Source organism: Salmo trutta, chromosome 11 (assembly GCF_901001165.1).
Source record: "Salmo trutta chromosome 11, fSalTru1.1, whole genome shotgun sequence".
NCBI lineage: Eukaryota > Metazoa > Chordata > Actinopteri > Salmoniformes > Salmonidae > Salmo > Salmo trutta.
Genome location: NC_042967.1, coordinates 4,971,741 through 5,115,919, shown reverse-complemented (window position 1 = coordinate 5,115,919; position 144,179 = coordinate 4,971,741). Strand labels below are relative to the sequence as shown.

The following is a 144,179-nucleotide window of genomic DNA, read 5'->3' as shown; positions in this document are numbered from 1 at the left end:
CAAGGCACTCCACGAATAAAATAAATTTTACACTTGAAATTCTGTGTTACTAGTGTTTTTTAGTTTTTTTTACATATAGCCAACAGTAACATAAACAAATCAAAATGTTATTATGTTCTTTCAAACATTTGCATTTCTTATTCTAATGTTACGTAACATCTTCATAAACACAACCAAATGACATTGGCAAGAAGGGGGGTCCAATGAGGCCAGGCTTTTCTAGTTAAATGGATTTATTAGACTGGTGGCTTTTGGTACTCCCCGAGGCCCAGATATTCTACTGTTAAATATGCATGAGGTCATTTTGACTGTCATGGCGCTTCCAGGATGAAATGTTCAGAAAGTTTTTGTCTTTTATGATATTTATCTCAACATAATGCTTGAACGTAAAATACACATATTTAGGAAAAGTCAGGGACGGGTGGGTTCAAGACTTTTATTGAAATTAAGTTATTGAAATTACAAAATTGATAACAGCCAGATTGACCATCTTGGTGGTTCAAGTGTTAAGTAGGATATTGGGAGGTAAAAATTAGTAATCTTTTAGTATGGCCCAGCTAGACTGCGGAATCTCATTATAATTTAAATGTCCTTTTTTATAAACTATTTTTTAAAGTTAAATGTTTTAATACTAGGACAGGGTTCTGCCATTGACCGAGGGTGGGGGTCCAGACCACAGGGGATCAATAAGGCAGAGATGATATTACATTAGTTTGACATGAAGTTATACAAATCATGAAACTCAGTTCGAGCATAATCACACAATTGCCACACATTGCATTTTGCCACACCTTGCCAGTTGGTTTTTGAAGGCTATAGTGTCATGAATAAAAGTCTTAAACTTTACCCCATGGCACAACTTTGTCAGCATCCCTAACTCTTTTAATGACATCTCTTCAAAATATACACGCCTCTGGCTAGCACAGAAATGTATTGAGCATAATTTGTTAACCTCACTAGCCGGCTAAAATGTATTTGAGTATAGCAAACCTAAAGCCTCCTAAGGATCGGATCCTTTTTTTTCAATTTTTGCCTAAAATGACATACCGAAATCTAACTGCCTGTAGCTCAGGACCTGAAGCAATTATATGCATTTTCTTGATTCCATTTGAAAGGAATCACTTTGAAGTTTGTGGAAATGTGAAATAAATGTAGGAGAATATAACACATTAGATCTGGTAAAAGATAATACAAATAAAAATGTTTTGTACCATCATCTTTGAAATGCAAGAGAAAGGCCATAATGTATTATTCCAGCCCAGGCACAATTTAGATTTTGGCCACTAAATGGCAGCAGTGTACATGCAACGTTTTAGACTGATCCAATGAACCATTGCATATCTTTTTAAATGTTGTATCAAGACTGCCCAAATGTGCCTAATTGGTTTATTAATACATTTTCAAGTTCATAATTGTGCAATCTCCTTAAACAATAGCATAGTGTTCTTTCACTGTAATAGCTACTGTAAATTGGACAGTGCAGTTAGATTAATAAGAATTTAAGCTTTCTGCCCATATCAGATATGTCTATGTCCAGGGAAATGTTTTTGTTACTTACAATCTCATGCTAATCACAATAGCCTACGTTAGCTCAACCATCCTGCGGGGGACACACGATCCTGTTAACATCCAAACAACCAAATGTTTTTGTCATTGATGAGCATTGCTTTAGGCATGATAGATTTTTCCAGCAATGCTCTATAACATGTAGAGTATTGTAAACAACCCCTGTGGCTCCTGAGGATTTCCGGGATGTGTTATGAGCTAAAACAAATCATACTTATGGGTATTATTATTATTGCCTGTATAATATCCATTGTTTATCCATCTCTGTTGGTATACACACACTGCATGCACTGTTAAATTCGAATACAGTGTTGTTTATTCACACTGGCAAGTAAAGCAAACAGCACTATTGTTATTCCGAGAGCATTCTGAGTGGTTTCTCACTCATGAGTGCCCAAAGATAAGACCTCTGTTCCATTGTAACTGCAGTCAATATGTACGAGAGGAGAAGGAATGCAATTTTAAAGAACATAAACAAGTACATTGCATTTTGTACATGCTCGCATTAGTTTACCTGCCTCAGTCCAGATTTTCAAAGAGCTTGTGTCTAGATTCATTGCGGCATTTCAACAAAGGTCAAAATCAAAGATGTTTACCTGTTTAGATACCTTCTGTGGATAACAGTCGGACTGACTCCGTCCGTCAAAGAAAATGGTCTGCTTACGACGTGAGGCAAAAAGAAAAAGGTAGAAAACTAATGTCAGCATTTATGACAATGCAATATACACAGAGATTGGGAAAATCCACACTAGTCTTCACCTCAGTGCAATCATCCTGTCAGGTTGTACTTCTCATGGAGTGTGGTAAGGCTATTTATTTCCATCCCTGAAGGACCAAAGTACTGATGGTTTTCTTTCTCCCTAGTAGTTTAATTGATCAATTAATGCAATTGATTGGTCAGATAGTTCACTAACTGGAAAAATAAATAATAAATGAAAGACTGAAAACAAGCTAATGTGGTCTATTAACGTAATTGAATAACTGTCAGGATGGTGGGTGTAGCTGGTGTATAAAGTCAGGCACAGGAGAGCAGAGATGAGTGAAACAACGCACTTTACTCGACAGCACAAAGTAAACAATTTACAAAGTGCAAAAGGAACGGTTGCCACAAAGCATGGGTGATAAACAGCACCCGGTACAAACCAGCCGGAACATACCGACCTGAACAAATAACAATCACACACAAAGACATGGGGGAAACAGGGGGTTAAATACATGACCAGTAATTGGGAAATGAAAACCAGATGTGTGGGAAAACAAAACAAAACAAAGGGAAAATGACAAATGGATCGACGATGGCTAGAAGACCGGTGACGTCGACTGCCGAACACCACCCGAACAAGGAGAGGCATCAACTTCTGCCGAAGTCGTGACAATAACCTTGATGTCTATGCAGTCCATATACCCATAAATTACATACAGATGACTTGACAACCCTCTGCAATCCGCTATAATGCTACATAAAGTGATCTCACAGCATAATGATCAAGGATGTTGCATTAGGCCTACATTGTGTTCAAGTTCTCTCCCCCCATTTCTAACTTTCTGATATGACAAATAGCCTGGGGGAGACTTCTTATCTTGACGTTGTTATCTAGGGCGGCAGGTAGCCTTGAGGTTAGAGCGTTGGGGCGAAAAGGTTGCTGGTTCGAATACTGGAGCCGACAAGGCAAAAAATCTTCCGATGTGCCCTTGAGCAAGGCACTTAAACCCACCTTTACAAAGGTGACCCTGACCGTGACCCCACTCCCTGCAGGTGTCTCAGGGGTAGCTGGGATATGCAAAAAACACATTTCCTTTACACACTTCTGTGTAACAGGACAAATATAAACACCCCCCAAATTATTATTTTTTATCTTCCCCCCCTTTAACCACCTTTGGTAGATTGCTATTGCCAACAATATGTTTTGAAAGTCTAATTTGCACGCAGAGGCATGAAAGCGTCTCAATGCATGAAAGTGTCTCAATGTGTTGAGCATCATATGAATGTGCCCGTTTGTCTGTTCATGTGGTAATTGGGCAATCAGCTCTAGTTATTACAATATGGTGATAGGAATATCCCATCCCTCTCCTCTCTGTTGTATTTTACTATTAAAGAAAGGAAGGACAGTGTCACACCCTGATCTGTTTCACCTGTCTTTGTGATTGTCTCCACCCCCCTCCAGGTGTTGTCCATATTCCCCATTATCCCCTGTGTATTTATACCTGTGTTCTCTGTGTGTCTGTTGCCAGTTTGTCTTGTTTGTCAAGCCAACCAGCATTTGTGTCAGCTCCTGCTTTTCCCCAGTCTCTCTTTTCTTGTCCTCCTAGTTTTTGACCCTTGCCTGTCCTGACCCTGTACCCACCCGCCTGACCACTCTGCCTGCCCCTGAGCCTGCCTGGAGTCCTGTACCTTTGCCCCTGTTGCTGTAATAAACATTGTTACTACGACACGGTCTGCATCTTGGTCTTACCTTGATACCTGATAGATAGACAGACTCACCAAAAGGCAAAGTCAGTCATGACCTCTGCTAAAAGTTACAAGGTAACTATGTCAGTCTAGAGTCTCTATACAGAGGTCAAAGGTTGAAGTGAAAATAGGACAGTTTGTCCCTCTATCAACCTTCTAGGAGCAGCTTCCATTGGATAGAAGCTTCAATCCCTTCCAGCCAACAGTCAAGGATTCGTCGCAACACTCGCTTCTAATTCGGGAGTATGAAAAATTCGACCCTCACCCATTCCTGAATACTGCATTTTTAATGTCACTGATTGGTCATGGTTTCCGCACAAAAAGTGTCCTAGGTTTGAATCAGTACCTGATTGGATGGTAATAATTCAAAATGTGCTGCAGTGGTTTAATTATGGATGTAATCAACTCTAAAATCCTGAGTTCAACACACATTATGATTGTTGTACAAATAACTCAATATGTTCAAAAGGAGGTTGTTTCTTTTGCTTTGCTTTCTCTATTGAAAATCTAATCACATGGGTCCTTCAGGTCTGACCTTGAAAACATCTGACCTACAGCACTGATAATATCCTTTGTGGACAAAACATCTGAAGGGTTATGAATCATGTATGTCTTTCTTATACATTGATTAGCTTGACTCTGAGAAGTATACATATTCATTAAAAAGGTATTGAGCCTAGTGTTTTTCTATGGAAATCATACGTTGGTGACGACGGACAGGCAATCTGTATTTTTTCTGTCACACTTTTGACAGACAAAACGAGTCCGAGCAGAATGGATTGAGTGAGTGAGGGTAGTTTCAGTACACAAGTTGGAATGAGTTCAACTTTTTAGGCGATGAATCCTGATATAGCATCTGTCAACCAATAGAGCTCGAATGACAAAATACTCCACGCACTCCACTAAACGCACTCAGTAGACAACGATCCATCAAAATACGTTTTGCATTGAAACTGGCCTCATCTCCATCCTTGTTTGTCATAACATCCTATTTTCTGCAACAGCAAGCCGTCTCTGAAATATATTTCAATGTTCATGATTCAGCCATTGAAAATTAAAGGTTTTCTATGTGGAGTGCTTATCATCTTTTTCCTCTACATGTGAGTCTGGGCTTTGCTCCACATTGCAGATTGTAGGGGGATACAGACTAGCATAACACTCACTCACTCACTCAGAGAGTCTCTAGCTCAGCTTCTAGTCAGGTTAAATGGAGAGAGGTACACCACACAAAGTAATGACAATTTGTTTTGCAGCTATAATAATTAGTCTGTTAAAATGGAACGAAATGAACGTGTCTCAGGAAATGTTAAATGAATTAAATTGCAAATTGAAATTATGCCGGAGTGCTGAGAACAACCTATTACGGCTGTGACAGTTCAACATTTATTTATTAATTTGTGTTTGCTGCAAATGAATAGGTAATCAATTTATACGTGTCACATCATTGAGCCAAATGACAACCTGAAACCAATTGAGGATTGCACACGAAGTGTGGCTTAAAAGTTGTCCTTTTTTCAAATAAATTCTGGATACTGTGGGTTGTGGTGTCACAATAATATATTTCCAACTTGACCTCATTGCACTGAATGACAACTTTAAACCAATTGTGGATGCCATGCATGAGTTTTGGAGTCTATAAAGTGTTTCTTTTCAATTCAGTTATGGATACCACACGTTTTGGCATCAAAAAAGTTTTCCTTTTCAAATCATCTTCAAATATTAGTACAGTATGACTCCCTCTTCCATAGAACATAAAGTATATCTGACGTTACTGCTCTGCTTGACAAGCTTTGTGTCGGATGCAACTGATGTATTGTAAATCATGGTTTGCCGTGTGCGTCGGGACAGAGGCACCCAGGTAATGAGAAGTAGATGGGGCTGGCAGTCAGAACGCCGGGCAGCGTCCCGGCGTGCAGATTTCAAACCCTGTGTTCTCATCCTACGGCTGCCTGTCGCTTTTGGAACAGTGGGATAATACATCAAATAGCCTTCCCTGGGACAGCACACAGAGAGAGAGAGATGGAGGGAGGGAGTAGGAGAGAGGGAGAGAGGGAGGTGGCAATGAGTGAAAAAGGAAGGGAGTGAAAAAGGGAAGGGAGAGCGAGAAAGGGAGGGGGCTGAAAAAAGAGAACAGAGGAGAGAAAGAAGAGACGGAGGAGGAAAATATGTAGAAAGAGGAGGGTGGGGAAGAACAAAGACTGTGGAGGAAGGAGAGAGAGAGTGGAAAAGAGCAAGTGAGAGTTAGATGGTAGGTGATCTGCGCAGCAGAATGTACATGGGCAGAGAGCTTGAACTGGGAGTCTCTACAAATGCCTGTGAACAGAAGCTCAGTGGCGTGTAATCACAGAGTGGCAGACAGGATGAATAATTCACATGCTGCTCTGCTCTGGTCTAGCTGCTTCTCACTAACTCTTGCTACTGCTGCTACTCTGCTGTGATCTAGCTGCTTCTCACTGACACCTGTTCTGTGACGCTGCATGGAGTCATCGTCAGATCACAGCCCCAGTGTGTGTGTGTGTGTGTGTGTGTGTGTGTGTGTGTGTGGACAAACTCTGATAGAGCAGTCATTTAGTTCACACACACACACACCCCTCCCATGACCTAGAAGTGTTTGTGCTGATACATACTGTAGCTCTCTCGCTATCTCGCTCTCTTCATGTATCTGACTGCATTCAGCTACAGAAGAAGCCTGCCTAATGAATAAACACGCAGACGACATTGCCATGGTGAAGTGACAGAAACTCGGTGTGCAGGGATTCTGTTTTCTTTCCTCTCTAGGATTATGTTTGCGATTTATCTGTGGGCTACTTGCAAGTAAGAAATGTGTTGATTCAAACCAAAGTTGTTGGGAGAAATATTGACATGTTGAAACTTTCTGATGACGTTTTCAAATGTTCTCTGAATGTAATCTGTGGCATTATCAGTAGACCTGAGTTGAAATACTCTTTGAAACCTTTCAAATACATTAACAGTTTCAAATACACTGGGGTGGCAGGTGGGTGGGGCTTGCTGTTCTACTGGTTACATTGCAACAGTCGAACTCAATCAGGCACAGTTAAAGTATTTGAAATGATTTCAAATAATATTTGCACCCAAGTTTGGTTGTCATCTGGGACTATAATTTCAAATGCTAAAATGCAACTCAGGTCGTTTTTTCTGCAGTGTAATTAATGTTAATGAATATTTGCGTTTTTGTTTTGATTTCAGTAGAGGTTGTAATTTTGCACACCCGACCATTCTCTCTCCTGAGATTCCTCGTAAACTGACAGATGAAAAGCTACATGAACTTTGTTTGAAAATGACATTGTTCGAAGGTAGTGAACTTTCACTAGGAGAGACAAGTAGCCTACACAACCTGCCATATGACAATGTTAACATTCAGTAACTTTGCTTACATAGCCTATAGTAACTACTGCCTGCATTTCAGCCTGCTACTTAAGCTATTCTGCAATAGCTATTCTGCTATTCTGAAAAAGTGATGTTTACCTGCCACTATCTAAAACTAATGCAACACAGGATTGATTCAATATAGCTCTTTTCTCGGTTTCAGAAGAGCTTTGATTTATCTAACAGAGTGCGAAGGCTTTCACAAGCAATTTGTGCCGAGAGTTCAGCAAAAAAATCTTCCTGAATCATCATAACTGACAATAATGCCCTATATTAGATTATCTCCCCAGTCACAAATAGATGAGCAGCCTAATCTCTTACGATGTTTTTCCATTCTTTTTCTTTAAATCCTTTTTCTCTTTTCAACTTGAGTGTTTTATAGTGACTCCTCACATTTCGGAGTACTTCTGTGTCATCCAATATAAGTTGTGGGTTGATCCATCTGCTGGACTGTAAACGGGGATCAACTTTGAGTGCATTTTGAGCATCCTGTATTTACAGCGTTTCACACAGTGGTCTAGGCCGGTGGTCATCAATTCATTTTGCCTTATCGTCCTTCAGTGGGAAGTTTCTAGATCCTAGATCTGTACCCAGGGGAGGGAGGGAGCAGACTGGGGCTATTTGTGGGTCTTCATGGAGCTCTACACCTCAGAGCTCTGTTTGTGGTGGGTGGGGAGCAAAACTCCAACAAGACTACGGTAGCGAAGGCACACATGCACCTGTAATTATGACTGGATGATTGTATAATCAATGTCGATTGTGTTGTACAATCAACATCGGTGGACAGTGTGCGCGAGGCTGTGTGTGTGTGTGTGCACCTGTACTTGTGTGCACTATTGTTAAACACCCACTGCCCAGCCCCACTAATGTTACATCACATTCCATCTGTCAGGACTGGGTGGCCAAGCTTCTTCCAGCTTAATGAACATGCCTGTCCCCGGAACCTCTTGGGACCTTAGACCCCTCTGTGACTGGCAGCCCTTTAACACGCACATCAGATATACTGAGAAAAAAAGTTAAAAGAGAAATAGAATGATTAAGAAAGGCAGAAAGTGGGAAAGAGTGAGAGTGAGAGAGAGAGAGAGAGAGAGAGAGAGAGAGAGAGAGAGAGAGAGACCTTGCGGTAAACAATAACCCAGTGCCCACTGGGACAGGAGTTGAGGTTAGGCAGGGTTGTCATGTCCATTGTGTCACATCGAAGGGACACCAACCGAGCCCTGCTCAGTTCTAATGACATGCTTCAACCAATAAGGTGACTGTTCTTGATACATGTTGCATACATACACAACCACAGCTTGACACAACACAATGTTATGACTCATCCTGTGTCTGCGATTTGATCTGTTGCTAGATCCCGTGGAGCCTTAAGTGTGTTTCAGAGAGCTCTAATAAAGCTGTATGTCTGCTGTTGCTTGTCTGTCATTAGGACCCTAAAGAGATGTGTAGGCATCATTAACAGTCCCCTGAACAGGAACCAACATCAGAAGATGTTCAGCCCACTCTTCTATCTCTCATGTTCCAATACTGTCACCATGCAGTGGAGGGAAAGGTTGGGAAGCTGTCTGATGATCCCACACAAACCTCAAATCGTGTTTCACCACTGAGGGGTTTGACAGATGTCAACACGGCACTTTGTATTATTCTCTAAGGCTCTTGAGCGAAGTTCTCAAAACAATGGTATAACACAAGTGCTGTCCTGTTTGGTGGTTTAGCAATCCACACTCTCAGAGGAATTATTTTGGAGAATGTTATTGAGACAAGTTTTTTTTGTATCTGTCAGGTTTGTCAGCATAAACAGTGCTTGAGGAATTTGATTCCTACAGGCTCACAGAAATATGATGGTGTTTTGTTACTCTTAACTATTGGGACATCATCGTTTTTAAAGTAAAATGCCTTTACATCAAAATTATTATCTTATCTGATGAAAAACATGTGGTTTAAATAGTTAATGCGGACTGCTTCATGACAGTTCTGAAAATAATTGCTCATGAATGCATCGTGACCCAAGAAGACGCTTACAATATAATTGGAAATGAGTCGTTAACCTTTAATCTGGTAAGAACCAAAGTAAAAAAAAATCTGATTAATTGGCATGTTTCATCTTAACGATTCCAAGGACATCAAAGTCCCCTTTTATTTTACGCTTCCATCTTCTCTGATGAAATATTCCAAACCATTCAGGAACGCAACAAAAGCGGTGCTTCGAACATGTCTGGGCTGAGTGTGTATGTACGTACAGCGGTTAGGGAGTCTCACTTGGGCCTGGTCTGACAGTGAGTGAAGGCTACCTGGATTGGATCGGAGAGCAAACAAAAAGGAAACATGTCAAAGAACTGTTACAGAAACCGTGTGCAATTTCAGCAATGGGGAAAGTTGGGCGTATCAGTGACATGTCATAGGCCCTGCAGACAGCTCCCAGTGAATTGAAAATAGTGCAACGCTTGTTCTCTATTAGCGCCTAGACCTTTGCTTTGGGATGATTTATGGTTGTAGTGGATGGAGCCTCAGATTGGTGCTGGAAGTTGGCAGCGAGACACACAGTGACGACTGAAAGACCTCAGGAGGAAAGAGCGGGGAAATGATTCTGAAAATAATCAGGATTTCATTACATTTTGAGATTCATTAATTCTGGCAGGCTCGTCGCTTATTTCCAATGGCTAAAAATGTAATAAATACAGCAATCTGTTCTCGTCTCTGCCAACCGAAGCCGATGCTTAGATGTATTTTGGAAAAGAGACAAAATCGGTTAATGCCAGATTGCTTAAGATTTACAGTTGTTTAGACAGTTTTGATACGATACACTGCAAGACAAATCACCGTTCTTACAGGATATCAAAATCTACTTTCAAATTTCAAGTTCAGCTTTAGATTTTTATATCAATCCTATGTCTGAGATCAATCGTAGTACAGATGATTATGTATATACAGTTGAAGTAAGAAGTTTACATACACCTTAGCCAAATACATTTAAACTCAGTTTTTCACAATTCCTGACATTTAATCCTGGTAAGAATTCCCTGTTTTAGGTCAGTTAGGATCACCACTTTATTTTAAGAATGTGAAATGTCAGAATAATAGTAGAGAGAATTATTTATTTCAGCTTTTATTTCTTTCATCACATTCCCAGTGGGTCAGAAGTTTACATACACTCAATTAGTATTTGGAAGCATTGCCTTTAAGTTGTTTAACTTGGGTCAAAGGTTTCGGGAAGGCTTCCACAAGCTGCCCACAATAAGTTGGGTGAATTTTGGACCATTCCTCCTGACAGAGCTGGTGTAACTGAGTCAGGTTTGTAGGCCTCCTTGCTCACACGCTTTTTCAGTTCTGCCCATACATTTTCTATAGGATTGAAGTCAGGGCTTTGTGATGGCCACTCCAATACCTTGACTTTGTTGTCCTTAAGCCATTTTGCCACAACTTTGGAAGTATGATTGGTGTCATTGTTCATTTGTAAGACCCATTTGCGTCCAAGCTTTAACTTCCTGACTGATGTCTTGAGATGTTGCTTCATTATATCCACATAATTTTCCTCCCTCATGATGCCATCTATTTTGTGAAGTGCACCAGGCCCTCCTGCAGCAAAGCACCCCCACAACATGCTGCTGCCACCACCGTGCTTCACAGTTGGGATGGTGTTCTTTTGGCTTGCAAGCCTCCCCCTTTTTCCTCCAAATATAACGATGTTCAATATGGCCAAATAATTATATTTTTGCTTCATCAGACCAGAGGGCATTTCTCCAAAAAGTACGGTCATTGTCCCCATGTGCAGTTGCAACCCGTAGCCTGGCTTTTTTATGGCGTTTTTGGAGGAGTGGCTTCTTCCTTGCTGAGCGGCCTTTCAGGTCATGTCAATATAGGACTTGTTTTACTGTGGATATAGATACTTTTGTACCTGTTTACTCCAGCATCTTCACAAGGTCCTTTGCTGTTGTTCTGAGATTGATTTGCACTTTTCTTACCAATGTATGTTCATCTCTAGGAGACAGAACGCGTCTCCTTCCTGAGCGGTATGACGGCTGCATGGTCCCATGGTGTTTATACTTGCGTACTATTGTTTGTGCAGATGAATGTGGTACCTTCAGGCATTTGGAAATTGCTCCCAAGGATGAACCAGACTTGTGGAGGTCTACATTTTTTTTCCTGAGGTCTTGGCTGATTTCTTTTGATTTTCCCATGATGTAAAGCAAAGAGGCACTGAGTTTGAAGGTAGACCTTGAAATACATCCACAGGTATACCTCCAATTACCTCAAATTATGTCAATTAGAAGAAGCTTCTAAAGCCATGACATAATTTTCTGACATTTTCCATGCTGTTTAAAGGCACAGTCAACTTAGTGTATGTAAACTTCTGACCCACTGGAATTGTGATACAGTGAATTATAAGTGAAATGATCTGTCTGTTGGAAATATGACTTGTGTCATGCACGAAGTAGATGTCCTAACCGACTTGCCAAAACTATAGTTTGTTAACAAGAAATTTGTGGAGTGGTTGAAAAACGAGTTTTAATGACTCCAACCTAAGTGTACGTAAACTTTCGACTTCAACTGTATATCACAGGTTACATTTGAGCATTCATGCTTTCGATGTCTGCACAGTAGCTTGATCAAATGGAGACACGTGGAGCAAGGCTCAATTTTATTCCCGACTGGGAACACGGGTTAATACATACCTGTCTCCCCTTGAAGATTAGAAGGGACACTTAAAAGCGAAACCCTGGAGCACGTCAAAAGGAAGTCAAGATCTGTGTAGGACTGCCGATGCTAATTTAGATATCTCCCCCATATCCCTACCGTTAACCTCTACGGGCCACGGGGGCAGTATTGAGAATTTTGAAAGAAATATGTGCCCATTTTTAACTGCCTCCTACACCAACTCAGAAGCTAGGATATGCATATTATTAACACATTCGGATAGAAAACACTCTGAATTTTCTAAAACAGTTTGAATGGTGTCTGTAAGTATAACAAAACTCATATTGCAGGCAAAAACCTGTGAAAAATAGATTTAAAAAAATGAGAATTTTGTGACTGTACTATTTAGTGTCATTGTTTTAAAGATACCACAGTGAGAAAGGATTCAGTTCGCAACTCCTACTGCTTCCACTAGATGTCAACGATCTTTAGAAAGTTGTTGGAAGCATCTGTCATGAATACAGACCGAATTAGAAAGCTTACAAGTTGACACGTCATCACTTCATTTTTTGCGCCTGCGCATGAATCTGAGAAGAGTGCCTTTGTCATTATCGTTTATTCTAGACACTTGATAGGTTGTGTGAAAATATTACTGATGTTTACTGATGTTTCACGTTAAAAATGGAACAAAAGATTAGTGCTAAACAACGTTTGACATGTTTAAACAAACGTAAATAGATTATTTACTAGGTTTTCTTTAGCTTTTCGACGTGACTTTACACTGCCCACCTCATTTTGTGGGAGCCTACTGAACGCTAACTATTTGGACATAAATTATGAACTTTGTCAAAAGAAACCACATTTGTTCTGGACCTGGGATCTCTGGCAGCGCCTTCTGATGGAGATAATCAAAGGTAAGGGGATATTTAGAATGTTATTATCGATATTAGATGATGCTAATGCTAACGGTATAGCTTAGCTTAGCATATAGCTTATTGTTGTTAGCATAGTACCCAGTTTATGCAAAATGTGATTTCCCAGTAAAGTTATTTTGAGATCTGGCCATTCGGTAGCAATTACGAGATGATAATATATTATTCTTTGAATGACAATATTATAATTTACCAATGTTTTCGAATAGTAATTCCGTGATTTGTAATGCTGGATTCACTGGGTGCATTCGAGCCGAAAAAAATTCTGAATTTCACCGCGACTGTAAATGCTGTTTTTGGATATAAATATGAACTTGATGGAACTAAAAATGCATGTATTGTATAACATAATGTCCTATGAGTGTCATCTGATGCAGATTGTCAAAGGTAAGTGCATAATTCTAGCTAGTTTTCTGTCTGTTGATGCCCTTCTTTGAATTGGCTAAACATTACACGCAGCTATTGTCAATGTACTCTCCTCACATAACCTAACTTTATGCATTCTCCGTAATGCCTCTGAAAATCGGACAGCGTGGTTAGATTTAGGAGATATATCTTTCAAATGGAGGAAAATAGTTGATTATTTGATTTTTTGAAATGATTACTCTTGCAGTTTTGAATTCCCCGCCATGGTCACATGACAATGAATCCCAATACCGGGATAAGATCGGGATAAGATCCTCAACAGGTTTTAAGACCCAATGAAAAGAGACCAAAGGAGATGAACAGTGGCAATCTTCAGAAGAAATAAAGAGGTGGGCCTGTGATGAGATTTCTAATCAGATGCACTTTAAAGAGCATAATATCGGCAAAAATCTTTGGGAAGATATGTTCATTCGGTATGACAAGGCACCCGCAACCTTTGATGTTACTCTTTTGAGATATACGACAGCACTCTGAAAGGAATGGATGAAAAATACCTGAACAATTTTTTCCTAAATACTTTAAATATGACTTGAGTTATTTTTCAAACCTTTTTTACAATTCTAAGAGTATGCATATACTATAAAATCTATTTGGACATATTGTCCTAGCTTTTTAGAGAGATACACTGTCTGTTATCTACATCTCCTTCATTCGACCTTCTTTCCCACAGGGACTCTAGAGCACTTCAACATCTCAATCACTACTCTACCTAGTTTAGAAGTGGTGGAGCAGAGAGAAGTAGAAAATGGCTGACCAATTTGACGCTTCACCTCTTCAGCCCTAGCCAATGATTCAACGCTCAAATTAGATCAAGGGTTCTGCCAAAGCCTTACCAGGATCTCGTCTTTCTCGTCCTCCTCACTCTTAAGATGGTTATCGGTGTTTCAAATAGGGAGTGGAGCCAGACCACAGTCTTCAAGCTAAAGGGAAGGCAATGGACCAGCGAAGGCTACTGGCATGCATTGGCGGCTATGTTTTATGGGGCGCATAGATCATTGTGATGTTTCAATACGCAGACTGACAATGAGAATCAATAGCCTACTGGTGACTAGCATAGAAATGACAAGTTAAAACGCCCCACGTCATGTATACACTATTCAGGGGGAATTAAAAATTAGGTATGGATTGATTTAGCAGAGTAAGCTTTCTTGTAATGGGAAACTGAGTCGGTGTTCCAATTCATCGCAAAGGTGTTTCTGTATGGACCTCGCTTTGTGCACAGGGAATTGTCATGCTGAAACATAGCCCGAACCATGAACAACAGCCCCAGACCATTATTCCTCCTCCACCAAACTTTACAGTTGGCGATATGCATTGGGGCAGGTAGCGTTCTCCTATCATCCGCCAAACTCAGATTCGTCTGTCAGACTGCCAGATGGTGAAGCGTGATTCATCACTCCAGAGAATGCATTTCCACTGCTCCAGAGTCCAATGGTTGACAAGCTTTACTCCACTCCAGCTGACGCTTGGCATTCTGCATGGTGATCTTAGGCTTGTGTGCGGCTGCGTGGCCATGAAACCCATTTCATGAAGCTCCTGACAAACAGTTCTTGTGCTGACGTTGCTTCCAGAAGCAGTTTGGAACTCGGTAGTGAGTGCTGCAACCGAGGACAGACGATTTTTATGCTCTACACGCTTCAGTACTCGGCGGACCTGTTCTGTGAGCTTGTGTGGCCTACCACTTCGCGGCTGAGCCGTTGTTGTCCCTAGACATTTCCATTTCACAATAACAGCACTTACAGTTGACCGGGCCAGCTCTAGCAGGGCAGAAATTTGACAAACTGACTTGTTTGGAAAGGTGGCATTCTTTGACGATGCCACAATGAAAGTCACTAAACTCTTCAGTATTGCCATTCTACTACCAATGTTTCTGTATGGAGATTGCATGGCTTTGTGCTCGATTTTATGCACCTGTCGGAAACGGGTGTGGCTGATATAGCCGCATCCACTAATTTGAAAGGAGTCTCCATGTACTTTTGTATATACAGTTGAAGTCGGAAGTTTACATACACTTAGGTTGGAGTCATTAAAACTCTTTTTTCAACCACTCCACAAATTTCTAGTTAATTAAGGCTAGGGGGCAGTATTCGGGAGTTTGGATGACTGGCGTGTCCAAAGTAAACTGCCTGTTACTCAGGCCCAGAAGTTAGGATATGCATATAATTGGTAGTATTGGATAGAAAACACTGAAGTTTCTAGAACTGTTAAAATAATGTCTGTGAGTTTAACAGAACTGATATGGCAGGCGAAAACCCGAGGGAAATCCATCCGGAAATGTTTTTGTTTGAGGTCACCACCCATTGAAATGCTTGTCTATGGGAAATTCAAAGGAAATCCTCCCAGATTGCAGTTCCTATGGCTTCCACTAGATGTCAATAGTCTTTAGAAGGGTTTCAGGCTTGTTTTTTGAAAAATGAATTAGTAGTTGTAGTTTTTCAAGGTGGCTCTTATTTTGACTGCAGTCTTGTGGCGCGCGTGGATGAGGGAGTGCACCTCATTATTTATCTCTGGTATTGAACATACTACATTCCGTCTTAAATTGTATCGTTTATTTACATATTAGGGAACCTGAGGATTGATTAGAAACATTGTTTGACTTGTTTGGATGAAGTTTATTGGTAACTTTTGGGATTCCTTTGTATGCATGTTGAACTAGTGGAACGGGTGGATTACTGAATCAAACGTGCCAACAAAACTGACTTTTTTTGGGATATAAAGAAGGACTTTATCGAACAAAACAACCATTTGTTGTGTAGCTGGGACCCTTGGGATTGCAAATAGAGGAAGATCTTCAAAGGTAAGTGATTTATTTTATCGCTATTTCTGACTTTTGCGATGCCTCTGCTGGTTTGGAAAATGGTTTTAATGCTTTTGTATGCGGGGCTCTGTCCTCAGATATTCGCATGGTATGCTTTCGCCGTAAAGCCTTTTTGAAATCTGACAAAGCGGCTGGATTAACAAGAAGTTAAGCTTTTAAATGATGTATGACACTTGTATTTTCATGAATATTTAATATTACGATTTTTGTATTTGGAATTTCGTGCTCTGCAATTTCACCGAATGTTGTCGAGATGGGGCACTAGCGTCCCACCTAGCCTTAAGAAGTTTTTGCAAGTCGGTTAGGACATCTACTTTGTGCTTGACACAAGTCATTTTTCCAACAATTGTTTACAGACAGATTATTTCACTTATAATTCACTGTATCACAATTCCAGTTGGTCGGAAATGTACATACACTAAGTTGACTGTGCCTTCAAACAGCTTGGAAAATTCCAGAAAATGATATCATGGCTTTAGAAGCTTCTGTTAGCTTCAAGGCCTACCTTCAAACTCAGTGCCTCTTTGCTTGACATCATGGGAAAATCAAAAGAAATCAGCCAAGACCTCATAAAAAAATGTAGACCTCCACAAGCCTGGTTCAGCCTTGGGAAAAATGTCCAAACGCCTGAAGGTACCATTTTCATCTGTACAAACAACAGTACGCGAGTATAAACACCATGGGACCACGCAGCTGTCAAACCGCTCAGGAAGGAGACGCGTTCTGTCTCCTAGAGATGAACGTAATTTGGTGCGAAAAATACAAATCAATCCCAGAACAACAGCAAAGGACCTTGTGAAGATGCTGGAGCAAACAGATACAAAAGTATCTATATCCACAGTAAAACGAGTCCTATATCGACATAACCTGAAAGGTCACTCAGCAAGGAAGAAAGCCGCCATAAAGAAGCCAGACTGCGGGTTGCAACTGCACATGGGGACAATGATCGTACTTTTTGGAGAAATGTCCTCTGGTCTGATGAAGCAAAAATAGAACTGTTTGGCCATAAAGACCATCATTTATGTTTGGAGGAAAAATGGGGACGCTTGCAAGCCGAAGAACACCATCCCAAACGTGAAGCACGATGGTTGCAGCAGCATGTTGTGGGGGTGCTTTGCTGCAGGAGGGCCTGGTGCACTTCACAAAATAGATGGCATCATGAGGGAGGAAAATGATGTGGATATATTGAAGCAACATCTCAAGACATCAGTCAGGAAGTCGGAAATGGGTCTTACAAATGAACAATGACCTCAAGCATATTTCCAAAGTTGTGGCAAAATGGCTTAAGGACAACAAAGTCAAGGTATTGGAGTGGCCATCACAAAGCCCTGACCTCAATCCTATAGAACATTTGTGGGCAGAACTGAAAAAACATGTGCGAGCAAGGAGGCTTACAAACCTGACTCAGTTACACCAGCTCTGTCAGGAGGAATGGGCCAAAATTCACCCAACTTATTATGGGAAGCTTGTGGAAGGCTATCTGAAACATTTGACCCAAGTTAAACAATTTAAAGGCAATGCTACCAAATACTAATTGAGTGTATGTAAACTTCTGACCCACTGGGAATGTGATGAAAGAAATAAAAGCTGAAATAAATAATTATCTCTACTATTATTCTGACATTTCACATTCTTAAATTAAGTGGTGAGCCTAACTGACCTAAGACAGAAAATATTTACTAGGGTTAAATGTCAGGAATTGTGAAAAACGGAGTTTAAATGTATTTGGCTAAGGTGTATATAAACTTCTTACTTCAACTGTATAGTGTACTTGAAACGGTAAGCAAAAGACTGATAACATAGGAAAATATTAATATTTAGAGGGAAAATCCTGATCATATCAGATAGAACTACTAAATATATATATTTATTTATTTAACCTTTATTTTAACAAGGAAGACAAATTGAGACCTAGGTCTCTTTTACAAATATGCCCTGTATATACGGCAGGTAGCCTAGTGGTTAGAACATTGGACTAGTAATCGAAAGGTTGCAAGATCCAGTCCCCGAGCTGACGAACAAGGCAGTTAACGCACCGTTCCTAGGCCATCATTGAAAGTAAGAATTATTTCTTAACTGACTTGCCTAGTTAAATAAAGGTAAAAAAATAAATATATACCATATACCCAAACTATATATATATACACAATAAAATACAAAATCACAGTCATGAGAAGCACAAATAAAACATCACAAATCACCCAGAATTACAATTACATTCCTCCACAAATAAGTCCCCAATCAATACTTTAAACGGCACCAGAACATAAAGATGAAATATATTTTGAATTTTCTTCCAGCAATACAGTGCAATAAAACTAAAAGCAGATTTACCTAGCATGGTGGAGACCCTAGGAACCTCAAGAGTTAATCAATCCTGTGAACGTTTAGGCAACTCCGGTGTCTATACTTCAACAGCAAAGTTAGATAATACAAAAGTTTATGAAGTAGGGCCTTTTGAACAAAAATGGAATAATGTAGAGATCTACGGGTCTTTAGCGAAGTCCAGCCAACCTTGTGATACATGATGCAGTGACGAGTATCAAAACTGTCATCTGTAACAAAACAAAGGGCACTATGATAGATGGCATCCAACAGTTTGAGTAGTAGCAGCTGCACTTTGATAAATAACATCACCATAATCAAGAACAGATAAAAAGGTTGACTGAATAACTTGCTATCTACTGCTTAGAGAAAGGCAATCTGTTTCTTTAGAAGAAAAAAAAACTTTAAATCTTAGCTTCATAACCATCTATGTTTTTTTAGACCTCAAATCCATATCAATCCAAATGCCTAAGTATTTATATGCTCTAACACGTTAGACTGGAGAACCATCTGAGTGAAAATGTAGTTCATCTGAAACATTCTTACTATAGTTTAAAAACATCATGCATTTAGTTTTGCCCTTATTAAGCACACGTTTTAAATCAGCAATGTAGGAGGATCGTGTCATGTCATGTCATCAATTGACAAATGTTTTCTCACAAAGAGTGAAACTATACATTCTCTTTCCAGATACCCATATAAAATAAAGATAACATCAGGACTGTGTCAGTAATAGTAAAAGGCCTAGAAGAGGAAGAATACATTATTGTCTATTGGGGAAAAAGGACATTTCTGTTTTTGCTTAGTTACAATCCTATTTCCCACAAAAAGTTGGTGCTGAACCAACGTATTTCGAAAGGGCCTTTTATTAATCAGGGGCAACTTAAATACCAGGCCTTGTCTGAGTTTCATCCTGGAAGGGATACAGTTAAGTTGTGTCTTGTAATACATAATCCTGATGCATGTGCAACAGATCACGACGATGAGACACAAAGGGAGATATCCCTGGCAAGTTGGGAGAGTGAACGATACATCTTTTAGAGCCTGCTGTAATTGGCCGAGCTGAGATAGTGGAATTGCAGCGGGATACAAATGGCTTTCCTTTGAAGGCTCCTCAAATGGTAATCCTACATCCACTTTCATTGTTCACTTAAGACCAGGCACTCATCGTGAGCGAAATAACCATGATAAATCGCAGGGCTCAGAGTTATTCATCAAAGCGAGAGATGGTTCTTTATGTCTGAGAATAGTCCACTTTCAGACTTAAACAGAATCACAGCAAAGGACTGTCTTTGGATATAAGGCTAAGACGCCATATACAGAGTTGTTAAAAGTATGGGACAGGATAAGAGTATGGGATGGAATAAGACTGCCACAGCCCTGAGACAATGACATGTTAGAATCAACTTTGACAGTGATTACAGCTTTGAGTCTTTCTGGGTAAGCTCTAAGATCTTTGCCCACATGGATTGTACAATATTTGCACATTATTTTTAAAATTCCTCAATCTGTTTCAAGTTGGTTGTTGATCATTGCTAGACAGGCATTTACAATCCGATTTAAGTCAAAACTGTAACTAGACAACTCAGGAACATTCAGTGTCATCTTGGTAAGCAAATTCAGTGTATGTTTGGCCTTGTGTTTTAGGTAATTGTCCTGCTGAAAGGTGAATTTGTCTCTCAGTGTCTGGTGGAAAGCAGACTGAACCAGGTTTTCCTCTAGGATTTTGCCTGTGCTTAGCTCTATTCCATTTATTTTTAAATAAAAAAACTCCCTAGTCCTTGTGAATGACAAGTATGCCCATAACATGATGCAGCCACCACCATGCTAGAAAATATGAAGAGTGGAACTCAGTGATGTGTTGTGTTCAATTTGCCCCAAAGATAACACTTTGTTAACTGGTCTTTGTGGTTGAATCTGTGTATGAAATTCACTTCTCAACTGAAGGACCTTACAGATACTTGTATGTGTGGGTACAGAGATGAGGTATTATTCAAAAGTAACACTATTATTGCACACAGAGTGCGTGCAACATTTTTACTCCTGAACTTATTGTCATGGATCCCTCTGGAACTTTCATTGCACACACCTGGCCCCTATTCCCACTGATTGTACTTGTATAAGTGTGCCCTTTGTTTACCATGGTGCTGTCGATTATCGTTACAATGTAAGTTGGTGCGTGTGAGTACCTGTGCTGTGTTTTGAGCTTTCGTGCCTTTGTGGTTTGCGCAGATGATTACGGGTCTCGTTCCGTGTGTTAATCATTGTGAGCGTGTGTGATTTAATCAAGGTACCCCTCGCTCTTTTGTTTGGGTCACAACCCTGTGTTTTTGTTATGTGTTTGTTTGGTCTTCATCCCCGTGCCTTTACACGTAATTTGGGCTGAATAAAAAACCCTATTACGCATTCCTGCGCCTGTCTCCCGAATCCATTCATACCAACGTGACACTTATTTAGGCTTGCCATAACAAAGGGGTTATATACTTACTGACTTTCAGCTTTCATTTTGTATTAATTGGTAAACATTTCTAAAAACATGATTCCACTTTGACATTATGGGGTATTGTGTGTAGGCCAGTGACACAAAATCTAAGTTAAGTCAAGGGGTGTGAATACTTTCTGAAGGCACTGTAAGGCTAACTGTCACCACATATGGGATGGAATATTGCTGTCGCACGTCCTATCAAAATGTGAAGGGGAATTAATTAAAAACCATGATTAAAAGAATATGCGAACATAAACATATGATATCCTGTCACAACTGTTGGAAAGATAAACAAGCAGCACCGTAGAGCGACGGTGCACTACTAGACAGTATCTGGTCTGAATTAAATCAATGTAATATTTATTTTCCAATACTGGTCCTCTCACTATAATAGCCTTGAGATTTAAAAATAGAAAACAACATTGAAAAATAACGGATCATTCCAAGATATGGATTGTTTTAACATGCACATGTCTACCTCGATTCCTCTGTTACATTACAAGTAAGTGGTCACATGGTTCTTTAATCTTTAATCATAATCAGCACAAGCCCTTATTGGCCATATTACTAAACTATAATGGCATCCCATTACCTGTTATTTCATTCTCTAATGGGAATATGGAATTAATTTCAAAACAACCATTATGGTAAAAGTATGAAATGGAATGGGCAGCGTTAGGTGTGTAGGCCTATCTTATACTCATGATTTTTCTTTGGTCAGAATGATTTAACAATCTAACGTATTCATTTAACAAAACATACTTAAAATGCGGTATGTGTGGGAGTAACCTTTAGAGCTGTGTCCAGTTGGTGAAATGCCAGTAGCTCAAAAGGTTGCCAGTGTGGTGGCCAGAGACTAGTGGGCATCTTTATGGTTGACCTTTACTATAAGACACTCAATTCTTTCAAGTGCCGGGCTACACGCTCACTTAAATAATACAACACCACTCCAGTGTGCCAAGACATTTAGGTGACAAAAGTAAACAACACCAAGTGATCGATCTTGCCGTCTGTTGCCAACTTTTCTCTCTCTCTCCCTCCAAGATTGAAGGAGGATGATTGCTCCCCAGATAAAAATAGCTCAGAGAAATGGAGACGCGGTGTCTACACAGTATTCCCTCTGTGGAGGAGAGAGACTGCCTGCACTACTGGGGTGCTATAGCTAATTATCACCATATATTTTTAACTCCTGAGATATTATCACAAACAGTGACAAGTCACTCGATGTCCTGTACTGTACCAAGCTTCCTAATGTCAAATCTATGGGAGAATTGTAAGGTCGAGCATCAAATATGGATGTTGGCACAAAACTTTTACTAAAATGGGGGATGACATTTTAAAAGAGGGCTAAAATGTCTGCTGAGAACAACTTTGGGACATAAACACAAAGGAAGTATTTTGGCTTGCCAAGATACTGGGTGTCACATAGACAATCCAAGTAACTCGGTGCTTTTTTGCCTGCAGCAGTGCATACATTTCTCGTTGAAAAATGTACCGCATCTGGCCCAGCTGGAGGATAGGGATCCAGGTGATAGAGGAGGAGAAAAGGAGATCTGGACAAGGAGGGGGGACCAGAGGAGTGTTGTGAAAGGAGGGTATTACACGGGATGCCCCTACGCCCTTGGCTCTCTGGGACACAGAAAAGTCCTAACACTCTTTATAAGTGCATTTTCCCACCTATTCTGATGTGTGAGTATACACAGAGAGTACTGTGTGTGTTTTTCCTGTGTGTGTTTGTGTTTCTCTGCATGTGTTTGATTGTGCATGTGTCTCTATCTCTGCCTGTGTATATGTGTGCACTTCAACACTTTTCACCCCTTGACTTTTTCACCTCTCGGTAAGTGATATGTGAGGAAAGCATGGATCCACATCGACTCAAGGAGTCGGAGGCATTTCATGTTTTAATAGCTATCCAGCACTGCTTTATTGATGAGCTGACGTCGCATTAGGCCTGAAACGAAGGTAGTTTCATTACCCCGTCTGACTTAAACATGGGATATAGGTAGTTGCCTTTAATAACAGATTTATCCAGAGCGGATGTCTGAATTGACAACCTTTTTGAGAAGGATCAGTCTGGTGATGTGCTTACTGGTAGTGGACTAACAACTCAATAGCCAGAGGGCATTGGCACTCACAAACTGAGGAGAGGAAAGGAAATGAAGAGGAAAATGGGTTAGGTAACACTTCACTTGAGTCATTAGCACTTGCCAGCTGTGGCCAAAGTGTTAACCCACCTGCCTAGACTATAACTGTGTCCTAACTATGAGGAAAACGGTATCACAGATTCTCTTGACATTCTCGACGTCTCTTATCATTCACCATTATGCTATACGGAATCTATGTAATTATGCTGTAATGTGTAATGTTTATCACAACCTGTGAGGTTTAAAACTATGTCTGTAACACACACATTGTCTTAATTAGCGAATCACCAACATATGCCATCTCTTCTGCCACAGACTGAAAGAGAAGGCGGTGTCTGTGCTGAAACAACATGGCCGCCACTGAGTTTATCTGCATGCTAGCTTCACACATGAATAATTTCTTCACCGTGAATTATGCAAATCTGGCTGATCCGATTAACGATTAAAAAACAAACAATATTCTCACTGTTCTAACTGTGTTAGATACAGTGTGGGATGTGGAAATGTAATAATACCACATTTTCATGTTGGTATAGTTGAGGAGAGGATATTAGGGCGGACAATTTTCTAAGCTCTGTGCGGTTGCTGTGTATGAACATTTTCCTCAGATAATTGAGCCAGCCGATGCATTTAATACCATACACACTGAAATGTTTTTTAAAGTCCTTTGTGGTCTTTGTAACTCAGTTGAATGAGCATGGTGCTTGTAACGCCAGGGTATTGGGTTTGATTCCCAGGACCACCCATATGTAAAATGTATGCACGCATGACTGTAAGTCACTTTAGATAAAAGCGTCTGCTAAATGGCGTATATATAAAAGTAGCAGACGTTGCTCTGTTTTTTCAGATAGTCGAGAAGACAAACAATTTGATGTTCAGAGTATTATAAACTGGATGGTTCGATCCCTGAATGCTGATTGGCTGACAGTGGGGTATGACAAAACAAGTATTTTTACTGCTCTAATTACATTGGTAACCAGTTTATAATAGCAATAAGGCACCTCGGGAGTTTGTGGTATATGGCCAATAAACCACGGCTAAGGGCCGTATCCAGGCACTCCATGTTGCGTCGTGCATAAGAACAGCCCATAACTATGGTATATTGGCCTTATACCACACCCCCCCGGGCCTCATTGCTTAAATACAATTCTTTTTTCCCAAGAAGCACGACCACCCTCTGCAAAGAAATTCCAATTACCCCAGAGTGATTAGATACAGCCTGGCTCCACTGGAGCAGCCGGTGATCAGGTCCCTTAATGTAGGAAATCACAGAGAGGAGGATGGGTCTCCACATGCACTGAGGTTTTTTTCTAATCAAATCAAATCATATTTTATTGGTCACATACACATGATTAGCAGATATTGCGGGTGTAGCGAAATGCTTGTGCTTCCAGCTCTGACAGTGGAGTAATATCTAACAAGTGCATCAAAAGCTGGGACCGAGAGACTGAAAAATAGTTTCTATCTCAAGGCCATCAGACTGCTAAACAGCAATCACTAACTCAGAGAGGCTGATGCCTACATTGAGACCCAATCACTGGCCACTTTAATACATGGATCACTAGTCACTTTATACAATACACTCTAAATAATGTCACTTTAATAATGTTTACATGTCTTACATTACTCGTATCACATGTATATACTGTATTTTATATCATCTATTGCACCTTGCCTATGCCGCTCGGCCATCGCTCATCCATATACTTACATGTACATATTCTCATTCAGCCCTTTAGATTTGTGTGTATTAGGTGGTTGTTGGGGAATTGTTAGATTACTTGTTAGATATTACTGCACTGTCAGAACTAGAAGCACAAGCATTTCGCTACACTCGCATTAACATCTGCTAACCATGTGTATGTGACAAATAAGATTTGATTTGATGTAATATCTAACAAATTACACAACATATACCCAGTACACACACATCTAAGTAGGAATGAATTAAGACTATATACATACGGACGAGCGATATCAGAGCCGAACGGACTAAGATACAGTAGAATGGTATAGAAAAAACAGTATATACATATGAGATGAGTAATGCAAGATATGTAAGCATTAAGTGAATGAGATACCATAGAATAGTATGAAAACAGTATATACACATGAGATGAGTGATGCCAAATATATAAACATTAAGTGACTAAGTTACCATTGAATAGTACAGTATATACATATCAGATGAGTAATGCAAGATATGTAAACATTTTTCAGTGACTAAGATATCGTAGAATAGTATAGTGTCATGCCTGCTCCCGCCCCCCCTCCCTGGCGCTCGAAGGCGCCAGGCTCCCCAGCATTATGCACTCCTGCCACCATCATTATGCACACCTGTCTTCCCCCGTCGCACGCATCAGCAATTATTGGACTCACCTGGACTCAATCACCTGTGTCATTACCTCCCCTATATCTGTCTGTCCCCAAGCTCTGTTCCCTGCTTCAGAATTAATGTTCGTATGTTGTTGTGTTACCCGTGTGCTAACGCTGTTCCTGTCTTGTTCCATGTCTGTTCCTCATTAAATGTTCAACTCCCTGTACCTGCTTCTCTACTCCAGTGTCGGTCCATACATAATCCTGAAGCCATCAAACGAAGCATAAGGGACTGCTGGCTTACCAGTTGGTGGTGACGTCGGCTCCAGGGGCTGCCGCCGATGGAACAGGGAGTGACTAAGACAGCTCGTCTGGCTTCCAGGCACTAGCTGGCTCGAGCGGTTTTCTTGTCCCGGTTGGCTAGGCAAGCTCCCATCACACGTCAGGCCTCAGATGAGATCGCCAGGGTTTTACCCCTCGGACTGATGGCCAGGCGTTTACGCTTCAGCCGGCTCATCAGGCTCCCATGTTCCAGCGGGATCATCAGGCTGTCATGCCTCAACCGGGTCGTCAGGCTCCTACACCTCAGCCGGTTCGCCAGGCTCCCACACCTCTGCCAGTTCATCTGGCTTTTACGCCCCAACCAGCTGGTCCAGTGCACAGGCCTCGGCCGGCCCGTCAGACTCACCCAGGTGGGACGCCGGGTGGCGCCCATAGAGGGGGGGTACAATCACGTCTGTTCCCTCTCTCTGGCGCTTGAAGGTGAGGATAACACAGTACCACCAACGCAGCCCGCTACCAAGGACTGTGGGCTGTCCTTCTCCATAGCTGACGTGAGTAAAACATTTAAACGTGTTAACTCTCGCAAGGCTGCCGGCCCAGACTGCATCCCTAGCCGCGTCATCAGAGCATGCTCAGACCAGCTGGCTGATGTGTTTATGGACATATTCAATCTCTCCCTATCTCAGTCCGCTGTCCCCACATGCTTCAAGATGGCCACCAATGTTTCTGTACCCAAGAATGCAAAGGTAACTGAACTAAATGACTATTGCCCCGTAGCACTCACTTCTGTCATCATGAAGTGCTTTGAGAGACTAGTCAAGGATCATATCACCTCCATCTTACCTGTCACCCTAGACCCACTTCAATTCGCTTAACGCCCCAATAGGTCCACACACGACGCAATCTCCATCACACTGCACACTGCCCTACCCATCTTGACAAGAGGAATACCTATGTAAGAATGTTGTTCATTGACTATAGACCATAGTACCATCCAAACTCATCATTAAGCTTGAGGTCCTGGGTCTGAACCCCACACTGTGCAATTAGGGTCATGGACTTCCTGACGGGCCGCCCCCCCAGGTGGTGAAGGTAGGAAACAACAGCGCCTCTTCAACCTCAGAAGGCTGAAGAAATTTGGCTTGTCACCTAGAACCCTCACAAATTTTTACAGATGCACAATTGAGAGCATCCTGTTGGGCTGTATCACCGCATGGTACGGCAACCACAGGGCTCTCCAGAGGGGGAAAACTACCTGCCCTCCAGGACACCTACAACACCTGATGTCACAGGAAGACTAAAAAGATTGTCAAGGACAACTACCACCCGAGCCACAGCCTGTTCACCCCGCTACCATCCAGAAGGCGAGGTCAGTACAGGTCCATCAAAGTTGGGACCGAGAGACTGAAAAACAGCTTCTATCTCAAGGACATCAAACTGTTAAGCAGCCATCACTAGCACAGAGAGGCTGCTTCCTACTGTACATACAGACTTGAAATCATTGGCCAATACATGAAACACTATTCACTTTAATAATGCCACTTTAATAATGTTTACATATCTTGCATTACTCATCTCATATGTACAGTTGAAGTTGGAAGTTTACATACACCTAAGTCAAATACATCTAAACAATTCCTGTCATTTACTCCTAGTAAAAATGACCTGTCTTAGGCCAGTTAGGATCACCACTGTATTTTAAGAATGTGAAATGTCAGAATAATAGTAGAGAGAATTATTTATTTCAGCTTTTATTTATTTTATCACAATCCCAGTGAGTCAGAAGTTAACATACACTCAATTAGTATTTGGTAGCATTGCCTTTAAATTGTTTAATTTGGGTCAAACATTTTGGGTAGCCTTCCACAAGCTTCCCACAATAAGTTGGGTGAATTTTTGCCCATTCCTCCTGACAGAGCTGGTGTAAGTGAGTCAGGTTTGTAGGCCTCCTTGCTCACATACGCTTTTTCAGTTCTGCCCTCAAATGTTCTATTGGTTGAGGTCAGGGCTTTGTGTGGCCACTCTAATACCTTGACTTTGTTGTCCTTAAGCCATTTTGCCACAACTTTGGAAATATGCTTGGAGTCAATGTTCATTTGGAAGACCCATTTGCAACCAAGCTTTAACATCCTGACTGATGTCTTGAGATGTTGCTTCAATATATCCACATACTTTTCCTGCCTCATGATGCTATCTATTATGTGAAGTGCACCAGTCCCTCCTGCAGCAAAGCACCCCCACAACATGATGTTGCCACCCCCATGCTTCATGGTTGGCATGGTGTTCTTTGGCTTGCAAGCCTCCCCCTTTTTCCTCCAAACATAACGATGGTCATTATGGCCAAACAGTTCTATTTTTGTTTCATCAGACCAGAGGACATTTCTCCAAAAAGTATAATCTTTGTCCCCATGTGCAGTTGCAAACCGTAGTCTGTCTTTTTTATGGTGGTTTTGGAGCAGTGGCTTCTTCCTTCCTGAGTGGCCTTTCAGGTTATGTCGATATAGGACTTGTTTTACTGCAGATATAGATACTTTTGTACCTGTTTCCTCCAGCATCTTCACAAGGTCCTTTGCTGTTGTTCTGAGATTGATTTGCACTTTTCGCATCAAAGTACGTTCATCTCTAGGAGACAGAACGTGTCTCCTTCCTGAGCGTTATGACGGCTGCGTAGTTCCATGGTATTTATACTTGCGTACTATTGTTTGTACAGATGAATGTGGTACCTTCAGGCATTTGGAAATTGCTCCCAAGGATGAATCAGACTTGTGGAGGACTACAATTTGTTTTCTGAGGTCTTGGCTGATTTCTTTTGATTTTCCCATGATGTCAAGCAAAGAGGCACTGAGTTTGAAGGTAGGCCTTGAAATACATCCACAGGTACACCTCCAATTGACTCAAATTATGTCAATTAGCCTGTCAGAACCTTCTAAAGCCATGACATAATTTTCTGGAATTTTCCAAGCTGTTTAAGGCCACAGTCGACTTAGTCTATGAAAACTTCTGACCCACTGGAATTGTGATACAGTGAAATTATCTGTCTGTAAACAATTGTTGGAAAAATGACTTGTGTCATGCACAAAGTAGATGTCCTAACCGACTTGCCAAAAGTATAGTTTGTTATCAAGAAATTTGTGGAGTGGTTGAAAAATGAGTTTTAATGGCTCCCATCCTAAGTGTATGTAAACTTCTGACTTCAACTGTATATACTGTATTTTTTATTATCTATTGCATCTTAGCCTATGCCTGTCACATCCTGCCCTTAGTAAGATGTAATTGTCTATGGTAGAATAGGTCAGGGCGTGACAGGGGGTGTTTTGTGTTTTTCGATGTTTTCTATTTCTATGTTGTTGTTTTTTGGGATGATCTCCAATTAGAGGCAGCTGGTCCTCGTTGTCTCTAATTGGAGATCATACTTAAGTAGGGTTTTTTTTCCCGCCTGTGTTTGTGGGTAGTTGTATTCTGTTTATGTACCTGACAGAACTGTGCACTTTCGTTTCCTGTTTATTATTTTGTCTTTAGTGTTTCTGAGTTAAAATAAATTTCATCATGAGCACTCAACATGCTGCGCTTTGATCCCCTCTCTACGACAGCCGCTCCGTCAATGCCGCTCCGACATTGCTCATCCATATATTTATTTATATGTTTATATTCTTATTCCATTCATTTACTTAGATTTGTGTGTATTAGGTATCTGTTGTGGAATTGTTAGATATTACTTGTTAGATATTGCTGCACTATCGGAACTAGAGCACAAGCATTTCGCTACACTCGCAATAGCATCTGCTAACCATGTGTATGTGACCATTACAATTTGATTTGAATTGGAGCAGCCGGTGATGAGGTCCCTTAATGTCGGAAATCACAGAGAGCAGGAGGAGCCTCCACATACAGTCTATACTCACTAAAGTTTGTCTGGAGCTCCATTTTTTTCTTTCCTGAACTTATCTTCATCGACTTGATTTACTGGTATGGGACTCCGAGGTTGTCCTATGGACACCTTACTCTGGAGCTTCTTAGTTATTCACTGGTGTTCCTTTGTTATTCATTGGAGTTCAATTGAACTCACTGGAGTTCCTTCCCTCCAGGCGAAAATTGGTTGAGTAACTGATACGCTTTTCACACTTAAGTTAAGCCGGGCCAAGGTGTACCGTGTTGCCCTGGTCACTCATGCACCCTAGCTGGAACAACTCATTGAGATTTCATTCTAAATTGGATGGTTTTCCGAGTTCACTATTCTTAGGAATTCCTCTATATATAATATACTAGATCAATTCATCCTCCACTATTGTTCCAATCTAAATCACTGAATTATCCTCTTTCACGATGACGTCCACCTTTAGACAAGGTTCTCATTACATATTCCATCAGGTTGATGGCCAAGGGAAGTGATCGTAATGGAATTCCTGTCAGCTTTGCATCATGGACTCCCTGTCCGTAGAATCATCTTTAATGAGTTACAGGTTCGGATTCAAATGGCATTCTATTCCCTTTACAGTGCATTTGACCAGGACCCACATGGCTCTGTTCAAAAGCAGTGCACTATATAGGGAATTTGGATCGCTCTGTGAGAAAGACATGCTTTGGCCTTTGACACTATACTCATCCGTTGCTCGGTTGTGTTATGATGAGATCTTGTTGTATCTACTCTGCACTGTACTGGGGGGAGTTTTCTAGGTGACGTAGGCTCGTAGCTGACATGGCACGTTATTTCTCGACAACACAGCCGCACAGAGCAATAATTGAAAAATCTATTTCTGACAGTTAATCTTCTGTGCGTAAACTAGCTGAATTTGTTTGCTCTTCTACGAGTGCCATGGGTCTGTGACGTCGAGAGAGAGAAAAACTATTACATTGGCTAAAAAGCTTTCGGGAAACTCAGTCCTGTACAGTTGGTTAGGATGAATAGGATTTGCTCTCTGCATAATTATCCATACAACTAAGAATTATCATAACCTACTTTCACAAGCTATTACCATATTGTCATAAAAAGAGTACTTCAAGGTGTGAACAGAGGCTTTTTCACGCTATAGAGTCAATTCTAATAATCTAAAAGGTGCAAAAAAATCTACAATTAGGGACAAAACACTGGTATGGTGCTAAAATGTGTTCTTTGGAGTGTGTGATGTGTGCTATAGAGTGAGAGAGGAGGAGAAAAGGAGGAGGGAGGGGAGGAGAAGAGTAAGTGTGTGAGTTTGTTTGCTTTGGAGACTCGGGGTCTCTAAACTAGCATGTTCACAGCTATGGGGATTAGGCCGAGAAGTGGAGCGAAAAGGACAATAATGAAGTTGAGAAGCAGACGGAGAGAAAGACAGAGAGGGAAAGCGAGCGAGAGGGGGAGATAGGGAGAGAGAGAGACCCTACCAGCAAAGCGCAGGAATGGGATTTATAGTATAATCCCACATCCTTGACTTCCATGTTACTTCTTTCTGACTACCTCCCATGGAATGTTTGTATTTCATGACCTTCACTACTGCAGGGGTTTGTGCGTGTCCACTTAGCTACAGAGGTGAAGCTGACATGTTTTACCAGTACAATAAATCAATCCTGGATTGAGATTATATATTGTTACATTTATTGTTGTGGTATGTTGAGTGTTAACTGTTATATGTCAGTGCTGGGCCCATAGGAAAAAAATCTGTTGCTCACTCGGATATCCTCCAGATCTTTTGAGACTACCTAGAGCTTCTCAATTTTGAATCATTCTGTGACCGTTTGTGTCTGGGTTATTGCTCCTAAAGGCCCCTTAGGAGAAATATTGATGTGAAGTTATAGACTTCTATGAGACATATATAGGACAAATGAAGATGAATTGAGATGATCGTTTTAGCAGTATTCGAGAAGTGTGATCAGCAGAGGAGGCCTCATCATTGTATACCGTTGAGCTCATTCTTGCCTCTGCTATTTTAAAGGAGCAATAATGATAAGTACCTAAGACAAGTTTGAGACTTTTATTAGACTAATGATCATAAAGGAGATCTCTACATTGTATGTGCAACTGTTACACCCCTGAAAAAGGGGAGAAATAATCACGAGTGTGATACGGTATTGTTTCCTCACTGAGAACTTTTACTGCAATAAGGAAAAGACCGCGATTTCCCCGCGAATTTGGGTAGAGACCAGAGCAATCGAACTCAGGCTCATAGATTAAAGAGCATTTAGTAGATCACAGATTAACACTTTTCCCCTTCAATTAAGCACCACAAAATAAAGTAATCAATATAACATTTACACATTCCTTTTACAATTCTTACCCTTTGTACACTTGATGGATTTTAACTTTTTAACACAATTATATGAATGTTATCAATCTCTATCAACTAATACAGAATGCATGATCTTTTTAACCTTAGATGTTTTAAGATCCTCACATACTATGAACTTACTAATACTTTTTAATGTATAACAGGCTATGAGTATTTCCTTTAACCTGTCACGTCTCCTCCATGTCTCATGTATTTCTCTTAAAATTACTACAGAAGCTATGCATGAGCTTGGTTAATGAGATATGAGACACAATTGAGAATTGCATTTGTTAGTAATATTTGCAGTATTAATTATGATTACCTGTTAAAAACAAGAATGAATACTGATACAAATGTATTCAACAGTGCTTATTATAGTGGCAACCAAAAGTATGTGAACCCTGTGGAATTACCTGGATTTCTGCATAAGTCACAACAATAGACAAACACAGTGTGCTTAAACTAATAACACACTAACAAGTATACGTTTTCATGTCTTTATTGAACACACCGTGTAAAAATTCACAGTGCAGGGTGGAAAAAGTATGTGAACCCTTGGATTTAATAACTGGTTGACCCTCCTTTGGCAGCAATAAACTCAAACAAACATTTTCTGTAGTTGTGGATCAGACCTGCACAACGGTCAGGAGGAATTTTGGACAATTCATTTTTACAAAACTGAATCAGTTCAGCAATTGAGGTCATGCCACAGGTCATGCCACAGCATTTGAAAATCGGGTTGAGGTCAGGACTCTGACTGGGCCACTCCAGAAGGCGTATTTTCTTCTGTTGAAGCCATTCTGTTGCTGCTTTACTTCTGTGTTTTGGGTCGTTGTCCTGTTGCATGACCCAACTTCTTTTGGGTTTCAATTGGCGGACAGATAGCCTTACACTCTCCTGCAAAATGTCATGATAAACTTGGGAAATAATGTTTTCGTCAATGATAGCAAGCTGTCCAGGCCCTGAGGCAGCAAAGCAGACCCAAACCATGATGCTCCCTCCACCATAATTTACAATTATGATGAGGTTTTGATGTTGGTGTGCTGTGCCTTTTTTCTCCACACAGTGTTGTGTGTTCCTTCCAAACAACTCAACTTTAGTTTAATCTGTCAACAGAATATGTTGCCAGAAGCGCTGTGGAACATCCAGGTGCTCTTTTGCAAACTTCAGACGTGCAGCAATGTTTTTTTTGGACAGCATTGGCTTCTTCCGTGGTCTTCTCCCATGAACACCATTCTTGTTTAGTGTTTTACGTATCGTAGACTCGTCAACAGAGATGTTAGCATGTTCCAGAGATTTCTGTAAGTCTTTAACTGACACTAGGATTCTTCTTAACCTCTGCACTGTGCTCTGGCAGTCATCTTTGCAGGACGGCCCCTTCTAGGTAGAGTAGCAACAGTGCTGAACTTTCTCCATTTATTGACAATTTGTCTTATCGTGGACTGATGAACATCAAGGCTTTTAGACATACTTTCATAACCCTTTCCAGCTTTATGCAAGCCAACAACTCTTAATCTTAGGTCTTCTGAGATCTCTTTTGTTCGAGGCATGGTTCACATCAGGTGATGCTTCTTTTGAATAGCAAACTCACATTTTTTGTGTTTTTATATGGCAGGGCAGCTCTAACCAACATCTTCAATCTTGTCTCAATGATTTTACTCCAGGCTAGCTGACTCCTGACTCCAATTAGCTTTTGGAAAAGTCATTAGCCTAGGGGTTCACATACATTCACAGTTTATGCTGGAAAAAGTTTAAACAATATATTCAATATAGACAAGAAAAATACAATAATTTGTGTTATTAGTTTAAGCACACTGTGTCTGTCTATTGTTGTGACAAAGATGAAGATCAGATAACATATTATGACAAATTTATGCAGAAAACCAGCTAATTCCAAAGGGTCCACATACTTTTTCTTGCCACTATTAACAAAGCATTTCACATTTTATTCCCTGCACAGATTGAGTTTCCATTAATTGTAAGCACTTTAATAAAATTAATATACAGCATATGCTCGTGTACCTGATTTGGTGCAAAAACCCCAAAATAATAGTGTTGAGATGAAAATAGGCAGTTGTCACCCACCAGATGTAGTGAACAAGAAATCTAACTTAAATGTGACACCAATAAGCCCATAACAGTATGTTCTTAAGTTAACCTTATTGCAAATATAAATATTGCACATTGTACACAAACATTCTACACAACACAAATTCTGGAGACATATCCTGCACCTTTGTGGGAAACCTTTGTCTCTTTGGAGGACAATTCTTCTTAGGCTTTGGCATGTCCATTCTGTGAATAGTAATTCCAATATGTTTGTTTTCAAGAGAATTTGTGGTTTCAATTGTAACTTGCCTGCTTTGACCATAATAAATATATATACAAATTCAAACCCATCAATCCCTAATGATATAATGATAACTACAATCATTCCTTTATCTAAATTCAGTTAACCTGTCTGGGCTAGGGGGCAGTATTGAGAATTTTGGAAAAATATGTTCCCATTTTTAACTGCCTCCTACACCAACTCAGAAGCTAGAATATGCATATTATTGTTCAGGTTTGGATAGAAAACACTCTGAATTTTCTAAAACTGTTTGAATGGTGTCTGTGAGTATAACAGAACTCCTATGGCAGGCAAAAACCTGACAAGGTTTCAAGCAGGAAGTACCCTGTCTGACAAGGAGTCGTGCGTCTTGCATCTTTTTATTGAAAAGTAAGGATCTTAGCTGTAACGTGACAATTCCCAGGGCTCCAATAGGCTCTCAGAGCCCGCGAAATAACTGAAGGTTTACGAGGGAGCCTCAGGTTGAAACAGATTATCGCCTTTTGTAAGTGGCTGCTCCGAGGACCTTTGAATGATGCGCGTGCATGAGTCGCTTCTGAGGAGAAATTTTATTCGGCTGTTTAGGCTCAATGCATACTCCCGGTCGGAATATTATCACTTCTCTACGACATAAATGGCATAAAAATTGGTTTTAAACAGCGGTTGACATGCTTCGAAGTACGGTAATGGAATATTTAGACATTTTTGACACGCCAATGCGCCATGCGCGAAACCGGGAAGAAGCATTCTAGAACTCACGAACAAAACGTCGCTGTTTGGATATAACGATGGATTATTTGGGACCAAACCAACATTTGTTATTGAAGTAGAAGTCCTGGCAGTGTATTCTGATGAAGAACAAGCAAGGTAAGAACATTTTTCTTATAGGAAATGTGATTTTGGTGGATGCTGACCTGGGTGGGTATCTAAATAGCTAGCCCTGTAAATAGCTAGCTATGTACTTAGATTATTGCAAAATGTGCTTCATCCGAAAAGCTATTTTAAAATCGGACATATCGAGTGCATAGAGGAGTAATGTATCTATAATTCTTAAAATAATTGTTATGCTTTTTGTGAACGTTTATCGTGAGTAATTTAGCAAACTGTTAGTAAATTCAACGGAAGTTTGCCGGGGGTTATGCGTTTTCTGAACGTCACATGCTAATGCAAAAAGCTGTTTTTTGATATAAATATGAACTTGATTGAACAGACATGCATGTATTGTATAACACAATGTCCTAGGTGTGTCATCTGATGAAGATCATCAAAGGTTAGTGCTGCATTTAGCTGTGGTTTGGGTTTATGTGACATGATATGCTAGCTTGAAAAATGGCTGTCTGATTTTTTCTGGCTGGGCACTCTGCTGACATAATCTAATGTTTTGCTTTCGTTGTAAAGCCTTTTTGAAATCGGACAGTGGGGTTAGATTAACGAGATTCTTGTCTTTAAATAGCTGTAAAATAGTCATATGTTTGAGAAATTGAAGTAATAGTATTTCTAACGATTCAAAAATCGCGCCACTGGAATTTCAGTAGCTGTTACGTAGGTGGGACGAAATCGTCCCACATACCCCAGACAGGTTAATGACTTGTGTCATGCACAAAGTAGATGTCTTAACCGGCTTGCCAAAACTATAGTTTGGGGCTAGGCGTCCCAATATTTTTCCACCGGCTCAGGTGTCACAACTTCTGTCGAAGTCGATGCCCCTCCTTGTTCGGGTGGTGCTCGTAGGTCGACGTCACCGGTCTTCTAGCCATCATTGATCAGTTTTTCATTTTCCATTGGTTTTGTCTTGTCTTCCTACACACCTGGTTTCAATTACATGTTGTGTATTTAACCCTCTGTTTCCCCTCATGTCCTTGTCGGTGATTGTTTGTATGTTATGTACTCGTGTATTTTGTATTTGGTGTGCGACGGGTTATTTTTACCCATGTTATTTTTGTATGTTGGTTTTGGAGTTCGTTTTTTGTTAATAAAACTATTCCAGTTTAACCAAGTTGGTTTCTTCTGTGCCTGACTTCCCTGCCACCTACACACATGACTATGACAACAGGTTTCATAAATTCACAAATGGCGATTAAAAATTTCACTTACTTTTTGAAAATCTTCCTCTGATTTGTCATCCAAAGGGTCCCAGCTGTAACATGTTGTGTCGTTTTGTTAGATAAAATCCTTCTTTATATCCCAAAAAGTCAGTTTAGTTGGCGCCATCGATTTGTGTAATCCAATCGTTCAACATGCCAAGATAGGAATCCGAAATTCTACCCCTAAACTTTTTTTCAACAAGTCAAAATATGTTTCTATTTAATCCTCAGATACCATAAAATGTAATTAAACTATAATATTTAATACGGAAAGAAGTATGTTCAATAGGAAAACAATATTAGCAGGTGTGTGTCCTATTTGTCATGCGCGCATACACGAATTTCCAAGTCTGCATCCCTGTAGTAAAACTCATTATTCTTCCTCGTTTTTGAAGAAACAAGCCTGAAACCTTGAACAAAGACTACTGACACCCAGTGGAAGCTAAATCATTTTTTTCCCCCCACACGTTCTATTGGAAGAGCATGGGCTCTCAAAACAAAAACATTTCAGGTTGGTTTTTCTTTGCATTTTCTCTTACCAAATCTATTGTGTTATAGTCTCCTACATTATTTTAACATTTCTAAAGTTTCAAAGTGTCTTCTTTCCAATGGTACCAATTATATACATATCCTGACTTCAGTGCCTGAGCAACAGGCTGTTTACTTTGGGCACGTCAGTCAGTTGGAAATTGAGAAAAAAGGACCCAAGCCCTAACTCAACAAGAAATTTGTGGAGTGGTTGAAAAACGAGTTTTAATGACTCCATGTATGTAAACTTCTGACTTCAACTGTATATTCTTTGAAATAAACGCGAAACAGTATATGCCCTGGTTGATTAGCTAGTTGCCAGGGAACAAATAGATATGGTTTTTCTAGGGAGCTCTTCTTACAAACTCAGGGGAAAAGTTGTGTCAGTGTTTGCAAGAACTAACTAAGTAAGTAAAATAGCTTTATCTGTTTGTATTAGTAATGCAAGTTTATCACATAATATACTTCAGACGAGACCCCCATGCATATTACATTCCAATACAACGTTAGCCTAGCTGGTAGCCTGATTATTTTGCTTTTGATATGCATGTGTTTATGCACAACAACACCCATAGTATTTCAGCATGTGTGTACTGTTTATAAGGGACATCATTCCTAACAATTGTATTTGGTAATGCATATTAGTAGTGCATCTTTAATCTTCATAAGATGTGTTAGGCCAACGTATCTTGATGATAATTGAGTGAGCAAACACAGTGTAGCACTGGGCTAGCCGTAATTAGCTGTATCTGTATTGAATAATATTGGAGACTCAAAATGACAAGACCGGAGCCTGGAAGCCGATGGAGAAGAAAGATGAATAAAGACAACGCTGGGCCACTTAAAACCAAGAAGGACTGCACATTTGGTGAGTGGTGTGGCATTGCTCTGTCATATTTTAACATAGCTGACACACCCGCCCCCATCAGGACAGCACACACCCGCCCCCATCAGGACAGCACACACCCGCCCCCATCAGGACAGAACACACCCGCCCCCATCAGGACAGCACACACCCGCCCCCATCAGGACAGAACACACCCGCCCCCATCAGGACAGCACGATGGATGAACAATATTTAAGTAAGTTATACATTGTTATTACACTTCCTATGTTTTATAGTAGCACGCTCTTGTACTAGAAACATATTTGCATAAACATCTCAATACCGGGCATAGATGTCAAGTCAAGGAAAACAACTTTGCCCAAAACATGCTCAAGGGCAATTACAACTGTGTTGACAGGGGTTTCCAATAGGGGCACAACATGGAAGCAGGTACCATGTGTTACAGTATCTTGCAGCAAAGAAAAACCTGCACTTTCAAATTCGCCAATAAGTGCCCATTTGTCACCTGATTCCTCAGAGGCAAAGAAGAATTCAATCTGTCCATCCTTTATTTGTGGTACATTAGAAAGAAAACAGTAAAATTGTTCCTTCTTTTTCCTTTCCCATAATGCCTTGATGTGAGATGAGTTCTCTTAACTTATGCCCTGTGAAATGCCTTCACTGAATGTGATGAATAAATGTGGCGGAAAGCATGTTTTTCAATTGCAGAGAGGTGCCTTGCCTCCAGCTGAAGTTCACTTGATGCTCCAATTATGTTTGTTCTCGACTTGTCACTGTTTCATCACAAAAGCCATGATCATTGGTCATCCGTGCATAAAAGTCAGCTATGGCATTAGCTGGCTTTATGATTTGCGAAATAGCAGGAAACAGCAGCACTATAGTTCGTAGTGAGATAGGTACAAGATTACAATGTGTAAATACAACTGAGCTCTATATGAGATAAATGTAAGACATGTTTGAAATAGAGCATCTAACTGTTCATATCACATTGAGACTCAATTAAGATCTTGTACGACTCATCTAGTAGCTGAGACTGAGAAAAGAGACACGTGTGAGAGAGTTCAGAGAACTCATACAGTGATCAGTGAGACAGATCCGTGTCTACTTCTCAGGAGTGACAATTGAGATGAATGACAAAAATGCACAACATCTCACTTTAGTATTGACTAGTGCTCTTTTTTTGTCTAGGAGATGGACAGAGGTGATCTCATCTTGGATTTTGCTTTCCTATGGCCTAGGTCAGCTGAGACTTGCCACAGAAGAGTGCACACGCACACACGCGCACACACAAACAGGTTGACATCCTGTAGTAAAAGTCATCCAACCATGCTTTTTTGAGTCACAAGGTGATATGTGCTCTTTCACTAAAGATGCCAGCCTCTATAAAGGGCTCAATGTTTAACCCCAAAAAGTCTAAAGCCGTTCGAGCTTAGTGAAAATATGGAATTGTTTTCAGATTTAACCATAGATCATTCAGTTATTTGATTTGAAATTTTAGGACCCCTTTAGGTATAATTTTTTATATATACACTACCGTTCAAAAGTTTGGGGTCACTTAGAAATGTCCTTGTTTTTGAAAGAAAAGCACATTTTATGTCCATTAAAATAACATCAAATTGATCAGAAATACAGTGTAGACATTGTTAATGTTGTAAATGACTATTGTAGCTGGAAATGGCAGATTTTTTTTATGGAATATATATATATAGAGGCCCACTATCAGCAACCATCACTCCTGTGTTCCAATGGCACGTTGTGATAGCTAATCCAAGTTCATCATTTTAAAAGGCTAATTGATCATTAGAAAACCCTTTTGCAATTATGTTAGCACAGCTGAAAACTGTAGTTCTGATTAAAGAAACAATAAAACTGGCCTTTTTTAGACTAGTTGAGTATCTGGAACATCAGCATTTGTGGGTTCGATTAAAGGTTCAAAATGTCCAGAAATAAAGAACTTTCTTCTGAAACTCATCGGTATATTATTGTTCTGAGAAATGAAGGCTGTTCCATGCGAAAAATTGCCAAGAAACTGAAGATCTCGTACAACACTACTTCCTTCACAGAAAAGCTCAAACTGGCTCTAACCAGAATAGAAAGAGGAGTGGGAGGCCCCTGTGCACAACTGAGCAAGAGGACAAGTACGTTAGAGTGTCTAGTTTGAGAAACAGACACCTCACAAGTCCTCAACTGGCAGCTTCATTAAATAGTACCGGCAAAACACCAGTCTCAACGTCAACAGTGAAAATGCGACTCCGGGATGCTGGCCTTCTAGGCAGAGTTGCAAAGAAAAAGCCATATTTTAGACTGGCCAATAAAAAGAAAAGATTAAGATGGGCAAAAGAACACAGACACTGGACAGAGGAACTCTGCCTAGAAGGCCAGCATCCAGGAGTCACCTCTTCACTGGTCTTACAAACACTGCTATAGGTCAACAAACTTCCACCGAAAGATGCGAAGGCCGACATAGCCGGATGCGGTGGATTGAGACCCATACAAAAAACAGATATCTAGCTTATACTGTCAGATTGGTATGGGTATTTTTTTATTATATTACTTAGATTGGCGCACATGTGCATCAATAGACTTTTATTAACAAGCTGCTTTATGTTTGTGTGTGTCTGTCAGGGTTAGGCTCAATTCGAATTAAAGGCAGTCAGTTCAGAAAGTAAACTGATCGAATAGTCAAAGAAAGGGCATTTATTTCAATGACTTCTCAATAAACTGAAAAGTTAAAGCTATTTACTTCAAAAGCTTTTGAATTTCTGAATTTTAAATTCAAATCACTGCCTTCAATTCAAAATGAGCCCAACACTGTTGTGGATACACCCGTGTGTGTGTGTGTGTGTCTGTCTGTGCCTGCATCTGTGTGTGCCTGTTCTTGTGCGTACGTCTGTGCGTGAGTGCATCCATGTGCGAGTGTGTGCATGCATGTACATCTGTGGGTGACTGAATCTGTGGGCTCATGTAACCGGTGTGAAATAGCTAGCTAATTAGCGGTGCGCCCTAGTAGCATTTCAGTCGGTGAAGTCACCCGCTCTGAGACCTTGATGTTGTTGTTTCCCTTGCTCTGCAATGGCCAGGCTTTTGCTGAGTGATAAATAACGATGCTTCATGAGAGGCAGTTGTTGACGTGTGAAGAGGGTCCCCGGTTCGAGCCCAGGTTGGGGCAAGGAGAGGGATGGAAGCAATACTCTTACACTCAGCCAGCACGCTGACATTGCCACCAACATCACATCTAACATCTTTAGCTACGTCCAGGGCTCACTGACATTGCACTTGAAAAGAGCAAGGAAACAAATTAATTCTGTGGATAGAGATTACTGTGGCCGTGGAGAGGTGAAATTGTTTCTGATTTATAATGTTTCGTTAGAAATTTTGGAGTGTCCATTGGTTATCCACAAAATCCCGGTAACTTGCTCAACCTAAAATTTCATTTTTGTGGGGGTAATTCTCAGTTGGAAGATTTCCACAATCAGGAGTGAATAAGCAGGAAATCCAAAACCACCACCCAGGATTTATGGAAAACCTAGGAATTTTGGGAAACTTACCATAATTGAGCAACTCTAGGTAAGCCTATAAGGCCTAGGTAAGGTGGAGTGTTGCCACAAACACTGTTTTCTGCTTCAACGCATGACAATAAGTATGAAATGCGTATATACTTTTTATGAATGCGGTATGCATTGGTTTTGAATGCGAGTTCTGAGGGGTCCTGATGAATGTACCCCTTCAAGAAAAGGGTTTAAAAATATCTGCAACCTTCAATTGAAACAGCACAGTAAACCTTTCTGCGACCGTTTGCATCTGGTCCGTGTACCTTAATGTTCATCGACTTGATGAATACCACTGAGTGTTCAAAACATTAGGAACACCTGCTCTTTCCATGACATTGACTGACCAGCTAAAAACTATGATCCCTTATTGATGTCACTAATTTTTTTTATTTAACCAGGCAAGTCAGTTAAGAACAAATTCTTATTTACAATGACAGCCTAGGAAAAGTGGGTTAATTGCCTTGTTCAGGGGCAGAACGGCAGATGTTGACCTTGTCAGCTCGGGGATTTGATCTAGCAACCTTTCGGTTACTGGCCCAATACGCTAACCACTAGGCTAACCACTTCACTCAGTGTAGATGAAGGGGAGGAGACAGGTTAAAGAATGATTTTTCAGCCTTGAGACAACTGGGACATGGATTGTGTATGTGTGCCATTGAGCCAATGGGCAAGACACCTTATAGAGTCCATGCCCCGACGAATTGAGGCTGTTCTGAGGGCAACAGGTGGTGCAACTCAATATTAGGAAGGTGTTCCTAATGTTTTGTACACTCAGTGTAGATTGGTTCAATATGCAGCGTGCAAACTGAAGGGCTTATCTTCTGTGAAAACGCAACGATGCAGCTAGCGGGAGGCCGCGTCTAGAGAATACTCTGTGTACGTACCAAATGGCACTCTATTCTCTACGTAGTGCACTACTTTTGACCAGAACCATATGGGTCCTAGTCAAAGTAGTGAGCTATATAGTAAATAGGGTGCCATTTGAGATGCAAGCTGCTTGTCTCAAACAACCTCCATGTGTGCCTTGACGGAAAGCCAACATCTTTTAGCCAAATGCTCCCTCTGGAAAGCATCCACAAACTCGACAGCAAACAAAAGGCTGTTTTTTGCAGTCAGATGAACATGGTGTGTGACAGTGTGTGAATCCAGACATGCTTTTAAATCCGCTCAATTGTCCTAAATAGCTAGCCACGTCCCAAAAATGGTTGAAAATCTCTTGGTGTCCTTTTTAGCTCAATTGACCAAAAACTGTCTTAGAGGACATCTCATGGACAGGCTGTACACCAACATCTTGCTTTTCTTTACTGTTAAAGTATGTTTCCTCCCATACAGTTTCACTCCATTAAGTTCTTTACTATTCTTAAAAAAGTGGTGCATATTTTGAAAGGGACGTTCATGTGGAACTGAACGATTCACCTTGAGAATTGATGAAGTGGCAAATTGTTAGATAAGGGTTTCATAGAGGTAAAGGACTAAGCTGTGGCATGGCAGAATGCCCGCGCCCTTGACCATTAGGAGACCGAGGATACAATCTCAATTAGACAAGGGTTTAATTAAAAATGTAATATATCAAATTTAATGAAGATTATGTACTTGATGTTGCCCTTGGTTGTACACATCTATTCCTACTGTAGCCTTTAAGAGGCCAAGATGGCGGCGCAGTAGGACGTGTATATCTGTCTTTGTCTTATCCCTTGTAAATTGCCGGTATTTTTCATATATATCTTAATCTCCCTATCTATCTACGAACTAATAATACTTTCCTGCCACCCGCATCACCCAATGTGGTACGGACCCTGCAATTTCTATTCCTTATATGGAACTTCTATAGGGAGCTAGCCAGCTAACTAGCTACTAGTCTTTGTTAGCCACGGCTAGCGGTCCTCTCCTTTTTCCCCGGCATCAGCCAGCCTTAGCTCGGACAATCACCTGCCAGTCTGCACAGCGCGATATCAACCCAGAGCATATCGGACTGCTTCTCTACCATAACACCGGATTCCTGCAACCCCCCTCACTCAATGTGGTACGGATCTGTTATTTTTATTCCTTATAACTGGAACTTCTATTAGGAGCTAGCCAGCTAACTAGCTACTAGTCTTTGTTAGCTACGGCTAGCGGACCTTGCCCCCCCCCCCCCGGAATCAGCCAGCCTTAGCTCGGACAATCACCTGCCAGTCTGCACAGCGCGATATCAACCCAGAGCATATCGGACTACTTCTCTCTACCATATTATCGGATTCCTGCCGCTCTGGATCATCGCACAAGATCATTACTCCGGATCATTACAGCTAGCTGCAAACGAGTGGCTACTGTTAGCTAATGCCTCTGTCCTGAAGCAAGCAGAGCTAGGCCCAAATACCAGCTAATTCTAGGGCTACAATACCTCCTTTGCCAATTGGCCTGGACCCTTTATTATCAACACGGAGCCCCACCGATCCATCACGACTGGACTGCCGATGTGATCGCCTGATGTGGTTTCAATAGGCTATTCTGTTACGATATCGCCACAGAACCATCGACTAGCCCCAGCCCGCTAGCTTTTCTGAATGCTGTGTCCCCTGCTCGTCCAGCTAGTAGTGACTACAGAACAGCATCCTGACTCACCTATTGTTGCTCTTTTGACTCTATGATCACTCGGCTACACAGCTGATGTCCCCTGGACTGTTTCAACAACACGGTACATCACTTTATTTAGCTGTCGGCCCCAGCCTTGAACTCAGGTCCTGTATGTACCTAACTGACCCGCTCTGCCCATTCATCGCCATTTACCCATTGTCTTAGCTCTCCTGATCAACACCTATCATTGCTTTATGCCTCTCTCTAATGTCAATATTTTTATTTTATTTTACCTGTATTTAACTAGGCAAGTCAGTTAAGAACAAATTCTTATTTTCAATGACGGCCTAGGAACAGTGGGTTAACTGCCTTGTTCAGGGGCAGAACGACAGATTTGTACCTTGTCAGCTCGGGGATTCAAACTTGCAACCTTTCGGTTACTAGCCCAACGCTCCAACGCTCCCTGCCGCGCCAATATGCCTTTTCTACTGCTGTCTTGGCTAGTTTTTATTGTTTTATTTCACTGTAGAGCCCTCAGTCCCATTCAAAATGCCTTAGATAGCTCTTTCATTCCACCCCACACACATGCTGAGACCTCACCTAGGTTAATTGATGCCTCCAGAGACTAAAACTCTCTCATCGTCACGCAACGCATAGGTTTACCTCCACTGTACTCACATCCTACCATACCATTGTCTGTACATTATGCCCTGAATCAATTCTACCATGCCCAGAAATGTGCTCCTTTTATTCTCTCTCCCCAATGCACTAGACGACCAGTTCTTATAGCCTTTAGCCGTACCCTTATCCTACTCCTCCTCTGTTCCTCTGGTGATGTAGTGGTTAACACAGGCCCTGTAGCCACCAGATCCACTCCTATTCCCCAGGCACTATCATTTGTTGACTTCTGTAACCGTAAAAGCCTTGGTTTCATGCATGTTAACATCAGAAGCCTTCTCCCTAAGTTAGTTATTTTTACGGCTTTAGCACACTCCGCCAACCCTGATGTCCTAGCCGTGTCTGAATCCTGGCTTAGAAAGGCCACCAAAAATTCTGAAATTTCCATCCCCAACTACAACATTTTCCACCAAGATAGTACTGCCAAAGGGGGTGGAGTTGCATTTTACTGCAGAAACAGACTGCAGAGTTCTGTCATGCTATCCAGGTCTGTGCCCAAACAGTTTGAGCTTCTACTTTTGAAAATCCACCTTTCCAGAAATAAGTCTTTCACTGTTGCCAACCATTACAGACCACCCTCAGTCCCCAGCTGTGCCCTGGACACCATATGTGAATTAATTGCCCCCCATTTATCTTCAGAGTTTGTACTGTTAGGTGACCTAAACTGAGATATGCTTAACACCCCGGCCGTCCTACAATCTAAGATAGATGCCCTCAATCTCAACGAAATCATCATGGAACCTACCAGGAATAAACCCAAATCTGTAAACACGGGCACCCTCATAGATATCATCCTGACCAACCTGCCCTCTAAATACACCTCTGCTGTCTTCAAACAGGATCTCAGCGATCACTGCCTCATTGCCTGCATCCGTAATAGGTCCGCGGTCAAACGACCACCCCTCATCACTGTCAAACGCTCCCTAAAACACTTCAGTGAGCAGGCCTTTCTAATCGACCTGGCCCGGGTATCTTGGAAGGATATTGACCTCATTCCGTCAGTAGAGGATGCCTGATTATTCTTTAAAAGTGCTTTCCTCACCATCTTAAATAAGCATGCCCCATTCAAAAAATGTAGAACCAGGAACAGATTTAACCCTTGGTTCACTCCAGACCTGACTGCCCTTGACCAACACAAAAACATCCTGTGGCGTACTGCATTAGCATCAAATAGCCCCCGCTATTGCTTTTCAACCAATCGCTGCCCGCACCTGCCTGCCCGTCTAGCATCACTACTCTGAACGGTTCTGACTTAGAATATGTGGACAACTACAAATACCTAGGTGTCTGGTTAGACTGGTTAGACCTATTTCGCAACAATGCATCCTTCACTCATGCTGCCAAACTGACTATCCTACCGGTCCTTGACTTCAGCGATGTAATTTACAAAATAGCCTCCAACACTCTACTCTGCAAATTGGATGCAGTCTATCATAGTGCCATCTGTTTTGACACCAAAGCCCCATATACTACCCACCACTGCGACCTGTATGCTCTCGTTGGCTGGCTCTCGCTTCATATTCGTCGCCAAACCCACTGGCTCCAAGTCATCTATAAGTCTTTGCTAGGTAAAGCCCCGCCTTATCTCAGCTCACTGGTCACCATAGCAGAACCCACCCGTAGCACGTGCTCCGGCAGGTATATTTCACTGGTCACCCCCAAAGCTAATTCCTTATTTGGCCACCTTTCCTTTCAGTTCTCTGCTGCCAATGACTGGAACGAATTGCAAAAATCACTGAAGCTGGAGACTCATATCTCCTTCACTAACTTTAAGCATCAGTTGTCAGAGCAGCTTACAGATCATTGCACCTGTACATAGCCAATCTGTAAATAGCCCACCCAACTACCTCATCCCCATACTGTTCTTTTTTCCCCCCCCTTCGCACCCCAGTATCTCTACTTGCACATTCATCTTCTGCGCATCTATTACTCCAGTGTTTCATTGCTAAATTGTAATTATTTCACCACTATGACCTATTTATTGCCTTACCTCCCTAATCTTACTTAATTTGCACACACTGTATATAGACTTTTCTATTGTGTTATTTACTGTACGTTTGTTTATTCCATGTGTAACTCTGTGTTGTTGTACGTGTCACACTGCTTTGCTTTATCTTGGCCAGGTCGCAGTTGTAAATGAGAACTTGTTCTCAACTGGCCTACCTGCTTAAATAAATCAATTAAAATAAAAAAATACGGTTTCCCAGACACCAGATTAAGCATGTTCAGTGGAGATTCTCTTTTGAAAGAGTTTAAGTCCAAGACTAGACTTAATCCGATTCCGGGAACATTGCCCATAATATTTCAGGTAGATGCGTTTCATTTAAGGATACTTGAGTTGGTAGGTTTAAAACATCTAATGAAAACTGACTGCAATTCTTCTGAACAAAGGAAAATCTAAATGCATTGGCTTCCGTTAAATCCTTGTCAAATGAGAAAGGAGGATATAAATAGATTTGAACCTATTTTGACAGAAGGTGACCTAACATTTCACAAAAAAGTATGTAGTATAGATTCTTGATCAAAGCACACTTGTCTGTCAGTCTTCCTTCAAATCTTGAAGTAAAACCTGCCGTTTTCAGAGACTTTGTGACAGTTTCCTGTCACAATATAATTACATGTGCTAGTATTAGTACAGCTGGCAAAAATTAAATCTTAACAAATAATGTCTTAGATTAACGTTTCATATATTTCAAATAACAATTTTCTTGGTTTAAGAGCGTGAACGTTATTTACGTGTAATAAGAGTTACATGGAGAAAATCGTACCTCTTTGAAATGAAAATGGATGGCCATCCCTTCAGCAAAAAATATTTTACCCAAATCCTCCCTGAACACTTGAAAAAAAACAAGTGACCATCCCCATACCCAAAATAATAATGAAAACATAAAGTTGATAGCAGAGAACATGACCAAAGCCTTAGATATGCAGTCATCCTTTAAGCATTACATTGCAGTGCAGGAATCTTGATAGCGTGCTTTCTTCACCATGACAATATTTCTCTTTTACTTTTATTAAATTCATAGTTTTGATCAGCAGGTGATCACTGCTCAGCATAGTAAGTGCGTTTTCTAAAAGGTAAGGGCAAGGCCCCGGGGTTTGGGTGCCCTTAAGGTGCTCCATCAAATGGCAGTCAGAAGGGAGGGCTGGTGGTTTTAGGTGTTTCTGGGTCACAGGGAGCATGTGACCTATGCTCCCAGCCTGTTCTTCTGGACTGAATGATTTATTACCTCACTCAGCCTCAAGAACACTCTGCCAGCCCAGAGAGAGATGAAGGGAGGGAGACAAAAAGAGGAACATGAGAGAGAGAGAGAGATCAGACCATCACTCACTTGTTTCTTACACACCCTGCTTTATCCAGATACAGTGCAGATTTTATTTAAATGTGTACCGTGGACATACTTGTCTTTACCATATGGCTGAATATCATGTCATCTCTGTTCATACGATTTGTACCTGGGTCTTCTAAATGCAGAGCATCTCTGACTATGCCACAGGTGTATGCAATACAATGTGTGATACTGAATTAGTCAAAAGTAGTTTGTAGCCATGCAACTGGGGTCTAAAGGAAAACAAGGAATTATTTTAAGGGTTTGAAAATGTTATTTTAAGGTTTGTTGCTGACTCACAACCAGTTGCTGTGTTGCTACCTAAATGACGTTGTGCAAACATATCCTTTCCTGTCACGTTGTCACGTCCTGACCAGTAAAAGGGGTTATTTGTTATTGTAGTTTGGTCAGGGCGTGGCAAGGGGTGTTTGTTTTGTGTGGTTTGGGTTTTTGTTCTACATTTTCTATTTCTATGTGTTTATCTAGTTTTTTCTTTCTATGTGTTTATCTAGTTTTTTCTATTTCTATGTTGTTGTTTTGGTAGGACCTCCAATTAGAGGCAGCTGGTTGTCGTTGCCTCTAATTGGAGGCCATATTTAGTTGGGGTTTGTTTCACTTGTGTTTTGTGGGTGGTTGTTTCCAGTATCGTCTGTGCACCTTATTGGACTGTTTTCGTTGTTTGTTTTGTTTAAGTGTTTTTCCTTGAATAAATAAGAAGATGAGCACTTTACCCGTTGCATTTTGGTCCACTCCTTACGACGCCCGTGACACACGTCATGTAATGCAAGTTGTTTTGATTGCTTCTGAGATTAAATTGCAGCTTTCCCGGGTTTAGATTCTTATTTTCGACATGGACAAATAATTCTGCACAGCAGCTCAGACCAGAGGTAACTTGCTCAGTTTAAGCTAACCTTTTGTGTTTTCCCCTCTGGATATTCTCAAATTGAAATGACATGCCTATCCTCTGCCATTTTGTTTTTGCATGTCCTCACAAGAAATTGCACGGTAAACGAGATTAGGAAGAAATAATACGAAAGATGTACGCAGTGAGATTACAATACCAATAGATAATCTCGGAATTAATGAAAACCTTGACCGGTGTTAACTCTACGCTGGAGTCTCACAAGGGAGCAAGGTATTGAGGGATTTCTTGTTGGAACAGCTTATCAGGTTTCTGTATTTTATAGACCACTCTGACATTGGTCTCATTTTTCAATCAGGCAACAAATCCTTGGCAGCGGTAGCCAACCCTGGGAGCAAATCATTGATTGTGGCCTGTGTTCTGATGCTGGTTGCTGAGGCACCTGTAATAAATTGAACACAAAACATAGAAAGATTTGATTTAGAAAACCTTAAATGGCGAATTTCACAAACAGTGGCACCAATAGAACAGCGAGGAAGGTGACCAATTGATTTTAAGTAACTGTAGCCAAAGTGCTGCTCGCTATTATAGAGGAATTGATTGGGACCCAGGTCGAGTTAGACCTGCTTCCTCAGAATTGGCAGTAGGCCTGTGTTTCGCAGAAGGAGGGTCGGTGACTTGCCAGAAAATATTCCAACTATCCTTCAGGCTTAAACTATTAGTGCTAGCCATTCATAAAATATTGTTTAATTCCAACATTCTCTAACAGCATGACACAAGCACACACCTACATAAATATACACACTTACAAAAGTACATGGACATGCACACAGGCAAGGTTTTTTTCATCAAAATATCTCTTGCATTCATCACAGGTAATGTGCACATTCAGTTGACCCGCCACATTTTCATATCAAAATGTATGTGAACAAGGGCATTTTTTCCCCTCATACTTCCATTATGGCAGACCACATAATGGGAAAGGGATCGGATAGTCACCTTAGACAATGGCATACGAACAATCCCGACATACCATGCACGCCATTTGCAAATATAATGCAGGGGGAGGCCATCTAAGCATAATTGATTGTATCCCAAAGGTACATATGTACATTTCCATTCAAATCCCTTTTGATTACAGTGGCACACAATCATCACTGGCTGTTAATGCTATTATAATAACATGGCCATACCTGATAATTCTGTCTTCATTATACCTCCACTTTGAGTTGGAGTTGTTCAGGGTGACATAGGGATGTGGTGAAGGAGGGATTCTACAGGAGGTCTCAAGCTAATTCATTTACAAGGGGAAGGAGGACATTTTCTGAAGTTTTTCTTGATGGATCATGGATGCTCTTACACCTGAACGTCAAAACTGTAAAATCACACCTCCTACACGTGTCCTGTACACCTTCAAATCCCCTGCAGTGCTCGCTTGCCTTTAAAATGTTGTTAGGTTTTGACCTGTCTGCAGGTCAGCGTGCAGCATGTTTAAAGAGGTCTCAGGACCAGAACATTGGTGTGGTGTTTTAGATTGACGGCAATAGCATGCACAAAACAAGTAACGATTCAGCTGTTTATAACGATTTTGTTTATAATTTTCTCATATAGCATTTGTAACTTTTCCGTATTGTGAGAACCTTTTTTGAGTTTGAGCCTAATGTATTTCACATTTTGAGGTATCTTCTATATTTTTGTTACATGAAAGCCAAACTGTCCCGATTCACTTAAAACTGTTGAGGTAACTTCTTCAACAGAATAACTAATTCCAGTCTTGAAAAGGTTTCTTTCTCTATTTTTTCCTTTTGATTAAGAGGAGCCCTTAGACTTCACTTGACTTCCGTCAGTTCATCAGTAGGGCCTCTCTGTAATCGGAAATAAAGTACAAACTTAGTAAGGGCTCCTCTTACTTATTTTTTGGAGTACTGTTTTAGTGGTACATGTGGAGCGTTCATCTCAAAACCCAGCAGGGTAGTTTCTTAAAACGGACCTCTATTCATTTCATTTTTCTGTATCCTCAGAGTCTTGGGATTTGACTGTGTGGATTTTTAAATAAAACACTCTGCCTTAAGATGTACTCAGGGGATGTCTGGGCAATCAGACAATTGGAGTGCTCCAGGCAGAAATTACCCACAATAGTGGGCACAACACAGACAAAACATTTCCTGTTTAATAATCAAACAAGATATTCTCTTCCGGCATGGAAGTTCATAATCTCTCACTATGACATTAGGATTGCCAACGTTGTTGTACAGTGAGGGAAAAAAGTATTTGATCCCCTGCTGATTTTGTACATTTGCCCACTGACAAAGAAATGATCCATTTTAATGGTAGCTTTATTTGAACAGTGAGAGACAGAATAACAACAACAAAAATCCAGAAAAAAGCATGTCAAAAATGTTATAAATTGATTTGCATTTTAATGAGGGAAATAAGTGTTTGACCCCCTCTCAATCAGAAAGATTTCTGGCTCCCAGGTGTCTTTTATACAGGTAACGAGCTGAGACTAGGAGCACACTCTTAAAGGGTGTGCTCCTAATCTCAGTTTGTGGAGCACACTCTTAAAGGGAGTGCTCCTAATCTCAGTTTGTTACCTGTATAAAAGACATCTGTCCAAAGAAGCAATCAATCAATCAGATTCCAAACTCTCCACCATGGCCAAGACCAAAGAGCTCTCCAAGGATGTCAGGGACAAGATTGTAGACCTACACAAGGCTGGAATGGGCTACAAGACCATCGCCAAGCAGCTTGGTGAGAAGGTGACAACAGTTGGTGCGATTATTCGCAAATGGAAGAAACACAAAAGAACTGTCAATATCCCTCGGCCTGGGCTTCCATGCAAGATCTCACCTCGTGGAGTTGCAATGATCATGAGAACGGTGAGGAATCAGCCCAGAACTACACGGGAGGATCTTGTCAATGATCTCAAGGCAGCTGGGACCATAGGCACCAAGAAAACAATTGGTAACACACTACGCCGTGAAGGACTGAAATCCTGCAGCGCCCACAAGGTCCCCCTGCTCAAGAAGGCACATATACATGCCCGTCTGAAGTTTGCCAATGAACATCTGAATGATTCAGAGGACAACTACGTGAAAGTGTTGTGGTCAGATGAGACAAAAATGGAGCTCTTTGGCATCAACTCAACTCGCCGTGTTTGGAGGAGGAGGAATTCTGCATTTGACCCCAAGAAAACCATCCCCACCGTCAAACATGGAGGTGGAAACATTATGCTTTGGGGGTGTTTTTCTGCTAAGGGGACAGGACAACTTCACCGCATCAAAGGGACGGGGCCATGCACCGTCAAATCTTGGGTGAAAACCTCCTTCCCTCAGCCAGGGCATTGAAAATGGGTTGTGGATGGGTATTCCAGCATGACAATGACCCAAAACACACGGCCAAGGCAACAAAGGAGTGGCTCAAGAAGAAGCACATTAAGGTCCTGGAGTGGCCTAGCCAGTCTCCAGACCTTAATCCCATAGAAAATCTGTGGAGGGAGCTGAAGGTTCGAGTTGCCAAACGTCAGCCTCGAAACCTTAATGACTTGGAGAAGATCTGCAAAGAGGAGTGGGACAAAATCCCTCCTGAAATGTGTGCAAACCTGATGGCCAACTACAAGAAACGTCTGACCTCTGTGATTGCCAACAAGGGTTTTGCCACCAAGTACTAAGTCATGTTTTGCAGAGGGGTCAAATACTTATTTCCCTCATTAAAATGCAAATCAATTTATAACATTTTTGACGTGTTTTTCTGGGTTTTTTGTTGTTGTTATTCTGTCTCTCACTGTTCAAATAAACCTACCATTAAAATTATAGACTGATCATTTCTTTGTCAGTGGGCAAATGTACAAAATCAGAACGGGATCAAAAACTTTTTTCCCTCATTGTAGATGTCTGATGGTAGAACTAAATCATACAGCTTTTTTATAATTCTATTTTTATGCTTAGTTTTTTTGCTGTTACCACCGGTTGGCTTGACTATACATTATTCATTGTTCATTGAATGATTGACACATTCATCATCACATCTGAAAAAGTCTCCACATAACTCACGAGACACCAGACATCAAGTTGTCCCCAAAGGCTATTATTTATGTCATACAATTTTCATTCTTCATTGGGGATGCTGAAATATTGTCATATCTTCCCCTGCTCCTCCCTTCCTGTGTACAACGTCGCCAGAATACTAACCACCGGTCCTGGGATTCATCATTACGCACACCTGGCACTCATCATTACGCGTACCTGTTAATCATTATGATTCACACCTGGACTTCATTACATTCATCATTTCCTCCCCTATATATGTCACTCCCTTATGTTTTCTCACCAATTGGTATTGTTCTTATTACGGAATTGTCTCGTTACTGGTTTTGTTGTTTTATTAAACGTTTCACCTGCCCCTGCTTCCCGACTCACAGCTCCGTTATTACAAATATTGATACCCTTACGGGCTACTTAACATTCTCAAACAATGTACAGAGTGCAAAACAATAAGGGAAACATTTAAAAGGGGGAAAATAAGCTAATACTGAGAACCATATTAGAACATAGCCATCAATAGAGATTCAATTGTGAGTGTAACGAATGGCCCCAGTTTTAATTATAGGTTAATGGGAAGCAGTGATCGTTACATCATGAGACAACTCTAACACTTCCAATCCTTCCCTATTGATCTCTGTTATCACACACCAACACAGTGGCATTCAGATCACGTTTGTTGATCATCGTGTCGAAGACTAATGAAGGAACAATGACTTGTTAGCAGGAGACTGAATACAGAATATTATTGCACTTAAAACAAGTTATTGTTAATACAGCTGTGCAGCATTCTAATTTAATATACAGTATGTAATTAAGACTTGAATATAACCAGTTAGGTTTCAAGATGTTATGCTATGTTGGTATTTAGATCTCTTGTTGATCAACATAAAGAACGGCGTAGGAGTAAAGGCTTGTTAGCAGGAAATGGTACAGAACATTGCTGAACTTAAAACCTTAACAGATCATTTAAACTAGTACGGGTAGTACTTTGAATTTAAGTAATCTAGGTTATTTACAAACTTCAATCAAATTAATTTGTTTTCAGTGTTTCCCCTACATTCATTTAGAGGCGGCAGGCCATCGCTGCTAAATTGTTGTCGCCACTCATATAAAGTATGCAGAAAAGATAATGGAGCTTTATACACTATCATTTTTAAAGATCATCTTTGAGAACTATAAACCACCAAAATAAAAACTAGACAGTCAGGGAGAATCTAACGTTCCTACAATGCCATGGCACCCCCATTGATTTTGTTATAAGGTTTGAGTTGCTCAGATAGCATATAAACACATCATATGCCATGGCAAATGTGTAGAATTGAAGGAAACTAGCTTTAAAACTTAAACTGTCCAGAGTGGGTGAAAACGTGCTTTGGTGATGAAATTTCACTTATGTTGTGAAATAGATTTTACCAAAACATATTTAACATTGAATCCAAAAAGTCAGATTTCGTAACTTTCAAGGATTTTGCGGTGGTCGTCTACAAAGTTGTTTCCGCAGGTCGCAAAAAGCTAAATTAACATGACATAAGCTGAATTAAATGTAAAAGTCTTTTGAATATACAATGATTGCAATACTCTCAGTGCTCTGTTGTCATTTCACAGAGATACGCATGTTTTGCATTAATAGGAAAAGTTTAATATTTGAAAATATTATGTCCTATCTCAAAATTGATATATTTTTCATTATTGTTTTATATTCTCCCGTATGTCAGTTTGCCTTAATTCTCAAACAGCATCCAGCCTACATGACGCACTGCTATTTTCCAGATTTTTTTACCACTTGTTTTCCTCTGACCTCCAGTTGTTTAGTCACCCTAATTTTGGCCATCCTATAAGGGTAAAAACTCCAATAACTTTTGCACGTATTATGATAGAGACATGAAGTTTGGATCATTGTTTTTTTCTTATTTGAGATACTACACGATTAACATTTCACCCATTGGTCAAACATTTTGGTTTTGATTGGACACCTTATAAAAGTAACATTTTCTCTCAGCCCCATGGGAAAATGTGTTGAATTGCAGGAAATTAGCTTTAAAAACATCTTTCAATCCACCATGAGCCTTGTATGATCTTCACAGACCGGCTCCCTGATTGAAGTGGGGACTGTAATGGGAGCGACATAATAGCTGCATCATGTTTGGCTCCCCTCAGGAAGAAATAGCGACATCCATTCCCAAATAATTACAGAGCATCTGCTATAATCAGCTGACCACAGTTGTTAGTAATTCATTTCAAACGCGTGTGCCTAACGAACGCCGACACACCACGCAGGAGTCAGCCAGGGCCAAGACCGAAGAACTGAAACCTCCTGAAAGAATAGAAAGTAAAAAGAGCCTTTCCGGCTTGCCACATGATGCTAACTAAGCCTACTGCTAGCAAAGAACCACAAAAGCAATTAACCCAAAGTTAATTAGAAAATACCCTCTCCTAATTCAAATGGATGAGAGAGTGGTGTTTGGACGGTATAGTGCAGGACTGGGCAATTATTTTCCATGGAGGGCCACATTAGAATATATTTTTGCCATCGTGGGCCAGAATAAAATTACAGGATTATACATAATGTGTATGACTGTGTTGACAGATATATCTACTGTAAATAATGTCCTGATATGCTACTTATTTTTCTTTTTTAACATGCACAGAAATAAACCACATCCATGTTCTCCTTTTGGTAGGTATTTTCATTATTAAACATGCAATGAGCTACACAGAGGGAAAAGTACACTGTGCATTCAGCACCACGGACAGAACTCTTGTTAACGGTATGCACAAAAACACAAGAAAGAGAGAGAGCTCAACATTACATTTAAACTAGTCAATCAGTGTGAGGAGTGAAGTCTCTGATGGGCATTGACTAGAGCAGTGAAGTCAGGTGTAGTTTCTGATGTCGCTATACGCAGGATTGCTGAGAGGTGAGAGTCAGTAAGAGATGATCTGTGCCTTGACTTGTTATATTTCATCACTGAAAATGTCTGTTCACATACATAGGTTGACCCAAACAGTACAAACATCTTCTGAGCATGACTCTTAATCATTGGAAAGTTTTGTTCATCGAGAGATCCATAGAACCTTGTCAGTGAAATTGTTTTGAATAGTTCTCCAATCACTGCATCAGACTGAAGATCAATAAGCTCAAGTTGCAGGTCAGTGGGAGCGTTATCCACATTGAAGGTAAAAGGAGAAGAAACCAACAGCATGTCATTTTCCAACACTATGAAATCCTCAAAACGACGAGAAAACTCACCATTCAAAGCACGCAGCAGCAATGCATACTTCTCCCGCTGGTCATCTGATAGGGAACAGACTAGTAGTGTCGGAAGGTGGGTGAGATTGTTGGCTTCTACTTGGCGGGTCAGGAGGAGTAATTTTCCCTTGAAGGCTTTGACAAGGCTGTACATCTGATGTGGAAAAAGGCCCTTCCCTTGTAGTTTGGAATTCAGTGAGGGCCATGATGTCCACTGTGAAGGCAAAATCAACCAACCATTCTTTATCTTGCAGTTGAGGGAAATCCACATTTTCCTTTCATTTGCAAAAACTCAGCAATCTCCGACTTCAGGTCCCACACCCTTTTAAGCACCTTCCCCAAACTCAGCCATCTCCCGTTTGTGTGGTAGATGAGATCTGCATGACCCGACTCTGTCTCTTCCAACAGTGAGACAAACTGCCTGGTGGTTTAAAGATTTTGCTCTTATGAAGTTTACCTCTTATGAAGTTTAGTGACTGTATCCACAACATGGCTCATTTTCAGAACACATTTACAGAGCACCTCCTGATGATTAATGCAATGCAGGAAAATAATTTTCTGATCTGGGTTCAGCTCAGCTACATGATTGTCACGAATTGCTAGGAGTGGTGGTAGGAGTCAGGTGCAAAGAGCAGAGGGAACAGGTGCAACCAATAAGACATACAAACAGAAAAGAAAAAAAGGATCAGCGGCGGCTAGTAGGCCGGCGACGACGACCGCCGAGCGCCGCCGGCGCCGCCTTTCCTTGTAAAAGGACAGCATTTTTTCCTGTCAAGTTTGGCACCCATCAGTGGGCACCCATACGTGCCAGTCACTGTCTGTCGGTTATTTATATGTGCTGGATAACTTTTCAAAACTCAGTCCCAGCTTTGCCACACACTTATTAACCTCCTGCAATAAATCTTTCCCTGTGGTTGTGCTCTTCATTGACTGCACTGAAGCAAGCTCCTCTGTCATTTCAAAGTCTGGGGTTATGCCTCGTAAAAATATCAACAATTGCGCTGTGTCACGTGCAACAGTGGCACTGCTCTCATTTAGGGCCAAGGAGAAATAGGTGAAATCCTTTACCTTGTCTTTCAACTGTTGTTCCATATTCTCTGCAATGTCCTCAGCACACAGTGCCACTGTTCATCTTGACAGGGAAACATTTTCAAACAGCTATCTTGTCGGTGCAAAGTATTGCTACTGTGTCAAGTAAACATTCTTTAAGGAATTCTCCCTCAGCGAATGGCTTGCCATGTTTTGCAATTTTGTGGGACAGCACATAGCTAGCACTCGCAATTCCGTTGTTTGCTGCATGCAGTTTTGTGAAAAGTCCTTGCTGCTTTTGCAACTGAGAAAGCAACTCTTTCGATCTACTTGCCCTCTGCTCAGAAGACATATTCCTATATTTCTCTTTATGCTTCGTCTGGAAGTGTCGGGACAAGTTGTAGTCTTTCAAGACAGCGACGCTCTCTTTGCACACTAAGCACACAGCTTTCCCGATACCTCAATAAAGAAATATTTTGATGTCCACTCTTGCTGGAACACCCTACATTCATTGTCTACTTTCCTTATCTTTGAAAAACTATTTTTTTGTGCTATTTCTAGCTAGCTACTATTTGTAACTGTGAAGTGTGTGTCGGCCTGCCAGTCACTGTCTGTCCTCATGCGGTAGTTATTTATACATGCCTTCAAAATAAATGTCCCGCAAGTGGTGGGAGTTAAATAATTACAAAGGCGAGTATTCGTTGGGCTTTTAATTTGAATAACAAATACGTTCTTCAAAACTTTACTATCGCAAATTCTTTATGTGATCTGAGCATGATTCCGCGGGCCGTATTGAATCAGGTCGTAGGCCGCATACGGCCCCTGGGCTAGCCTGGTATAGTGGATGATTTATGACAGGGCCCCTGTAATCACTGCAAGCAGAAGTCCTACTCATTAGAATGAATCACACCATTTGCAACGGAGGATTCTCCAAGCCACACATTTTTAAATGAGCTGTGTCCCTTCACAGTATGTATCCGATTCCTAGCAATTCCTTGTCGTGTGCTGTAAGGAAGTATGACAATCCAAATTTCAAAAAAATAGAAACGGTCCAAGCGACTGTGGGCTGTTCAAATACACACACACACACACACACACACACACACACACACACACACACACACACACACACACACACACACACACACACACACACACACACACACAAACAAAAGGGGCACACACATTGTCTTGAAAGGATTTCCACATGTTCAAGGGATCCTCTGAAATTCCTGTGCGCTTTGGAAGAATAAGACATCCCACCTACTTTAAAGGCAGTCTTTAAAGCATGTGTTACAGCACATAGAAATGCTCTTGTCGTCATCTTGGGTTAGTTTGAAATGCCATGGCTGACATTTTCCAAGGTCACATAGGCTAGTGCTTCTGAGTGAATGTCTAGGGAAAGTAAGACGGATGAGAGCTGTCTTCAGTAGGTCTGGATAAGGACTGTTAAATGAGATGAGAGAAAGCTCATCAGAAGGCTCCATCCTCTGTACTGTATGTGTGTGAGTGTGTGTGTATGTGTGTTGTTTGTGTCTGTGTCTGTGTGTGTGTGCGTCTGTGTCTGAATCTGTTCCAGTACTGCTGAGAAGCATCTCATGGCACCTCATTTAATTCAACATCCACAGCACGGTAAACACAGACACACATTTCCAGTCTCACTACTCTAAAGCCCTCCCAATGGCCCGCAATTCAATCATATCCTGTCTCCTTCTATGGACTGTTTCGAAATTGACCTGTCAGTCAGAACATCTGTGTGTGTGGTATGTCCACGGACTCCACATAATTCACAAAGAATATCAGAGTAGGTGGTGATGTAGGATCAGTTTTGCCTGTTCAATCATATTGAATCAGATTATATGAAAAGTGGGGGACCTGATCTTAAATCAGCACTACTACTTTGAGACACTTTTTAATGTTTTTGTGGTTGTATTATCCTCATCCAGCTATGGTTCAATTGCAGAGTTTACTTTTACAATGAAAACAACAAAAGATAAATTAACACAGTAAGATAGGTGAAGAGGGGATTTTTTCTTTTAGCTGTTTGCTTAGCAGCAGTATTCAAATCCCAGATGCATCTGACAACATAATATATATTTACTCAACTGAGCGATTTCTACTTCTGCTCTGGGCACTGTTTAAAGAGATGAAATGTTCACTTGGTTCCTCTTGGACAAGCACTCATGTATCACAAGTGATTAAACACAGCCGAAAAGATGCCAAATGGCAACACGGCTAGCAGATAATATGGCAGTTCGCTGGCTGTCAGAAAAAAATCCAGAGTGCTGAAAGCTGACATGTCATTTAAATATGAACGCTGGATGTTATCTTGTTGTTTACTCCCTCCCATCCGAAAACTTCAGAGTTAACAAACAACATGGATTCCCAAGGGATTCAATGGATGAGGAAAGAGCTTTCGGGAACTTTAGTGGTTTCTGTGTTATCTTGTCCCTTTTTCTCCAGTTTTGGCAACCACCTCACCCAAGCCCTTCAAACAAGCCTTAGCTGCATCGGTTTCATCACCGGGGCTTTCATTTTGAGGAAAAAAGGCCCTCTGTCAAAAGTATCAGAGTAGCTGCACAAGCTCCCTCTGAAGATTCCACCCCCCTTTGCTATTAGCTCTTCCTGTGGTGCTAAACATATCTACTTCTTACAGGTGCAGAGTCATAGAGGTGACTGTTCAGGCTTTGACTGTGGATGGATTCAGGGAAGACAAATACAGTACCTGATGCGCCCCTTTGCAACGTAAATGTTCCAATGTATTCTTCAGGGAAATAAGGAATGGAAATGTAAGATGAAATAATGCATGCGATCGTTCCAGATTGTGTGTCATATTATCAGTATGAACTATAAAAATAAAGAAAGTTGCACACTGCATGTGTAATCTCCCAGCAAATTGCTGGGAGATTGCACATGGAGTGTGTAACTTTTTTTATTTTGATAGTTTATAGTTTATTCGGCGTTAGTCAGCGCCTCCACACAAACTATTTTTCTGGGTGTGCGCCAGCTCATGTTTTTTTTATCTAATATTATCAGTGTGAAACAGAACATGTGTGCAATATGAAACGCATTTACAAAATAACCTTCCTTTCATTACAGGGCGAATCTCAACTAACACTTGACGTGGGCTGTAAATATGTGCTCACTGATAAGACAAGTTCTTTAATGTCTGATCCAAGGCAATACGCTATTTTCTCAAGAGACATGCTGCTGCTCCTTCACTCCCCCATATGCATTCAATTAGCTCCGGAAAAAAGAAAACGTCTATCAGCCGAGGTAGTGGTAACATCTGCAGATGCAAAGCCATCAGCGTTGGTGTGAAGAGATGAGTTGCCTTTTTATAAGGAACTTGCAGTGCTTCAAGCTTTTGTCAGCTTTATATATGAGCACATTAACATTGAGAAGATCTGCAGGAGAGTATATAAAGGAAAATGATGATTGAAAGAAGAAACACGAATGTGACTTTTTATATAGGACACATATAGGAATTGGAATAAATGATATTTGCTATTTTAGGTGCATACTGTATAATAGTGAGGTTTCTTCTTTTAAGCCCTACTGACATTGTTACAGCCTTGTCTCATTCTGGCCTACCACTATCCAACTTTGACTTCCTTTCTCTGCAGCTTCCATTGCATGTAATCAACAACATGTGGATATCCCTATGGGGACCGAGAATTGCAAGTGAGCATAGCGACTGGTTCATCCCGGTCTTAGCCAGTCCCTGGAAAAATGGAGGGAAAAAAGAGAAACATCTGCTTCTATTTTCTCTGTAAGTCGGTGAATGTTTTTGCAGTCACCTCTATGACTCTGCACCTGTAAGAAGTAGATATGTTTAGCACCACAGGAAGTGCTAATATCAAAGTGCTAATAGCAAATAATGAAAAAGTTTGTATATTTCATAAAAGTGATTACGGTGATGTGTAATTACGTGGGTTCACTGAATGACTCCGCTCAATGCATCGTTAAGTTTCATTTAACAGCAAGGGCTCGAAGCTGCAAACCCCGTCTTCCCTTTAGCGAACCTTAATTAGGCAAAAGAAAGCCTTTTAAACTGGTCACTGTATCAGGATTTCTTAAATGCTAAAGTGGAAAGAACTTCTTAGGGCTAGGCTTCCCGCTAGCGGGACACCTGTCGACAATGTCCGGTGAAATTGGAGGGCGCAATTCAAATAAATAATCATAAAAATTATGGATATTAAAGATTTAGGTACATACAAGTGTCTTATATCGGTTAAAAGCTTAAATCCCTGTTAATCTAACTGCACTGTCCGATTTACAATAGGCTTCACAGCGAAAGCATGCCATGCAATTGTTTGAGGATGGTGTTTTGTTAGATGAAATCCTTCTATTTGAGTAATCCACTCGTTCAACATGCAGAGAAAGGAATCCAAAAAGATACTGCTAAACTTTGTTGAAACAAGTCAAAATACATTTCTATATAATCCTCAGATACCCTAAAATGTAATTAAACTATAATATTTCATATGGAAAGAAGTATGTTCAATAGGAAAGCGATATTAGCAGGTGTGCGTCCTCTTGGTCGCGTGCATACACAAGTTTCCAAGTCTGTATCCCAGTACTAAAACTCATAATTCTTCCTCGTTTTGGAAGAAACAAGCCTGAAACCTTGAACAAAGACTGACATCTAGTGGAAGCCATAGGAATTGCAATCTGGGATCTGGATTTGGATATGCCCCTTGTCATGACTTTGGCCTCTTTGGATACAGGAAGGACAGTTGACCCCCTCACCTTTTGTACTATCACCCAACCTACCTTCCCCCCAACCCAGGGTTGTAAAAACTCTGAGGAGAATCTCCTACCCCATGTTTCATAGAGAGACAAAGGAAATTCTTCCAACTCATAGAATTGGAGAACCGAGCGACATGAGTGTTCTGGAGAAGATATGGAAGATTGGTGAAGACTCCAGCTACGAACTGGTCCGCTTGGTACAATTTTGTGATACTCAGAAGAGACAATATAGCCATATTACCATAAAACTGTTTATATGATAGCCTCAGCGATGAGACTTGAATCCACATGGTTGTATAAAATGTATTAATAAGGATAAAGCTATTTGTAATACATTGAGATGCTATGTACTGATGTTAATGTGATAGACTTGGTTACAGAAATACAATTCTAACTCAGTCATAGGCACACCCCCCAGGGACACAGACAGGACCAGGCGTCATTTGACAAGCCTGTTCTATGGGCACTATAAAACACCCCCTGATTTACATTTCTTCAGACCAGGCCTCCACTCCATTGCGAGTTGGCCCATAGGTTTGACCATCCAAGTACTCTACTGAAAGTGAACTATACCACGTGGTTAACTTTTACTATCGAGATCGACAGAATAAGAACAAGTCTTTGATATTAATTATTAGTCTGCAGCTAAGTAAATTATATCATCGAACGCGAAGACCAACGAAACATCCATTAATGACATTAATGAATGTCGCTCTGAAAGATCCATTCTAACCGAGAGAGAGAGAGAGAGAATGCGGACAAAACTCTCCATCAGAACAGAACTCTCCAACAAGAATCCCGACGACACATGAGCGTAAATATGTATTGATTGCAATTGTTCCCGAATGAGTGAGCCTTCAATTGTCAATTGTTAATATTAATGAACTCTGTGTAACTTCTCAGCTGACCGTTTATGACCCATTGTCTAACAGACCAGCCATGCTTGTTAGCCATTAGGGCACATTACTATACCAATCCTTTGTGACGATAATTACTGTTTGTATGTTTTCTGTTAATTACTTAGTGTAGTAAATAAATGATTTTAAGACAATTGATGTATGGATGATTTTAGTAAAGACTGGGTTCGTGCAGATACAACAATTTACGACGTTTAGAATGAGACTGGACTAGAGGTAAAATACGCCATTGAAACCAGAAGATAATCGGCCTATATTATAATATAGGTTAAGTTATATTAGGAAAATTATAACTTTGTAATCTGAATATTTTTCTTGGTGCCCCGATCTCCTAGTTAATTACAATTAAACGATTCATCAGTTTAATCGCGTGATAATAATTACAGGGAGTTAATTGATAAACCTATCTTCAGTTTAATGGTACCCAAAGACACGACACCCTATACTTTCCATTGTAAGAGCGTAGTTCTCAAAAAGAAAAATCTGTTTGGATTTTCTCCTACCATATCTATTGTGTTATAGTGTCCTACATTATTTTAACATTTCTACAAACTTCAGAGTGTCTTCTTTCCAATGGTACCAATTACATGCACATCCTGGCTTCAGGGCCTGAGCAACAGGCAGTTTACTTTGGGCATGTCAGTCAGACAGGAAGTGGAGAAAAATAGACCCTAGCCTGATTAAGTTGAGTTGACCTAAAACATAACCAATGAGCTGAAACACCACTGTGACCAATTCATTAATTAATTGACAGAAGTACTGTACTTGCGATTCTGATACGATGTCCTTCAGGAGAGCAAATTATCGAGAAGATGATGTAACGTCTTCGAATAGTCACGAAAACAATGAGTAATTCACCTGTCTGCGGTATACTGGAAATGTGGAGGAACCTGATGGTAAAAGTCCATTTGAAAATATGAAACTACGCTATACTAGTGGAAAGTTTTGTCCAATAACATTGAGTCATTGTTGTCTCTACCTTCTTGCCCTTTATGCTGTTGTCTGTGCCCAATAATGTTTGTAGCCATGTTTTGTGCTGCTACCATGTTGTGCTTCTGCCATGTTGTGTTGCTACCATGTTGTTGCATGTTGTGTTGCTGTCATGCTATGTTGTTGTCTTAGGTCTCTCTTTATGTAGTGTTGTCTCTCTTGTCGTGATGTGTGTTTTGTCCTATATTATTCTTATTATTATTATTATTTTATCCCAGCCCCTGTCCCCGCAGGAGGCCTTTTGGTAGGCCGTCTGACTTGCCTAGTTAAAACAATATTAAATAAAATAAAAATCACAGGCAATGAGAGGAAGGGACCTGATTGAAAAAGTCAATACAAAAGTGTGAAATTACCGTTTGAGTGCTGTTTACTTCCATGTGAATGCTGTTTACTTCCAAGTGAATGCTGTTTAATTCCAAGTGAATGCTCTTTACTTCCATGTGAATGCTGTTTACTTCCATGTGAATGCTGTTTACTTCAGTGTGAATGTATCATAATGAAATAAATACATTTACAAGAGGTTCACAGTCAAAAGCCCTAGCAGCAAAGTAAGCTGGCATAGGTGGACACACATTTATCAGGCTACTAGTGGGGACACTGACTGGGCACAGTGTTTATTACTAGGGTGACTCAGTGACATCCATCTGAGATGTCTTGACAGGAAGCTGGAGCAAAGACTGTGATTGAATGTGATATAGCGTTATGTGAAGGTATCATGAACAGAGATAAACTCAAAGGCGTGACCGCCATCGACCTCACTGCCATCGACTGGCACATCATGACCTCTCCATCACACGGTTCCATTCCCATCAGGCAGTGCCTGGGCCTGGAGGCACAGTCTGCCACACAGGTATACCTGTCACTGGGTTAGAGATATGACACATCTGGTAGCTCAATTACTGGCACTGCCAGTCTAGTGATATAAGTTCTTGGGAAAAGGTTCGTTCATCAGAGGTTGGTCCATCCAGCAACCTGTCTCGAACTCCGTGAGTAGCCACTGGTCCAATTATCCATCTGAAAAGCATCCTGATCTTGGCCCTCATTCAAAACCCAAACCCCCTCTGTAATGGTGACAATTATCCCAACACAGAGAGTGCAATGAGGTTGGGCAATGTGCCACATTGAATTTGTTAGCGGTCTAATTTGGTTTGGAACTGGTGATGATAGTGTGATTTGATAAATCGGTACACCCAGGCCTACTGTTGATCGCTGTGGGTGATGACAGATAAACACATCTTAATGATAAACGCAGCCTTTGAGATCTGGGATCTTATGATGCGATCAGAATGAGGTATTTACAGTACTGTAGTGTAGGCGCAATGGTTTTCTCACAGGGTGTGTGACAAGTCAAGTGCCACTCCACCATATCATAGGTCCTAGCAGTTCTTAAAGGGTTTGAGGGTTCATTTGTGTTTGTGTGTGTGTGTCTGTCTGTCTGTTTTTGTGTTGGTGCTGCAGGATCCAGTCTGACAGGATTGGATTAGATCTGCTGAGCCAGCTGCCGTGTCACCTTGGACAATGACCTCGTCTCGACACGGAGAAGTGAGCAGAGTACAAACAGGTCAAGAGTTAATGGAGCTACTCTGGATGAGGACTTAGAGTTTAAACCCTTTAAACATATAAACCAGTTTAAACCCTTTAAACATATAAACCAGTTTAAACCCTTTAAACATATAAACCAGTTTAAACCCTTCAGTCAGCTTAACTCTGTTAACTGAATACAGTAGTATTTCAATTTCAGCCGTCTAATTTCACAGGATCTCAAATGAATAGTAATAATAATACTATTTCCTACTTCTCTGTGAACTTTATCAAACTATAGAGTAAGCTTTTTTGTAAACATTTCCAAATATTGAATCCAGAAGCCTAGGGTGAAATGTCTTCATGATGTTGGGATGGCTCAAATAATTGAACTTTGAATGTATTATGCAAATGAGCAGAAGTCCTATTAATTTGATCCAGACTCAAATATGTGCAAAGAAATTACATGGATCCATCTTTTGAGAAAAGTAAGTGGAAAGTTATCTTTGCTTTATCATACAACGTATACATTCCTTGAATTCCTTATATTCACAAAGTCCCTTGTTCTTACCAGACCCTTTAATACCATAGTGGAGTCAAATCAGACCCTGTACTTCAAAATGGACCTCTCCAGTGAAATTGCTCCTCGTATATTTCCATCTAAGCACAAGTCCACTTATCAGGACTGCCCCAGCCAGAGATAATGATAATTGTAGGCCATGCATCCACTCCCTTGATTTTAAACCTGCATCAATTTAACAATAGCTCAGGGCCTGGTTTCCCAAAAGCATCTCAAGGCTAAATTCATCACTAGAACCTCCGCTTGTAATCGAACTCCTGCATCAACAGCTAAGTGTGTCAAACAGCTAAGTGCATCGTTAGATGCTTTTTTTGCCCTCCATCGTCACTTTATACACAGGAGATCTCCGCTAGAAAAAAGTTGACTACAACACAAAATTGCCAATGTCTTTGTAATTGATACAAACGTATAAAAAGAGGCTTCAAATGAAAACCGAGATGACTGCATGAAAGTATACTGAACAAAAATATAAACGCAACATAAAACAATTTGAACAATTTCACTTAGTTACAGTTCACATAAGGTAATCAGTCATTTGAAATAAATTAATTAGGCCCTAATCTATGGGTTTCGCATGACTAGGCAGAGAGGCACCCACTGGGGAGCCAGGCCCAGCCAATCAGAATGAGTTTTCCGCAAGAAAGGGCTTTATTACAGACAGAAATACTCCTCAGTTTCATCAGCTGTCCGGGTGGCTGGTCTCAGACGATCCCGGAGTCGAAGAAGCCGGATGTGGAGGTCCTGGGATTTTTCCCAGGCGTATGCTGGTATTTACAAATGTACAAGATGTTATGAACGCAACATCACACTCAAACCAAGAAGTGACTACGAGTGTGGCTAGGGAGTGACGGGGGCGGAGCCCATAGCCTATAAACGTCTCAAGGAACCATGGAAACTTGTGGATCAATGTAGTCCTGCAGCACTGGTAAATCTGCTTTTTTTTGTTAAATGGTGACCATGTGTAGGACAGCCAAACAATAGCCAAGGATAAGTAAACATCAGTTTATCAGACTAGAAGCATAATCCTCTTTACAAAATGTTGGAACAGTGAAGCACATGTCCACAATAAGCCACTTACAGATGTGGCCATCTTACTGTAAATAGCCGGGTCACCTTCAGCAAGATGCAACATTTTAGAACGTTCGGATAGAAATATGCTATGTGGAACAAATATGCCTCTCTGACATGTAGAATAAGGAATCGTGATGGCTCTATTGATGACATTTCTATAATGCAATGTTTGGCAACTGAATGTGGCATGGTATACTGACAGCTGTCATGGCGTCGGCGCCAAAAACATGATCAAACCAATTCACTTTCAGTATAATTTATTTCCGCAGTATATTGTGGATTTGAAATGGCTCTGTAGTTCACGGTTTATACCACGGTCTGCCATTCTCTGTCCTGAAATGCCTTTACTTTCAGAGCAACGTTTAACACAAGGTTAAACTTCTTCAGGATAGGATGCGGTCTGAGAGCTTCTAGTAGTGCCTTGTCCTCAATATATCAGTCAACGTGATAGGTTTATCTATCGACAACTCTAATGGGCGAAGTTCACCTCACGGTTCACAGGATGCCGTTTCTTTAATAGCTCTTTAATTGTGTTAATGAAAGTCACATTTTTCCTCACGGAAAAAGGCGATTAGAATATTGATCTTGGCATTTTACAGAGGGCGGACGTTCCACTTTGATGAATGAGATCCAACCAATATTCAACATCAAAGGAACTTATCTTGACTTGACCTCAACTCCCTCTCTCTCTCTATTGCGCTCTCTCTCTGTGTGTGTCTTTCCTACTCTCTCACTACCTACCTATCCCTTTGTGTTTTCATTAGACATTCACTGTAGGCCACTTTGACTGCACTATGGGACCACGCTACTCTCCAAAAAAAAAAAAAAAAAGCATCTTCATTTAGAACGCACTGTTAAACTCTGCGGAGAGCCAAGCTGGGCAGTTAGAGAACAAAGGCAGGGCTGTCCCCTTTCTCATGGAAAAATAAACCTTGGTCTGGGAGTTCCGTGGCCAGACAGTGTGAATAATGAAATTCCTGAGCAGAAAAGTATTGAACTAAAAGGAAGAATGTGACACATCGCTATTAACCATTTACTCCATCTGCTAACAATAAGGCGATGGACACACTAATTAAAAACACAGGTCAGACTCACACCTTACTCACAACATTACCATGTGTGCTTAATCTATCATCACTTTTTAACTCCTAGGTCCTCTTTTCTTATGCATAAATAGGTTAGAGTACACTGCTAGTCCTCACCTAAGCATTTTAAACTAGAGTATTAAAATGCCACATTAGAAATAAGTCTATGACCGAATTACTGCCAGGTATTTGGTCTTTTGGCTGTATTAGGACTATGTAATACATCGATACAATTGTTCATTAATTTAGACCAACTTAGCATTTCAGACTCCTTCTGAAAATATTATATTTCAGTTGCAATGGTTTAGCATCTATAGACAGGCCATGTTTCTCCAGTATTATGAAGGGTGATCAAGGCAACAGGGCTCAATATAGCCCCTACAGAGGAAGAACACATATGGCAAATTCCACATAAGTGTCCCTAAATAGTGGAAGTGTTATACCCTCTCTAGGGTCCTTCCCTTTTGCCCCCAAGCTATCGTAATGGAACACCTCTGGTCTGAATATAACTTTTTTGATATAAAAGTGTGCGTCCCAAATGGCACTCTACTCCCTTTATAGTGCACAACTTTTGAACAGGTCTTATGGGGCTCTGGTCAAAAGTAGTGTACTATGTAGGGAATAGGGAGCCTCATACTGCAAACTGGATACTGTTGTTATTACCAAAAAGTCCAGGCAACCCAAACATACAGACTTATAAAAAAAATAATATGAATGCTGCAAATGGGAACATTTGGGTCAGAGCGTAGTTTGGGAGAAAAGCTGTAAGCTAAATGCAGGCGCTCAGGAAAAGGCTTTGGAGACCAAAAGGAGGTATTGTGGTCAGACAAAAACAGATATGTTCTATCAAGGGGGTGTGGTTTACCTACATCTAACTAACAGTTAGTTACAGTTCATATCACAATGTTTGCAAATTTATGCACAAATAGAGCCTGGAGATTCAAATTGTCACAAAGTATGTTTGATGTTAATATTTCCTTTTAGGGGAATTTGGTATATTGTGTGTGTGTGTGTGTGTGTGTGTGTCATTCAAATGTGCTGAGTTTGTCATTATCCTATGTGTATGTTACTCTCCTGTACACCAACAACATCTGTACCATACCCAAGAATAGATGCGAGATTCTCATTTCCAGGCCTTGAAATTCAATTTTCCTGTGACAACAAGAGTAGTCGAGAGCAATGTACATTAGAATACCGGACGTCATATAGGCTTTAAATGTTTCTTTATAACCATGGCTGTTGCCATAGCAAAAGGAGGAACCAAATGGAAATGGTTCCACTCATTAAAAGTATACATCTGACTTTCTAGTGAGTTCCAAATGTCACCATATTACCTATGTAGTGCATTACTATAGACCAGTGCCCTATGGGTAGGGCACTACAGTGCACTATAAGGACTTGGGCACTTCATAGGGAAAAGGGTGCCATTTGGGACGTAGCCTCTGAAGTGGTACAGGATGTTCTTTGGTACTTTTGACAGAGACCTTGTGCTGCTCCATTCTAATTCAATTTGAGATAAAAGGAGCAGCAGTCTGTATGTATGGGACATTATTACTACCACCCAGTCGGTCTGTATTGGGCAGTATCACTACCACCCAGTCTGACTGTATGGGGCAGTATCACTACCACCCAGTCTGTCTGTATGGAGCAGTATCACTGCCACCCAGTCTGTCTGTATGGGGCATTATCACTACCACCCAGTCTGACTGTATGGGGCAGTATCACTACCACCCAGTCGGTCTGTATGGGGCAGTATCACTACCACCCAGTCTGACTGTATGGGGCAGTATCACTACCACCCAGTCTGTCTGTATGGAGCAGTATCACTGCCACCCAGTCTGTCTGTATGGGGCATTATTACTACCACCCAGTCGGTCTGTATGGGGCAGTATCACTACCACCCAGTCGGTCTGTATGGGGCAGTATCACTACCACCCAGTCTGACTGTATGGAGCAGTATCACTGCCACCAAGTCTGTCTGTATGGGGCATTATCACTACCACCCAGTCTGACTGTATGGGGCAGTATCACTACCACCCAGTCTGTCTGTATGGGGCATTATTATTACCACCCAGTCGGTCTGTATGGGGCAGTATCACTACCACCCAGTCTGACTGTATGGGGCAGTATTACTACCACCCAGTCTGTCTGTATGGGGCATTATTACTACCACCCAGTCGGTCTGTATGGGGCAGTATCACTACCACCCAGTCTGACTGTATGGGGCAGTATCACTACCACCCAGTCTGTCTGTATGGGGCATTATTACTACCACCCAGTCGGTCTGTATGAGGCAGTATCACTACCACCCAGTCTGTCTGTATGGGGCATTATTACTACCACCCAGTTGGTCTGTATGAGGCAGTATCACTACCACCCAGTCTGTATGTATGGGGCAGTATCACTACCACCCAGTTTGTCTCTATGGGGCATTATTACTACCACCCAGTCAGTCTGTATGAGGCAGTATCACTACCACCCAGTATGTCTGTATGGGACAGTATCACTACCACCCAGTCTGTATGTATGGGGCAGTATCACTACCACCCAGTCGGTCTGTATGGGGCAGTATCACTACCACCCAGTCGGTCTGTATGGGGCAGTATCACTACCACCCAGTCTGTATGTATGGGACATTATTACTACCACCCAGTCTGTATGTATGGGACATTATCACTACCACCCAGTCGGTCTGTATGGGGCAGTATCACTACCACCGAGTCTGTATGTATGGGGCAGTATCACTACCACCCAGTCTGTATGTATGGGGCAGTATCACTACCACCCAGTCTGTATGTATGGGGCAGTATCACTACCGCCCAGTCTGTATGTATGGGGCAGTATCACTACCACCCAGTCTGTATGTATGGGACATTATTACTACCACCCAGTCGGTCTGTATGGGGCAGTATCACTACCACCCAGTCTGTATGTATGGGGCAGTATCACTACCACCCAGTCTGTATGTATGGGACATTATTACTACCACCCAGTCGGTCTGTATGGGGCAGTATCACTACCACCCAGTCTGTATGTATGGGACATTATTACTACCACCCAGTCTGTATGTATGGGACATTATTACTACCACCCAGTCGGTCTGTATGGGGCAGTATCACTACCACCCAGTCTGTATGTATGGAGCAGTATCACTACCACCCAGTCTGTATGTATGGGGCAGTATCACTACCACCCAGTCTGTCTGTATGGGGCAGTATCACTACCACCCAGTCTGTATGTATGGGGCAGTTTCACTACCACCCAGTCTGTATGTATGGGGCAGTATCACTACCACCCAGTCTGTATGTATGGGGCATTATTACTACCACCCAGTCTGTATGTATGGGACATTATTACTACCACCCAGTCGGTCTGTATGGGGCAGTATCACTACCACCCAGTCTGTATGTATGGGGCAGTATCACTACCACCCAGTCTGTCTGTATGGGGCAGTATCACTACCACCCAGTCTGTATGTATGGGACATTATTACTACACCAAATGTACATATGCAGACCGGTTTGGCCTTGAGGGGCAGCCATTTAATTTGCTGCACTTGTTCCCATTTAAGAGGCACTATTCGGAGACTATAGACTCATTCACAATAGTAGCAGGATACATTGGAAAATGGAGTTCATTGTGGTCCATAGTTCAAAGGCAGAGATTCCATGAAAAAGGCAGGCTAGAGTCTGTGTGGGAAAGTGTGTTTGTGGGAAAGTGTGCTTGGGTGGTATCCGTGTGTGTGTATGTATATGTGTGTCTGTCTGTCTGTAGGTGAGTGTGCCTGTCTGTGTGGGCGCATGTGTGGTTTGAATACCTCTCATTCCAGACACACCATCAGACAGCAGAGAGTCAAAGGTCAACTTTTCCAGATATAGCCACATCAACCACCAAATGTACAAACTCAGTCTTTCTAAACAGGTTGAAATTAGGTTTCACATGTGTGGACTTAAAGATTTAGGCACAAAAGCTTCTTAGGAATATGAAAACAAGATGAATAATTGGTACGAGATTTCTTTCAAACTTTTTCAGGTTTTGTACAGGGAACGCTCACAATACTATGTGGGTCAGTGGTTTTAATCCGATGAGAGGGTACTATAAAACCGCCCACTGTCGTACAAAAGGTAATTCCATAATCTGGGAATCTGAGTACATCCTTCCTCTTTGTACTCATCCGGTAATCCCTGGGACAACAGAGACTAGGACTGTGTCCCAAATGGCACTCTATTCCCTACTAGGGAAATGTAGAACATCAACATGGACAAAAGTGTCAGATTGCAGCCGTTGGGAATATCCCATATGAATCAATTGTATCCCTATCCCATGTGAATTATAGCTGGATTCTCAATTAGACGGATATTTAAATGCTTTGTGGGTTTTTGAGGGGATGACTAACATTGTGTGTTTTATAGGGGTGTCTGTGGATTTGTGTATCCTAGTGGATTAGGTGTGGGTGTGTGTCTGTGTGTCAAATTAAATCAAATTCTATTGGTCACATACACAAGGTTAGCAGATGTTAATGTGAGGGTAGTGAAATCCTTGTGGTTCTAGTTCTGACAGTGCAGTAATATCTAACAAGTAATCTAGCAATTCCCCAACAACTACCCAATACACGAATATGTACATATTATTACATAAGATATATATTACATAAGAATATGTACAAATACATTTATGGATGAGCGGTGGCCCGAGCGGCATAGGCAAGATGCAATAGATGGTATAGATACAGTATATACATATGAGATGAGTAATGTAAGATATGTAAACATTATTAAAGTGTCATTGTTTAAAGTTACTAGCGAGTCTCTATGTAGGCAGCAGCCTCTCTGAGTTAATGATTGCTGTTTAGCAGTCTGATGGCCTTGAGATAGAAGCTGTTTTTCAGTCTCTCGGTCCCAGCTTTGATGCACCTGTACTGACCTCGCCTTCTGGATGATAGCGGGGTGAACAGGCAGTGGCTCGGGTGGTTGTTGTGCTTGAGGATCTTTTTGGCCTTCCTGTGACATCGGGTGCTGTAGGTGTCCTGGAGGGCAGGTAGTTTGCCCCCGGTGAAGTGTTGTGCAGACCATACTACCCTCTGGAGAGCCTTGCGTTTGAGGGCGGTGCAGTTGCCGTACCAGGCGGTGATGCAGCCCGACAGGGTGCTCTCAATTGTGCATCTGTAAAAGTTTGTCACGCTTTTAGATGGCAAGCCAAATTTCTTCAGCCTCTTGGAGGTTGAAGAGGCTCTGTTGCGCCTTCTTCACCACACTGTCTGTGTGGGTGGACCATTTCAGTTTGTCTGTGATGTGTACGCCGAGGAACTTAAAACTTTCCACCTTCTTCTCTACTGTCCCATCGATGTGGATAGGGGGGTACTCCCTCTGCTGTTTCCTGAAGTCCACGATCATCTCCTTTGTTTTGTTGACGTTGAGTGAGAGTTTGTTTTCCTGACACCACAATCCGAGTGCCCCCAACTCTTCCCTGTAGGATGTCTCATCGTTGTTGGTAATCAATCAGGCCTTCTACTGTTGTGTCGTCTGCAAACTTGATGATTGAGTTGGAGGCGTGCATGGCCGCGCAGTCGTGGGCGAACAGGGAGTACAGGAGGGGGCTGAGCACGCACCCTTGTGGGGCCCCAGTGTTGAGGTTCAGCGAAGTGGAGATGTTGTTTCCTACCTTCACCACCTAGGGGCACCCGTTAGAAAGTTCAAGACCCAATTGCACAGGGCGGGGTTGAGACCCAGGGCTTCCAGCTTAATGATGAGCTTGGATGGTACTATGGTGTTGAATGCTGAGCTGTAGTCAATGAACAGCATTCTTACATAGGTATTCCTATTGTCCAAAAGGGATAGGGCAGTGTGCAGTGTGATGGCGATTGCATCGTCTGTGGACCTGTTGGGGCAGTATGCAAACTGAAGTGGGTCTAGGGTGGCAGGTTAGGTGGAGGTGATATGACCCTTGACTAGTCTCTCAATGCACTTCATGATGACAGAAGTGAGTGCTACGGGGCGATAGTCATTTAGTTCATTTATCTTTGCCTTCTTTGGTACAGGAACAATGGTGGCCATCATGAAGCATGTGACTGGGATAGCAGACTGGGATAGGGAACGATTGAATATGTCTGTAAACACACGAGCTAGCTGTGAAATGCGTTCTTATGGATCCTTTTGCAGCAATGCAGAGTTAAAGATAAAGTTTTTATATACATATGTTTTTAATAAATAGAAATAGTAACACAAGAAATGAATAAACAGTGAATAGTGAATAACAATAACGAGTAAACATAACATGGCTATATACAGGGAGTACCAGTACCGAGTCGATGTGCAGGAGTACGAGGTAATTGAGGTAGCTATGTACTGTATATATAGGTAGGACTAAAGTGACTAGGCAATAGGATAGATAGACTGTAGCAGCAGCATCTGTGGTGAGTGTGAAAGTGTGTGTGTGTGTGTGTGTGTGTTTGTGTGTGTGTGTGCGCACAATGTGTGGCAAGAGTCCAATGTGTGTGCATAGAGTCAGTGCAAGAGAGTGCAAAAAAAGCGCAATGCACGTAGTCCGTGTTGCCATTTCATGAGCTATTTAGCAGTCTTGTTTAGCAGTCTTATGGCCTGGGGGAAGAAGCTGCTCAGGGTGCTGTTGGTTCCAGACTTGGTGCACTGGTACCCACTTGCCATGCTGTAGCAGAGAGAACAGTCTATGGCTTTGGTGGCTGGAGTCTTTGACAAGTGTTGGGCCTTCCTCTGACACCGCCTGGTATAGACATCCTGGATGGCAGGGAACTTGGTCCCAGTGATGTACTGGGAGTACTCACCACCGGTCAGGTGCCTTACAGTTGCCGTACCAAGCTGTGATGCAGCCAGTCAAGACGCTCTTAATGATGCAGCTGTATAACTTTTTGATGATCCAAATCTTTTCATTCTCCTAGGGGGAAGAGGCGCTGTTGTGCCCTTTTCACAACAGTGTGGGTGTGTGTGGACCAGGTTAATGTCCTTAGTGATGTGAACACCGAGGAACTTGAATCTCTAGACCTGCTCCACTACAGCCCTGTCGATGTGGACGGGAGCATGCTAGCCCCTCCATTTTCTGTAGTCCACAAACAACTCCTTTGTCTTATTGACATTGAAGGAGAGGTTGTTGTCCTGGAACCACACTGCCAGGTGTCTGACCTCCTCCCTATAAGCTCATCATCGTCGGGGATCAACCCTACCACCGTTGTGTCCTCAGCAAACTTGATGATGGCGTTGGAGTCATGCGCAGCCACACAGTCGTGGGTGAACAGGGAGTACGGGAGGGGACTAAGCACACACGCCTGTACTCGAAGGCTTCGTGTTGATGGTCAGCGTGGCGGGTGTGTTGTTACCTACCCTCACCGCCTGGTGGCAGCCCGTCAGGAAACCCAGGATCCAGTTGCAGAGGGAGGTGTGCAGTCCACGGTTCCTGAGCTTGGTGATGAGCTTAGAGGGTACTATGGTGTTGAATGCAGATATGTAGTCAATGAACAGCTTTCTTACATAGGTATTCCTTTTCTCTAGGTGGGTCAGGGCAGTGTGGAATGCAATAGTGTGATTGCATGCACGTGTGTGTGTATGCATATGTTTGTGATCTCGCATGTGTGATCAAATTGCATCGTTTTCACTAGGCCTGTTAAAAGGTTATCCTCAGCCATATTGTCCAATGCCAAATCTCTTCAACACTGTCTCTCCACTGCACAGTATCTCTGAGCTGAATGTGTTTCAGGTACAAGATACAACATATGTGCATTGCAATAAAACATTATCCAGAAGCAGGCTTTGCCTGAACAGCTTTCTGTGCCTCCATTTCAGTGACTTATCCACCATCTCCTTTCTCCCGAGTTTTTGAAATTGTTCTATTTCCTGCAAAGGGCACATTCAATTATGGACTTATACAGAAATGTGGCTGACCAGAATGTTTCTAAAGCAGCATCAGACCCAAATGTGCTGAAATACTAACAGATGGTTTGTTCCGCTGTGGTGTGTGTGTGTGTGTGTGTGTGTGTGTGTGGGTGGGTGGGGTGTGGGTGCGCGCGCACATGGGGCCGCCAGGGCACCATAGTAGAGCTAATCATTGACATGCAGCTTCGTAGCTTCGAGACACTCCGTGGTGAAAGAGATGAGAGAGGAGAAGTTATCTTCCACCTTCTCATATTCAAAGTATTTAGTCAAGGATCAACTTCTCTACATATAGCCACATCAACCACCAAATGTGTGTGTGTGTGTGTCTGTGTTAACAAACTATTTATATTAACGATACTGGACAGACGCTGCACTTACTGGGGACGGACTTGAATTCAGGACTGATTTACTTCAATGTCCTTTTTTAAAGAGTGCCATTGGATCTGAGTCAGGAAATCTGAATTTTAAATTGCTTTCTAAAAGAAAAAAAAGAAGACTTTTAGCTATGACTCAGGAAAGGTACACTTTGCATTAGACACAATTAGCATAGATCTGATGCTATTGCCGTAGACACAGACCACACTAATGGAAAAATACAATTATGTTAATCAAATATGCAAACGATGACCCCGGGATATGGAAATCCAATAAACATTGAAAGTTATGAGTAGCTACTTCGACTTTTAAAAGGTCCCCCAATTTTCAGATGATTTTTGCATGTTTTGAATAAGGATGTTGATGGAAGGCTTAATTGATTAATATGTCCATAACATGCTGCACTTAAGAGAAATAAACTTTTTTGTTAATGAAATGAATAAAAACAAATTCCGTTGTTTCCCAGAATTTGTAGGGAAATAAGTGCTAATATCGCTCACAATTAAGAGTTTCCTAAAGTTAAGGTATTTCCACCCTGTTTATATGTGTATGTTGGTGAACAAGTGCATACCGTATATTCACATGTACCTTTATATGTTTGTGTACAGTATGTGAGTGAAAATGATTGGGTTTCACATCGTGCCTTATTTGAGTTCCTGGCCCACATACCTCTCATTCCTTAGACAGGGAGCAGCTAGAGCTAGCTGATACACTTTCACCTTTGATTCTACGAACCACCTGATGGAACACATAAAGAGTCTAATCCTTTTCTGTAGGAATTCCTTGGTCCGGGGAGAAGGGCTCAGCTCGTAGTGGGTGGGGAACGAGGCACGTGGCAATTTCAGTCCAAAATAACTCTTGGTGTGTAGCGGGCTAGCCAGGGGCGGCCTTCAATAAGAAACCATGAAAGTCTGGATATAGACATTTTCAAAGGCTTATAACTTCTGTGCATCCCACTTAAAGCCGCTATCCTTATGAGTCCCAGCAACATATGAATGGAGAAAATATATATATATATGTCAACCCAGTCAAGTTCAACAGGCAAAATGTGTGACTGGCCGGGTATTAGCAGAGAAAATCTGAAAAATAGGCCTGTATAATGCAAAGATGATAAACAGGCCTGTATAATACAGAGCTGATAAATAGACCTGTATAATGCAAAGATGATAAATAGGCCTGCATAATACAAAGATGATAAATAGGCCTGTGTAATGCAAAGATTATACTTTTCTGAGGTATATGCATACTGCAGGACCAGATCAGCATGGCTCTGTATATAGTTCTGTATCTTCTATTATTTTGGATTCTCTCTGATGTCTAAGGGGCCTTTTCTTCTTCTCTCACTTGGGTATAGGCAGAAAAAATATGTTGGTGGTCGTGATGTATAGTCCTGTGAACTGTTGTTCACTTGCGATGCTAAGAAAGGCATGCAAGACATGACTGTTATGTTTCATATTGATAGTGATAACAGCCTTTTATGTGTAATAGAGACTCAGTCAAGAGAAACCTCTACATAGTAGATGGTGAAAGCAAATGAAGCGCAAGCAAAGGATAAGTGGTGACATCTCTCAAAACAACCCGCACTCCCGACTGCGATGTCTGCCCGACCTTGGTCATCCATTTTTGACCACCATTTAAACAATAATTTCCAGTCTCGTGGCGGTACTTTGTGCACTGAAGCTTTTAGGGAAGAAAATGTTGTACTGGTGAGATGGAGACGTTGATTGCAAATGGCAACTATTATGCTGTAGATGCTACTTGTCCATCTGTGAGTGCACACAAATGTGATAGTTAGTCATCCTTTCAGAAAGCTTCTGAAAGCTTAAAATTACACTTTACCTTGGCTTTTGGGATTTGGAATGAAAAATGCATTTCAAAACACTTCAGTGGGTAGATGGGAGTCAGAGAGAAAGAAACGGTGCAATTAAATGGGACCTTTACCATTTTCGAACCTTATATTCAATATACCCAGCACCGTACTATTACCTACATGTGTGAATACGGAATAAGTTATGTAGTAAAATAATGAAAAGGGCCCAATAAATGTATTCTTGATGAGTAGTAACCTTCTCATTTCTTGACTTTCAAAGATCTTAATGGCCTCCATTAATAAACCACTTCACTAAGGCTGAGTTTACACAGGCAGCCCAAATCTGATCATTTACCCAATTATTGACAAAAGATCTGTTCTGATTGAGCAAAAGATCAGAATTGGGCTGCCTTTTTAAACACAGCCTTTTAGGTAGTAGAAGCCACATCCTCCACAACGATACTTCAATCATTCAATCTCATTAAGGCCACTTAGTTATCATAAAGATAACCAAATATACTGGGCGCCATATCGTGCAGAGAAATTGAGTCGCCGCCGCACCATTGGCCGTAATGAGCGCTATAGGCCTCAGTTCTAATCAAAACGAGGGAGCTCAGAATTACCTCAGAATCCCATCATGACTCATTGGGCTCCATTGTGAGGTGATTGGACAGCGTCGCAGTCTGCAGACGTGTTTGAGGCGTATTAGCTTCAGGCAGGATCTGCAGCAGGATCCATCAGGAATAATGACTTCGCACTGAGGTGGCGGCCTCCAGCATGAGCACAGAGGAGACTACTATTCATCACTGTGATTTGGGTGGTCCCTATCATTTCAGATGCATGAGAGTCCCAACTAAGGAGGCTTAAAGGCCAGAAAACTTGCCTTTAAGCCAAAGGAGGCAGACTGGCTGTCATCTGCATAATAACCCTTTGGTTTTCCCTCCTCTCTGAGTGAATGAGAGAGAATGGTGGCGTCTAAGAATAATGGATGAGTCGGTTGTCATCCGTGGAACCTGCTAGTGTAAAAGCTTGGAGTGTCGTGATGTGTGTTTTGTCCTATATTTGTATTTTTAATCCCAGCCTCCGTCCCCGCAGGAGGTCTTCTGCCTTTTGGTAGGCCGTAATTGAAAATAAGAATTGGTTCTTAACTGAATTGCCTAGTTAAATAAAGGGTAAATTAATTTAAAAAAAGAAAACAAATGAGTGTGTATAGTACCTTTTTGTGTGTCCATGATTTCAGCCTGTCTGTTTTCTAGCTTCCCCGCTGTGTATGGGAACACACAGACACAACCACACTCAATGGCAAAAGGCTGTGTGTTAACGCTGATTGTTTTGTGCGAGTTGAGAGTGAGGCACTGAAGGCCTAAGTAAATTCCTAACGGTGGCACTCATTAGATGAGTTTGTGTGTGTGTGTGTGCGTGCATGTCTGTATTGCCTACGTACATGTGTGTGTGCGCGCCGTTGGGTATGGGTTCCTGTTAGTGTTTGGTGTGTGTTTGCTGTGCTTTGTGGGTGTGTATAATTCTCTACTGGATGAGGGGCTGAGGCAGGGTCAGGACCTCCACCGAGACAATGACTCATCCAAGGGTGGTGTACAAACACAGGGATTTAAATCTTCTGAGAAGTGGAGATAGAGAGAAAACATCTGATCTGAAAACACTTGATCTGGAACAAATCAATTGTGCCATATGAGGGTTAAAGGGCATTTTGTTTCCGACCATATGGCCTGTGCTTTGTTTCACAAGGCCTCTCTAATAGATAACAACTATTACATCATCTGATTTGTAATAACTTGAAGAGCACAGACATAGATTACAGAAATACAACACAGGGGTTGCAAAGTCTGTTGGTTGCAAATCAATTTGAGGCAAAACATAATTTACAGTTAAATCTACATACACTGAGTGTACAAAACATTATGAACACCTTCGTAATATTGAGTTGTTACCCCTTTTGCCCTTAGAACTGCCTCATTTCCTCTGGGTATGGACTCCGCAAAGTTTTGAAAGAGTTCCACAGTGATGCTGGCCGATGTTGACTTCAATGCTTCCCACAGTTGTCATGTTGGCTGGATATCCTTTGGGTGGTGGACTATGGAATGCCAATTGGGTCTTAAAGCACTTGGTCAAAATGCAATCTTTTTAATGCTATGCGTGTTATGTAAGCAGGTGCAGGTGCTAAATTAACGCGTTAAGTTAACGTCTTCACATGCTAAGTTAACGCCTATACGCGTCAAATAAGTGCCTGCAAATGTGCTTGCAGGCGGTCCAAAATGTGCTAAATAAACGGCTGCAAGCGGTCCTGCACATGTCAAATGTACACCTACAGCTGCTAAAAATACACCTACACATGCTAACATAGCGCATTCTATAATATTCTAATTTTACTAATCAATTTCCCTAGCTCCTCCTTTCAACCGGATTTCACAGTTTGAAGGAACTTCCTTTTCCACTGCAGTTTCTAAAACTGTTAAAATTATGTCTGTGAGTATAACAGAACTGATATGGCAGGTGAAACCCCCGAGGACAAACCATCCCCCCCAAAAAAAATTCAGCCTACCTCTATTTTCAATGGCTATCACTTTAATTATAAGGCCAAGTCCTCCCAGATTGCAGTTCCTGGGGCTTCCACTAGGTGTCAGTCTTTAGAAAGAGTTTCAGGCTGGTTTTTGGAAAAATTTGCCAGAAATTTTAGTTTTTCTAGGTGGCTCCCATTTTGGCTGTAGTGTTTCCATGTGCGTGGAAGAGAGCGCATTCTTTGGTATTTTTCTCCGGTAAAGACAATAATGATTCTCCGTCTTAAATGTTATTGTTTATTTGCGTATTAGGGTACCTAAGGTTTGATTATAAACGTTGTTTGACTTGTTTGGAAAAGTTTAGTGGTAACATTTGGGATTCAATTTGTATGCATTTTGATGGAGGGAAACTGGGTGGATTATTGACTGAAGCGCGCCAGCTAAACTGAGTTTTTATGGATATAAAGAAGGACATTATCGAACAAAAGGACCATTTGGAGTGCCAACAGAAGAAGATCATCAAAGGTAAGGCATTTTTTATATTGCTATTTCTGACTTTCGTGTCGCACATGCCTGGTTGAAATATGTTTTTCATGTGTTTGTATGCGGGGCGCTGTCCTCAGATAATCGCATGGTTTGCTTTCGCCGTAAAGCCTTTTTGAAATCTGACACTGCGGCTGGATTAACAAGAAGTTAAGCTTTATTTTGATGTATTACACTTGTGATTTTATGAAAGTTAAATATTTATAATACTGTAGTTTGAGTTTCACGCTCTGCAATTTCACCGGATGTTGGCCAGGTGGGACACTACCGTCCCACCTGCACATAATAAGTTAAAGGTCTTTCTCACATTGGCTGTGGAGAGCGTGATCACACAGTCTTCCGGAACAGTTGGTGCTCTCATGCATGTTTCAGTGTTATTTGCCTTGAAGCGAGCTTAGAAGTAGTTTAGCTCGTCTGGTAGGCTCGTGTCACTGGGCAGCTCTCGGCTGTACTTCCCTTTGTAGTCTGTAATAGTTTGCAAGCTCTGTCACATCTGACGAGCGTCAGAGCCGGTGTTGTACGATTCAATCTTAGTCCTGTATTGATGCTTTGCCTGTTTGATGGTTCGTCAGAGGGCATAGCGGGATTTCTTATAAGCGTCTGGGTTAGAGTCCTGCTCCTTGAAAGCGGTAGCTCTTGCCTTTAGCTCAGTGCAGATGTTGCCTGTAATCCATGGCTTCTGGTTGGGGTATGTGCGTACGGTCACTGTGGGGACGACGTCATTGATGCACTTTTTGATGAAGCCAATGACTGTTGTGGTGTACTCCTCAATTTCATCGGCGAAATCCTGGAACATATTCCAGTCTGTGCTAGCAAAACAGTCCTGTAGTTTAGCATCTGCTTCATCTGACCACTTTTTTTTATTGATCTAGTCACTGGTCCTTCCTGCTTTAATTTTTGTTGTAAGCAGGAATCAGGAGGATGGAATTTGGTCAGATTTGCCAAATGGAGGGCGAGGGAGAGCTTTGTATGCATCTCTGTGTGGAGTAAAGGTGGTCCAGAGTTTTTTTCCCTCTGCTTGCACATTTAACATGCTGATAGAAATTTGGTAAAATGGATTTAAGTTTCCCTGCATTAAATCCCTGGCTACTAAGAGCGCTGCCTCTGGGTGAGCATTTTCTTGTTTGCTCATTCAATGCTTTCTTAGTGCCAGGTTCTGACTGAGGTGGTATGTAAACAGTTTCGAAAAATACAGATAAACTCTCTAGGTAGATAGTGTGGTCTACTCTACCTCAGGCGAGCAATAGCTCAAGACTTCCTTAGATATCGTGCACCAGCTGTTATTTACAAAAAACATAGTACGCCACCCCTTGTTTTACCAGACACTGCTGTTCTATCCTGCCTGTGCAGCGTATACAGTGAGGGTAAAAAGTATTTGATCCCATGCTGATTTTGTACGTTTGCCCACTGACAAAGAAATGGTCAGTCTATAATTTTAGTGGTAGGTTTATTTGAATAGTGAGAGACAGAATAACAACAACAAAAATCCAGAAAAACGCATGTCAAAAATGTTATAAATTGATTTGCATTTTAATGAGGGAAATAAGTATTTGACCCCTCTGCAAAACATGACTTAGTACTTGGTGGCAAAACCCTTGTCGGCAATCACAGAGGTCAGACGTTTCTTGTAGTTGGCCAACAGGTTTGCACACATCTCAGGAGGGATTTTGTCCCACTCCTCTTTGCAGATCTTCTCCAAGTCATTAAGGTTCAGAGGCTGATGTTTGGCAACTCGAACCTTCAGCTCCCTCCATAGATTTTCTATGGGATTAAGGTCTGGAGACAGGCTTGGCCACTCCAGGACCTTAATGTGCTTCTTCTTGAGCCACTCCTTTGTTGCCTTGGCCGTGTGTTTTGGGTCATTGTCATGCTGGAATACCCATCCACAACCCATTTTCAATGCCCTGGCTGAGGGAAGGAGGTCCTCACCCAAGATTTGACGGTACATGGCCCCGTCCATCGTCCCTTTGATGAGGTGAAGTTGTCCTGTCCCCTTAGTAGAAAAACACCCCCAAAGCATAATGTTTCCACCTCCATGTTTGACAGTGGGGATGGTTTTCTTGGGGTCATAGGCAGCATTCCTCCTCCTCCAAACACGGCGAGTTGAGTTGATGCCAACGAGCTCCATTTTGGTCTTATCTGACCACAACACTTTCACCCAGTTGTACTCTGAATCATTCAGATGTTCATTGGCAAACTTCAGACGGGCATGTATATGTGCTTTCTTGAGCAGGGGGACCTTGCGGGCGCTGCAGGATTTCAGTCCTTCACTGCGTAGTGTGTTACCAATTGTTTTCTTGGTGACTATGATCCCAGCTGCCTTGAGATCATTGACAAGATCCTCCCGTGTAGTTCTGGGCTGATTCCTCACCGTTCTCATGATCATTGCAACTCCACGAGGTGAAATCTTGCATGGAACCCCAGGCCGAGGGAGATTGACAGTTCTTTTGTTTTCTTCCATTTGCGAATAATCGCACCAACTGTTGTCACCTTCTCACCAAGCTGCTTGGTGATGGTCTTGTAGCCTATTCCAGCCTTGTGTAGGTCTACAATCTTGTCCCTGACATCCTTGGAGAGCTCTTTGGTCATGGTGGAGAGTTTGGAATCTGATTGACTGATTGCTTCTGTGGACAGGTGTCTTTTATACAGGTAACAAGCTCAGATTAGGAGCACTCCCTTTAAGAGTGTGCTCCTAATCTCAGCTCGTTACCTGTATAAAAAAGACACCTGGGAGACAGAAATCTTTCTGATTGAGAGGGGTCAAATACTTATTTCCCTCATTAAAATGCAAATCAATTTATAACATTTTTGACATGCGTTTTTCTGGATTTTTTTGTTATTATTCTGTCTCTCACTGTTCAAATAAACCTACCATTAAAATTATAGACTGATCATTTCTTTGTCAGTGGGCAAACGTACAAAATCAGCAGGGGATCAAATACTTTTTTCCTCACTGTAACCAGCCAGCTGTATGTTGATAGTGTCGTCGTTCAGCCACGACTCCGTGAACCATAAGATATTACAGTTTTGAGTGTCCTGTTGGTAGTTTAATCTTCCGCGTAGGTCATCTATTTTAATGACCAAAGTATGCACTTTGCTAGCAGGATGGAAGGAAGTGGGGGTTTATTCGATCGCCTACGAATTCTCAGAAGGCAGCCCACCCTCCTGCCCCTTTTTCTTCACCTCCTCTTCACAAAAATCATGGGGATCTGGGCCTGTTTCCGAGAAAGCAGTATATCGTTCGGGTCGGGCTCGTCAGACTCGTTAAAGGCAAAAAAGGATTCTGCTAGTCCGTGGTGAGCAATTGCAGTCCTGATGTCTAGAAGTTATTTTCGGTCATAAGAGACGGTAGCGGCAACATTATGTACAAAATAAGTAAAAAAACAAGTGACAAACAATGCAAATGAACAAACCAAAAAAACACAATCGGTTGGGGGCACATAAAACGTCTGCCTTCTTATCCTGCGCCATTTTACCAACCAACAATGCAGTTTCAAAAAAACACCTAAAAAAATAGGAATAAGAAATAAAAGAAACAAATAATTAAAGAGCAGCAGTAAAATAACAATAGCGAGGGGGTACCGGTACAGAGTTAATGTGTGGGGGCACCGGTTAGCCAAGATAATATATACAGTACATAGGTACATACGTAGGTAGAGATATTGAAGTGACTATGCATAGATGATAACAGAGTAGCAGCAGTGTAAAATAGTGGGGGGGGGGCAAATGCAAATAGTCTGGGTAGCCATTTGATTAGATGTTCAGTAGTCTTGCCGTGCGGTAGCAAAGAGAACAGTCTATGACTAGGGTGGCTGTAGTCTTTGGCAATAACACCAAATGTTGGTGACTGTAGAATTGCACTCTCCATTTTCTCCCTGAAGGCTGCATAAGTTGGGTGTATTGGCAGCCTTAAAACAATGCTGCATGTATTTGCTTCCGGGAATATCCTGGCAGCCTCATTCTCTTGTTTGTGTAAGAAGTGTAGCAGTGGCTCCAGCCTAGGAATTCTGAAATGAATTCTCCGGGATTAAAGGGTAGGCGTTCCCCTCTGAAAAAAGAAGGGAAAGGTGGGACATTAAAGTCCATATGTAACACGTATTAAAGAACATGACACTAAGTGAAAGTAGTTTGCGATTTAATTTACTGTAGCTATTACATTCTTAAGGAGCCCATGGAAGAATAAGGCTATAAAATGCTGTCCCACAGTTGAGAGTGATTAGGTGATATATACTGCTCAAAAAAATAAAGGGAACACTTAAACAACACAATGTAACTCCAAGTCAATCACACTTCTGTGAAATCAAACTGACCACTTAGGAAGCAACACTGATTGACAATAAATGTCACATGCTGTTGTGCAAATGGAATAGACAACAGGTGGAAATTATAGGCAATAAGCAAGACACCCCCAATAAAGGAGTGGTTCTGCAGGTGGAGACCACAGACCACTTCTCAGTTCCTATGCTTCCTTGCTGATGTTTTGGTCACTTTTGAATGCTGGCGGTGCTTTCACTCTAGTGGTAGCATGAGACGGAGTCTACAACCCACACACGTGGCTCAGGTAGTGCAGCTCATCCAGGATGGCACATCAATGCGAGCTGTGGCAAGAAGGTTTGCTGTGTCTGTCAGCGTAGTGTCCAGAGCATGGAGGCGCTACCAGGAGACAGGCCAGTACATCAGGAGACGTGGAGGAGGCCGTAGGAGTGCAACAACCCAGCAGCAGGACCGCTACCTCCGCCTTTGTGCAAGGAGGAGCAGGAGGAGCACTGCCAGAGCCCTGCAAAATGACCTCCAGCAGGCCACAAATGTGCATGTGTCTGCTCAAATGGTCAGAAACAGACTCCATGAGGGTGGTATGAGGGCCCGACGTCCACAGGTGGGGGTTGTGCTTACAGCCCAACACCGTGCAGGATGTTTGGCATTTGCCAGAGAACACCAAGATTGGCAAATTCGCCACTGGCGCCCTGTGCTCTTCACAGATGAAAGCAGGTTCACACTGAGCACGTGACAGACGTGACAGAGTCTGGAGAAGCCATGGAGAACGTTCTGCTGCCTGCAACATCCTCCAGTATGACCGGTTTGGCGGTGGGTCAGTCATGGTGTGGGGTGGCATTTCTTTGGGGGGCCGCACCATGTGCTCGCCAGAGGTAGCCTGACTGCCATTAGGTACCGAGATGAGATCCTCAGACCCCTTGTGAGACCATATGCTGGTGCGGTTGGCCCTGGGTTCCTCCTAATGCAAGACAATGCTAGACCTCATGTGGCTGGAGTGTGTCAACAGTTCCTGCAAGAGGAAGGCATTGATACTATGGACTGGCCCGCCCGTTCCCCAGACCTGAATCCAATTGAGCACATCTGGGACATCATGTCTCGCTCCATCCACCAACGCCACATTGCACCACAGACTGTCCAGGAGTTGGCGGATGCTTTAGTCCAGGTCTGGGAGGAGATCCCTCAGGACACCATCCGCCACCTTATCAGGAGCATGCCTAGGCATTGTAGGTAGGTCATACAGGCACGTGGAGGCCACACACACTACTGAGCCTCATTTGGACTTGTTTTAAGGACATTACATCAAAGTTGGATCAGCCTGTAGTGTGGTTTTCCACTTTAATTTTGAGTGTAACTCCAAATGCAGACCTCCATGGGTTGATAAATTGGATTTCCATTGATTATTTTTGTGTGATTTTGTTGTCAGCACATTCAACTATGTAAAGAAAAAAGTATTTAATAAGATTATTTCTTTCATTCAGATCTAGGATGTGTTGTTTAAGTGTTCCCTTTATTTTTTTGAGCAGTATATTTTACTGATGTGGGCCGTGTTCCTTCAATGATCATGGTTTTGCATCTAACCTTCCACCTCCAGCAGCCAGTCCCTCCAGAAACATATGACTCTGCTCTCTATTGCTCTTTGATTGGTACCAGGTGGGGAGCGCTCTGCTTTGTAGAGAGAAGCTATGTCTTTGGCCAAAAGAAGCTTCTCAGCGTAGATGAAAACCTCTCTGAAGAGGCTTGAGTGTCTATTCATGTAAGACCTAGACACTCCAGACCCTCTCTGAATCTATAAAGTAAAACAAGTCAATGAATTTGCCTTGAAGAATTTAACTCAGCTTATGAGATTCCTTAGATATCTGGAAACTCACTGCTCAAGAGCATCCCGTAGCCTGCTTTCTAAGTAGAACTTTGTGGCTGACTCCACCAGGGAATCCCTCTCCTCCAAGTTGCAAGAAAGTTGCATGAAAGCCATTTTTGCCAATCAGGTCCCTCAAATATTGCAGAGGAATGGATGGCACTCATTAGCGGCCGGAGATATTCTCTTGAGGGACCACCCTCATCAGCTTCCTCTTTTCCATCAGCATCCCTACAAACAACATCTATTTTTGCCTCCAGATTAAAGCGGGCTCCCTTAAAGCCTCTCATTGCACAATCATAAACGTTGTCCCTCATCACGTTAATTTGGTTGGCATCAGGGGCAAAAGCGGAGTCAACCTTGCTGCTCATTAACTTCAGCAGTGTTTGACGGTCAACACTAAAAAATACATTCAGAATAACAAAGCTCAGATACTTCCCACAATTCATCTGTAATAACAAGACATTGAATTATTTACAGTGATGACTTACTCATTGTTATCATCAACAACATCAACAGATGAGAGTGGACTCCATGGAGGGGAGGCCACATATTGTGGTGAAGGTGGATGATAAGCCTCAGGGAATGGAGGAGGGGAGGCTACAGGAAGTGGTATAGGTGGAGGGGAGGCCACAGGAAGTTGCCCTGGTGGAGGGGGGGGCACAAGAAGTGGTGCAGAAGATGGGGGGGCCACAGTAATAGGTGCTGCCACAAGTGTAGCCTCGTTTGTAGAAATAGTCTGTAAAAGGTAATTTAAAGGCATTCTGAAAATGATTTCCAGAAAGAAAATGTAGCCACATGCATCACTCACTATAGAATCTAATCAACGTGTAGGTAAAGAAGACATTTTAAGGATGCATGTAGCTCTAATTTTTAAAATAATATTTCAATATGTATTACATTCAACAAGCAGACAGTGTTGTTTTCTCCTGCATGGTCCGTCCTAACTCTGGAGGGAACGCCATATCTGAAGACAGCATTCATGAAGCAATCCATTACAGTACTGCTGTGATTGTTGCAGCAGACAAAATATTATATTAACATCCAAATGTGGAACGATGTTAATGAACAATCTACCGCGGATCACAACTATAAGTACTTCCGTTAGCCCTCTAAAGCTCCAGCAAGGGTTTGTTCTAAACTGTTTCCTGCAGCAGAAGATGTGTGATTACAATGTCTACTTCAATTGGAAAAATAACCAAGTTTATCTTGATGAGTCAAGAGGACAGACTCTCCTGTTTTTCACACTTAGGCACAAATACTTTGCTCCAACTGTATGTCCTCAATTTGAGCATGTTTGTTAATTTCATAATGCAGATATTATATCAATCACAGAAGTAGCATAAACACAATAAAACAATTATCCACATGAGAGACATATGGTATCAAGGGCCATTGCTTGCTAAACTGAACTGTTAGTTGTTGATGAACAATTTGAGATGTTACAATGTACAACTTCTCACCAGTGATGTATCTACCTTATCAGTTTGCGGTTTCCATCGAGGTGACGTAACGAGCTTGGTCCAGCAACACGGTATGACCTTCTCTGCAGCCTCTGCGACATGGATCTCAGGACAGTCGCCCTCGGGTTAACGCGAAACATGCTGTCCCTCACTGCGTCTCTGCACCCGGATTCCCAATGCCCTTAGCTGTGCTCGAACAGCCTCCGGTCCGAGTTTGTCGTTCCCAGCCACCAAGTCCTTAATCTTTTCATCCAAAGCTAAGTCAGACATGTCAGAATATAACGGTGCATGTGACAGATTGAAGTGTCTGGGGAAAAAATGAAAAAAAGAGTAACAATGGCCAAGCATGACAATAGTGAGGGGTGCGTCATAATGATTAAATTAATTAAAATGAATTAGTGAAACTGTTGAAAATAGTATATGGCATATTAAATATATTACGCTATTGTTATCTTATAGAAACATAATGGAATATTTTACATCATATTAGCGTCAACATACATTGTTGTTTCATTCAATTTCACATAATAATTCTGTATTTCATTTCATTCTTGTTACATGTAATCTTTTGGCTCAACCTTAATATATAATGAGCATCATCAACAGGGGGAACGCTAATAAGTGTATGCTAATAAGCTATAAAAATTATTTTTCAATTTATAAGACTTGTTCATAAAGGAAAAATGTGTTCATAAGAAGGGCCTGAGATCAAAGTCAATCTTCAGACTACTAGGGGTCAATGTTTTTAGATAGGATATCCAGTAAGCCTCTGTCTGTAGTAGTAGGATCTCAATGTTACCTCCTCTCCTTTGTAGAGCAACATGCTCAATGCCTGTGTATTTGAGGGAAGAGATGGGATGATTAGCTTCAACAAAGTGAGCTGCTACTGGATAGTCAATGTTCTTACACCTGATTGAGCTGCGGTGTTCAGCTATGCGTTGTTTTAATAGTCTTTTTGTTTGTCCTACGTAGGCTTTTCCACATGAACAGGTGATGAGATAGATTACTCCCTTTGTCTTGCAAGATCCCCTAATAGGGATCTTTCGACCTGTATGTGGGTGTCTGAAGAAAGACGTTTTTATAGTGCTATTGCATTGTGCGCATGAGCCACATTTGTAGTTCCCATTTGGGATAGGTGTCAAGAGTGTCTGAGTGGGCTCAGGGGGCATGTCAGATCTCACCAAACTATCTCCAATTTTGTGACCACGCTTAAAGACCACCAGCAGGGTTTCCTTGAAGAAGTGTGCGATTTTTTGTTTGTTTGTCTGATTGCAGAATATGACAGAGCTTTTTCAGGATTGCTTTCATTTTCTCCGAAGCCGTGGTGTACTTAGTGCAAAAGACAGTTGCGTTGTTTTTCTTCTTTGGTTGAGTTTTTCGTAATTCCTCCTCTCGTTTTTGAAATATTTTCATCATTGCAGCATAAAGAGTTTTGTCCTTGTAGCCTCTCATTTTGAATTTATCTGTCATTTTTTTAGCATTGCTGTCAAAATCTGACTGGTGGCCACAGATTCGTTTAACCCTGAATAACTGGCTATATGGTAGATGTCACGAAGTCTACCGAAGGTGGCTCCTCTCCCTGTTCGGGCGGCGCTCGGCGGTCGTTGTCACCGGCCTACTAGCTGCCACCGATCCTCTTTTCCTTTGGTTTTGTCTGGTTTTGTGTTACACCTGTTTTGAGTTAGGTAATTAGTGGGGTACTTAGTCTTGCTGTTCTGGGTTTAGGTTTTTGTGCGGGATTGTTCGTTGTTGCCTTTCGTGGGGTTTAGGGGGTGTTTTTGTTTTCAGGATTGATTTTGTGGAAGATGTTATTTTTGTTTCTGGACTGTGTTACGACCCTGTTTAGGTGGACATTGATATTTTTGTCTGGTTCGTTTTCCTTGTTCATTTCCTGATTGGATTTGTTGGAATTAGGAAATAAAACACCCTACTACGCATCTTTGGTCTCCTGCGCCTGACTTCACCCCATCACTCTAGTGAGCCGTGACAGTAGATCATTCTTGAGGGGCAGGGGATGCATACTATCCGCACTTAGCATGGTATTGCGATCTGTGGGCTTTGTGTATAGGTCTGTGAGTAATGCATCATTCTCTTTGATAATTCATAAATGCAGGTAGTTTATTTTTTCCTCATCAGTCTGCATGGTGAATTTGAGGTATTCGGAGCTCTCGTTTAGTAGAGTTTGGAATTAATTTAGTTCCTGCTGACTTCCTTCCCAGAGTACAAAGACATCATCTATGCATCTCTTCCATAGAAGTATTTTAGAAAGTAAGGGGTGTGTCTCTGTTTTATAAAGGAATGCTTCTTCAAATTGTCCCACATACAGGTTTGTATAGTTGGGGGGAAAAAGGGGAGCCCATGGCTACACCCCGAATTTGACGGAAAAAGTCTGACTCAAGGACAAAGTAGTTATGGGATAATACCAGTTCAGTAAGTTGTAAGATGCAATCATTGAATGGAGCAAGGGTAGAGTCTCTCTGTTGAAGGAAGTGTTGCAGTGCCTGCAAGCCTCCAGTGTGTGGGATGTTAGTGTACACAGTACAAGCTCTCCACGTCAAAAGTGGCCAGCAGGTTGCCCTCTGGTATCCTTCCTAAGCCCTCTATCAATGAGATCATGTGACTAGTGTCTTTGATATAAGATGGGAGATTCTCAACCATCGGTTTAATGTGGTGATCCAAAATTTTAGAAATGTTGGATGTCACAGAGTCGATTACTGCTACAATGGGTCTACCTGGAGGAGGAGACACTTGTTTGTGTAACTTAGCAACTGTATAGAAAGTTGATCTTGGGAAATTTCACACATAGAAATTCAACTTCTTCTTTAGTGATTTGTCCTGATTCCAAACAGCTATCCATTGTGGATGAGATATTATGCTGGAATTCCAGGCTAGGGTCACAATTCAGTTTGCGATAGAAGTCACCTTTAGATAGTTGTCGGCGACATTCATTCACAGTCACATTTGTTTTGTATACAAATTCCTCCGGTCCCCCGATGGGCCGGGTCAGGCCTGGATGATTGTTTGGGTGTAGGATCAAGCGGGTCAGGTCTGCACTGGCGTCTGCGGGATAGATTGGTGCCGCTGAGTGACTCCAGTGATGGCAGATGCCGGGTGGACTGGAGGGCCGACAACTACTGGGTCAGCTGGGGTTCTAGTAAAGAGGCCCGTGGCTTCTGGCTGGGTGGGGGTGCTGACTGAGGCTCTGGCTGGAGTGCCATCCTATCCATCAGCTGAGGTGCTGGCTCGAGCACTAATGGGGACCAGACTAGCTCCAGTCCAGGGGTTCACTGGGCTGACTCAGGTGGCGACTGCACTGGTAGTAGTCCTGATGGGCACTGCGCCACAGGCTGGCAGTAGAACTACAAGGTGACCGGTGGAGCCGGATGTGACGGAAGTGGTTCCTGTGTAGCCATTGTTAGCAGAGTCTCTCTGCGAGCTGGAGGAGGAGCTCCTGCATCAGCCAAGCGATGTCTGAGGCCAGCAATCTGCCACATAACGGAGAGGGGCCATACAATCCAAGCTGTGGAAGGCCTGTGGCTTCCTGAGGCTCCAGAAAGGAGACATATTCCAGTCTGTAGTTGTCTGTATACCCCGGAGCCATCCTCCTCTGGACTGCAGGTGGGATATATGGCAATTAACCTGTGTGCTATTCTCTGGAGGCAGCCACAGTTGTGCTAGCAAAGTGATAAATCCGTCTCGAAGGACCATGAAAGAGTTGGGCTGCTCTGTATCCCACTGATTCATTTCCCGGTCAGAAGAATAAGGCAACCTCACAGAGAGCTACACATAGGGAACTTTATTTCCAGAGGACAAATGAGGTGAATGTGGTGTCGGGCCCCCTAGCAACCACCTGACCCTGGCAACCCATCAGTGGCCAGGTCACAGAGGTCACTGGGAGTTTGGGGAGTCAGTTTATGATCCTTCAGTCTCTCTGGCATTATTGGGGGATGGGTGGTGTGAGATGTGATTACAGAGGAACAGGACCACAAATACAATCTATCTAACCATATCAACCTATTTTGCACTGTGTCCTGATACAGCCCAACATTGACCTGTATGTATGGTTGTAATCCAGCGCTGACTTTGAAGTGTCTGTCACTGATAACATCCCTTCTGTGGGTTGGAACCCTGCAGTCTGCTCAGCTCTGATTGGCACCTTGTTGTGCTGGATCATCCCTTGTTCTCGCGTCCATCTGCGGTGACCTAGAGCAGGACCAAGATGCCCCTGTGTTATCACCACCCCCACCACCGCCCTCTTCCCCCGCATCTGTTCCTTTACTTTCTTTCCTCCGTGGAATGCTAAAAAAAAGGCCAAACAAACACACAGAGGCGGACAATTTGTCTCCTCCGTCTCTCCCGTTTCTCTCAGGTTGGTGTCAGTTACCTGGGTCCATATTATGCTTCAATCTGGCGAATGGCTGTCAAGTTGAAAGGAACATCCGTGACTTGGTACCTTTGAGATCAGTGGAAGCTGGTGGGTGGAGCTATAGGAGGACACGCTCATTGTAATGGCTAGAATGAATAAATGGAACGGTATCAAACATTCAGAAACCACATGTTTGACTCCGTTCCATTCATTCCATATTAATGTCCTCCTATAGCTCCTCCCACCAGCCATGAGAAGGCTGGTATCCTCTCATTTAATCATAATTGGGCATTTTGGGGAAGACATATGGAGGTGTGCCTATTAGTAAATCTGGACTCATAGCTCCTCATTTAACTGTAATTAAGTCACAGCAGATTTCTGGCTCGTACTGTGGAAGTAGATGAAACCACCTTAATTCTGTAAAGGGATTCATTGATGTCCCAGCTGCCTAACAGAGATAGTGCAAGAGTGCTTTATCCTATTCTGTCAGGGTTTCATTTTCTATTAGGTTTTCAACACAATATCTCTCCGGCTCTTTATTTGTTAATTAACATAACCTGTTATGATGTTAATCTGTATTGCACTATTGTAATTTAAAAGTTTTCAGAAGTTTAAATTTGAGCAACTAAATTGTTCAAATCTGTACAATTGAAACTAGAATGATTGGATATTATAGAGAAAATAACAGCACTTTGCACTTGCAAAGCATAATAGGTCATGAGCAAAATAAATTAATAATAAAACACATTAAGTTCTATGTCACTGGAAGAAAATGGCCATGACAGCTAAAACATTACCCTCTGGGTAAAAAGTGGATGAGTCAACATTGTTTGCACTGTATAGTGGGTCCCCTCTAAAAACAGAAATAAATAATTGGCTTTATTTACAAATTAGCAACAATGTCTCACCCCATGTTCAATAGTGGCCTTTTTCTTGCTCATTTTACGTTATTTGAACAAGATCGAATCCCCGAGCTGACAAGGTGAAAATATGTCGTTCTGCCCCTGAACAAGGCAGTTAACCCACTGTTTCTAGGCTGTCATTGAAAATAAGAATGTGTTCTTAACTGACTTGCCTAGTTAAATAAAGGTAAAAAAAATACAAAAATAATAAATGCTTTCATTAATAAAATAATGATAAAAATACTCTTTCAAAATGCCGATGTTTATTTAGTTATGGATCCACAACGAATTACTATGGGAATAAATATCACTGAATTACAGAAATATCTTCCAATCCTCTATATGTAATTATTGGCGGAAAGTAATGTCATATTTTTCGATATACTGTAGACCTTCCGTAGGCAACATGAGTCTCACTAGTGTTGAGTAATGTGCTGTTAAAAGTGGTGTAGGTCTTATTTATTTAAAGAGCATATTGAAGTTAGAAGCAATAGGATTTGAAGCACAAGCCTACACCTATTTTAGCACCATTTCGTGCTGCTCTGAGACAAGCATGGGGATTGGTCTTGATAAATCAATGAGATTTTTATTTTCACTTAATCTCCGTTTGGATATTGGTTAGACTATAATAATAAAAAATAGAGTGCAGAAATGTTATGCTCTTAGTTTAACCTTTATTTAATTAGGGAAGTCAGTTTATAACAAATTCCTATTTACAAGGACAGCCTACTCCTTCCTCCCAATCGGGGAATTGAACCCCGGTCGCCCACGTGCCCTGCTCGCACGACATGGGGATTCTTTAGCTAAATAGCCCAGTACTGTACTGCCGACGCCACCTTGTACAGCGCCATATTTTCCATTCCATCCTAACAGAAGGGTTTTTTGTTTTTCTTGGAATAGAAACACCATAATATTAATCAAATTAATTAAGCAAGTACCAATCAAAATTTTGGACACACCTACTCATTCCAGGATTTTTCTTTATTTTTACTATTTTCTACATTGTAGAAACTGTATTTATTTACAAATTAGTGAGAATGTCTCACCCCATGTTCAATAATTGCCTTTTTCCTCGCTCACTCTTGGTTAGATGAAATCAAAATCTCCAAAATATCGTTACTTTTTAAACAAAATTATTATTATGATTATTAATAATAATAATTCATTTAGAATTATATAAAAGCCCCTTAGATATTCTCACAGATCCTAACAGAAAATGCCCCATAGATATTAATTTATAATACTCCAATCCTCTAAATGCAATTATTGGCGGTGAGTCACGTAATTGAAAAAAATATTTGTAGATATACTGTAGGCCTACAATAGGCGAAATGAGTATTGGTTACACTACAATTAGGCTGTGAAAACGTTATGCCCCTTAGATATTAATTTATGCTGTAGGCTACTCCCAACCGTCACATTGTACAGCGCAATATTTTCCATTCCATCCTAACGGAAACCCTGAGGATTTCGTTTTTTTGTTTCTCGGAATAAAAACACCATAATATTAATCAAATTAATTAAGCCAAATTTCTTAAAATCAATCCCATGTACTATGTTATTACAAAAAAAGGTTTATATTCTCTAATGCCAATATGGGAGACAATCAAATGTTTCTCAAAGTTGTCCTCTGGTGGTCAAACTAGCACTAACTGTCATTAACGTAAAAATGGCTGACAATTAAATCACGTGCCATAGAATACTGCAGCAGCAAGGTGTGCAGCAGTATGACACAACTTTTAAACAAGGCTTATATGAACATACTGTATCCATGATTTGTTATTGTCTCCCAAGTTCAAACCACAGTGTCTGGAGCAACTCCATTCCTTTTTAATTGAACCCTTATTTGCCATTTATGTTCATCGTCAACAGATATTTACAGCAACGATTTGGGGAAGAGTTGCATGGGAGAGGAGTGGGATTGGACAAACCAAGTGGAAGCTACACTCTTAGAAAAAAGGTTCCAAAGGGAAGAAACCACAAAATATTATAGTACCACAATGTGTTTTAGACCTGTATCTCCAGAATTGTAGTCAAAAGCCTTTTTGGTTCCAGGCAGAACTATTTTGGGTTCCATGTAGAAACCTATATGGAAAGGGTTCTATATGGAACACAAAAGTGTTCTACAAAGGGTTATCCTATGGGGACAGCTGAAAAACCCTTTTAGGATCTTGATAGCACCTTTTTTCTAAGAATTTAGAGATGATTTGTGACCATGTTCATATCAGCGATTCATCCCAATTCGAAAGAAAAGCTGCTAGTAACCTCAGCAAACAGAAGGCCATTGTCACATGAGATCTGCTCAAAGACCTGACCATTACCATCAGGTGAGCGGAGACGAGGAGACTTCTAATGGAGTGTTTAAACAGGGCCTTATCAGTAGTCCATGAAATTGTAGATAAAGTATACAGATAAGAGTGGAATCCTATCCGGCAGACCTGGGTTCAAACATTATTTGAAATCTTTCAAATACTGAGCATTTGCTCTAGCCTGCTTGGAATAACAGATGGCTGGGGGGTTGTAGTTTTGGGACTTATTGGTCCATTGAGCCAGGCAAGCTCAATCAAGCACATAAAAAGTTATTTAAAATAATCATATATGTTGCACCCAAGAATGTTATCAGGAGGTATCTAAACTTTAACAAGTTGATGATGAACCAGGTAGTATGAAGAGATCTTTATCACTTGGAGGAAGGGATCCAAATCTAATTATGAATCTGATCTAATGTATGTCCTGCATATTGAGAGCTTGGAGTTAGGAAACAAAAGACGCATCATGTTTTTTATTGGCATCACGAATGCAAGTTTGTATGATCGGCATGTGTCAAATAAGTGTGTTGGAAGCTGTAAAGCCTTGATGGTTAACATGCCTATGGCATACAACATAATAATTTCTAGACAAGGTGTTGTTCATTGTTAACTTCTTGCGGATTAGTGGGACGCTACCGTCCCATTTCGACAATTTCCGGTGAAATTGCAGAGCGTCAAATTCAAATTAAATTACTATAAATATTAAACTTTCATGAAATCACAAGTGCAATACATCAAAATAAATCTTAACTTGTTGTTAATCCAGCCGCCGTGTCAGATTTCAAAAAGGTTTTACGACAAAAGCAAACCATGCGATTATCTGAGGACAGATCCCAGCACACAAATGCATAACAAATCATTTTCAACCAGGGAGTTGCGACAAGAAAGTCAGAAATAGTGATATAATATATGCCTTACCTTTGAAGATCTTCTTCTGTTGGCACTCCAAAAGGTCCCAGTTACATTACAAATGGTCATTTTGTTCGATAATGTCCTTCTTTATATCCATAAAAACTCAGTTTAGCTGGCGCGCTTCAGTCAATAATCCACTCGGTTTCCCTCCTTCAAAATGCATACAAAATGAATCCCAAACGTTACCAATAAACTTATCCAAACAAGTCAATCAACGTTTATAATCAAACAATAGGTACCCTAATAAACTATAAAATTTAAGACGGAGAATCGTTATTGTCTTTACCGGAGAAAAATTTCAAAGAACGCACTCTCATTCACACGCTTGGAAACACTACAGCCAAAATGGGAGCCACCTAGAAAAACTACAATTTCTGGCTAATTTTTCCAAAAACCAGCCTGAAACTCTTTCTAAAGACTGTTGACATCTAGTAGAAGCCCTAGGAACTGCAATCGGGCACGATTTCGCTCTATTATAAAAGTGCCAGCCATTGAAATCAGTGGTAGGATGATTTTTTGTAGGGGGGGGGGGTGGATGGTTTGTCCTCTGGGTTTGGCCTGCCATTTCAGTTCTGTTATACAGACATTTTAACAGTTTAAGAAACGTTAGTGTTTTCTATCCAAATATACCTATTATATGCAAAACATAGCTTCTGGGCCTGAGTAGCAGGCAGTTTACTTTGGGCACGCTTCTGGGCCTGAGTAGCAGGCAGTTTACTTTGGGCACGCTTTTCATCCGGACGTCAAAATACCACCTTCTATCCCAAAGAAGTTAATGGTATACATTTGGATGCACTGCCTGTAAGGGGAGAGAGATGTTGATGCGCTTCACATGATCATATACCCTAAGAGGTTTGAGGGTCCAGTAAGAGCATTGCATTATTGGATGTTACAGTACATTTCATGGTCTAGTGGAGGTATTGAAGTAAAGGCAGAACATGATTCTTCTTGGTAAAGGAGGAGGAAAGGAGGTTGTTAGGATAAAGCAGGATGATTGCCACTAAGAGTATAAATAATGTTATTTTCTTTGCTTAAAAAGAATGTCAGAGGTGGAATATAGAATGTGTATGGGGAGCAGGGAGGGACAAACTCCAGTGAAAAACAGTGTAAACTCCCCTGAAAACATCTCATACTGTACGCATATGTACCCCTGATAAAGCTCAGATTGCACCCAGCTCCCTCCCTCTGATGTGGAGTTAGATTATGACTGTGGCAGGAGTGCGGGTGGCACAGCTTTGGTGGGAAAAGCAGAACTTTTAACTTAGTCTGACCAGATCAAAGAGTGGGCGGGGTCACTCTGTTACATCATCAGGCTAAACCTCCCTGCTCTGACATCACTGACTTCTCTCCTCCTTTGGCCTTCACTACCTCTTTCAACTCTTCTGCCAGTGCTGTAGAGAGTTGAGGTTGCGTCCAGAAAAGGGATGAATCGCTAGCACTAGCCAATGTCCTTTTTCCACCCCGATACTGTCATTGCAGGAATTACAAATTAGAATAATAGGCTGTCCAGACAGGTTCTACATCAAACGGGTGCACATCGTGTCTATTCTGTTTCTTGGCAGGGTATGAAAGGAGAGTTAACACTGGAAACTCATCTTCCCAGCCAAGTAAACTCAGCCGTTAGCAGACAGGCAGGGATTGGATGATCCCACTGCCTCACTGTAATGGAAAAGACATATTCAAGTGAAGATAAAGAATGGAAGAGGAATAGTATATCTAGCCTCCAGATTTAGGCCACAGTGTGAAACTAGTATTATATTTAATTTCCCTCAAACCCTAGTTCTCCTAATCTCCAAAAATGTGTTAATTGAATTTATTGAGAAACTCAGCTCTTTTAAAGTTTGCTTCAATTCCAAAAGCTTCTGACCAGTTGCTTTGAACCTCTCTCCCTTCTCATTTTAAATTAACTTCACGGATTAGTTAACCCTTGTTAACTACCTAATTACTTCTCCCCATTCAAACAATCAGGTTTCACCCCCCTGGACATCTAGAAAGGGGAAATTAGGATCAAGCAGGTTCCTCAGGCAGACTCCTCAGTTCTTAGACGATGTATTGATGAACCTTAAGGCAACTCCAAGGGTAAAATCCCCTCAGAGAGAAGAGATGGATGGTTAGAGAGGGGCGAGTGATGGCGGTGTTTTTATTAGTTTCTCCTCCCCAGCGAGAGATGCTTTGCCGTTCTCAACCACACATGAATAATAAATGCTCGGCCAACATAAACCGACCTCTTCCTCTGTCCATTACGTCAGATGATGGATCTGTTTCACTGGAGCTCAACAGTGCACACCTCGCTCTAAACATTGGCGCTGTATTGATTCATTGACACTTTTACTAGCCTGCCAAGTCATAGGGTCCCATCCAATCGTCATAATTTAGCCTACATTTAAACCAATAACTATTCTAGAAACCGTTTCTTGAGAGTGGTATCCGTTAGTCCACGGTTAATTCTGCTGCATGAACTAAACTAAATTCCTGTAGCTTCACAGGACATAAAGTGACTGGGTTTAAATTGTATGTTGGGTTGACTGGTTATCAGGCACATTCATGTTGTTCAGTCATAATATTCAAATTGCATGTTGTCTTAATGGTCTTTAAATGTTGGGAAAGCTTTTATTTTATCCCTAATATGTATCTGCCATTGCTGTCTTTCTCAAGTCACTTTGCTTAGACCTTCAGCGAAGTAGATATCTTGAGACTTGAGAGAGAAGAAGTGCTGCAATAGATCCCCTGCCATGTTCTTGCCCACACTGGGTGATAATGTTCATTTCTCAGTTTTTCAGACGCACGAGAAGAAGACAGTTTCCTGGTTCGGTCCGTCTTTAATATCCTTCTGTGCAGAAGGTTATTCATATCAGAGCCGTGATCCACATCCAGCAGCACAGGGTTTTAGAGGATGTTAATTGGCTTCTGAGATTAATATCCAAACTTGGCTGCTGATATGTGACTTGTGACAAGGCCCAGTATGTGGCAGTCCACACAGATCAGGAATACATCAAGGCTCCTTAATTAAACCATGTCTATAATTCTGGAGATACAGGTCTGAAACACATTGTGGTACTATAACATTTTCTGATTCAGAAAGGGTTCAATGTCATGCAAGTCTGTATAACTTCTGCATGCGTCCACACACATCAGGATTATGTAAAGGCTCCTTATTAATAACACGAGTAAAGCATTTTGTCATGTTATAACATACTTTTATGATTCAGAGCGGGTTCATTGTCAAGAAGGTTAGTATAATTCATTGATGCTATCAGCATTCGTACACACAGATCAGGAATTAATCAAGGCGTTTTAATAAAATCATTTCAAATAAAATAAAATAATTACAACGATTCTGGAGGTACAAGACATTTTCAAATAATAACATACTGTCACGGCTGTCGTTGAAGAAAGAAGCGGACCAAGGCGCAGCGGGTTGCGTGCTCATCATTATTTTATTTATATTAAAGTGAACACGAAAACAAGAAACAAAGAACGACAGACCGACAGTTTCACAGGCTAGAATAACAGCAGTGCAAAATACAACTACCCACAAACAACCAGGTGAAAACAAGCTCCCTATATATGACTCTCAATCAGGAACAACGATGTACAGCTGTTCCTGATCGAGAGCCACACAGACCAACAAAGAAATATACAAACTAGAAAAACCTACAATACCAAAACAAGAACATACACCAAAACCCCGGAACACATAAAACACCCCTCTACATACACATAACCCCCGAACTACATAAAACAAATACCCCCTGCCACGTGCTGACCAAACTACAATAACAAATAACCCCTATTACTGGTCAGGACGTGACACATACTTTGTGATTCAGAAGCGCTTCAATATTTGGCAAGTCTGTATAATGTTTCTTCAGAATTCATAATGTCACTGACTTAGTAGTCCTTCAGCTGTCACATTGTTTTCTCTCCACTACCCTCAGGTCTGTCTGGTATGCATAACAATGACATACCTGGGGGTGGATGGCTTGTAGCTGTATCATAGCATCCTGTTTTATTTAATTATTGTGGGTCGAGGGAATGTGAGCTGAAAAACTCTCCAGAGCTGGGGGCATGCCACGTCAAACTCATCTCAGCGTGTCCGACTCCCCCTGGCAGGACAAAGGGCAGCTCATGGTCGACAGCGACCTATTCCCTCATAATCAGTTTCTCAACGACTGCTTAGTGCGGAATGAAGGCAGCTGCCCATCTCTGACTATTTTTCCAATGGGATTGACACCGTGGTCGGTGGTTATCTCCCGCTATAGAGCCAAAATGGATTCCCAGGGAGAAACCGAAGGGAGAGGCTCTCCAAAGCTACTTCACACACTGTTACACACCACTATTAAAGCTTAGAGAATGAATCTTCTCCCTTCTCATCCTCTTCAGTTGTTCCGGCTCCCTTGTCTTCCCTTCCATCTCCTCTAGATCTGCAGGAAAGCCGGCGAAGCTGACAACCGTTGATTATTATACTTCCAGGCTGTCAATCAGTTCTCTCGTTGCACAGTGAGGAGTTGATTGCCTTCGCCTTGGGACACTACAGAAAAACCCCAGGGAGATATGTATTACTATATTACATAGAATGGAAACTGCTGTAGATGACTGTGCCTTGTTTTGAAATCAAGGGAGAAATCATTGAAGGTGTAAATATGTTGCTTTGTAAAAAGTGTAAAAGTTGGTGTGGATACTAACTGTTGATTTATGTCATGTTCAGGTTTACGTTAAAGCATAGTACTGGGGAAATGTAAGATAAACCAACTTCCTATCTAGCTTCTGTGTGATTACCATAGTTTTAGTATACACTGAGTGTACAAAAGATGTCAACTGTTAAATCCACTTCAATCAGTGTAGATGAAGGAGATAGGTTAAAAATGGATTTGAAAGCTTTGAGGCAATTAAGACATGGATTGTGCCATTCAGAGGGTGAATGGGCAATACAAAATATTTAAGAACCATTGAACGAGGTATGGTAGCAGGTGCCAGGCGCAACGGATTGAATGTGCCAAGAACTGCAACGCCGCTGGGTTTATCGCGTTCAACAGTTTCAAATTAAATCAAAATCTAAATTTATCTGTGACCTGCGCCGAATACAACAGGTATTCAGTGAAATGCTTACTTACAAGCCCTTAACCAACAATGCAGTTAAGAAAAAAAAGTGATAAGAAAGTGTTTACAAAAATTTACTGGAGTAAAATAAATAAATGACAAATAATTAAAGAGCAACAATAAAACAACAGTAGCGAGGCTATATACAGGGGATACCGGTACAGACACAATGTGCGGGGGCACCGGTTAGTCGAGGCACCGTGTGCATCAAGAATGGTCCACCACCCAAAGGACAACTTGACTTAACTGAGGCTGTTCTGAGGGCAAAAGGGGTTGCAAATCAATATTAGGAAGGTGTTCCTAATGTTTTGCGCACTCAGTGTAGACTCTTTGGATGTGGTAATCACATGGCAATCACCGGATTCTGATGTATGACATTACTATTTCCCTTTTCTCTAATGATGTAACTGTGAAGTGGAACTGTGAAAAGCTCTCCTGGAATCCATTGTGGCTCTATAGCGGGAGAACCACAGACCTTGGTGTCAATCCTATGGAGTTCAGAGAGTGGCAGCTGCCCTTATTCCCTACTAAGCAGTCATTGAAAAACTGATTATGAGGGAGTAGACCGGCATCGCCCACGAGCTGCCCTTTCTCCTGCTAGGGAGAGTTGGACACTCTGATATGAGTTTGACATGGCACGCCTCCAGCTTCGGGAACATTTTCCAGCTCACCTTCCCTAGACTGACCTTAATTAAATAAGACAGGACGTTATGACACAGCCACCCACCCGTAGATAAACAAGCGCACTGTAAACCTGACCTGCGAGTGAGTGAGTGAGTGAGTGAGTGAGTGAGTGAGTGAGTGAGTGAGTGAGTGAGTGAGAAAGAGTGTGTGAGTGTGAGTGTGCTGAACTGTACTGATGGACCTTGCTGGTATCCTACCCTACTAGATAGAGAAACTGAGTAACAATGACATGTTGACTGTGTCCCTGTCCACAGAGACACATACATGACAGTCTTTTACAGTAATGTACATATTTATACACTGACTTACCCCACTTTCCACATCCCTCTGGGTACAGATAAAGTGACAGATAATATGACATTCTTGTATTTAATTTAATTCAAAGATCTAACAGTATAAAGACCTATAAATATTCAGATTATATTTAGGGAGCGCAGCATTTTGAGCACAGTCAAAAGAAACACTTCAGCAAGCGGAAAATCTTTGTAAATCATTGTATTTGAACCCCCCGCTCTCTTCTCAGTCCAAATTGGATGTGAATCTCAGAAGCCAATTAACATCTTCTCAGACCCCGTGCCGCTGGTGTGGGTCACGGCTCTGATGATATGAATGTCCGTCTGCGTAGAATAATATTATTAAAAAGACAGACTGATCAAGAACCAGGAACTGGTATAAAAATTTTGAGTTGTTTCAGGAAGCTAGGCATATGTCGCACATCAATACTTCACAGGAGAAGCATTTGAACTTATTTTTATTTTTTTTATCAAAATGTGATTTTGGGCAGAAATGCCTTCTGGAACATGCGAACTTTCATATGCCATCTGTAAATACTAATAAAATTGTTAAATTACGAGCCTAGTTGGTTTAGCCACGGAAAATGCCAGGAACCTTACCCCTAGCCATGATTGGCTGAGAGAATGGATAGGCTGGACATGGTGGGAGACGAGTTAGGATTGGTCAGTAGCATGCTTCAGTCTATAATGTAAGCTGCTCAGTATGTTGATAATCCTTTCTACAGCAACTTTTTTGAAAGATATGTTAGCCATAGAGAACTACAAACGTTTTGCTGCTTTTATCAACAACATTGATGCCCTGAATTTAGCAGGCGCTATCGATAGAGATCAGTTGAAAAAAGTTGATGCGACTTTCTGCACATGCTACGGCCAGTGTGAACCAGAGTGACTTGACACAATGCTGGCCAAACAAGTAGCTACAAACAAAACTGAGTTAAATGGTTCCTTCCTGCCGTGAGGCTTTCATCCATGTATATGGGTAAAAGTCTATTTACATTTTTTTATATTGGACTTTTCTAATTTTGTCAATTGTTTTCATTGAAAGTTAAAGGGTACTGTTAGCTAGCTAGCAAACATTAGCTTTCTGTCTCGCTAGCTAACGTTACATGTATGATCTGTGAAGTTATATTATTTGTATCAGAAATCCATTTGAATTGTTAGTTAGCTAGCTAACATTGAGCCAAGTTGGTTAGCTTTAGCTACCTGCAGATTCATACTACATCTATGACAATCAGTTTGTATTGGCAGTAGTATGAGTTAGAATTATGCCAGTTCATTGTTTAGCTAGCTAGCTAGCTACATATCTAAATAAAATACTTCACTTTGCCAGGTGATTACATGAGCCATCAAGTTAGACAGGTGTGTCTTGGGGTGATTATGGCCATCTATTGTATTTCATGAACATGTGTACATGTCTAGACAATAGGGACCCATCCACTTAGCTAGATGTGGCTGGGGGGTGGTTATAGCATTTCTTTCACTTGACCCTTCAATTTAGACAAGTGAGTCTGGGTATGCGTCATCTAATAATTATTAAATATTTGTAAAATATTTTTATCTGGACCCTTTCTTTTATGCATGGAACAATTATACTGTATTGTTTACGCCTTCTGTATCCTGTGCATGTGACAAATATATTTTGATTTTATTTGATATAGTGTGTGTTTACCAGAGATGATAGTCTGCAGAACAACATGACCTGCACCAAAGAGTAGGATATAGGCCAAGGAATAGATAGTGTTTTTTTACCTGGTTTTTCCTTATTGTAGGCTACTACTTTCACCATTTTTAGTCTTGAAAGCTTTGGTTGTTTACTTTACTACCTTACTCACTCTGTTTAGCACATGGCCTCACATGTGAATCCTTAAAGAGATGGGTGGGGCTAAGGCATAAGAGGGTGTGAACGATGTTGAATGGGTGTAGACAAAGTGCTCTCCAGTAGGTGTACTAAAACATTCAAGGTCCATTTTATCAGAAGTGGGGTTACAATTTTATCAATGTTCGAAGCAGAATTAATAACCCATTGTTCCTCAACTGCATTGTATACAATTTCTGACTCTGATTTTCTCCTTTCATCCAAAGTAAAAAAAAAATACACCATTTCAAATGTTGCTACATAGGACCGAATCCAGGTGGTGGGTCAAAAATGTTGAAGAAATTGTCAAAGAACTTTAGTAACTTTTCCAGATTTTTTCTGGAAAAGTACCTCTTGTCACGATCATGACAAAGCAAAATAGAAGGAAGTATGTTGTACTGACAACATTACTGTAGTATACTGTAGTATTTACTGTAGTGTTTTTGTGGACATTACTGTAGTATTTACTGTAGTGATTTTGCAAGAATTACTGTAGTATACTGTTTCATTTACTGTAGTATTTTTGAAGAATTTACTGTATTTTTTTTCTGGACATTACTGTAGTATTTACTACAGTGTTTTTGTTTTATTATCTTTGACATATAAGTGGGGGCTTTCTCCTTGGGGAAACCTACTGGACAAATACTAAAAGAGAAAATCATCCATAACATGTAAGTATGAATGGGGTCTGAACAGATAGTTCAGAGCTTCTGCTCTTTTCTATAAGCTGTAAGTAAGTAAGTTAGTAAGTAAAGGGACTTGGGCCTTGCAGGGATAGCTCAGGGCTTCCTGCCATTTTCTACCTCTCTTCTCAGTGGGTCTGCGTTGTCGAGGGTGAGGTTTGGCAAGGGACAAGGGGGATGAGGGTTGGAGTTCTCCTTTTGTCTTCTGCAACTTGATTTTAGTGAAAACAAACTTAATTGGATAATTAAATGTAGCCTAAAGAAGAAAAAGAAAGAAAAAAAGAAAGAAGAGGGAGGGGTTACGAACCCAGTTTAGGTTAAGGGTTTGGAGGGTAGGGAATAGTAAACGGACCCAGTTTATGGAAAGGGTTTGGGTTGGGGGAGAGGTTTAATATCGTTATAGAATTTTTCATAATATTAGGGGATGGAAACATGCTCTTTAACATGCAGGGAATCTGGCAGCCTTTGTGGTCCTCTATAAGTGGGTAAAAATACCAGCGGGAGTATAAGCAGCAATTTAAAAGTGGGAAAGGTTATGACATGGTAATAACACAATAACGTGATAATGTGTTAACTTATTAAAAGTTGTTAAAGCCACAAAATGTTATGCTCAGAAAAAAAATGAATATTTTAAAGCACGGAGAGGGGGGTGCTTGATAAAACTCTGGGACGGTTTTGTTGTTCCTCTTGAATCATCGGTTTCAAAGATGGATTTTCAGCCGACCTGATGACAAACTTCCACCCCAGAACAGCCCTGCCAGTTTGTGTGAGTATTGATTATCTGTGTGACATCCAGGAACTTGGCTATGGGAGTGGTCTGAAGTGTCTGCCCATAGAGAGTGAGGTTAACGGTTCTGTTTGTCTTTCTTGTCCTGGAGAATAAAATTGTGTTTCAGCACTGTTACTTTTGAGTGGTTTGTGTTGCCGTTTAACATGTTAACTTTTTGCCAGAAGGTTTTGGGGTTTGGATCTGGGTTTAGTTCTTGATAAAAATCTTACCCAGTGGTTTTCTTTTTTTAAAGCCAGTAATGTTCTAATTTGGGTTTGTTGCTGGTTCTTTTATTTTTGTTTCCTCAGAGCTGTACTTCATGTACTCTCTTTGTGCCTACCATTTCAGCTGGATGAGGCAGAGAATGTGAGGGCGGGAAGAGATTTGGGACATTTCAATTGGCTTTGAGGTTTAACAGAGGACTCCAGCAGCGAGAAGAATCTGGTCCAGGGTTCAGGGTCACAGGGAGGCAGGTCAGAGCTCTTGGTGGATAAGCTACAGAGAACACAGTATTGCTATATACTTGGCATGTAGGTTTAAGACTCATGGGTGGCACAAATTGGGATATGGGAGAAGGGAATGGGCAGAATATATGCAACTTAAATATTAGCATATCAATTCAGTGTAGAATTACTATAGTATTTTTTCATGCGGGTATGAGAGTGTTAACCATGATTTATTCCCATAAATAAAATGATCGTATTCATGGAATGATTTCCAGCTTTCCTCCATGCAGTGTTCATTTCATCAATGAAAACTGTTCCGGAAATATTTGTCCAAATCATATTTTTCAGCGACAATTGACGAGATGATAACTGACTAAACAGACTCAGAAAAACTAAACAAAAATATTTTTAATTTCGGTTGATGAAAACAAGATGAGACAAAAGAGAGATTTAGAGCTTGTCAGTGTTATTTGTTTGACCCATTCAAAAGCATGCATGACATTAGCAGAATTGTAAGGCTTTCTCATTGCAGTGATGCAATGCTGTTAGTGGAAAATAAAAACCATGCCCAAGTCATTCCCGAGTGACCTCTCTGCCCGGCAACTGTTCCCTAATCTGGCGGCAACAAATCATTGATAAGGCACACGCCATGGCTACTCTCCCAGTGGTACAAGCTCAGGGTAGAAAAAAGGGGCGATGTTTGGAGCCACTTTACTTATCATGTAGATTCAAACAAGACCGAATGCAAAGTTTCCACAGAAGTAGACAGCATTTGCACCCACACGTTGACAGGGAAAAAATAACCTGAATAGACGTCTGAATGCGCATCATCCCAACATACACACTCAGGTATATACACTCTGCCACTACTTATGACTTTGATTGCGACCCTTTGAATTGGCTGTGTAGGTAAATGTTTAATTTGTCGCATCAGTGCGAGCTGAACATTAATTACATGGTCACATCACCAAGGTTATTATAGCAAACAAAAACATGAAACTAAAATAAAAACAAACATTTGAAAAACTATTTAGTATACTGAAATAAAATAACTAAAAACATTTGAAAAATTAAAACTATACTGAAACTATTATCTTTGACAACAAAACTAAGTAAAAGTAATATTAAAGATCAGAGTATTTTTTTATCTACTAATTGGTGTTGAAAAGGAAATGAATATGCATGTATGTAGATGGTTTTCTTTCATTGATCCCTATTCTGAACCCATTCTCTCAATATATATTCTAGTAAAGTGAATTCGGAAAGTATTCAGACCAACTTGACTTCTTCCACATTTTGTTACGTTACAGACTTATTGTAAAATTGATTAAATCGTTTTTCCCCCCTCATCAATCTACACATAATACCACATAATGACAAACCAAAAACTTTTTTTTACATTTTTGCAAATTTATAAAAAAATCAACAACTTAAATATGACATTAACATAAGTATTCAGACCCTTTACTAAGAACTTTGTTGGAGGACCTTTGGCAGCGATTACAGCCTCATGACTTCTTGGGTATGATGCTACAAGCGTGGCACACCTGTATTTGGAGAGTTTCTCCCATTCTTCTCTGCAGATCCTCTCAAGCTTCATTAGGTTAAATGGGGAGCGTCACTGCACAGTTATTTTTAGTTCTCTCCAGAGATGTTCGATCGAGTTCAAGTCCGCACTCTGGTTGGGCGACTCAAGGACATCCTGTGTTGTTTTGACTGTGTGCTTAATGTCGTTTTCCTGTTAGAAGGTGAACCTTCGCTCCCCATTCTGAGTTCCTGAGCACTCTGGAGCATGTTTTTATCAAGGATCTCGCTGTACTTTTCTCCGTTCTTCTCTCCCTCAATCCTGACTAGTTTCCAAGTACCTGCCGCTGACAAACATCCCCACATTATGATGCTGCCATCACCTTGTTCCACCATAGGGATGGTGCCAAGTTTCCTCCAGACATGACGCATGGCATTCAGTTCAATCTTGAACATCACAGCCCGTATATATATCTGAAGGATATGCATCTCATTAGTTGTAATTACAATACATCAGAAGCTTCGGAAAATGTTTTTTGAAACACGTTCTGTGTGACATCAGTGTCAACATTTACGCTATGAGGATGAAAATTACCCTCTTCTTTGCAAGTAGGCATGGCACTGAGTGCATTTTTTTAATCAACTTCACGGTGTCTGTTCTATTTGCATATATTATGTGGATGTGTTAGGTAAAAACAATGACATGATGGTAGTGATGATAGTCTCTAAAATTCATTCTTTCATTTGCAGGAAAGGGTTACACTTGTGTAATCATTTTTTTTCTCATATCAAACAGCGTACACACCATAGACACATACAACAATGCGAATGTATATACTGTACGTATAAATCATGTAAGTACAGACAACAATAGCAACTATGGGCCTATCTCTTTGTTTTGTTGATTACCATCTAGCATTGTTAGAATCTTCTCACAGAAAGGTGATGACATCACACAGCAACATTGTCTGAGGGAAGGTCACGCACCAGTCAAAGCGATCCATCATTTGGTGCAACAGAGGAAGACTGGGTTTATGTTGGCTCTGTATTTATTATTCATGCACCGTTTACGAGAATGGCCTGCGAGAGGAGCGGAGACAAATATAAAGCCTTCCATCACTCTCTCTCATCCCTCACTGAGGGGATTTTACCCTTGGAGTTGCTTTAAGGTTCATCAATACATCGACGTCCTAGAACTGAGAAGTCTCCCTGAGAAACCTGCTTCCTCCTCGTTTCTCCTTTCTGGGATGTCCTGACTGTTTGAATGGGGAGATCTGATTTGGCAGTTTACAAGGGGTTACCGCTCTGTTAACTTGATTTAAAGGAAGAGAAGAGAGTGGTTCAAATGCAACTGTTCAGAAACAGTTTTGAATAGTTTACATTTATAAAAGCTGTGTCTCACAGTAAATTCAATTAACACATTTTGGGAGATTACGAGAATCAGGGTTTGAGGGAAATAAAATATAAAACTAAACACTATGCCCTAAGTCGGGATGCTGGATATACTATTTCACTGCCATTCTTTTTCTTTGAATATGTATTTTCTATTACAGTGAGGGAGGGAGATCAGCCGACCCCTGCCTGTCTGCTAACGGCTGAGTTAACTTGGCTAGGAAGATGGATTTCAAGTGTTAACACTCCTTTCATACCCTGCCAAAAAAACAGAATAGACACGTTGTGCATCAGTTTGATGAACAACCTGTCTAGATGACTTAATATTCTAATCTGGAATTCCTGAGATGACAGTATCGGGGTGGAAAAAGGACAGTGGGTAGCGCTAGCGATTCATCTCTTTTTCTGACACAACCTCAACTCTCTACAGCACTGGCAGAAGAGTTGAAAGAGGTAGTGAAGACCAAAGGAGGAGAGAAGTCAGTGATGTCAGAGCAGGGAGGTTTAGCCTGATGATGTAACAGAGTGACCCCGCCCACTCTCTCTGCATCTCCACACCTTTCTCCATTTCCTCTTGCGTCGTGCGTCACTCTTTGATCTGGTCAGACTAAATTAGAAGTTCTGCTTTTCCCACCAAAGCTGTGCCACCCGCACTCCTGCCACAGTCATAATCTAACTCCACATCAGAGGGAGGGAGCTGGGCACAGACTGAGGTTTATCAGAGGGTAGGCCGACATGTGCTTCAGTTTCAGAGAATCTGTGTTGTTTTGGTCCCTGTAGTTTTGGGGAAATTGTAGGATGACTAGGGCCACTTAGACTAATGTAAGAGGAGCTACAAGGGATGTAAACATGTGTAGCGGATGTGAACCAGCTAGTTAGAACTAGTGTAGCATCATGCTGTCACGTCTGGAGCCGTAAGATAGCCTGATTTTCATGGGTCACTCGTATTGTCTGGGAAGCAGGGGGCATTGTGGGTACATAATCATGGAAGGGTTAGTATGGGGAAGGACAGCCTCCAGTACAAACAAGCACACACAAACAACTCCACCATTACCATTTGTCAGTTGTTTGTCTTTTGCACTAGACGGTGAAGGATGGCATCCTTCTCATGATGTTATACCTGACGCTCTCTCTCTCTCTCGGGCGTTTGATGTCCATACACCCTGTATACTATTAGCTCCATTTACTTTGCACTGAGGGGAACTTTTATCTACACCAGCACTATTTCCCCCCGACCCCCTGCCTCCTCCCCTCCATCTTTCCTCCCCCCTTTACAAGAAGTCAAGGTTGTTCTGCTTTAGTATTGCGATAATGCAGCTGGACCATGAAATGTGACATCCTCTTAATGTTGGAGCTTTAAAAGACCTTCGCATCCCCCAGGGGGTTGACATTATCGTTCCCATTTGCATATCTCCAAGAACAGAGGGGAAAAAAATACACATATCTGTCTCTGAGTTCATGGTCCATGCCTTATTCAGCCAAGGAAGAAAAGAGAGATGTCCCTGAACTATATAATCATCTTAGCACACCTCTTCATCTAGAGACGCTCCACTTTGAGCATTCTCTTTGAATATCAATGTCTTTCTAAGCCATGTATTTTCTGTACAGCTAATTGAAACACTCTCTTCACTGTGACCAGGAAGTGTGAACTATGGAGAGCCGTGAGGGCCATAATAAATGAAGACCTCTGAAACCTGACAAGTGATTGACATATCAAGGTCAGCTATTGTACCGCTTTGCAAACCTGCAACTCCAAGGTTGTGTCCCAAATGGCACCCTAATCCCTATATAGTGCATTACTGTTGAACGGAGTCCTATGGGCCCTGGACTAAAGTAGTGCAAGATATATTGGGAATAGGGTGCAATTTAGTATGCATCTCCAGCCTACAGATAAGGCTTGGAGGGATTCCCACACCAAAAAAGAAAAGTCACCATTTTCTCAGTTTCTCTCAATTTTCACATCTGGTCATGGGCAGACCTGAGGGCAGACATCACGTCACTTTGTTGCTTTTTGTGCTGATGTCACTGAGTTGTGCTGAAGTTTCCTAGATGCGGTCACTGTTACATGTCACGGCCCCCTTCTCAAGAGTCCTAAGGGACGTGGGTGAAAGTGTAACAACAGACGGTCCCAGTTTGACTAAGAAATATGAAGGTTCAATATGACATAATGCCCCATAGTTATGCAAGAGTACCTCAATTATGTTCCTCTTTGGGGAATTTGTTTTCTATCCATGTGCAGTATCCATCCATCAACATTAACATGGAGGAGGAGACCTACCAAGGGTGAGACTCAGGTAATAAGTGCCGGTCCAGGTGCGGGCTTGCCTGATTGCGTTAAAATGCTCTTTTATTTCATTCAGTTGGTGCCACTGCCTAAGGTGTGTGTGAGCCAACCAGGCCAAACCCTCAAAGAATCTGCTGAGTTAACAATTCCCTAAAAGGATATTTTGTTTGGTTGGGGCCTTTGGCTTGTTCAATCCTGCCATGAACGCTTCTGGGTTTGTGGTGAAGATGGTTGAAATTGTTATCACTGCAAATTCCACATCCAATCCCATACACACACACACACACACACACACACACACACACACTACATCAACACTCCCACACACACACACTACATCAACACTCACACACACACACACACACACACACACACGGACACTCACACACACACTTTTACACTCATCATTGCTGCTGCTACTCTGTTCTTAATTTGACTCAAATTATTATCTATCCTGATGCCTAGTCACTTTACCCTGCCTTCATTTACATATCTGCTTCAAATACCTCATACTTCTGCACATTGATCTTGTACTGGTAATACCTGTATATAGCTGCACATTGATCCAGTCTTGTGTATTTTATTTTTAAACTGCATTGTAGGGAACGGCTCGTAAGCAAGCATTTAACGGTAAAATTTACACCAGTTCTATTCATGTGACAAAGAAATGTTTTTTGATTCAAATTGATATCTTCCCATTTTAGATTAGTTTATGGGTAGACCTATATCTTTAGCATAATTGGTGTCAGTTCACTGTCAAATGCCTAGCCAAATTATAAAAACCTTAATTGAAATGAATGACTATAAATTAGTGAATAGGAAGTTTAATTTGGCTGGACTGACCGCATTGAAATTAATTTGACGGCAACCCTAACCTTTTCCTTCCACTCCTTGTCAACTGAACACTGTGGTGCTTAATCCTTAACATGCTGACTAGACCGGGCACGTCCGTGCGTCCTCTTGCACCATCGTGCGCATGTTGATTTTGTCCATCCACACCAGACGTGATCAGGAGACAGGTTGAAATATCAAAATGAACTCATTCATTTAGAGACAGGTCAAAACACATGGAACATTCATTGACATTTAGCTAGCCTGCTTGCTGTTGCTTGCTAATTTGTCCTGGGATATAAACATTGGGTTGTTATTTTACCTGAAATGCAGAAGGTCCTTTGTAGAATTCTGACCCATTTTGAGTCACACAAAATTGTGTATTCTCTACTACGACAATTAATCCACATCACTAGTTTCTAGTAATCTCTCCTCCTTCAGTCTTCTTCTTCTGTGGACTTTATATGGCGGTTGGCAACCAACTTTAAGGTGCATTACCACCACCAACTGGACTGGAGTGTGGACCTCAGCTCATCTTTCATCACCCACGTGGGTACATGCTCCTAAAAGGAGTATTTCTGTCTGTAATGAAGGCCTTTTGTGGTGGAAAAAAAGTATTCTTATTTGCTGGGCCTGGCTCCCCAGTGGGTGGGCCTGGCTGCCAAGTGGGTGCTCCTATGCCCTCCCAGGCACTCCCATGGCCCAGTCATGTGAAATCCATAGATTATGGCCTAAAGAATTTATTTCAAATGATTGATTTCCTTATATGAACTGTAACTCAGTAAAATCTTTGAATGTGTTGCATGCTGTGTTTGTATTTGTGTTCAGTATAGTTTCACAGGAGGAGGCAAAAAATCTGCTGTGACTTAATTACAGTTAGATGAGGAGCTACCGTCCATATTTACCCACAGGCACAACCTCCATATGCACCAACAAATTGGTACAAGGAAGATAAATGTAGGTGCAACCAGACCGTATCTCATCTGTCATTTTAACGTTGGACAAAAGTCTGAATATTTCTATGATTCATAGGCCTTATCCCTGAGTAACTAGTGTAATCTAAGTAATTACTACATAATAAGATAGTAAGCACATTAAGTTATTAAGCAGTACTTGACACAATATACTCTGTGTTCCTGTCAATACCAATGACCCATTAAAACCAGGCAATGTAACGGGTCCAGGACGACAGTACTTCATGTCTTCAGGAAGGTGACAAGCCTAAGTCTACCATTTTCCCGTAGAGGTAAAAACCAGTAGCACATGCACGTGTAGCCTATCCCATTCTTGGAAAACAGAAGTAGCAGTGGTGAGTAGTATACAATTATCTGCACTTACACACCTAATACAATGCCACTACACGTCATTCCCTTGTGGTTAGTGTTACTTTTGGCAGCACTAAGACGATATCAAAGTAACACCAGTATGATGAAAGAGATGTAAGAATACCAGAAAGAGCACAGGATAGGATCTTTTTGTTGGTGCCTCCTGGTAAAGAGCTCCGCATAGGAGACATAAAGGAAGAGAACAGATGCAACCTCCTCGGGTAGGAAGTAAGCAGGGGAGGAGGGCGGTGGTGGTGATAACACAGGGGCATCTTGGTCCTGCTCCAGGTCACTGCAGATGGACGTGAGAACAAGAGACGATCCAGCACAACGAGGAGCCAATCAGCGCTGAGCAGACTGCGGGGGTTCCTACCCACAGCAGGGATGTTATCAGTGACGGACACGTCAACGTCAGCGCTGGATTACAACCATACACATTGGGACACCGAGCAGCAATGCAAAAGTGGGTCGATATTGTCAGAATGTTGTACTGACTGTTGGTTCATGGTATCGTGCAAAGGGGAAATTTGATCAGATGCTGTATCAGGAACCATTTCCATAAGCTATCTGTTTTATATAGCCTACTTGGCCGACTGTTGGTGGAGAAATCTAAGCACAATTAACTGCATAGGCCAACTGTCACTGAAATTAATGAGGATGGCACTGCGAGACACGCAAATGGAGAATGACCTCTGTATGATGGCGGCGCAGCACTCGCAGAGACGGAACACACACATCACATTCATCATGTGCGAGATTCATTTGCATATTTTTATTGCCTGTATTTGTCAAGCCGGTAGAATCCATAATGCCGATGTGACGCTGCATTCTTTAATAATGGTCTACATGGGGTTGCATATTTCACGAGCACAGACGTCTCCGAAGGCCTCCGAGGCAGAAGTGCCACGGTGAATCGTATTTCAGTTCCTTCAAACGAGAAACTCAACTGCTAATTTGCGTCTGTGGCCGATGGAGCTGCAGGTCTAGGGGTTCTATGCAAAGAGTATTCCGACAATTTAACTGGTAAACACCTGTAGCCATTCCCTAATAATAAACAGTCATAATTCCATCGTTGAGCTCATCTGACAGAGTAATTCCAACTTGAGAAATCATCTTTTAATAGCAGAACCATTTTTCCATTGTTTTAGCCATGCTGGGTTTTCCACAGTAAGCCGGGATAGAAACAACAGATCTGCCTCACGGGACCTTATGGGGCATTGAATGGAGATGTGAGAAAACCTTGTCTTTATCTGCTATCCCCGGATCCTTTGCCTGCAGGCATTTTTTTCTACCACCTTGGCTTCGGCCCACTCACTCCACAGCAGTCTAGAACCCTTTGCAACTTTCGCCTCCATTGCAGGGCCACAGAACAAACAGGCAGCTTGACCAAACCAACAGCATTTGATGCAGCATGAAGGCTTTTTCAGGAAGTGGCAATCAAGGGAAGGGAGGGAAACAGGAGTGCATTGGGAGAAGAAGAACCCTCCCAGGGTTGATGCCTGTGGAGACTGGCGGAGACTGACAAGGCATGGGGAGGAGGTGGAGGACGTGTGTTACAATTGATTAGCCTCAAACCAACTGTGTGAAAGACCACTTGTCTTCCAGCTAGGCAATCGTTGGTGCTGTGGTTTACATGGTGTTGCGGTATCACACACAGACAGAATGGGAAAGGTTTGGTCTCTCATCTTGTCTTATCTCAGATATTGTGGTTTCTGTTCAATAGTGTGCTGATTTCAAAATAACTGTGGATAATTTTTTTTAATTTCCTCAGGGAATTTTGACATTTTCCACAAATCCATTTACAGTAGATTTCCACGTGACACAGATTTCAACAGTCCGCATGATATTGACAATATGATGCAACCTGTAATCGTAAAGCCAAAAAAGTGCAATCATACAGTCATATTCCAGCAAAATTCAATTCCATTTAATTCAATACAACTTTATTAATCCCCAAAACATCTACTAAAGGAAAAACTCCAGCTCCTCTTTGGCCATTTTCCAGCCCCTGTTAGCTGAGCCCCTCATGCCTCTGCAATTATGGGGATCATCCCAAATCACAGTGATGAATAGTAGTCTCCTCTGTATTCATGCTGGAGGCCGCCACCTCAGTGCGAAGTCATTAGTCCTGATGGATCCTGCTGCAGATCCCTGAGTCGACCTGAAGCTAATATGCCTAAAACACGTCTGCAGGCTGCAGTGATTTCCAATCAACTCACAAAGGAGCCCAATGAGTCTCGACGGTAGACCTTTTCAGAACTCTTGTGGTACTAGTTCTTGCTGTCATAATGTGTTTACAATGATCAATCAATTGGATCATTTTAGTACAAGTATTTTTGTCATGAGTAGCATTTCTTCCAGGCGAATCCAGCTAACACTTGAACCCAACATGTGCTGTACACTAGACTAATGAAATGAGAGAGAGTTAGAACTGCTGTTAGTTCCTGGGAATTGCAGCATCTGTCCTGTAAATCATTTGAATAGGATCAAGAAGGTGATTCCTTCTCCTCTCATCTCTTTCATCACTGAGTATGGTTACATGCACACAATAATGGGATTATTATGGAAAGTCAGATTAAGAATAGTTCGATTAAAACGTTTACCTGCTTTGCTAGAGGAACAATTTCCCTAATAATCCTTGTTTACATGGGCACATCTGAAATCGGCCTACCTGATGGTACTCTGAAAAAAAAGTAAACGTTCTACCACAGCGACCACGTTATTTCTGGGAAGAATACAGTATTTGATTCTGAGTTCGGACATATAAAGTTGGTATGTGAAAACTACTTCTAAGACACGTACATTCAGTTGTTCCAAACTCAATTCCCTCGCACTAGGGTGCCTTGCGCTACAAGTTCTGGCACATGCACAGATCAAATACACAGCTGGAATGCTGATTAAGGCATTTACATGTCCTAATAATTCGATAGATTGCTCAGAAAACCAGGTGTTTTAATCGCCATATGCTTACCGACTTTGACCTTAAGCCAATTAGGATAAGCAGAATAAGGTGTTTACATGACTATTGCATAACCTGCCTGCTGACATAATCATTTGAATGTCAAATTATTACTGTGCATGTAAACGTACTCACTGAGTCTCAATGCAGTATATCAAGGTTCAGCTCTATTTCTTAACAAGTCAGAAATCTGGCGGCCCAATCTCATACACACAAATTTCTGCACAATACCATAACTGAATGTGAACTGTTGTATAGTGTGTGCGTGTGCGTGTGTGTGTGTGTGTGTGTGTGTGTAACCTCATTGTTAGTACAGTAAAGGGTTCCATCCCAGACTTCTGCTCAGGAATGTCATTAATCACACTGTCTGGACACGTAACATCCAGATTCAGTTTATTTCTCCACCACAAACACAATGACTCTGCTTTGTTCTAGCAGCAGCCCAGTATGCCTTCACAGCAGGGTTTAACAATGCATTTTAAAACCTAGTTGTACATCAGACTGCGGTAAATAAAAACCAACTGATTTAATGCCAATGAGTCTGAGTCAGTGTGATGGAAATATTGGCCTCCATTCATCAAAGTGAAATCGTCCCCCATTAGTTAAGTGCCCGGTTCAATATCCTAATAGTCTCTTAATGTCAATTAATTTGTAGTAAACAAACTGCATCCCTTCAACCGCAGTCAGATTTATACCCTTAGATGCATCAAAGCTGTGATTGAACATGATTGGAGGAAAAATCACGTTTGACCAATCTAATACAGCCATACTTTTTACAGACCTGAAAAAAACCATTATGATGCAGGGTTACATCAGAATCACAGCTGGAATAGACCATTGTGGAATGTGGAATACCAACCACTAGCCCTGCTGAAGGAAAGCATTTCCTCTCAATGGCCCAGTTAATCCAAACTACCAGGTCACGGTTCACCACACCCAAATCCATTTACCTTCAATGGAGAATGTTGAAGTTGACATTAGATACTGACCTAAGGTCTGCTTTTCTTCCTTCTCCCTAATGGTTAAATGTAGTATTTGGGGAGTGTAAACTGGTTCTATAGCTTAGCCTATGGGATACTACTATCTGGAATGTTTTCAGTGCTGTCCTGCTCCTGTGATTGAAGAGTATAGAAGCTCTGGAGGGGGCACAGATCTAAGGTCAGTTTTGCATTTCCCCGAATGGTTTAAAGTCAGGATGAGCAAGCTGATCCTGGATCTGTGCCTAAGGCAACTTCGACCCAGAGGCTCTGAAGGGGGCTTAGTTTCCCTGAGCTGTTATTAAAGTGATGCAGGTCTGTAATCAAGGCAGTTCATTCAGACCCTACTGTTATCCCTGGATGGGGCTGTCCTGATAAGTGAACCTACCATTATCCCTGGCTGGGGCAGTCCTGATAAGTGAATTTGTGCTTCGATGGCGAGAAATGAAAACCAACTTCACTGGAGTTCAATCGGAAAGGTCACTTCAGAAAATTGGGACTGAATTCTGCCTCAAGCTGAGTGATTTGAATGTTTCTGTAGGTAGGTTTCCATCCAATTGGTGAAAGATTTTCATGCAAATATAAAAAAATCTGCATAAAGAAAATATGTGCATATTCCCACAAGTGGTGTGTTTCTACCAAACAGACTTGGTGATCACCAAAATCATCACTCGCACCACGGATTTCGTTTCTGGGCTGCTGAAGGATGTTCTTGCCATGGATGCGAAGCCCCTGATTGATCGTGCCCACCGGTCGCTGCACCCAAAGCCCCAGGATGGTGAGAGGTCCCGTGACATCATTCTTCGAGTGCACTTTTTCCATGAGAAGATGGAGATTCTCTGACGAGCCCGCAATACCACTCTGAGCATTCAATGACAGAGCTTCTCTATCTACCAGGACTACTCCCCCACTGTTTCCAGGCGTGCAGCTTTCGGGCAGGCCAAACGACTACTACGGGACCATCCAGGTGTGAAGTATGGACTGTGATTCCCGGCCCGTCTATACCATCATGAGAATGCCAAAGACTACTCCTTTGATTCTCCGGATGAGGCTATGGCTCACATTCAACGTCACATCAAGAAGTCTTGAATTTGCCCATAGATCAGCAACTGTTGCTTGCGAACTGAGGGTAGTAAGTAAGTAGCCCACCTGTGGTACAACTATGTTAAGTTATAACGTACTATTTTTGTATAGTTGGGGAGTTGGCGAACCCACTCAGGCTTATTTGATGTGATCTAATGTTTTGATCATATTTTGTGCTTGCTTTACAAGCATTGTCATGTTAATTTAATTGTATTAAGGGTTTACTTAACTCCTTTGTTTCCAGGCTGTCTCATTCACCTATTCAGTTTGTTCACATAGTGTCTCAGTGACTCAAAATATTTTTGGTTATTTGTTTACTGCATCCGTTTGTACCAAACCAGTAAAAAGTAAATGTTCTGAGGCTACACGTTTTTGGGGGTCTTCACTTTTAGTGACAGGGGGCAGTATTTGGAAAATCGGATGAATGACGTGCCCAAATTAAACTGCCTACTACTCGGGCTCAGAATGTAGGATATGCATATAATTAGTAGATCTGGATAGAAAACACTCTGAAGTTTCTAAAACTGTTTGAATGATGTCTGTGAGTATAACAGAACTCATATGGCAGGCAAAAACCTGAGAAAAAATCCAACCAGGAAGTGGTTTATAGTTTTTCAAGACTGGACCTATTCTGTATACAGTGACTTAGGGTTCATTTTGCACTTCCTACGGCTTCCACTAGATGTCAACAGTCTTTAGAAAGTTGTTTGAGGCTTCTATGGTGAACAGAGAGCGAACAAAGGAAGTTGGAAGTTGTTGACTCAGGAAAGGACATGGCCTCAATTGCGTGCGTTCACGTGAGAGGTAGCTGTGTTCCATTACATTTTTGAAGACATTTGAATTGTCCGGTTGGAATATTATTGAACTTTTATGTTAAAAAGGCCCTAAAGATTGATGCTATACATCATTTGACATGTTTCTATGAACGTAAATATAACTTCTTTTTACTTTTCGTCGTGAAATTTTCGCCGCGCTTCCTACATTTGGAGTAGCTTACTGAACGCGCTAACAAAGAGGACATAAATGATGGACTTTATCGAACAAAACAACATTTATTGAGGACCTGGGATTTCTAGGAGTGCATTCTGATGAAGATCATCAAAGGTAAGTGAATATTTATAATGCTATTTATGATTTTAGATGACTCCAAAATGGCGGGTATCTGTATTGCCTGCTGTTGTTTTCTGAGCACAGTACTCAGATTATTGCAAAGTGTGCTTTCCCCGTGAAGCTTTTTTGAAATCTGTCACAGCGGTTGCATTAAGGAGATGTTTATCTATAATTCTTTGAATAACAGTTTATTATTTTATCAACGTTTATGATGAATATTTCTATAAATTGATGTGCTCATTCACCGGAAGTTTTCGGAGAAAAAGCATTTCTTAACATTACGGGCCAATGTAAAATGGGGTTTTTGGATATAAATATGAACTTTATCGAGCAAAACATACATGTATTGTGTAACATGTAGTTCTATGAGTGCCATCTGATGAAGATCATCAAAAGTTAGTGCTTCATTTTAGCTGTATTTCTGGTTTTTGTGACGCCTGTCCTTGCTTGGAAAATGGCTGTGTGGCTTTTATATTTTAGGCACTGTCCTAACATAATCTAATGTTTTGCTTTCGCCATAAAGCCTTTTTGAAAATCGGACAATGTGGTTCGATTAAGGAGAAGTGTATCTTTAAAATGGTGTAAAATAGTAGTATGTTTGCTGTTTTGAATTTGCCGCCCTGCTATTTCACTGGCTGTGTCCCGCAGGTGGGACGGTAGCGTCCCACATAGCCCAGAGAGGCTACAGGTTTTGAACGTCATTTATGCCCAGCAAACTTTCAACGTTGCACATGCATAGTTTTTTGGTCTTGGCTGTAAGTTGTCTTATCGTCCAACTAGACAATTATTATTTTATTTTTTTATTTTTTGGATCGTCTTACTATGATTTGCTTACTTCAAATGAGATTTTTGGTTGAAAGCATTGATACATTTTATTGGGTTGGTCAACTCTAACTTAGTAAATCAAGAGGTGTCACGTCCTGACCAGAAAAGGGGTTATTTGTTATTGTAGTTTGGTCAGGACGTGACAGGGGGTGTTTGTTTTATGTGGTTCGGGGTTTGTTGGGCTATGTCCTTATGTAAGAGGGGTGTTTGTTTTATGTGTTCCGGGGTTTTTTGGTCAATGTAAGTGTATTTCTATGTTAGTTCTAGTCTTTCTATTTCTATGTTTAGTTAATGGAGTTGACCTTCAATTGGAAGCAGCTGCTCCTCGTTGCTTCTGATTGATGGTCCTATGTATAGGGGTGTTTTTGTAATGGGATTTGTGGGCAGTTGTTTCCTGTTTTGTGTCTGTGCACCTGACAGGACTGTTTAGTGGCATTCGTTGTTTTGTATACGGGATTTGCTTGTTTTTTTTCCTTCTTTTGATTTAATAAAGAAGATGAGTATACACGTTCCCGCTGCACCTTGGTCTAATCCTTACGATGCCCGTTACAAGAGGTGCTTTGTAGCTTCTGAGGTTATTGCTGATCTTAAGGGACGATACGTCATAGTAACCGATAAACTGTTTTCTACCCCTCTTGTTTTGGCTAGTGTCTACGCTCCCAATTGGGATGACACAAGTTTAATTTCTACCCTTTATCTACTATACCCAATTTAGATTCCCATTTGTTGAATTTAGTAGTGGGGGGGGGGGGATTTCACATGTACAATGTCCCCAGTTCTTGATAAGTCCTCACGAAGAACTACAGGCCCATCTAAATATGCTCTACATATTATTAAATATTTTCTTCCGAAATAAGCTATGTCTGAGGCCTGGCGTTTCCTACACCCTACAGATAGGCAGTATTCCTTTTTTTCTCATGTTCATCAAACATACTCCCGCATTGATTACTACTTTTTCGACAAAAACTTCTGCCTAATCTTCGGAGGTGACAAGGAAATATTCAAATTTGTTTAAGGAAAACATTGTTGCTCTAGCTGACAGTGTGAAACAATCTTTTACTTTTTGGAAGTATCTACCTCTGTCTTATTAGGAGGATTAATGTCATTAAAATGAATGTGTTGCCCAAATGTTTACCCATTTTTATTGCAAAATCCCTTTTTAATTCACTGGATCAAACATTCATGTATTTTATTTGGGATGGCAAGGTACCACGGATTGGTAGATAACATTTACAGAAGCCTAAGGCATTAGGTGGTTTAGCGCTACCAAATTTTCAGACATGCTATTGGGTTGCAAATTTCAGAGCCCTTTTGTACTGGCTGCAGACTGATTTTACTGGCCTAAGACCACTCTGGGTCCAGATGTTGGCTGAATCGTTTAAACCTGTTGTACTTTCTTCTGTGTTGTACTCGTCTCTCCCAGTGTCCCTATGCAAAAGGTGTGTCAACCCAATTGTAAAGCAGTCTCTTAAAATTTGGAATCAGTTCTGTTTAGCCTTTAGCCTCCAAGGCATTTCTCAATCAGGCCCAATCAATCAGAACATTTGATTTCATCCATCTTTAAATTATGGGGCTTTTGGCATCTTGCACTCACTAGGCCTCTCCTCACTAGCCAAATTATTCTTTAATGATACATTTGCCTCTTTTGCTCAGCTACAGGACAAGTTCAACCTCCCCCAATCCCACTTCTTCCACTATCTCCAGACTAGGAACTTTGTCAGAGCTAACACACCTGAATTTTCCCATAGGCCTGCAAATACAGCTATAGAGAGCATCTTTGAGATAAACAAGCTTCCTAGGGGCGCAATTCCAGATGTATATGGAATCATTAATGACTTACAGAACCCTTCTTTGCTGCCTTTAAAGACTCGATGGGGGGAGGAAATTGGGGAAGACACCTGGGAATCTGTGTTGCACAGGGTGCATTCGTCCTCTTTTAGCACTAGACACAGCCTCATTCAATTCAAGGTCGTTCAACGTACCCACTGGTCCGGGGCCAAACTTGGAAAAATAATCTGATTTTGATCCTACCTGTCGCCGATGTAGAACGGAACCAGTCACACTGTATCATATGTCCTGGGAGATGGCAGTTCCCCCATCTTATAAATATTGGGTGGGAGATGTGTTGTGCTCTCTGAAATTAGAACATTTTTAATTCACTAAACGTGGGAACCCCAAACTGTTTTATGAGGCTTGGGCTCCATTCCGGTCTTCCTTTTAACAGTCCATCCTCTGATGGCATTCTTATTATAACAAAAATAAGTCTGTATTTGACACCCCTGTGACTTAAGGTTGGATGAGCATTTCTTTGTGTTTTTTTTTGGGGGGGGGGGGGTGTTAATTAAGGTTGATGTGCCTATTGATTCTTATTGAATGTGACATGCAGATGCCTTTTTCATCTTGCCCTGTCAGAGACTAAAATGTGAGCTTGTTTTGCCCTGTTTTTTAATTAGTTTTCACTTACATATAACAGATTTTTTTTTAAAGCATTGTAAACTTTATTTTTGGTCCAGTGGATGGTTGGTCTGTGGCCATGACTGTCTCTGAGTGTGAGTGGTTGCATTCCTCCGTCCCATCCCTTGTCTGTTTACAGGAACAACGGTGAGGTGACCGCTCTGTCCCTGTACTACAGATTTTGGCCCATTGCTCCTGACAGAGCAGGTGTAACTGATTCAGGTTTGTAGGCCTCCTTACTGGCACAGACTTTTTCAGTTCTGCCCACAAATGTTCTACAGGATTGTGGTCAGGGCTTTCTGATGGCCACTCCAATACCTTGACTTTGTTGTCATTTTGCCACAACTTTTGAAGTATGCATGGGGTCATTGTCAATTTGGAAGACCCATTTGCGACCAGGCTTTAACATCCTGATTGATGTCTTGAGAAGTTGCTTCAATATATCCACCTAATTTTCCTGCATCATGATGCCATCTATTTTGTGAAGTGCACCAGTCCCTCCTGCAAAGTACCCCACAACATGATGCTGCCGCCCCCGTGCTTCACGGTTTGGATGGCGTTCTTCGGCTTGCAAGCCTCTCCATTTTTCCTCCAAACATAACAATGGTCATTATGTCCAAACAGTTCTATTTTTGTTTCATCAGACCAGAGGACATTTCTCCAAAAAGTACGATCTTTGTCCCCATGTGCAGTTGCAAACTGTAGTCTGGCTTTTTTATGGCGGTTTTGGAGCAGTGGCTTCTTCCTTGCTGAGCGGCCTTTCAGGTTATGTCGATATAGGACTCGTTTTACTGTGGATATAGATACTTTTGTACCTGTTTCCTCCAGCATCTTCACAAGGTCCTTGCTGTTGTTTTGGGATTCATTTGCACTTTTCTCATCAAAGAACGTTCATCTCTAGGAGACAGAACACGTCTCCTTCCTGAGCGGTATGACAGCTGTATGGTCCCGTGGTGTTTATACTGGCGTACTATTGTTTGTACAGATGAACGTGGTACCTTCAGGCGTTTGGAAATTGCTCCCAAGGATGAAGCAGATTTGTGGAGGTCTACAATTGTTTATGAGGTCTTGGCTGATTTCTTTAGATTTTCCCATGATTTCAAGCAAAGAGGCACTGAGTTTGAAGGTAGGCCCTGAAATACATCCACAGGTACAACTACAAATGACACATGTCAATTAGCCTATCAGAAGCTTCTAAAGCCATGACATCATTTTCTGGAATTTTCCAAGCTGTTTAAAGGCACAGTCAACTTAGTGTATGTAAACTTCTGACCCACTGGAATTGTGATACAGTGAATTATAAGTGAAATAATCTGTCTGTAAACAATTGTTGGAAAAATTACTTGTGTCATGCACAAAGTAGATGTCCTAACCGACTTGCCAAAACTATAGTTTGTTAACAAGAAATGTGTAGTGGTTTCATGACTCCAACCTAAGTGCATTTAAACTTCCGACTTCAAGTGCAGGTAGGCTGTGTTGGTACTGGTTAGGCTATTTTACATGATGAGATTATTATGGATAAAAGTGGGAATATTTGTATTTGTCAAAAGCCAATCAAGCATCGATCATTATGTTACCAGAATAAGACTCTTGAAATGTATTGAAAAGGAGCATCAAGCCCATCAGCGTGCACTTTCACCACCCTGTGAAGTTCATGATAAGTCATAGTGGGAGGCTCTCACACCATGTCATCGAGTGACTCTAAGTTTACTTTAATATGATGGTTATTATATAAATATTTCCACCACCATTTCTCTCAAAATGAACTTTACAGATGCAAACAAACAAATTCTGTCGGCATTTTCTAAAATTGTTGTGATAATTTTTTTACACGTTACGGCAGTCTAGTCGCATAAAAATGGAATGGAAATGGAAACTTGGTTTAAGATAACCACTTGAACATGTAACGGCCGTCGTTCAAATGAGACCAAGGTGCAGCGGAGGATGTGTTCATCTTCAGGAATTTATTAAAGAAAGAACACTTTAGACAAAACCAACAGCCAAACAGTCCTGTCAGGTGCAAACACTAAACAGAAACAATTACCCACAAAACCCGAAGGAAAAACATGCTCCTTATGTGTGACTCCCAATCAGCAACAATGAGCTTCAGCTGTGCCTGATTGGGAGCCACACACGGCCCAAAACAAAGAAATACAAAAACATAGAGAAAGAAACAGAACGCCCACCCAATGTAACACCCTGGCCTAACCAAAATAAAGAACAAAAAACCCCTCTCTATGGCCAGGGCGTTACAGAACATGATTTCATACTTTTAATCCCAATTTTAAGAAGTTTATACCAAGGATAATTTTGTTATTTGATTTTGAATTGTTTGAACCCCAAAATACATAAAAACGTTATTTGATGAAAATGTGTATTTGGCCTTAAAGGTATTAGCCCAGACAAACGCATTGAATAACATATTCCTTACATGGAACAATAAATAATCTCCCCCCTAAATATCTAAGGGAAGTTTGTTATGAAGTGTCTGCTAGATATCTCTAGTTAAAACTGACAGATTTTTATGGGGATTTTTGTATTATGCTAATTAGATTTCCGTGGGTTTGCAGACATCGACCATATGGGGTTAAACTGCTGAAAGAGCGACTAACTGTGCTTGGACCTCCTACGTTGAACATAATGAACAGCTTCCTGTCTTCCGGATGTGTACCAAACTCACTACAAGTGGCAATAATAAAGCTTCTCCTGAAAAATCCAAACCTTCACTCCAATTTCTTTCTAAAATATCGGCCCATATTGAATCTCCCATTCCTCTGAACATTTAAAAAAAAAAGCTGTCACAGCCTTTCTGAGGACAAATAATATATACTAAATGCTCCAGTCTGGTTTTAGACCCCATCATAGTACTGAAACCACACTCGTGAAGGTGGTAAATTACATTTTTCCTGTCTGGTTTTAGACCCCATCCTAGTACTGAGACCACAGTTGTGAAGGTAGTAAATTACCTTTTAATGGCGTCAGACCAAGGTTCTGCATCTATCATCGTTTATCATTCGTGCCGCTTTTGACACCATTGATAAACACATTCTTTTGGAAAGATTGGAAACCGTAATTGGTCTACGCGGACAAGTTATTGCCTGTTATAGATCCTATCTGTCGGAAAGATATCAGTTCGTCTCTGTGGATGGTTTGTCCTCTGACAAATCAACGGTACGCTTGGGTGTTCCTCAAGGTTCCATTCTAGTAGCACTATTGTTTTCACTAGATATGCTACCTCTTGGTGATGTCATTTGGAAACAAAATGTCAACTTTCACTGCTTTGCAGATGACACACAGCTGTACATTTTGATAATACAAGGTGAAACCCCAAAATTGCATACCCTAGAAGCCTGTGTTTCAGACATAAGGAAGTGGATGGCGGAATGTTTTAAAACTTTTAAAAGACAAAACAGATGCTATTTCTAGGTCCCAAGAAACAAAGAGATCTGCTTTCAGATCTAAAAATGAATCTCGATGGTTGGTACAGTCGTCTGAAAACAGTGAGGGACCTCAGCTTTACTCTTATTTTATAAATGTAATGGAACCTGTATTTATTTTACTGAGTTGAAGGAAGAGAACCTCTTCCACATAGGTTAGATATTTAAAAAATGAAATATCGCAAATGAACAGTATGCCAATAGAAGCTTCAAAGCCAATTATAAATAATGAATTTCTCCACCTTCCATTATTGACCTTTTGTTGACCTCCTGCACTGGCAGCTTATCTTAATTTCTCAATTTACATTTAAATTAATTTATATTACAATATGTTATTTACAATAATTAGTTTTATATTTCTCCTGGTTCTTTAATGATAGCCTGGTGTGACCTGACTGTCAATGCTACTGGCAAATTTACTTAAAGGGTTGCCAGGGAAACAACATTTATAAAACAGTATCGACCAGCTTCAGACAACATTTTGACAGTTTGTCTGATTCCTGTGAAAAAGCATTGGGCTGAGGCAACTGAGGCAAGGCATTTGTTTAGTGTGAAATTGAGTAAGACTTGGTGAATGGTTTAAAGTAAACTCCATGTGTGCATCCAAAATGCCACCCTTTTTGTTTATTTGGTGCCATTTGGGACACAGCCTAAGTCCTCATCCAGAGTAGCTCCATTAACCCTTGACCTGTTTGTACTCTGCTCACTTCTCCGTGTCGAGACAAGGTCATTGTCCAAGGTGACACGGCTGCTGGCTCAGCAGAACTAATCGAATCCTGTCAGACTGCAGCCTGCAGCTCACACACGCACGCACACTTATAGAGATAGAGAGAGAGACACACACACACACACACCACACACACACACACACACACACACACACTACAGTCTAACACATTTTCCTCCTCTCTCACTGCAGGTGAAGAGTGAAACTCCTTCAACGCTAATCCAATGATATGGTGAAGTGGCACTCAAGAGTCAGAGATAATATCACAGCTATGCCACAAATGTTTCGGCTCAGTGGCGTAACAATCCCTTCCACGTGAATGCTCTATCACTCAGACTATAGGAAAGTCATTGATTGAGACGTCGATTCCTTATAGGAAACCGATGGAATTCACAGTATTCAGACATAAATGCAACACTATTCAACCATCCTTGTCTCTTATGGATATTGGCAGATAGTACGTTTATTCCATTGACACCCTCCACTGACATTACCATCATCATCATCATCATCATCAAAATGAATGCTGATGTATTCAGACTGGCCTATTTCCAAACTCTATCCCTCACCCTTGGTGTTGGTACAGTTTAAGGGTCATACTGTGGCAGTCAATAGTAGCCTCTCCACTTTGTACAAATTTGAGAACTGGGCTCTGATTACTAAATGTAGCCCACATGCCTAGTGTAGATGCTGTCCCAACATGGACACTGTACATTACTCAATGTATCATGTACAGGCCATATGCACTCACAGTATACTCAAGCACTTTCCTGACTTTGTCCATTTGCATCTTACACTATCCTCGTGCTGTTGATTGATTGATATTGCTAAACACTTATGAGACACATGATTTTCCTCCTTTGCCACCAATCCTGAACCTCCCCAATAGCACGTTGCTAAAACCTGACATTATGGCATTCTCTCTGGAACTCCAATAAATCACACTTAAGCCAGCAATCTCTCTAATAGTATTACAATTAATTAGCTGGTCACTGTGGTTTTGTACCAGGTCGTATTCGGATCAATCCACCTGCACCTCGGAATTCCTCCACAGATTAGCATTTCGGGAGAACACCGTTTGCTATACCCCCTAAACGGTATAAAAGGCTTAAATACGGCTGAATCTATTTTGCATAATTGAAGCTCCTGAAAATATTTCATGGTTTGTTGCATCAAGCTCCCGGGCTGGTATCAATTGAAATTAAACGTGAGCAAGGCAATTTATTAAACCTTTACAGAAAATAATTTTTAATAATTCCCCCTTAATGGAAAATAAACAATGTATTTTTAAAAAGCTTTATTTCAAGGCAGTTGAGAAGACAGGCTTGTGTTTTACCTCATTTTGATGATTGTCTCAATTATGAATGACCAGGCATTGGGAATGATTTACGGTTGATGAGAAGCACATTTATTTATAATAATGTGGGTTAGAGATGTCCTCTTGACTGTTGTTGATCAACTGTAAGAGTTTGAGTTTGATTTTGGAGAATAAGCATATAGTTTGTTCCTGAAACCTATTATGTGTCTCCCTGTAAAATGTTACTCTTTCTTATCATGTATGTCATGATAAAAAGTTACTTCTATAATGTGATCATGTTTAGAAATTGAAACATTAAGGTGAATCTTCAGAAATGTAAATGATTACCTTGCATTCCTCGTTCACTGAAGAGGGTTCTGTTAATTTCCTGTTCAGAGAATTGATTGGCAAATAGGGGCACGTTCGAGCGCCTGTTTTTTCATTGATGGGAAATGCGGTAGTAGCTTATCCTGGAAGGACGTATATGTTCATGCCCCCAACTGTATTTATGCGAAGGCAATGTTAGAACCTTTATTAATATGTGTGCTTAAGGTTATTCATCTTTATCATCTGAGCATGTGTATATTGAAATTAATATTAAATGTTAATTTAACCTGATGTGATGGGGCTGTTTCTCATTCCTCAAATGCATGATGGGTAGAGTATTTAAACCCTGCTATTTCATTGTTTGGGAGAGGCAGGGAACCGGTCGGCATGCTACCGCCTTTTGAGGGCTGTATATGATTCAGTTCATGTTCCTTGTGTTGTAATGTCCAGTTTATTAATTTTGTATATATTGTAGTCGCTGGCTATATCTATGTAAGAATGCTGTCCATTGACTACAGCTCAGCATTCAACACCATAGTACCGTCCAAGCTCATCATCAAGCTGGAGGCCCTGGGTCTCAACCCCGCCTTGTGCAATTGGGTCCTGAACTTTCTGACGGGCCGCCCCCAGGTAGTGAGGTAGGAAACAACACCTCCACTTCGCTGACCCTCAACACTGGGGCGCCACAACGGTGCGTGCTCAGCCCCCTCATGTACTCCCTGTTCACCCACGACTGCGTGGCCATGCACACCTCCAACTCAATTATCAAGTTTGCAGATGACACAACAGTAGTGGGCTTGATTACCAACAATGACGAGACAGCCTACAGGGAGGAGGTGAGGGCACTCGGAGTGTGGTGTCAGGAAAACAACCTCTCACTCAACGTCAACAAAACAAAGGAGATGATCGTGGACTTCAGGAAACAGCAGAGGGAGCACCCCCCTATCCACATCGATGGGACAGTAGAGAAGAAGGTGGAAAGTTTTAAGTTCCTTGGCATAGACATCACAGACAAACTGGTCCACCCACACAGACAGTGTGGTGAAGAAGGCGTAAAAGCCTCTCTTCAAACTCAGGAAGCTGAAGAAATTTGGCTTGTCACCCAAAACCCTGCCAAACCTTTACAGATGCACAATCGAGAGCATCCTGTCGGGCTGTATCACAGTCTGGTACGTCAACTGCACCGCCCTCAACCACAAGGTTCTCCAGAGGGTGGTGCGGTCTGAACAATGCAAAACCGGGGGCAAACTACTGCCCTCCATGACACCTACAGTACAGCACCTGATGTCACAGGAAGGCCAAAAAGATCATCAAGGACATCATCCACCTGAGCCACTGCTTGTTCACACCGCTACCATCCAGAAGGTGAGGTCAGTACAGGTGCATCAAAGCTGGGACCGAGAGACTGAAAAACAGCTTCTATCTCAAGGCCATCAGACTGCAAAACAGCAATCACTAATTCAAAGAGGCTTTTTGCCTACATTGAGACCCAATCACTGGCCACTTTAATAAATGGATCACTAGTCACTTCATACAATGCACTCTAAATAATGCCACTTTAATAATGTTTACATATCTTATATTACTCATATCACATGTATATGCCGTATTTTATATAATCTATTGCAACTTGCCTATGTCGCTCGGCCATCGCTCATCCATATACTTACATGTACATATTCTCATTCACCCCTTTAGATCTGTGTGTATTAGGTAGTTGTTGGGGAATTGTTAGATTACTTGTTAGATATTACTGCACTGTCAGAACTAGAGGAACAAGCATTTCACTACACTCGCATTAACATCTACTAACCATGTGTATGTGACAAATACAATTTGATTTGATTTATATCTATCTCCACTTGCAAAGTAAAAAGCCTCACTCTGGGCAAGAGAAATCAGTCTGCATTGTTGCTTCCTCACTGTAAAATCCTACCGCTAGGTTCACACTCATAAAGGTGTAAATATGGAAGTGGCGTCTTGAAGATGCTCCTCTAAAATTCAGGGGGAAGACACTTTTTTCTACTCAAGTAGGTGTTAAAAGCATTGAGCCATGCGAGGTGCGCTACATTCAAATGCTGTATCCTCAGAAGATCTGGCTCGCTCTTGCAATAATGCATAGAAATGCACAGATTCACTCCCAAAACGGTACGTATTTACTGACAAGACAACTTTTGCATTGGTCTGATCCAAGGTAAAGCACTTTTCCTCAGGAAATATCAATTTATTTAATTTCCTATTCTACATGCTAGCAATTAGCCAAAGCTACGGCTTTACCTTTGTACAAGCAGAACTTGTGTAGCATTAGCATATCCAGAAGATGTATGAAAGGAAATGGGTTAACCAGGAAACAAGTCATGCAGTGCCATTCTGATTCTCAAAATCTGTAATACTGTACATGTGGGCTGGCATTTAAAATACAATTTTACAAACTGTAGCTTAGAATGGAATATGAGCAAGGAGATGTACGGCAGTGTATGAAGTACACTTCAGGGATATTTAGGTCACAAAAACGTATAAAATACAGTAGATCTCCCACAATTTAGAGGTAATCAACCACACATGGAGAGTTTTAATTAGTTTCACTCCATGCAGGTGGAGGAACAGCTATGGAATTGTTCTGCCTATTCCTGGAAGAACGCCCCCCCCCCCCCCCCCCCCCCCCCTGTGAGGCAACACACTCAAAGAGAAAGATAAGTAAGTAAATCTGTTTTGCACCACCGGATAAGTGAGAGAAAAAGCTGAAACCTTGAGCATGGTACCTTTCTGCTTGTCTAGCATCTTTGACAGAGGGTGAACCTTGTCTCAAAATGAAAGTGCATGTGAACAAGCGGCTGGTATGAGTTGGTATGAAAGGTTTGAGGTGTAGAAAGAACTTGGGGGGAGACATAACACAAAGTAAACTGGTGACGAAGTTTAATCTGAGAGAATTCTGGTTTGCTGCTGTATGTTTGATTGTTCCCTTTGTGTCACTGCTTCCTCTGCTTTAGAATCATCCGTGTAATATTTTCCAAGACGGCTATCATCAGTAATTCTTCTGACAGCTAACAAACTGCCATATCATCTGTTGGCTGTGCTACACTTGGCATCTCTGCTTTTTGTTTAATCACTTCACTGCATGAGCACTTGTCAGGTAAAAAAGGCATATTGCATTGTCGACTGTGGCCAGGAGATCAAAGGGAACCATTTGAAGAGCATCAGAGAGCTTAGAGCACCATGTTTGATGGTCAAAGAACTAGACACCATGGCTTTGTTCCAATATCCACACTAGCATACCATTTTGTAACAATGTATTTAGATAGCTGGTTTGCTAGCACATTGGAATGTGGTCCATCTCTATATATCAGGAATTGGAGGAAATCTGTTTTAAAATAGCCGCCCACTCTTCTGGCCTTCTGACCTTTCCTACAGGCTACCATCTCTAAGCTGTTGTTTTATCGATCTTATTACATGCTATGACCACCCACACTTTCTCTCTCTCTGTATGTTTAGCATGTTGGACTTTCCTGGTTGAACACTGATGTTGTGTTTTGCTACGGTTACTCCTTTGTTGTTAATGACGGTGTGATTAACAGTGGAATTTAAGCCATGTGTGCTCTGTGATTATAGGCCATCAATGAATCATCCACTACAGTCCTACGCCTCGCTCTCGTCCAATTAATTTATAACGAGGTATTTTCTAATTAACTCTAGGGTTAATTGTTCTCAATGCCTTTGCTGGCTACTACTGTGTTCTGCCATTTGAGTCATGTGACTCTGCCAGTCCTTTCATTGTATACTTCTCACCAGGATATCTTTGGCTGTTCCGAATTGAAGCCCAGAAATGTATTACAAACGACTGCCATCCGATGATTACAGCAGATGCTTTACATGCAGATACATTTTAATTATGGTGGAGTTTTTAATTAATTAATGTGTTTTTATTCTTTCTTCACAGCTGGATGTTGTTCCCACTGTGCCGATTACAATTTCTCCAAATAAAAACCATGGACAGATGGCAGTATTTGCGCAAAACTGAAAGCGAGAACCATCGCATTTAACCACTGCAAGGTGACTGAGAACATGGACATGTAAAAACAGACCAGCTATGCTCTCCATAAGTCACAATTCAATGGTTCAGAGACGAGGCATACGTGGCAGGGACTCCAGACAATGATAGATTACAAAGGGAAAGCCAGACACGTCGCAGACACCAACGACTTGTTCCCGGACAAGCTAAACCCCTTCTTCGCCCGATTCGAGGAAAACACAGTCCCACCAACCGCTTACGAGGACTGTGAGTTCTCGTTCTTCGTGGCCGACGTGAGTAAGATATTTAAGTATGTTAACCCTCGCAAGGCTGCCAGCCCAGACGGCATCCCAAGCAGAGTCCTCAGAGCATGTGCAGACCAGCTGGCTGGTGTGTTTACAGACATAATCAATCTCTCCCTATCCCAGTCTGTTGTCCCCACTTGCTTCAAGATGTCCACCATTGTTCCTGTACCCAATAAAGCAAAGGTAACTGAACTAAATGACTATTGCCCCGTAGCACTCACTTTTGTCATCATTAAGTACTTTGAGAGGCTAGTTAAGGATCATATCACCTCCACCTTTTCGGACACCCTAGACCCACTACAATTTGCATACCGCCCAACAGATCCACGGATGACGCAATCGCCATCGCACTGCACACTGCCCTATCCCATCTGGACAAGAGGAATACCTATGTAAGAATGCTATTCACCGGATTCAGCTCAGCCTTCAACACCATAGTGCCTTCCAAGCTCATCACTAAGCTCGGGGCCCTGGGTCTGAACCCCACAATGTGCAACTGGGTCCTAGACTTCCAGACAGGCCAACCCCAGTTGAAGGTAGTCAACAACATCTCCACTACGCTGATCCTCAACACAGGAGCCCGCCAGGGGTGCATGCTCAGCCCCCTTCTGTACTCCATATTCACCCATGACTGTGTGGCTATGCACGTCTCTAACTCAATCATCAAGTTTGCATAAGACAACAGTGAAAGCGCTAATTACCAACAACAACTAAATAGCCTACAGGAAGGAGGTGAGGGCCCTGGCAGAGTGGTGCCAGCAAAATAACCTCTCACTCAACATCAACAAAACAAAGGAGCTGATTGTGGATTTCGGGAGACAGCAGAGAGAGCACGCCCCAATCCACATCGATAGGACAGCAGAGGGTGAAAAGCTTTAAGCTTCAAGACAGTGTGATGAAGAAGGTGCAACAGTGCCACTTCAACCTCAGGAGGCTGAACAAAATTCTGCTTGGCCCCTAAGACCATCACAAACTTCTAAAGATGCACCATTAAGAGCATCCTTTCGGGCTGTTTCGGCACCTGGTATGGCAATTGCATCGTCCACAATCACAGGGCTCTCCAGAGCGTGGTACGGACAGCCCTACACATCACCGGGGGCACACTACCTGCCTTCCAGGACATGAATAGTCACCACTTGCCGGCCTCCGCTACGCGCACCTGCGTCTCATGACACTCACCTAGACTCCATCACTTTCTTGATTACCTGCCCTATATCTTGGCCAGGTCGCAATTGTAAATGAGAACTTGTTCTCAACTTGCCTACCTGGTTAAATAAAGGTGAAATAAAAAATACAAAAAATAAAAAATCTGTCACTCCACTTTGTTCTTTCCTCAGGTGTTATTGACTCTGTTTGTGTGCCATGTCTGTACGCTACCCGTGTTTCTTGTTTTGGTTTATGTTCATTTATTTATGAAATATACTCCCTGTACTTGCTTCCCGACTCCCAGCGTACACGTTACAGAATAACACCTCCACTAAGGGGAGTGTCAGGGACCGTGTTTTTGTTTCTGGTGACTTCAGATCCAAATGCCGCAGCTGAAGCAACCGGGGATGCCTCAGCTGGCTCGTCAGGCTTTCATTCCTCAGCTGGCTCGTCAGGCTTTCATGCCTCAGCTGGCTCGTCAGGCTTTCATTCCTCAGCTGGCTCGGCAGGTTTTCAAGACTTGGTTGGCTCGGCAGGCTCCCATGCCCCAGCCGGTTCTACAGGTTCCCGTGCCTCTTCCAAAGTAACCGGGATGCCTCTGCTGGCTCGTCAGGCTCCCGCACCTCTGCCGGCTCGTCAGGCTCCCGCACCTCACCCGGCTCGTCAGTCTCCAGCACGTCAGCAGAGGAGACCGTCCCTCTGGTCGGCGTCCTGCGGCTAGAGCCGCGTGTCAGGGAAGGGGTACTGTCACGTCTACTCCCGCTCCTCCTCTCTGGCGCTCGTTATCAACCAGTTGACTAATCATTACACACACCTGCCACCATCGTTACGCGAACCTGCGCCTCATGACACTCACCTGGACTCCATCACTTTCTTGAATACCTCCCGTGTATATATATATATGTCACTCCCCTTGGTTCTTTCCTCAGATGTTATTGACTCTGTGTTCCATGTCTGTACGCTACTCTTGTTTCTTGTTTTGGTCTATGTTAATTTATTTATTAAATACACTCCCTATACTTGCTTCCTGACTCCCAGCGTACACGTTACACCCTGCCCTGAACTTTAGTCACTGTTACTAGCATTCTACCACCTGGTACTCTACCCTGCGCCTTAGAGGCTGGTGCCCTATGTACATAGTCATTGAACAATAATCACTTTAATAATGTTTACATACTGTTTTATCCATTTCATATGTACTATATATACTGTGTTCTAGTCAAGGCTCATCTTATGCATTGTAACTACTGCTGTACACACCTGTACTATTCATATACTGTCCATACTGTCTATACACACCATCAAATACATTTATATTCCAGACTCTCACGTTGCGGGTTCTGATATTTTCTTAAATTTTGGGGGGGATTGTGTGTTTTGTATTTTTAGGTATTACTGCACCCTTGATAAATTCGGCAAAATATGTGTACGCAATCAATAAAATTTAATTTGGTAAAATATGATGCTGCCATCGGCTTATAGGAAGTCAGTGTCTACCGTAAAGCAGTATGGTATATTTCCTAGTAATGATCAATGTGGTTTGAAGAAAATCCAATGCAAACTGCATTTCAATTATCTGTTAGTTCCAAGATGTATAAACTGGCTTTGAAATATTGAGTGCACAGCATTCAAACGGCATTTTCTAATTTTATGTTGTACTTGACATTTTAACTATCATCATAGTAATTCAATTATTATAGTGGTCAAACTGAATGGCTACTCTTATGATTCCACTCTAGTCCTGTCAACTTAATATGCAGTAGAAAAATAACATTGAGGGATAAAGGTACATTGAGCAAGATGACATCAACACACAACTGGGTCACTTCCTGCCGAACAACAATGTAATTCAGCTCTGCCAACACAGCAGGGTCACAATTTGGGAAGAACGAATACAGGCAGATCTAGCAGTGTTGACTGTAACCAAGAAGTTGCCCTGTTGTGTATGATGTTGTCATATTCCTACCAAGATGGCATAGCAGTCAGACGTCTTTTGTCCTCGTCTTGTCGTGTCCCGTGTTTACTTATTTTCTTCGCAAATCTTTTTATATATATTATTTCTAAAAACTGAACTTCAAAACACTCTCCTGCAACCCACCTCACCAATTAAAAAAGAAGGTATTATTCACCTCAAATCTGAAATCCACAACAGAAGCGAGCCAGAAGCTAGCGTTAGTATTCAGCTAACCATGGTTGGCGGTCATCAGCTATCCCTTAGCTCGAATAGCTATCGCCAGTTTTGTACAACGCGACTCAGACCAGAGCATACCGAACCTATTTTTCTCTCCATATCCCCGGATTTCTATCGCAAGCTAAGGACATTTACACCTGGATCTTGCAGCTAGCTAGCTGCTATCCGAGGGACTATTGGCTAACGTCGGTCCCAGAGCAAACATCAATTATTCCGGAGCTAGCCAGCTGAAGAGTTCCATCAGCCATTCCTGGGCTACAATCACCTATCCGGACCCGTTTTACTGCCAATGCGGAGCCCCACCGGGCCTTCACGACTGGACTACCGACGTTATCTGCCCGAGGGAGTTATTCAACTGGCCCCTTCGTCGCGACGTAACCTGAACGCCCATCTATCGGTCTATCGGACAATTTTCTTGGGCCACTATAATTATAACTATTTTGCCAATTGGATTGGTCCCCTCTACCACACGGAACCCCACTAATCTACAGACGGAAACGCACAAGGTGGCTAAAAACAGACCTCCCTCCATCTTCTGCCAGCTTGCTACCTATGACCCGGCTAGATGTCTGAATCTCACTGGACCCTTATGATCACTCGCCTAAGCATGCATCTCCTTAATGTCAATATGCCTTGTCCATTGCTGTTCTGATTAGTGTTTATTGGCTTATTTCACTGTAGAGTCTCTAGCCCTGCTCATTATACCTTATCCAACCTTTCAGTTCCACCACCCACACATGCTATGACATCACCTGGTTTCAATGATGTTTCTAGAGACAATATCTCTCTCATCATCACTCAATGCCTAGGTTTACCTCCACTGTATTCACATCCTACCATACCTTTGTCTGTACATTATACCTTGAAGCTATTTTATCGCCCCCAGAAACCTGCTCCTTTTACTCTCTATTCCGGACTTCATAGACGACCAATTCTCATAGCTTTTAGCCGTACCCTTATCCTACTCCTCCTCTGTTCCTCTGGTGATGTAGAGGTGAATCCAGACCCTGCAGTGCCTAGCTCCATTCCTATTCCCCAGGCACTCTCTTTTGATGACTTATGTAACCGTAATAGCCTTGGTTTCATGCATGTTAACATAAGAAGCCTCCTCCCTAAGTTTGTTTTATTCACTGCTTTAGCACACTCTGCCAACCCGGATGTCCTAGCCGTGTCTGAATCCTGGCTTAGGAAGACCACCAAAAACTCAGAAATCTTCACCCTAACGACAACGTTTTCAGACAAGATAGAACGGCCAAAGGAAGCGGTGTTGCAATCTACTGCAGAGATAGCCTGCAGAGTTCTGTCCTACTATCCAGGTCTGTACCCAAACAATTTGAACTTCTACTTTTAAAAATCCACCTCTCTAAAAACAAGTCTCTCACCATTGCCGCCTGCTATAGACCACCCTCTGGCCCTAGCTGTGCTCTGGACACCATATGTGAACTGATTGCCCCACATCTATCTTCAGAGCTCGTGCTGCTAGGTGACCTAAACTGGGACATACTTAACTCTTACATCTAGATGTTCCGCTAGCGGAACGTCTGCTCCAATATCCAATGATGGGCGGGGCGCGAAATACAAATTCCTCTAAAATCCGAAAACTTCAATTTTTCAAAAATATGACTATTTTACAGCTAAGACTCTCGTTAATCTAACCACACTGTCCGATTTCAAAAAGGCTTTACAGCGAAAGCAAAACATTAGATTATGTCAGCAGAGTACCCAGCCAGAAATAATCAGACACCCATTTTTCAAGCTAGCATATAATGTCACAAAAACCCAGAAGACAGCTAAATGCAGCACTAACCTTTGATGATCTTCATCAGATGACACACCTAGGACATTATGTTATGCAATACATGCATGTCTGTTCAATCAAGTTCATATTTATATCAAAAAACAGCTTTTTACATTAGCATGTGACGTTCAGAACTAGCATACCCCCCGCAAACTTCCGGGGAATTTACTAACAATTTACTAAATTACTCACGATAAACGTTCACAAAAAGCATAACAATTATTTTAAGAATTATAGATACAGAACTCCTCTATGCACTCGATATGTACGATTTTAAAATAGCTTTTCGGATGAAGCACATTTTGCAATATTCTAAGTACATAGCCCAGCCATCACGGGCTAGCTATTTAGACACCCACCCAGTTTAGCCTTCACCAAAATCACATTTCCTATAAGAAAAGTGGTCTTACCTTTCCTGTTCTTCGTCAGAATGCACTCCCAGGTCTTCTACTTCAATAACAAATGTAGGTTTGGTCCCAAATAATCCATCGTTATGTTCCATCAGCGACGTTTTGTTCGTGAGTTCTAGACACTATCAGAATGGTAAATCACGGTCGCGCACATGACGCATAACGTGACAAAAAAATTCGAAATATTCCATTACCGTACTTCGAAGCATGTCAACCGCTGTTTAAAATACATTTTTATGCAATTTATCTCGTAGAAAAGCGGTAATATTCCGACCGGGAATCTGCGTGTCTGTAAACAGAGGGAAAAACAGAAAGGCGGGGGCGGGCAGTGCCCGCGCCTAAGCCTTTTGTCTGCTGATAGAACACTTAGCAAAAGCGCTCGTGTGTTTCAGCCAGGGCTTTGAATTACGTCATTCAGGTTGTTCCCGGACTCTGAGAGCCCATTGGAGACGTGGGAAGTGTCACGTAACAGCAGAGATCCCTTGTAATAGATAGAGAGAATCAACAAGGGGAAAAAATGGTCAGACAGGGTACTTCCTGAACAGAATCTTCTCATGTTTTGGCCTGCCAAATGAGTTCTGTTATACTCACAGACACCATTCAAACAGTTTTAGAAACTTTGGAGTGTTTTCTATCCAAAGCTAATAATTATATGCATATTCTAGTTTCTGGGCAGGACTAATAATCAGATTAAATCGGGTACGTTTTTTTATCCAGCCGTGAAAATACTGCCCCCTAGCCATAAGAGGTTAACACCCCAGCCATCCAACAATCTAAGCTTGATGCCATCAATCTCACACAAATGATCAATGAACCTACCAGGTACCACCCCAAAGCCGTAAACACGGGCACCCTCATAGATATCACCCTAACCAACTTGCCCTCTAAATACACCTCTGCTGTTTTCAACGAAGATCTCAGCGATCACTGCCTCATTGCCTGCATCCGTAATGGGTCAGCAGTCAAACGACCTCCACTCATCACTGTCAAACGTTCCCTTAAACACTTCAGTGAGCAAGCCTTTCTAATCGACCTGGCCCGGGTATCCTGGAAGGACATTGACCTCATCCCGTCAGTAGAGGATGCCTGGTTATTTAAAAAAAATGCCTTCCTCATCATCTTAAATAAGCATGACCCATTCAAGAAATGTAGAACCAGGAACAGATATAGCCCTTGGTTCTCTCCAGACCTGACTGCCCTTAACCAACACAAAAACATCCTGTGGCGTTCTGAATTAGCATCGAACAGGCCCCGTGATATGTAACATTTCAGGGAAGTTAGAAACCAATATACACAGGCAGTTAGAAAAGCCAAGGCTAGCTTTTTCAAGCAAACATTTGCTTCCTTCAACACAAACTCAAAAAAGTTCTGGGACACTGTAAAGTCCATGGAGAATAAGAACACCTCCTCCCAGCTGCCCACTGCACTGAGGATAGGAAACTCTGTCATCACCGATAAATCCACTATAAATGAGAATTTCAATATTTCAATTTTTCTACGGCTGGCCTTGCTTTCCACCTGGCTACCCCTACCGCGGTCAACAGCACTGCACCCCGCCCACAGCTACTCGCCCAAGCCTTCCCATTTTCTCTTTCTCCCACATCCAGATAGCTGATGTTCTGAAAGAGCTGCAAAATCTGGACCCCTACAAATCAGCCGGGCTAGACAATCTGGACGCTTTCTTTCTAAAATAATCTGCCAAAATTGTTGCTACCCCTAGCCTGTTCAAACTCTTTCGTGTCGTCTGAGATTCCCAAAGATTGGAAAGCAGCTGTTGTCATCCCCCTCTTCAAAGGGGGGACACTCTTAACCCAAACTGCTACAGACCTATATCTATCCTACCCTGCCTTTCTAAGGTCTTCGAAAGCCAAGTCAACAACAAATTACCGACCATTTCGAATCCCAACGCACCTTCTCCGTTATGCAATCTGGTTTCAGAGCTGGTCATGGGTGCACCTCAGCCACGCTCAAGGTCCTAAACGATATCGTAACCGCCATCAATAAGAAACGATACTGTGCTGCCGTATTCATTGACCTAGCCAAGGCTTTCGACTCTGTCAATCACCAAATCCTCATCGGCAGACTCAATAGCCTTGGTTTCTCAAATGATTGCCTCACCTGGTTCACCAACTACTTCTCTGACAGAGTTCAATGTGTCAAATCGGATGGCGTGTTGTCAGGGCCTCTGGCAGTCTCTATGGGGGTGCCACAGCGTTCAATCCTTGGGCCAACTCTTTTCTCTGTATACATCAATGATGTCGCTCTTGCTGCTGGTGTGTCTCTGATCCACCTCTACGCAGACGACACCATTCTGTATACTTCTGGCCCTTCTTTGGACAGTGTGTTAAGGATAGGGGGCAGTATTGACAATTTTGGAAAAAATATGTGCCCATATTAAACTGCCTCCTACTCAAACCCAGAAGCTAGGATATGCATATTTTTAGTAGATTTGGATAGAAAACACTCTGAAGTTTCTAAAACCATTTCAATGGTGTCTGTGAGTATAACATAACATAACTCATATGGCAAGCAAAAACCTGAGAGAAATCCTACCAGGAAGTGGAAATCTGGATGCATGGGCTCTCCAAGTCGTTTCCTATTGAATACACAGTGACGTAGTAATAATTGTGCACTTCCTACAACTTCCACTAGATGTCAACAGTCTTTACAAAGTTGTTTGAGTCGTCTACGATGAACAGAGACCGAATGAGAAGGTGGGGAAGTTGGTGAAGCAGGGAATGACATCACTTCTTGGCGCGCATTCATGAGGGTGGATCCTCCGTTCCAAAACGTTTTTCAAGACACAGGAACCGTCCGGTTGAAATATTACTGAATCTTCACGTTCTAAAAGCCCTAAAGATTGATGTTTTACAACATTTGACATGTTTGAACGAACGTAAATACAACTTTTTTTAACTTTTTGTTGTGACATTGTCCGCGCGCTTCCTACATTTGGAGTAGCTTACTGAACGCGCGAACAACAAGGAGTTATTTGGACATAAATTATGGACTTTATCGAACAAAACAACATTTGTTGTGGACCTGGGATTCCTGGAAGTGCCTTCTGATGAAGATCAATCAAAGGTAAGGGAATATTTCTAATGCAATTATGATTTTAGATGACTCCAAGATGGCGGCTATCTGTATAGCCTAGTGTATTTTTCTGAGCTCAGTACTCAGATTATTGCAAAGAGTGCTTTCCTCGTGAAGCCTTTTTGAAATCTTTCATAGCGTTTGCATAAAGGAGATGTTCATCTATAATTCTTTGAATGACAGTTTAATTTTGTATCAACGTTTATAACAATTATTTTTGTAAATTGTGGCGCTGATTCACCGGCAGTATTTGAGGGAAAATATTTTCTTAATGTCACGCGCCGATGTAAAATGCTGTTTTTATATATAAATATGAACTTTATCGAACAAAAAATGCATGTATTGTGTAACATGATGTCCTAGGAGTGTCATCTGATGAAGATCGTCAAAGGTTAGTGCTGCATTTAGCTGTGTTTTGGGTATTTGTGATGCATGCTAGTTGCTTGGAAAATGGCTGTGTGGTTATTTTTGTAGATGTACTCTCCTAACATAATCTAATGTTTTGCTTTCGCTTTTGAAATCGGACAACGTGGTTCGATTCAGGAGAAGTGTATCTATAAAATGGTGTAAAATAGTCCTATGTTTGAGAAATAGAAATTATTAGATTTGGTTTTGAATATGGCGCTCTGATGTTTCACTGGCTGTTGATCCCGCTAACGGGATCGGAGCGATAAGAGGTTTTAACAACTCCAACTCAAAGGGAAGGGATAATGGAGACAGAATTACCAGGTATTGCCATGTCATTAGAATACCATTCAACCTGTTAGGGCTAGGGGGCAGTATTTACACGGCCGGATAAAAAACGTACCCGATTTAATCTGGTTACTACTCCTACCCAGTAACTAGAATATGCATATAATTATTGGCTTTGGATAGAAAACACCCTAAAGTTTCTAAAACTGTTTGAATGGTGTCTGTGAGTATAACATAACTCATATGGCAGGCAAAAACCTGAGAAGATTCCTTAAAGATCTTGTTCTTCTTGTCTCTGTTTATTGAAGACTGATGATCTTTGCTGTAACGTGACACTTACTACGGCTCCCATAGGCTCTCAGAGCCCGAGAAAAAGCTGAATGATGTCATTCCAGCCCCAGGCTGAAACACATTTACGCTTTTGGCAAGTGGCAGATAAGAGGATAATGGGCTTAGGCGCATGCACGAGTCGAGCCCGTGCTTTATTTTCTTTCGTCTATGTACCTAAACGCAGATTCCCGGTCGGAATATTATCGCTTTTTTACGAGAAAAATGGCATAAAAATTGATTTTAAACAGCGGTTGACATGCTTCGAAGTACGGTAATGGAATATTTTGAAAAAAAATTGTCACGAAATGCGCCGTGCTCGTAACCCTTATTTACCCTTTTGGATAGTGTCTTGAACACACGAACAAAACGCCGCTGTTTGGATATAACAATGGATTATTTGGGACCAAACCAACATGTTATTGAAGTAGCAGTCCTGGGAGTGCATTCTGACGAAGAACACCAAAGGTAATCAAACTTTTCTAATAGTAAATTGGAGTTTGGTGAAGGCTAAACTTGCTGGGTGTCTAAATAGCTAGCCCTGTGATGCCGGGCTATGTACTTAGAATATTGCAAAATGTGCTTTCACCGA

The 144,179-nt window shown here is 41.5% G+C and overlaps 1 non-coding gene across 1 annotated transcript; it reads right to left on the bottom strand.

The window, feature by feature from the left end:
* Nucleotides 1–105,773: 105,773 nt before the first annotated feature.
* LOC115202491 (U7 small nuclear RNA) lies at nt 105,774–105,829 on the bottom strand. Its single transcript, XR_003880001.1, has one exon. It is a non-coding gene; the product is annotated as a U7 small nuclear RNA (small nuclear RNA).
* Nucleotides 105,830–144,179: the final 38,350 nt, after the last annotated feature.